At 48.7% G+C, this 128,629-nt stretch overlaps 3 protein-coding genes and 1 long non-coding RNA gene across 12 annotated transcripts in view; 2 read left to right on the forward strand and 2 right to left on the reverse strand.

The window, feature by feature from the left end:
• The window catches only part of IL10RA (interleukin 10 receptor subunit alpha), a 14,163-nt gene extending 5,659 nt beyond the window's left edge, over positions 1–8,504 (forward strand). Inside the window, exons 6-7 of the mRNA XM_047752180.1 lie at positions 1,858–1,979; positions 5,959–8,504. Coding sequence (XP_047608136.1) covers positions 1,858–1,979; positions 5,959–6,882 — 1,046 coding nt within the window. The 3' untranslated portion in view covers positions 6,883–8,504. The remainder of the gene's footprint in view (positions 1–1,857; positions 1,980–5,958) is intronic.
• LOC125110705 (uncharacterized) lies at positions 1,095–4,678 on the reverse strand. The gene is made up of 3 exons (XR_007130695.1): positions 4,540–4,678; positions 4,188–4,300; positions 1,095–1,332 (listed from the first exon to the last, which is right to left on the reverse strand). It is a non-coding gene; the product is annotated as an uncharacterized LOC125110705 (long non-coding RNA).
• A 9,839-nt stretch (positions 8,505–18,343) lies between the features above and the next one.
• Positions 18,344–100,304, reverse strand: SMIM35 (small integral membrane protein 35). 4 transcript variants are annotated; one of them, XM_047753391.1, is made up of 5 exons: positions 100,199–100,304; positions 23,867–23,983; positions 22,323–22,356; positions 21,475–21,612; positions 18,344–20,841 (listed from the first exon to the last, which is right to left on the reverse strand). In XM_047753391.1, exons 1-4 carry the CDS (start codon positions 100,224–100,226, stop codon positions 21,513–21,515), a joined length of 279 nt encoding a protein of 92 aa, XP_047609347.1. In that variant the 5' UTR covers positions 100,227–100,304; the 3' UTR covers positions 18,344–20,841; positions 21,475–21,512. The 4 variants fall into 4 exon arrangements, with proteins under 4 accessions (XP_047609347.1, XP_047609348.1, XP_047609350.1 ...); XM_047753392.1 differs by lacking the exon at positions 100,199–100,304 and adding an exon at positions 92,364–92,892; XM_047753394.1 differs by lacking the exon at positions 18,344–20,841 and adding an exon at positions 23,302–23,389 and having other exon boundaries at positions 21,582–21,612.
• TMPRSS4 (transmembrane serine protease 4) lies at positions 84,313–118,517 on the forward strand. Of its 6 annotated transcripts, none has more exons than XM_047753385.1 (13): positions 84,318–84,663; positions 97,979–98,012; positions 102,366–102,479; positions 105,315–105,467; positions 107,054–107,183; positions 109,857–109,958; positions 110,919–110,959; positions 113,459–113,618; positions 114,645–114,811; positions 115,543–115,641; positions 115,828–115,970; positions 117,328–117,477; positions 118,023–118,517. In XM_047753385.1, exons 1-13 carry the CDS (start codon positions 84,661–84,663, stop codon positions 118,032–118,034), a joined length of 1,308 nt encoding a protein of 435 aa, XP_047609341.1. In that variant the 5' UTR covers positions 84,318–84,660; the 3' UTR covers positions 118,035–118,517. The 6 variants fall into 6 exon arrangements, with proteins under 6 accessions (XP_047609345.1, XP_047609344.1, XP_047609341.1 ...); XM_047753387.1 differs by having other exon boundaries at positions 84,578–84,663; positions 105,356–105,467; XM_047753389.1 differs by lacking the exon at positions 118,023–118,517 and having other exon boundaries at positions 84,313–84,663; positions 117,306–117,363.
• The last annotated feature ends 10,112 nt before the right edge of the window (positions 118,518–128,629 follow it).

Consider the following 128,629-nt stretch of genomic DNA (forward strand, 5'->3'; position numbering starts at 1 on the left):
TCTCTTTTTTTTTGGAGCTGAGGGCACCAAAGGCTTCTCAGAACTACCCTCCCCCACCGTGAAAGGAAGCAGAACTGAGCTGACTCCTCTCCATAGCTGCAAAAATCAACAAATATCGGGCCAGGCTCTCAGTCGAGTGCTGGGAAGGGGAGGGAGGGAAAGGGATATGGTTTGTGAAGGCTGTGGTCCTGGCCACAAGGATCTTACAGTCTGGCTGGGAAGGAGTGTGAACGGCAAAAGCTGCATCTAGCAACTTAGCACAGTGTCTATCAAGTGCCCAGAGAATCATGGGAGTGCCCTCGCAATGTGGGCAGCGTCCAGCAAAGACCAGAGGAATTCCTTCCTTTTCTACAGTATGTTTCAGTTTATGGCAGACACTCACAAGCTCATTGTTGTTAAAGCCTCACTCACCTTGAAGCAGAGTAAAGCACTATCCATGTGCCAGGAGGCTTAAAAGCATTTTCAGGAGTTCCTGCTGTGGTGCCGTAGGTTAAGAATCCGGCCGCAGAGGCTCAGGTCTCTCCAGAAGTGCCAGTTCAATCCCCTGCCCTGCACAGTGGGTTAAAGGATCCTGCGTTGCCACAGAAGCTGTGGCACAGGTTGCAGCTGTGGTTCTGATTCAATCCCCAGCCCAGTAACTCCATATGCCACAGGTGTGGCCATTTAAAAAAAAAAAGATTTTTAGCATTCACTCACTGTTATGGCAATAGATTTGTGTATAGGTCTGGGTTCAAATCTCAACCACTTTACCTCTTATGAAATATATCTCATTGGGCAACTTAACCTTTCTGGGCCTCAAGATGCTAATCTATAAAAATAGGGACGATAATAGTATTTGCCTCCTATGGTTGTTATAAGGATCAGATACCATATAAGTACAGTTGTCCCCTTCCCCGATCGGAGGGGCCTACGTTCCAAGATCCCCAGTGAATGTGTGAAAGCATAGATATATTCTGTTTTTTTCCTATGCATATGTACCTATGATAAAGTTTAATATATAAATTAAAGAGAATTTTAAGAAAATGTCCAAATGGCCAACATTGCTACTCATAACACGTTGGGACCATTAAGAAGTAAAATAAAGTTTACTTGAACAGAAGCATCAGATATCACGACGGTCCATCTGATAACTGAGATAGCCACTAAGTGACTCAGGGGCAGGATCCGCTGGACAAAGGGATGATTCACGTCCCGGGGAGGCGGGTAGACACAGCGGGACAGTGGGAGATTTCATCACGCTACACAGGATGGAACACAGTTTCATGTATGAATTATTTCTGGAGTTCTTCCATTTGCTATTTTGGGGCTGCAGTTGATCACAGGTAACTCAAACTGCGGAAAGCAAAACCACAGACGAGGGGTGACTGTCACAAAGGGCTTGGTAGCTGAGAGGTACTGCCTACTTCCTGACCATCTATGAGGCAGGCACCATCATTGTGCCCATTTTATAGCTGGTAAAACCGAGGCCCAGAGAGGTTGAGTCATTTGTCCATAGCCTCCCAGCTCATAAGTGGCGGATCTGGGATTTGAACCCAGGTCTGGCTGCTCCCAGGACCTCCCATCTTACCTGTTTTACCATCCTGGCTCACTGCTCTATATGCCATTGTGTGAGGTGTGTGCAGAGAGCTGGAAGCTCTCTCGTGTGTCTAGCGAGGGAATCCTTCAGGGAAGGGAGGCCAGCAGGGATTCCCAAGAACCCAGACATGGCCTCAGAGTTGTGGCCTCCGTGTTGCCTGGGGGATTGGGGTCACTCAGTCACTCACTGAGAGGCTCCTGAGAGTGGCCATGGGATCCCTGGGGACCGCCACTCCATGGACCACAGATCACAGAGACAAACCCGTCTCTCTGGGCCTGCAGATTTCACTGCGACCAACCTCAGCATCTTCTTCACCTTTGTCCTGCTGCTGTATGGAGCCCTGGCCTACTGCCTGGCCCTCCAGCTGTACGTGCGGCGCCGGGGGAAGCTGCCCACCGTCCTGGTGAGTCTCACAGAGAAGCCACTGCTACATCCTTCCTGGCCCCCCCAGGACTCTGTAGGAGTCAGGGACTGCCCTCCCGACATTCTCAGAGGCAGCTTGGGGGTGGAGGGAGGACTTTGCTTGCCAAGCTCAGTGCCAAGAACATTGCCTTCTAGTGGTCCAGAGAAGACACTGGGTACGGAGTCATTGCACACACCCCCACATCATTCTTTCACTGTTAGGTAATAATTGGCTATGGACCAGCCCCTTGGAGTCAGGTACAGTTATTATCTTCACTTTGCAACCAAGGAGACTGAGGCTTAGAGAGACTGTTCCGTGCAGGGGAGCCCACAGCCAGGAAGAGTCAGGGCCAGAGCCCAGCCTTTCCCAACCCTAGAGGCTGGTGATGGGTGCTCTGGGAGAGGACGACAGAGGGCTGGTGTCAAGGTGGGAGGGGACAGAGTGGAGAGGTGATGCTGAGGAGGGCTTCTCAGAGAAGGCCAGCACCTCCGGCCCATCCTAGAGGGTCTCCTTTTACCACCCAGGGCTGACGAATACTGCGTTTATTCAGCCAGCCTCCTAAATGCAATTTGCGACATTGAGCAGCATTTCCAAACCTCAGCCCATCCATGGCCCGAGATTCAGACTGGACCAAAGATGGCCCCACAGCTGACATTCCTGTGCTGGTCCAGGACTTGGCTGGAAGGGTGGGCTCTGTCAGGGAGTAGGGGCCCAGGGAAGCTCACAGCTGGAAGGAGTCCCTCCACAGAGACCCCAGGATCTCCAGGAAAAATGAGAGAGGAGTTCCCATTGTGGCTCAGCAGCAACAAACCTGACTAATATCCATGAGGATGCTGGTTCAATCCATGGCCTCACTGGTGGGTTAAGGATCCAGAGTTGCTATGAGCTGTGGTGTAGGTCACAGATACGGCTCCAATCTTGTGTTGCTGTGGCTGTGGCGTGGGCCGGCAGCTGCAGCTCCGATTCGACCCCTAGCCTAGGAACTTCCATATGTCACAGATACAGCCCTAAAAAAAAAAAAAAAAAAAAGCAAAAATAAATGTAAATAAATAAGTAGGTAAGTAAGTAAATAAATAAAGGGGAGAGACAAAGACCCTCTGAAATGATTTTGAATAAGAACTCCCAGGATGGGGATGCAGGGGAGAGGTGAGGGGTGGGGCTGCCTGGTGAGTGCACCCCAGGGCCTACCCTCAGGGGTGGGTAACAAGAAGTGGGGGGTAGTTCCCATCGTGGCTCAGCAGCTAACAAACCCGTCTAGGATCCATGAGGATGAGGGTTCAATCCCTGGCCTTGCTCAATGGGTTAAGGATCCGGCATTGCCATGAGCTGTGGTGTAGGTCACAGACAAGCCTCAGATCTGGCATAGCTGTGACTGCGACGTAGGCCAGCAGCTGCAGCTCCAATTCAACCCCTAGCCTGGGAACTTCCATATGCCATGGGTGTGGCCCTAAAAATAAATAAATAAATAAATAAAGGAAAGAAAGCAAGCAGAGGGGGTGGGAGAGGGCTGGTCCTGGTACTCTGGATGGGAGAGTCTTGCTTGGGCTGGAGGAAAGGCATCTGGAAGAGTGAGGTGGCAACTGAGCTGCCGTTACTAAGCCCCTACAACATGCAAACTGTTGTGTGGAAAGCAGCTGAGTAGTGTGGCCACTGGCCCCAAAGGGCTTGATTCCTGTCTGGTAGGGCGGCCCACATATGAACCATTAACTTTAATGCAGGCCAGTGAAATAGACATAGACGAGATGATAAGCAGCCTCTGAGGGTTTTGCTTGCTTCTGTATGTTTGGATTACAGAATTGAGTTGTCCGTGGGAGTTTCCTCCTCCTCAGGATAAATCCAGCTCAGTTTCTTTCCTCTGATGATCATGGTCATAATTAACTCTATACGTAATTGTGCACAAGGGCTTTCACAGGCACTGGCTTCTTCTCATCCATTAGCTGCTTTGATTTTTCAATAGCATGTATATCTGTACAACTATAAATAGAGTAAAACCCGTTGAATTATTTTAAAAAATGTATCAAAGGAAGCATTATTGAACAAGTGGGGGTTACACATTAGGACAGTTAAGGACCAGTCCCAGGTTTGTTCTTTGCTGCTGTGTGACTGCAGGCAAATCATTTAACTTCTCTAAAGTTCAGTTTTCTCCTCTAGGAAATAGAAATAATGGTTATTCTTTAGAGAATGATTGGAGAGTAAAATTCAACTCACCAAGTGTGTCTGAGTGCTTTCTCTGTACCAGGCACTGTTCTAAGTACGTTACGTGCATGAACCACAACATGAGGAGGCGGTACTGTCATCATTTCCATTTTAAGGAGGAGGAGCTGAAGGACAGAGAGGATAGGTAATTCAGCCAAGGTGACACAGCTGATAAGAGGCAGAGCTGGGATTTGAACCCAGGAAGTCTGGTTCCAAGATACATATTCTTAATCACAACCTATGTGATATCAATAGAAACTGAACCAGTAAGAGCTGCCTTAGAATCATCATGTCCAAAGGGAACCAGGAATGATGTGCAACAGTGAGTCAGTTAAGTCAGTCAACAAACCTTAGGAGTGCTTACCTTGTGCCAGCTCAGTTTAAGCTCTGGGAACAAAGTGGCCAACAAGACCAGATGGCTCCTGCCCTCCAGAAGCTTCTCTCCTGTTGGGGATGGGAAGTGAATATATGTATATGTGCACGTGGGGGCACAGAAGACAAACAAAAATAACGCCTGAAACTAAGTGCTAGGAAAAAATAACCTAGGCTGATGGGAAGAGAGTGTCTAGAGCACTGCTTTAGCAGGGGTGATTGGGAAAGCCTCTCTAAGGAGAGGATATCTGAGCCAAACCTGAATAATAAGGATACAGCCATACAAAGGCTAAGAAAAGAGTATTCTAGCCAGAAGAAGCAGTCTGTGCAAAGGCCCTGCAACGGTGCTGCACTGATGTGTTCTGGAGCAGAAGGAACACCAGTGTGGCCGGTGCAGAAGAGCAAGGAGGAGAGGGGTGCCAACTTCCCTGGGACTGTTGGCAGTTAATGGAGAGCAGGACCTCCTCCACTGCTAGTTCTGTGCTTGTTGTGCTGTCTCATGCTGCAGCCATGCTGTGTTGTGTGGGTCACACTCAGGGAGTGGAGAAATGAACTTGGTATCTCACATCCGGCATTTTAAAAGACAAAGTGGGAGTTCCCATCCTGGCTCAAGGGTTAACAAATCCGACTAGGAACCACGAGGTTGCGGGTTCGATCCCTGGCCTTGCTCAGTGGGTTAAGGATCTGGCGTTGCCGTGAGCTGTGGTGTAGGTTGCAGATGTGGCTCAGATCCCGCATTGCTGTGGCTGTGGCATAGGCCAGCGGCTACAGCTCCGATTCGACCCCTAGCCTGGGAACCTCCACATGCCATGGGAGTGGCCCAAGAAATGGCAAAAAGACAAAAAAAAAAAAAAAATTTAAACAAAATTTAAAAAGACAAGTGAACAGAATGGGACAGGACAGAAGGTGATAGATCACGGTGCATAGGTTCTAACAGTAAATACTATTTTGTGAAATTGGTTTTAGCTATGTATTAGTTATATATTTATGGGCTATTTCTATGCAGGTTATTACAGAACACATTTCTTACTGGGGGGGAACACATTTCTAGATCCCGATGGGGTCCAGCCTGCTCTCAGGTTTGAGAAGCACAACTGATGGAGCCACCTAAGGCGAGTCACCTTGCCCTGCGGTCCCTCTGTCTGTCTGTCATTCTCCCTGAGCTCCGAGAACACAGGTTCTTCGGTATCTGGCCTGAGTCAAACCGAGAATTGCAATTGGAGGAGAACTCAATTCTGAAACAAAACAAAACAAAACAAAAAAAAAAAACAAGGGTTCCTCAGTTCATCCAGACTCCGCAGTAACCCCCTCTGTCGGATCAGTGCCTCCTGGACCTGTGTACCTGGTCACCCTGGGGTGGCTTCCTGCAAGTGGCCCTCTTGCCTCTCTCACTCTGCTCTCTCCTCCTCAGGTCTTCAACGATCCCAGTCCCTTCAGCCTCACCGGCCGGCTTGCCCCCTCGGAGACTCAGGATATCATCCACCCCCTCGACGAGGAGGCCTTCCCCAAGGTGTCCCCAGAACTGAGGAACTCAGAGCTGCACGGCAGCACGGACAGTGGATTTGGCAGTGCCAAGCCATCCCTGCAGGCGGATGAGCCCCAGTTCCTCCTCTCTGCCCCCAACCCTCAGGCCGAGGAGACTCTGGGAACGGAGGCGCCCCTGTCGCTGGAGAACAGCTGCAACAGTGGTGGCAGCAGCAGTACCGACAGCGGGATCTGCTTGCAGGAGCCCAGCCCGAGTCCTGGCACAGAGCCCAGCTGGGAGCTGCCAGCAGGGAGCAACAGCCGGAACCAGGATGACAGTGGCATTGGCCTGGTCCAGAACTCTGAGGGGAAGCCTGAGGATGCTCGGGGTGGCTCAGCTGTGGGCCACGCTAGTCCCCTGGGACCTGAGATGCCGGCAGAAGACCCAGCCGCAGAGGCCTTCCGGGGCTACCTGAAGCAGACCCAGTGCACAGAGGAGAAGGCAGCCAGTGCCAGCGGCCTGGAAGAAGAGTCTTCCTCAACAGATGGCCTCGGTCCCAAATTCAGGACGTGCCTGGAGGCTGAGGAAGACTGGCCTCTACCAGCCTTGGCCAAGGGCTACTTGAAACAGGACCCCTCAGAAATATCTCTCACTCCCTCAGGGGCTCCAGCTAGACAGTGGAACCAACCAGCTGAGGATTGGCCACTCCTGCACCTGACCAGCTGTGGTGACCTCGGAACATCTGGCTGGAGCTTTGCCCATCATCTTGCCCCTCTGGACTGCGTGGAAGCCCCGGGTGGTCTTGTGGGCAGCTTTGACTCAGACCTGGTCACCCTGCCACTGATCTCCAGCCTGCACTCGAATGAGTGACTCAGGCTGAGGGGCTGCTTTCGATCTCAGCTGTACCCTGCCTGGACCCAGAGGGGGGGCCCCAGGAGACAGAAGGGAGGCACCAGGCTTTCCTGCAAGCCCAGTAGGGCTAAGCGCTAGCCAGGCCCCACAGGGGTCCAGGCGGGAGGACACTATCCCACTACCCCAGCACAGGGTACGTGGGTGGCATTGGCACGATTTGCAGACGGGGCCCTGCAGACTCTGGCAGAGGCGAGACGGGCAGGACAGAGGCCTCCTGCTCCTTGGGACTCTTTCTGTATTGTAAAGGATTATTCATGCGGGGAATCATGGGGTTTTTTGGAGTTGTGGTGAGGCCACTAGGCTGAAGTCAGCTCAGAGAGCCAGGCCTCCTCGCCTAAGCCAGCCATGTGTCAGGGCCTCCAGCAGCATGGAGGTGGGAGGATGGAGGCTTCAGGGCCTGGCTGCAGGGGCTGTTTCCAGAGGGAAAGGAAAGAGCAGGGGCCCAATGGGAGCTGAGCTCTAGAAGGGGGCTTCTGGCCCAGAACCCATCTCTCTGGAAGCGCCCTCCTTCCAGCAAACAGAGCGGCATCTCCAGGGGCCCTTACCTCACTCTGCTGCCCCCGCCCCCATCTTGCTGACAGTACCAGAGAGAACACAGGTGTTTGAATGGGTCAAAACTCAGCCCTCCAAGTAATCTCTGGGCTCAGGCAACACCTCATCCACCCAAGACGGTGAGAGTTGGGACCAGCACTTGTGTTTGTTGCTGATGTCCAGCTCGAGGACAGGGCACTGAGCTGGGACCTCTGTTCTCCCAGTGGTCAGTTGTGTGACCTTGGGCCAGCCGCTTCTCAGAGGGCCTCAGTTATCCTATCTGTGAAAGGGGGACATGGTCTATGTGGTGGCCTCCATGCTGGATATTTACCAAGCTGGCTGCTGGGGTAACATCTCCAACCCCATCTGACCGTGGGCTGGGAGGAAGCGGACTGTGGAACCCACGTCTTCACAGAGCCGGCTTCTTTCCCCTGCCGAGAGCTCCGATCTAGCAGGAGTCCATGGCATCCCGCTGAGAGAACTGCCCAACCCTGGCCCGGAAAGGGGGCAGGTGAGAGCTCTCCCTCTCCACAGTTTGGAATCTGTCTTCAAAGCCAGTTTACAGTGCCTGGGCAGGGAAGCTGGGAACGGTGACACGGGTTCTGTCCCCCCAGTTATCCTTGGCCTTTCATTCTCCACGGCATTCTGGGACTAGACATCAGGCCCAGGGAATCCAGCCAGGAGCCCCTCCACTCTGCCAAGAAGCTCGTTGGTGCCAGGCTCAACTCCCTCAGTATTTTCTTGCAAGGTTTATTTATTGATTTTGTTCATTTATTTATTGAAGAGGCAGCATATTTCAGGAACCCAGGCAGTCTCATTCCAACTTCACTCTTTCTAGCCATGCAACCTTGGGAAAAGCACTTTTCCTCTTCTCTTTCTTCATCTGTGAAACCGGAAGATGTTACCTGGCTCGTTTCATTCATAGGAACGTAGATGTGAATATAACTTGAACCCAAAGCTCTGTAATTGAGTGATGTGTGTTTTTTCTTCTAATAAATTGTCAGGGGAGTTCTCTGAGGGCTGAGTAGGTTAAGGCTCCTGAGTTTTCACCCCTGTGTCTCTCATAAGTACTGCGGCACCGTTCGATCCCTGGCCTGGGAACTTCTGCATGTTACGGGTGTGGCAAAAAAGAGACAAGCGGGAAAAATGAGAGAGAACCTGAAATAAACATTGCAACTCTCATTTGAAAAAACAAATCGTCAGGACCGCAATAATCTCGGGAAACCAGTCAGGTTTCTGATGACTGCAGCAGTGGCTAGTTGGAGGCCTCAAGTTGTTGATGACGGAAAATGATAATGCGTTAGATGTGTGATGTCACTTTAAGGTCCCAGGACTGAGAATTCAGCCTCAAGCCAGGTGTAAGTCCTCATGCGGACATTTGTCGATGACCTTTGGCAAACTTCTCATCTTCTCTAAGTTCCGGTTTCCTCACCTATAAAATGGGAATAATAATTCCTCCTGGGGATGTCAGGAGGTTTAAATGGGATCACACATCAAGAACTTAATTAGCCGAGTGTGTGGTGGTCTGTGCATAGGTAGCTGTCACTGGCTTTTAAAGCTGTAAAAGGAAACAGTTTTTCTTGGAAACTGGGATGAAAATGAAAGTGATCGTGAAAATATATGTAAGTATATAACACAATTGCTGAAATGGTATGTAAGGCAAGATAACGAATGCAACGTAATGAGGATGTAATGTAACGAAAGAGAGTGAAAATGAGAGTAGGCAGAGGGTTCTTTAAGAAGATCGAAAAGGAAAGAGTCGAACGTAAAACAGTGTTTGGGATGTGAATTCTCACAACCTGCAAAGAGACCTCGACCGTCCCTTCCTTCCAGGAAGACAGCAAACCAGGTGTCCCAGAAGCCCGGCCAGCTGCTCCCCTCAACCTGGAAGCGTGTCCCAGGGGTGCTTCTCATAAGCGCGGAAGCCATTGACATGCAGTTCTGAAAGCAGCCTGCTCCTTCCACGAAAAGCCACACGTGGGTTTGGTGCTCTCCCCAAGCTCAGCCCAGTGGGTGGAACAGACCCGGGGCTTGTGGTCTGAGTCTGGGGGAGACCTTGTGCTTTGCTGCAGCCTGGATCCTCCAGGTGGTGGCCGGGAATGCAGCGTCTCCTTCCCCCATCCCCTCGCCCTGTGGTCTCCAACGCTGCCTCTCCCCTTTGACGCGGAGAAAATAACCCCTTCTGGGGAAGCGCTGATTCTATCATCTTCAGAGAACTTGACTAATCTCATGCCATTTTGTTTTTTTTTGGGGGGGGGGGAACCTGCTCAGACTTTTGCCCCGAAGGCCCCCTTGTCAGATTGGTAAGGGGGGTGACGTTGGTCGCTTTCTCCTGGAAATGAGTGTTGGAGCGGATCCCGCCACAAGGCAAAAGCCTGGAGGCGGGTTGGAGGAAGGCTGGCTGAGACGTGGACCTGAAGATTCAGACAGTAAGAGGACTCCTCCTCCAGGAACCAGGGCCAGTTTGGGTGGAAGAGAGCAAGCAGGGAGTAGCCGAAAGGAGAAATTGGAGTCCAGGGATCCAGCTCTGGCCGCGGGCCTCCCTTCTGTGGGATGAGTGTGCGTTTGGTCTGGGTCTCCTCTACTTTCAAGCTGCTTTCCAACCGCCCAGCACAGCCAGGGCCATGGGGGAGACAAAGGGTTCCTCCAAACAGGGGCAGGACACTGCCAGGCTTCTTGGGAATTCCGCTTAAAGTCCCCCAGAGAAGGCCCCGCTCGTCTTACACTGAGGAACCTCCTTCGAGGGCTTTTCCAGGCTGAGGGATGTGTGATTCTGCCTTTCTGTGAGCTAACGGAACTTCCTCTTAGTAAGGAGGGAGGGGAAATGGGCCAACATCGACTGAAGAGGAAATTCTATTGAACTGTGTTTTCCCAAGTTTGTAAATAGCTATAGTCAAAGAGTCTGCCTGGTCTTCCCCCAGAGATCTCTATCCCACCCACCCCACCCCACCCCACTCCCAAGGCACATGGTCACAGAATACACACGACCCCCTGAAACAGTCCCACCCATTGCACTGAATGGAGCCCACAGAACAGTGCAGAGGGAGGGTCTCTGAGCCCCAAATGCACATGGCAGAGATGCACATGGCTGTTGCCCTGCCCACCTGGGCACACTGGTAACCCTGTGAGGTAGTTCAAGCAGTTAGGGTTGATTTCATCAAACCCCAATCTAGAGGACACTAGGTACTGGAAGGCGTGACTCATCCATTTCCTGCAGTGCTTGTGGCTTTGGGGTTTTCTTTTAAGGCAACTCCACAAAGTTTTTATTAATCACATTATCATTTTTATTAGTGACCCACCACACCTTTCCTCACTATCAGCTTGATCTTCACCTCAGCTCCCATAAACATTGGAAAACGGTAAACACTGACGAAGAAGGGTTGGGCGAGGTGAAGTTTGTTTTCGTTTGTTAACTCTGGTCAATGCACAAGGCATGAGTCAGAAGGGACCAGGCAGAATGCAGGGAGAAGTGGTTAGAAACATTCATTGTCAGCATTTCATTGCTCCAAGAAACGTATTATTGAGCATGTACTATGTGCCCAACATGGCACTCAGTCCTGGGCCCAGAATGGTGAATAAAAGGTGCACAGCTTCGAGGAGGGTGCCGTCTGATCCTGAAGATCATCATCGAGTTAATTAACAGACTAACAAATCTACTTTTATAATCAGTGGTAAGTGCCATGAAAGAAACAGACATTCCACACAAGGGATGGAGGCAAGAGGCTGAGAAATCGAACAGGAGGTAGTATTAGTCAGCTCAGGCTGCTGTAACAAAATGTCGTAGGCTGGTTGGTTTCAAAAACATCCAATGATTTCTCACTGTTCTGGAGGCTGGGACATCCAAGACAGTGCTGGCAGATTCGGTTCTTGGTGAAGGCTCTCTTCCTGACTTGCTGATGAGGCAAAAGACCTCACGTCGGCCCCTTCTCGGGCTCCTTACATGGTGGGATGGGACCGGGGGAGGGTTGGTAAACGAGCTCCGGTTTCTCTTCCTCTTCTTATAAGGACACTTTTTCCACTTATAAGGGCTCCACTCTCACAACCTCATCTAACCCTAATCACATCCCAAAGGTCCTACCTCCTAATACCAGCACATTAGGGGTTAAGGGCTCAACATATGGGGTCAGGGGTGGGGGGACAGACACAAATATTCAGGTCATAACACAGGCATAAATGATAATCCAATCAAAATGACAATATTGAGCAGGGACAGTGGGAAGGGAGAAGAAGCTACCGATTCAAAATATTTTGAAAGGAGAAATGGCAAGACTTGATTGCAAGCTGGAGTAAGAGAACAGGAATCAGAGGTGCTAATCAAACTTGAAAGTGGATGATGGGAAAAGTGAAATATAGCCTTGGAGGGGAGACATGGGCATGGGGGAAGAGAGATGGTGAGTTCTGGCATCAATATGACAAGTCAGCCAAGGAAAAGTTCTCCAGCAGTTGGCAAGGCAGGCCTGGCACAGAGTGACAGCTTAGAGCTAAGGATGAAGATGTAAGAGGCTTTGTGCTGTGACCCATAGCCCAAGGTGTGGAGGTGAGGACACAGGGGTAGAGAAGACCCCCCAGCTCCCAGCAGCCAACATATAGTTAGAACGCTCACCTGATGACCTATCTCGAAGAAAAGCAGGCTGCCGTTCCTTTGCTCTCAGTCATGCCTGTGCTTGGTACATGACTCACAGACCTCAACCAGGAGCCTCCCTGGTGCCATGTTGTTCCTAGGACAATTGCAGCCCATCACCAGCGTGCAGTTGATCCGTAAAGCTGGTTAGCACTGGAGTAGGCACGAGGAGTGCTGGTGAAGACTGGTACATGACACCACACCTATATACCTCTACCTGCACAGGGAAGGAGGGGATGGTAGAGATTGAGGCCTCATCATGGCCCTGAAGAGAACAGAAACATTCTTCAGGATCCTGCTACCTAGCCACGCCAACCCTGGCAGTATTCTCTACCCTCCCCTTTCGACCTTACCCTCTACTCATCCCCCCAGGGCAGTTTCTCAACGTATTACCTGCATTCAAACCACCTGGGGGTGCTTGTCTTCCTAAGCTTCTCCCTGAAGCTCAGAATTTCCAAGACTAGTTCCCAGGGCCTGCTTACTAAACAAGTTAAAAGTGATCAAGTTGCAGGTGGTTCCCATATACATTAAAGTTTGAGTCACTCCTTTGGAGAATAACTTGATTTGCTGCTTGTTCTATCAAACTCCACCCTTCTCTCCCCACTGCCACTAGATGGTGTCACCCAGTCCATACCTTGAAATGCCTTCTGGATGCTGATGACTTCCAAATGCCCCAGCAGGACTTCCCCCTATACCTCCATTTGGATGTCTAGCATACATCTCAAAATTATAATGTCAGCAACAGAACTCGACTCCCTCCCACACTCATTCCTTCCCCAATCTTCTCCTCCTGAGTAAATGGCATCACCCTTTACCCAGTTGTGCACAGTAAAAACCAATAGTCAGCCCTTCACAACCCACAGGTAGGTCCTATCAACTCTACCTTCCAAAGAGATGGTGAATCCAACACTTGGCACCACTCCCACCTGATCGTCCCAATCAAAGCCATTATTATGTCTCACTTGGACCACCGTTTATCCCCTTACTGTTCCTGTTTCTACTCCTGCTCCCTTAACCTAATCCAGTGTGATTCACACAGAGTACCTAGTCTAGTAGTACAGTAGCCCACATGATATTTATGAAATTACGACTCAGGTGATGTTATTGCCCTGCTGGAAGCCCTCCCCTTTGCTCTTGGTCCAAATGATGAAATCCACATGAGCTGGTATCTGCCCACTCTCCCCTTCTCCTCTGCTTCAAGCTAATTTCCATCTCAGGGCAGTGGTCCTCATTCCCTTCTAGGTCTTCTGCATTCCCCCCTCATTTTATTCAAGTGTCTCCTCAACTGGAGCCTCCTGGGAGAAGTCTTCGCTGAGCACCCTGTAAGCATCCTCCCATCTCTAGTCCGTCCCTCCATCCCCAGCTTTTTTCTTTCAGAGCACTTATCATTATCTGAAAGAGTATGATCTATTTATATATTCGCTCATAGTCTGTCTCTCCCAGTAAAAGATCTGGGAAGGCGGAGACTTTACCTCTCTTGTTCACCCCTACATCCCCACAACCTAGAGCACAGAGTAGATAGACACTCTGCATTTGCTGAAGAAGTGAATGAGCAAGTAAATAAATCAATCTACACTTAACAGTATAAGGTGATAAGTGCTGCCATCGCCTAGATTGTCCCATCCAGAAGCAAAGCCTGATTCAAGGACGTGTGGGCAGGTGGTTTATTTGGAAGGTGATCACAGGGAACAAGACTGAGATACGAGGAGAAGGAAAAGCCAAAATGAAAACACATGGCCACGCTGGTCGTGCTGGTCCCACTGGGATGTTCCTCAGAGTATATAGAGGCCTCTTCCAACTCTCCCCTGAGCATTGACAGGAGAAGTCCTGATCTGTCAGCTCTTTAACTCCACTGGTTGAAGCTCCCCCAGGGATGTTGACCCCTCTGAACCCTCGCACTGTGTGGGACCCCCCACCCCCACTCCCAGGACAGAAGGAGCCAGGAAAGCAAGTGACGTGTGGTGGGCACAGGGGAAGAGAGCTGTCCGGCACAACATAGGTTGGAGCCCAGTCAGAACTGGCTGGAATCCGAGGTGGATCCAAGAGGACGTAAGGGGTCAAAGAGGCATCTGCTGAACGTGCTGTGAGGGAGATCGCACAGGGGTCGTAGCGGGGACATTTGGTCCAGCTAGAGTGTTCAATGCACATTTGCTGGACTGAATTGAAAGGAGTAAGATTTATTAAATTATGCACACCGAGATTGAGAGACTCTCCCCAAACTTGAGATATTGTAAGATCTGAGCCCACAATTCAAACCTGGGGCAAAGAAACCATACATGTCACAGAACAAGCACTGTGTGGCATGATGCAACAGAGTGAAGGAAGCGAGACACTCGGGGGAGGCAGTGTCTATCAGCCCACTCAGGCTGAATGGACCGGTCCACGGGCAGGCTTCCAAGGCAAGGTGGTTGGTCTGGAGATGCCCCCAAGGGCAAACGGGAAGAGCCAACAGTCCTAGGCAGTGGAAAGAATGCTCAAGAGGAGAACAGAACTCAGGAGACCTGCCGTCTACCCTCACCCAGCTCAATCATATCATGTCAACCCTGGGACTCAGTTTTCTCGTCTGCCAAATGGAGAGAGTAATCTTCAGTCAGACTCTTCTCATGAATGCGCTGTCACTGAATGGATTATATTCAGTACTCATTTGCTATGAGCTCTCAGAGAGCAGAAACTCCTCCTCCACTACAGATTTCTCTCTGTAGTGTTCACACCCAACCAATGGCAAAGGCACAGCGTAGGTGCTCAGTACTTTTTTTTTTTTGTCTTTTTGCCATTTCTTGGGCTGCTCCCGCGGCATATGGAAGTTCCCAGGCTAGGGGTCTAATCGGAGCTGAAGCTGCTGGCCTACATCAGGGCCACAGCAACGCTGGATCCGAGCCACGTCTGCAACCTACACCACAGCTCACGGCAACACCAGATCGTTAACCCACTGAGCAAGTGCAGGGATCGAACCCGCAACCTCATGATTCCTCGTCGGATTCGTTAACCACTGCGCCACGACGGGAACTCCCCTCAGTACATTTTTGATGGATAAATGGAGACATGAACGAAATGAATTTCCTCACAGGGAAAAGCATATGATCGAGGTTGAGGAAGTATACTATTCAAATATGACATGGCCCTGGTGATAACAGTAGCCTGAGGCTGAACAGATATTTGGGAGACATTAGACTGAGCCGAAAAGAAAGCAGGCTGCATGTGAATTTTATTGTATTCTCAGGCTTGTCATCTTCTTGGTTTAGGCACATTATACCGTGATTATTCCCTTCTCTGCTGTTTTCGCCCTATGGCTCTTAGGTGTTGGAGGGACTAGGGGCTGCAGACTAAACAGGAAGCCTAGATCGAGGGGATGTGGTCAGGAAGCAAGGCAAAGGGCCATGGAAACTTTGAATATGCAGCCATTCACCCCTTCTGCAAGCATTCATTGAGCACCTGTCATGGGCAGGCCCTCTGGGAATACAGCCAGCAACAAGACACGATCCCTCTCTTCCTTGGCTCACCTCTGCAACACACACACCATGCTCAGAGGTGTCTCTGCCTACCTCCTCCCCTCCCCCAGCACTGTGGAACTGAAGTCACCCACACTCTGAAATAGCCTTGCAGCAGGAAGGGACCTCAGAGTCCTCAAGTCCAATGGCAGCCCAATACAAGCAAGGCACCTGGGGCCCACCAGCTACTGGGACGATGAAGAGAAGATGAGGCTTCTTCCATTTTCTACCCCTCTCCCGCCCCGTGGCTCCCTGCTCAAGTATGAGAAAACTCCTCCTAGGCTGTGGGGAGAGGGAGACAAGCCCCATGACTCCGCAAGAAAAATCCAAGAGGCGGAGTCCACCAAGGTCTCTGGCGCTGCTCCACCTGTTGTTTTGTTGGTCTGCTGCTGCTCTGGGCAGACAGAACATTCTCACTTCTGGTCCTCAAGTGTGAGAATTCACCAGGCCACCAGCTTCCTGTTTTGTACCAGATCTTCTTAAATATCACGCTTCTAGATGTTTTTGATCACTAAGCAGTTTAAAAAAATATAGCAATGAGAGTCCCATCTGCCCCCACTATGAGGTTCTAAGAACCCTGAGAGGGAGGGGCACCGTAGATGCTGGCCCCTCCATGGCCACAGCACGAAGCAAAGTCATTACCCCCTAAAAGAAGCTGCAGGAGTACAGAGCCCCCTCCTCACCAGCCCAGCCTCTTCCTGGGTTTGGCCATCCCTTAGGTTGGCCTATAGAAAAAGTCTCTGTGTATGCGCTTTCTGCAGATCTGTATCGGCTGATGATCAAAGGGTGGAACATGACTGAGGATCGGAAGGAAAAATCAAAATCTTTGGATCTTCAGAGCACACAGACCTGGACCCTGGAGGAGGCAACACCCAAGATTCCCTGAAGAATCCTTCAACATACTTTCCTGAGAAGTTCCTGGCTATGGCCAGAGCCTGCAAGCCACCGTAAAGAACTCAGAAAAGGTCTAAGATCTGAATTTTGCCTGAAAGAAGTACCCATCAAATAGGAGAGAGTGAGGTTAATCTCAAGAGGCACTGGATTACCTCTGGGTGCCTAGAACAGTTCCTGGCCTATTATAGAAGCTATGTGAATGAATAAGTACAAGAGAATGATTAAGAATTAAATTATGGGAGCCGGAGTATTTGTAATAAAAAAAAAAATCAGAAGACAAGAAGATCCATAGATCTCCAGAAGTCTCTCTGGAGAAGTGAAAATTGAGCTGACATAAAGAAAGGGCAGAATTTGATAACCTGGAAGTTAAAGGGGATAGAAAAAAATACAAGGACGAAAGAAGAATGGGTCAGTGGGAAACTCAGAGCTGAGGGCAGGGCATGGAGAGCCCAGGCTTCCGACAGTCTCTTCCCCCCCGCAACCCCCCCCCCCCCCCCGCCCCCGCTGCCCCGGGTGGACCAGGGGACCTGGAAAAGAGATTAGAGACCATGGGGAGGGGCCTGCTTCCTTGGGGGCCCCGGAGCTCGGGAGCTGCTAGCTTGGGCAGAGGCTAAAAGTGATGAAGGCTTATAAAGAAAATACGATCTTGCCTGGCCTTAAGCAAATCATTTCGCCAGACTCTGAGCCTCTGTTCCCTCACCAGTGACAGCGTTTGCACTGATCTGTGTTTAGCAAACGTTAGCATCCGTCTTCCTGCTCAAGAAAGGTTCGATCAGGAATGGTCCAGTCTTGGATGCTGGTCAGACTCTGCCAACATCAGAGAAAGACTGAGTAATAGGATTCTAAACCATCAGGGCCTAAAGGAACTTTCAGCTGCCACTTGCTGAGTTAGAGTTATAACTACACTTTGTACTTGCTTCTTTTGTTTACCAAATGCCTCCTAAGCACTGGGTCTTATGCTAAATGCTGAGAGTAAAGGGATTAAAAAAAACACAAAAAGCAAAAAACAAAAAAAAAACCCAAAAGGTAAGACTCCTTCAAGTAAGAGAGGAGTCTCGGAGAAGCAGTCCAATGCCTTGATTGCCAGATGCTGAGATAGAAGCCCAGGGTGGTGAAGTGACAGCGTGGCCGTACCGCATGGCAGGACCAGTGAAGGCCAGGCCCTGTTCTACAGTTTTCAACCCTCTTCCCCTCAAGTCCTGAGTTCAGGCTGCATCTGTGAGGCCTCAGACGCTACTCAGGCTCAAGTGCAGTCAGTGGCTGGCTGTGCAACCTCTCTGAGTGGCCACCTCTACGAGCCTCTGTCTCTCCACATGTCAAATGAGACCAATAATCATCTCATGTCACAGGGCTGCCATGAGGCTCAAGACGCAGTAATGGGCATGGAAATGCCTTGTACCCTGTAGACTGCGTACGGCATCAGCAGTTCCTGCCCTTCCTCACGTCACCTGGGCATCTTCCTCTAGGACAAGGCAGCCTCCACGGCCACACTGGGTGTTTCTTCTCCACTCAGCAGGCTATTATGAAGCACCTTCTATGGACTTCACTTTGAGTGGTTACTAAAAACCTTTGCGGTATGCCCACTATGGCTCAGCGGTAATGAACCCAACTGGTATCCATGAAGACACGGGTTGGATCCCTGGCCTCGGTCAGTGGGTTAAGGACCCAGCGCTGCCATGAGCTGTGGTGTAGGTCGCAGATGCAGCTAGGATCTTGTGTTGCTGTGGCTGTGGCGCAGGCCAGCAGCTGCAGCTCCGATTCAACCCCTAGCCTGGGAACTTCTGTATGCCTTGGGTGCAGCCCTAAAAAGATAGATAGATAGATAGATAGATAGATAATAGATAGATAGATAGATAGATAGATAGATAGATAGATAGATAGATAATATATAGATAGACAGATAGATAGATAATAAATAGATAGATAGACCAACAAACCAACCCACCCATGGGATGTAACCCCCTGCCCCCAAGGGCTCGTCCTGGTTGGGTGGCAGCAAGTCTAAGTCCTGAGGGAAGCCACAGGGCAGATGAGACTTGAGCCAGCCCTGGAGAGTAGATGTGGCTCGGAGGGGTTGGGGTGGGGGGTGAAGCCATCCCAGGCAGAACAGTCCTGGCAGAGATGCCAAAGAGCACCAGGGTGGCAGTGGGGCTGGGAACGGCCGGCTCAGGGAACTGTTGGCTTTCATGACCGCCTCCTGGCTCCTGGGGCCAGTGAAGTGAAGAACAGTTAAGAGGAGGGGGAGGTTCCAGGAGGGCCCCCAGCTCACCATGGTTCGGGAGCCCAGCCAGTTCCAGACCAACTAGACCTGTAGCCAGACTTCTAGGCCTATGTTCCCTCACCATTTCTGACGGTGCTGGAATCTGCCCCCAACAACAGCCTTGGAGTCCTAGGGTAGGGCCTGGGGCCCAGGGCGAATGAAGAAAGCTGTGCTGGCCAGTCAGACAACGGAAGTCAGGAAAGCGAGGGGGAGGAAGAGGAACGAGGGGGGACAGGGACACGTCAGAGGACCTTAAAAGAGGAAGTGGCCCAGTCTCAGTTCCGCTCCCAAGGGTAGGAAATACCCTCCATTCTCCCAGCCCCTTGGCAGCTGTCCCTATCTCCTCACCTGAAGCCACCAAACCAGGGGCTAAGACCACCTCGACCCAGGACCCCATCCTTCCAGCTTTCCCCAAGGGCGCTGAGTTCTGAGCACTTTCAGGGCCTAGGGCAGCCAGGCCTGGGCTATGGACCCAGGATCCATGCTGAGCAGGGCTCAAGGTAGAGTTTATGGAGGCTGGACCCCCTGGGTTAAGAAATGGCACTCAGCCCTCTGAACTCTGAAATCCAAGGAAGGACACCAAAGTCAGTCCATGTCCCCTCCCCTCTCCTCTCCTAATAGGTCTTCAAGGAAGGGAGGGACCTAGAGCCACTGGGAGCTCTTCCTCCACCACCACCACCCAACGACCTACTCAGGAATGGAAGGCTGGGGCCCAGGTGAAGCCCCAGTTTATTAAGTTTGAGTCTGGTTATGTTGGGAGCAAGGCCCCCAGACCCTGGGGGAAAGTAAGGGGATAGGAACTGGTTAAGGCCTTTCCTTCGCTCCTTCCTTGGCAACCGGCTAGAACCCAAAGCGAGAAAGAGAGGCTAAGATGACAAAGGATAGGACGTCTCTGCCCTTGGCCTATCACTGCCCCGGGCCTCTGCAGCTTGTCGGCCTTGTTGCTGGGACCTCAGCAGGAAGACCCATGGCTGGTGGTTCTAAGTGCAGTTTGCAACAGGCGCAGGGCCCCTCTAAGGCCCTGCTCCATCGGTCGGAGACGAAGAGTTCGGAGACTAAGACCTCAGTCTCTCTGCACTGAACAGCTCTGCGGTAAGCACCCACCAAGCTGACATCCAGTTTGGGGCCCCACCTCGGGTCCAGCAGGGCACAGACCAGAGGAAGAAGTGATGACTCATGGGCAAACTCTTCTGCTGTCCACCAAGCTATACTTGGTTCTTGATTTCCCATGGACATTAACTGGCTGTTGTTTTTTTTGGGTTTGTTTTTTTTTTTTCTTTTTTTTAGCCTAATCTAGGTTCCTCTTCCCCACTCTCACCACTTCTGGTCCACTTTCCACATCACAAGGCAGGCCTTGCCCAGGAAACGCAGAACTCTGGAGACAGAGGTCTCCACAAATGCCCACCCATCGCAAAACCTGAAAACAAGAAGGTGACTCTAGACCATTCTCAGCCCTGCCCTGAGTTACTTGGGAGGCATAGAGGCTGGTCAGCAGCAGGGAGAACAGACCCAGGTGGGGGACAAGTGTGTGCGAGGGCACGGAGCTGGGAGGGGCCGGACTGATGAAAGTGCCACAAGTGCAGTGGGGGGCAGGGCAGAGTAAAGGCCTAAGCTCAGCCCTCGGCTCTTAGGGGAGGCTAGCTTCTGGTAGGAAGGTTAAAAAGCATCTGGAAACACCTCCCTCCCACACGACTTTGTCTGCTGAGGATATGACAGGTTTTCTGGCCCCGGTGTCAGCCCTGCAGGGGAAGTGAGAGGGGACGCCCCCATGTAGAGCCCCCCTTTGGAGTCTCCAGGCCCTGCCCACATGGAGCAGAGTTGGGAGGGCTCTGCTTTCCAGGGTCCCTGGAACTCCTCCCACAGGCTCAGGGGCCTCCTGGGAACCAGCCCCTCCTCCCTGGGGAATGGCCGACTCATTTTTTCTGTAAGAAAGCCACTGTGACTTCACCAGACTTGGTCCCCAGAGGCCTGCCTCTCCTGAGGGCTCTGATGCCACAGGCTGGTGCTGTCCCCAGAGAAGCCTCCTCAGTGTCCACAGAAGAGGTCCAGGCCAGGCCTTGAAAACCCAGGAGGTGAAAGCGGGGGAGCCCGTGAGGGGAAGGTGCTGAGCTGGGAGCTTCTTCCTGCAGAAAAAGAAAGGAGAACGTGACAGAGAGCGGAGGGAGGAGGCTGGGGAGGTGCTGAGTGTGGGGTCCCCAGGGGAGGAGATGAGGGAGAGAACCCGGGGTCCATGTGCGACTGCAGGAGGGAGGAAGTGTTTTGAGGGAGAAGCAGCTGTGATGTGAAGAGATGGGCTTGAGGACAGAGGAGGAAAGGTGTGGCCCAGCCGGCCTGGAAGCAGGGTGGCTCCTATGCTTCGAAAGTTCAGAAGCTCTAAAGTGATGCTTCTTGGAGAGGGTGGCCATCTGGAACCTCCATCTCAGAGCAAAGGGTTGAGATAAAAACTCTATTCTAGAAGTTTCCATCTGATTAAAAATAGCGCTTTCTCAGGAAAGAATAACAGGGCATGGATCAGGTGGATGAATGGAAAAGGAGCAACCCAGGGCTAGCAGGAGGTGGGGACAGCATGACCCTGGGCCTTCGTCCCTGAGATCACCTCCTAGAGCTCAACAGCACCCACTCCCCAGAAGGTGGGGGAGAAACTGAATTAGCTCTGGGTTCCATGCAGTCCTTGGTGCTAGGCTTGGTGCCAGGACCATCTGAGGACCACACTAGGACACTGAAGTCACACACGAGCTCACTAACCTTCCACTCACCTCGCTGGGGCTCCAGAAAGCTGACACTCCCCCTGCCATCAGACTAGCCTGTCGGAGAACTTGATGTAGCTGCCACCTGGACTGCTGATGTGGCCACTGATGGTGTAGGGTGGCCCCACCTCCAGATCCTTCAGGTTCCTGAGAAAGATGACCCAATCAAGTTATTGGGGCTGAGAATGCGGCCTCTTCCTGGGACCAGAGCATGGGAAGAACTTCCTGGCAGTGACTCAGTGACTCACTGACATCCTTTCCCAAATCGGAGTTACCCCATCTCTTGGGCCAGACGAAGAACAGGCCCGTGTGGCAGAGAGCGGATGAGATGCCTTGTAGCACCAGTGGACTTTCAACCCCTACTCCCTGGATCCCCGACAGTTTTCATTTGCTCTTCTCTTTTGACACCATGTTATGGCCAGGCATGATTTGTAAATCAGGCGTGTGTCCACCACCAACAGTGAAATGCTTGAAGTCAAGAGGCTCCACCAAGTAATCTTTGGACCCTTAGAAGGTAATACCATAATACCTGCTGGAACAGATCCTTACCAAATAAATGATGAGCGGATGTACAAATGAATGAGTGGGGATGGATGGAAGGTGCCTGCCCTGGGGGTTGAATGTTAAGAGGATCATTGTCACCAAGATCTTTACATGGCCCTGTCCCTGTTCAAGTTCTCCTTCATGGAACTCTAAATGGACTCTGGCTCCTTCCTTTCCTCTTATTTGCTTAGGGGCATGCAGAGGAGACAGGGAAGGGAAGCAGAAGGTTTGAAACGAATCCGTCTTTGATTCTTTCTCAAGCATATCTAAATTCTCACCCCCATCCCACCCAGATCTGTGCTGAACCTACTTACCGGATTTGGTACAAGTTGAAGACAAAGTTAGGCCCTGGAAGATAATCAGAAAAGAGAAGGTTAGGACCTCCAGGGAGAGTGGCCCATCACTCTTCTGGAAGCGCATGGTACTCCCTCACCCCTGTCTGGGAGGCGCGGGGTGGCTGTGCTGGGCCTCAGGACGCCGTGAGAGGGTCCAGGTGCCTTCAGTGTCTGCTTCCCGCCCCACAGCTATGGGGCATCTTCCCAGAGAGAACACCAGGTTTTCGAGGGTAGATCCAGCAATGAGGGGCCTCTCCATCATGGACACAGATTACCCTGGAAAGGAGGCAATCCTAGCTTGGGGCCCCAAAGAAGCAGACTTTGGCTTGACTCTTGGCTCTGCCACTTTCCAACCCTGTGACTTTATTTATTTATTTATTTATTTATTGTCTTTTTGCTATTTCTTTGGGCCGCTCCCATGGCATATGGAGGTTCCCAGGCTAGGGGTCGAATCAGAGCTGCAGCCGCTGGCCTCCGCCAGAGCCACGGCAACGCGGATCTGAGCCACGTCTGCAATCTACACCCCAGCTCACGGCAACGCCAGATCCTTAACCCACTGAGCAAGGGCAGGGATCAAACCCGCAACCTCATGGTTCCTAGTCAGATTCGTTAACCACTGCGCCACGACGGGAACTCCCCAACCCTGTGACTTTAGCCTCATATCCTCATCTATTAAAAAATAGAGATGAAGGAGTTCCCACAGTGGCGCAACGGGATTGGCAGTGTCGCTGGAGCATTGGGACACAGGTTCAATCCCTGGCCCAAAAGAGGAGGATAAGAGTCGCACCTGCGGCTTGGATCTGATCCCAGGCCCGGGATCTGATCCACATGGCCGCCAAAAAAGAAAAAAAGAAAAAGAAAAAAACAGAGACTAAGAATTTCATCCCTGCCTGGAAATTTTTTGAAAAATCACATTAGGCAAACGTGCAATGGCACAGAGTAGGTGCTCAACAAACACCTGTGGAAGCTGGTGAAGTTAATTGCAGATCCAGGAAATGTTCTCTGCCTCTCGGCCCTCCAGCACGCCCTCCCGGCTCTCCCGGGTCCTGTGGGAAGTGCAGATGTGGGCCAGAGTCAGGAGTGCCACAGCGCATTCCAGAAGACACCCAGAGGGGCTGAAGCAGCAGCAGGCTTAGGGGAGGGCCTCACGACCCCCAGGCAGGGGAAGGGAGGCACCAGGAGCCAGAGGATGGACACCAGGAGCTTGGCCCTGTCTAGCCCATCGCCCTTGGCCTTGAGGCCCACACAGGCCCAGGGGGGTGGATTTCTCTGAGCTGTGAGGAAGAGGAACCTGACTGCTAGCTGGGGTAGGAAGAGCCCCCCAAAAAAGGCCTGAGCACCCCACCCCCAACACCTCAAGTACTCAGCCACCCACTCAAGTCTTCAACCACCGTGGCCACCGCAGGAAATATTTTTGCATGACGCCATGCTGAAGAGTTTGCCGCCCCAGCTAGCCTGGCCAAATGCTACAGGAGAAGCGGGGCTGGGCAGAGCTGGGGCCACAGGGTCCAGCGCTCACTCACCCTCGCAGCAGTACCCGCGCTGGTACCACTTGGCCAGGCTGTAGCCCAGGATGGACACGAGCAGCAGCGAGAGCCCCACGCAGAGGATCAGGCCCAAGGTGCTGATGGAGTCGTCACCTGCAGAGAGACACACATCCTTTGCCCAGCTGCCCAGAGCCCTCTCGCGGCCTGGTACAGGCCAAGTGACCTGCACCCGTTTCCAAATTTCCTCCCCTCCCTCCGCACCACCATCAACACGGCTGCCCGCTAGGAATGTGGATCTGGGCTCGGTAGTTCAGCTACGCTCCTCTAAGATGTGCTGGTGCGGCTCTGCCACCCAGTGTTTTGGAGTTTGCTTGTTTCTCCAAAGTGACAGTCCTCTGCCAACAGACATGGGTGGGAGCTGGGAGGCCTTCCCGAAGCTACAGGGCTTCTACCTGTTGAAAAGGACTGCGCCGTTTGGGGAGGAGCCCGGGAGGTCTCTCCTCTGCAGGAAGCAGGAAGGGCAGCCTGGAGGACCCCCCGACCCCGCCCCAGAGCAGAGACACCCAGACCCTAGCCCTCGCTCCTCAAGGCTGTCATATGTGGTGACAGGGTGTTAACCCTTGGGTTCTGTTTGCTGCTTAGACTCATCACTTCTTCCCTTTTTGTGGTGCGAGCTCTTAGCTAAATTTATATTTTATTTGTAAAGCCAAACCGAGAAAAATAGAAAGAGAGGGAGGGAGGGAGTTTTAAAAACCTGCTGAAGCCAAAGCAGAGCCGAAAACCAGTTTCTCAGGGAGAAGATGACCATGGGAGCAGGCAGAGACAACCCACCCGTGCCGGGGCAGGGGAGGAAGGGGAAGGGCCACCCCACTTCCGCTAGATGAGGGGCCAGGAGTGCAGAAGAGTAAGCTGACTCCCCAGCTACATGGCTTGGTGTCTTGAGGCTCCAGGGGTGTTGCCAAGAGGCCAGGAGGTGCAGTGCTGTGCACAGCCTTTGATAAGGGAAGGCTTACATCTGAAGCCCATGCCCATCATTTGCATAATATGCGACCTGAGCAAATCCCTTTCCTGTTGCTAGACTTCAATTTGCTCTTATGAAAAATAAGCTTAAGGAAAAATACACATGGAGCTCTTGTGGCGATTCATGGAGATGCCCCTTAGAAAGCACTTCTGCAGAGGACCTGGCACACATGAAGTGTTGAATAGATGTTAATTACATCATTACTCTTGCCATTATCATCACATGATGTGATTGTTTTTTTTCTTAATGTCTTCACCTGCGACATATGGAAGTACCTGGACCAGGGATTGAATCCAAGCTGCAGCTGTGACCTACATCCCAGCTGTGGCAATGCCAGATCCTTTAACCCACTGTGCTGGGCTGGGGATAGATCCCATGCCTCAGCAGTGACTCAAGCCACTGCAGTCAGATTCTTAACCTACTGGGCCGCAGCAGGAATGCCTGTGCTCTTAAATATTTCACAGTTCCCCCTACCCAAGCCTTTCCCTCTCATACCTCTTGGCCTGTCTTCCCATTAAAGCAGCAAGGTTATTCTCTGAGAGAATATGACCTCTAAATACGGAAAGAAAGGGTCTCTCGCCTACATTTAGATTCCAAAAGCCCAGGCTCTTAGCGAAATGGAAGGGATTCCCAACAGAGGCAAGAGATGAACAAAAGCAAGATGAACCTGCTGGCTATAGCACGGGAAAAAACTCCAGCCTGGGGGAGGGGAAGGGGAGGGAGAAAGTCAGGGAAGAGAGATGGGAAATGAGCACTGGAAAACATTGAAAAGATACGAGTGGGCCCCAGAGAGAAAGTCCTTGTTCCTAATCCAAAGTCCCATCGGGGCTCAGTGGTAATGAACCCAACCAGTATTCAGGAAGATGCAGATTCGGTCCCTGGCCCCACTCTGGGTTAAGGATCAGGCGCTGCCATGAGCTGTGGTGTAGGTTGAAGATGAGGCTCAGATCCCAATTTGCATGTGGGTGTGGCGTAGGCTGGCAGCTGCAGCTCCGATGTGACCCCTAGCCTGGAAACTTCCATATGCTGCAGGTGCGGCCCTAAAAAGAAAAAAAAAAAAATGTAAAGCTCCAGGGAGCCAACACAATTCCCAGATAAAGCCGTGGGATCCAAGAGCTGGACTGAGCCCCATAAAGACAGCAAGGGCCCAATAAGGAGAGTGCCATGGAATATCTTGGCAGATGGAGCTCGGGGCAAACTTGAAGAGTTGCTGTACCCTCTCATGCATGGAGCAACCAAATGATTTCTGGTCCCCGAGAGAGATGGGGAAGTCACAGAGAGGGTCCCCAGACCTGAAGGACCCATACAGCTGTGATCTAGGGCCATCTCTGCAGCACCCTGTCTGGCTGATGCTCAAAGCCCAGTCCAAGTAAGTGGTCACCATCACCATGGGGGTCAGTGTGGGAGCATCAGGGACTATGCACCTCTCCCCCACTCTTTAGGTCCCCAAGAAGAGGGGGAGGCGGGGATCCCCAAAGCCACAAACAGCGTCTTTTCTGTGCCAGGCAATTGTCTTACAGCAAGAAATAAAAGATAAAAATCCTTATCTTCATGAGGATTATATTCCAGTGGAGGGATTCAGACAATACATTTTTTTTAATTATATAATATATTGGGAGGCAATACAGGCTAGGGAGAAAGAAATAAAGCAGAAGAGATAGACACTGTGTGGATAAGCATTATCTTCAATAAAGCAGTCAGGAAAGGCCTCCTGTACACTGTAAAAATTGAGGAGAAGCCATACTTTAGATGAAAAAATGAACAAGGAAGGTAGATAACCAGGTGAAAATGTTCTAAGCAGAGGGAGCCACAGGTAGGAATGAGGCAAGAGCAGCCAAGCAGGTTCTGGGAGCATGGGGTAGCGGGTGGGGGAGAGCAGCAAGAGGTGGGAGGAAGGAGCCAGATAATGCAGTGCTTTGGAGGCAATCAGGGGAGTTTGATTTTTTCCTCTGAGCAAGATGGGGAGTTGTGAGAGGACTTTAAGCAGAAAAGTACATGATCTGAATTTTTTTTTTTTTTTATGGCCACACCTGGGGCATATGGAAGTTCCCAGGCTAGGGGTCAAATTGGAGCTACAGCTGCCAGCCTACACCATAGCCATAGCAACTTAGGATCCAAGCCGCATCTGCAACTAACACCACAGCTCACAGCAATGCCAGATCCCTGACCCACCAAGCGAGGCCAGGGATCAAACCCGCATCCTCATGGATACTAGTCGAATTCACTCCTGCTGCGCTACAACAGGAACTCCATGATCTGATGTTTTAAAGGACCACTCCAGCAGTGAGCATGTTGTTAAGAATAGATGCAATGGGGGGAGGCGGGGGGATGATGAAGGGAGACCAGTCATGAGGCTACTGGAAAGATCCATTGGAGGCAAGTAGTGCAAGCAACTAAGAGGCCAAAGTCAGAAAGAGTTCAGCTATGAGGATAAGAGAGAGCACAACAGTGACCCAAGGGCTCAGGTCTTGGGTTAGTGACCACAGGTATGTGGACGCATGACTCAGCAAAGGCATGAGTAATATTCATGGTGTTTGTGGAAGCTGGGGTTTTGAAAGATTTCATCAAAGTCTGTCTAGGAGTACCCTCAGGAAAGTACCAGCAGGGAAATCACAGCCTTCTGGAGACCCAGCTGGTAAGGGAAGGAGATGCACTCTCTCTGCTACCATTTTGTCCCCACCCCTAATAGCTCCATCTATTAGGTGCCATCTATTAGGTAGCTTAGGTAGCTTGCAGACACATTTAATTACTATCCTATTTTAACTTCTTTATCTTTCTAGGATGCTCCTTTAACTGACACTCTTCATTTATTCTCCCTTTTGCATAAATTTAAGATTTTATTGTAAAATACTTCATGCACACAGGAAGTACACAGAAAAACAAGATGAACATGCATGTGCATACTACTAATCTTCAAAGAAGTCTAAAATTTTGCCATTCTTGCTTAGTAGTTATCTCAGTTTCAGGATAGTCTTCTTTTACCTCCCCCTCTAAGTAACTTTTCTCCCAAATTTAGTGTTGAGCTTCCCTATGCATGGTTTTTATACTATTATTTCATGTTTCCCCATTAAAAAAATTATATATGGCAGGAGGTGGGATCCAAAGAGAGCCCAGCATTCCGGGTTGAGGAGAAAGCATTTGGCACCCAGGAGACCAATGCAGCTTGAATTTATGGAACAAAATACCAAAGAGGAAGGGCTGTGTAGAGAGATCTCCAGACATCTGCAAAGGGGGCCCCTGAAGGCTCTGGCTGTGGCTTGTCCTTTCATTTTGCTTATGGTGTGTCTTTTTTGAGCAGAATTTTAACTTCCATTATAATTAAATTTATCCATAACTGTGGTTTTAAAAATCTTACTTAAGAAATCCATCTCTACTCCCAGATATACTTCTTAATTTTCTTCTAAAAGTTTTAAAGTTTTGTTTTTTCATAGTTACAAAAGTAATCTAACTGGAATTCATTATTGAATACATTATAAGATAATGATCTAATTTTCATGTGGAAAATTAATTTTTTGTTCCTTCCCCAATGAGCTTCATTGCCAGCACTTTCATATATCAGGTTTTACATATATGTATGTTTCTTTTTCTGGACTCAATGATCTTCCCTTGGCCTAAGTGTCTATCATTATACCACTCCTACATTATCTTAATTACTATAGCCTCATAATAATCTTGATAGTTGATAAAATAAACACTCCTCTTTAGTCTCTTTCAAAAACATATTAGTTATATTCTGGATACTTTACTCTTCTTCGCAAATTTTATAATTAGTTTTTTAAGGTAAATGGAAACCCTCTTAGAATTTAGATTGGGATTGCCGTAGATTTATAGGTTCATTTGGGTAAAACTGATAGTGAGTCTTCAGATTTATAAATATGACATATATTTTCATTTATTTGTGTCATCTTTTATAGGCTATCATATGTTTCCCCCCTTGAAGTTTTTTACTTTTAGGTTTATTACTTACTGTTAAGTTTACTCTTAGAAACTGTATAGTGTTGTTGCTACTGGAAGTGTGAGCTTGTTTTGTATGTATTGATCTTATGTCCAGCAATGTTGCTAAACATTTTCATTCTAATAGTTTTCTTGTCTAGATATTTAGGCTATCATATTGTCTGCAAATTAGGACAATTTGTTCTCCTACTCATATTTTTAAATGTATTTTTCTTGTCATATTTCATTGGTTAGAACTTCCAGTGTAATGCACTTTAATAATAAATATTTAATGTTCTAAATTTACTCCTAAGTATCACTTTCACTTCATTCTGTAATATTTTTACCTATGTTTGATCTAAATGTTTTGTAATTTCAACCGGGATTTTCTCTTTAAACTAGGAATTTTTTGGCAGTGCTCTTTTAGTTTCCAAATATATGGAATGAGGCCTTTGTCTTTTTACTGGTCATGAAAACAGATGTTGATTATAGCACTATGGCTGATATACTCTTTATAAGAAAAGAGAGTAATAGTTAAATTACTTAAATAATGGCTCAATGTTTTCATTTAATTCATGAAATCAAAATAGAGCTTTTGGAAACTCATTCTTTTTTTTTTTTTTGTCTTTTCTAGGGCTGCACCCACGGCATTGGGCGGTTCCCAGGCTAGGGGTTGAATTGGAGCTAAAGCTGCCGGCCTACACCACAGCCACAGCAACTCAGGATTCAAGCCGCATCTGTGACCTACACCACAGCTCACAGCAACCCCAGATCCTTAACCCACTGAGAGAGGCCAGGGATCGAACCTACAACCTCAAGGTTCCTAATTGGATTCGTTTACCACTGAGCCATGATGGGAACTCCAACTCATTCTTTATAAGGTAAAACATCTGAGATTATTGTGAATACTATTGAAAATTCAGTTTAAAAGTTTAATGTTAACCATAAAGTTGTTTTTGCATTTTTCATACTTTTTTTCATTATGGGTTTCAATCTTCAATATTGTTTCTGACCTATTTCCTATTCAACTAATTCTATCTTTTTTTTTTGTTTTTGTTTTTGTTTTTGTCTTTTGTCTTTTTAGGGCCTCACATGGATGTTCCCAGGCCAGGGGTCCAGTCAGAGTTGCTGCTGCCAGCCTACGCCAGAGCCACAGCAATGCCAGATCTGAGATGAGTCCATGACCCACACCACAGCTCACAGCAACACTGGATCCTCAATCCACTGAGTAAAGCCAGGGATCGAACCTAAACTTCATTGTTCCTAGTTGGATTTGTTTCCACTGCACCATAACGGGAACTCCCTTAACTCACTCTTAAGCTGTGTCTAATTTGCTATTAAGCTGTCCTTTGTATTCTTAATTTCTGTTATATTGTTCATGTCCAAAATTTTGATTTAATTATTTTGATAACTTCTAATTGTTAAATTTTTTCATCAAGTCATTTAATTCTATATTATTTGCTACAACACTTTCCTTTATTTTTTATTGGTTGTTCGAAGGGCTCATATGAATCTATAACTTGTTACAGTCACATATAAGTTAAAAGTAAAAGAATAAAGATACATCATGCAAAAACTAATCAAAAGAAAGCTGAAATGGCTAAATTTATATCAGACAAAATAGACTTCAGAACAGGAAATATTAACAAGGATAAAGGACATTTCATAATGATAAAAGGGCTGATTCATCAAAAGGACATAGCAATCTTAAATGTGCCTACGTCGTCATTATACAGCTTTAAAAGAAAAAAGAAAGAAATGGATAGAACTGAAAGAAAAGCTAGACAAATCCACAGTAATCATTAGATAACACTTTTCTCTCAATGATTGATGGATCATGAAATCAGCAAGGATATTGAAAACATGAACAAGACCACCAGCCAAACTGACCTGGTAGACATTTATAGAACACTATATCCAACATCTGTTAAGTACACATTTTTTCCAAGTATACATGGAACATTCATCAAAATAGATCATATACTAAACTATAAAATAGTCTTAATAAATTTTTCAAAATTGAAATCATATGGAGTATATTCACTGGTCACAGAATTATGTGGAAATGAAAACAAAAACAACAGGAAAACTTCTCACTATTTGGAAATTAATACACATTTAAACATCTCATGGGTAAAAGAAGATATCACAAGAGAAAATAGGAAATACTTAGAACCGAATAAGAGTGAAAACATATCAAAAAATGTGGATACAGTCCAGGAAGAGCAAGACAGTGGAGTTCACAGGAGGAATGTGAGAGCTACAAAGAGCAAGAACCCCAGAGATGTGCACAGGGTACCCCTCAAGTATTCAGTAAGGCATGGATTAGTGTTTGTGTGTGAAGGACTACCTAAAGCTGGAGAGAGAACCATCTGAAAAGATTAGTGGTAACAGTATCTAGCTTCCAAATAGGACTGATAATAGTGTTTGTTCCCATAATCCAGACTGGAAAAACCCATCATTCACAGGGCATTGTCTAGAGAACTGAGGAAGGTCTGACCTCAATAGTGGGACATAATCAGCCCTAGACTGAGCACTGCTCTGGACACACCAAACAAATCATAACATAAGACCAGAAGAGACTGAACTGCTTCCAAGTAACTTAACTGCTTCCTGGAATATTTACAGGAAAACAATACTATCTGCATTCAACATGGTAAAATTCACAATGTCTAGAATCCAAGCAAAGATTACCAGACATATAGAGAAGCAAAGAAACATGACCCATAATGAAGAGGATAATTAATCAATTGAAACCAACCCAGAACTGACAGGATATTAGAATCGGTAATCAAGGACATTATAACTCTACTCCACATGTTCAAAATTTAGAGACATTCAAGATATCAGAGTACCCAAGCCATGAAAACCACAGTATCTAAGATAAAAAATACAAATAGATGCAATTAATAGAAGATCAGATATTACAGGAGAAAAAAACTGCACTTAAAGACATAAGTTCTAAAATGAAACAGAGAGAGAAAAAAAGAATACAACAAATGAAAACACTATCAGTGAGGTGTGGGACAACTTTGAGCGACCTAATATATGTATAATTAGAGTCCTTGAGGGAGAAAATGACAATAGAAAAAAAATTTGAAGAGATGTGGCCAAAAATGTTCCAAACTTCAAGAACATATCAAATTGTTTATTCAAGCAATATGTTTTCTTCCCTGCAAGGAATTCTGGTACCCATGGTTGATATTCATTATATTGGGGAAAGCCTAGACTATCCTTACAAAAGGAAGGATTACAATTCCTTCCAACCAACTCTCCATAAGGACATTCTTTTCAACTAGAGTGTTTGTGTTAAGGTGGAAAGTATGTAGCACAAGGTTATAGTTTTGGGTAAGAGCTAGGGGTGCATGTTTTCTGCATGGCTCATAAATGGCACAGCCAAGCAGTTCTCATAGTAGTGCAGTGGGTTAAGAATCTGACTGCAGTGGCTTGGGTCACCGCAGAGGTGCGGGTTCAATCCCCGGCCCAGCACAGTGGGTTAAAGGATCCAGTGTTGCTGCAGCTGCAGTGTGGGGTCACAGCAACGGTGTAGTTCCCAGCTGCGGCTCAGATTCAATCCCTGGCTCAAAAACTTCTGTATGTCAAGAGTGCAGCCATCAATTTTTTTTAAGTGGCAAAGCCAAATATTTAGAACTAAACAAAGTAGATGCCTAAGTTGGGTGTATTTCCTTGGTAGAAATTGAGAAGCTTGACCCTTTCTCTCTTTTGCACCATCAATGCCTGTGCTAAGGTGGGAAAATCTTCAGGCATAGCCAGAGATTTCCTCACAAATAGTTTTATGAAATCGCTTTTATATAAGTAATTACATATGAATACAGACTCCTTTCCTGAGATTTTACAGATAAATCATATTTCTACCAATCCTGATACATACTATTAAAATGCAGGTTTTATATAAGCCTTGGTAACTATGAAATGAACATAGTAAAAGTTATTTCCTCTCCACAAAGTCTAAGTTTAAGGAAAGGTCAATAAAGCAAATTTATTTTCAAAAATGTTGGTACAGATGAAAATTTTCTCAGATTTTTCAAACAGGCTGTCAGGTGGAAAAATCCAACATAACTTTTTTTGCTTAAGTTAGTTTTTACTTTCTTAGGCTGCAATATTATTGCTATTATTATACCATTTAAGGAAACTGTAAGTAGAGCTCATAGATGTTAAATAATAATCCACATTTGCAGAGCTCTACATTCCAGAGCCACAGCAAAACCCAGCTCCTCCTGGCTCCAAAGCTCATGCCCATTCCACTATCCTTTATTGTGTAAAATTACTTGCTCTGGGGTGTTCCCCTCATGACTCAGTGGTAATGAACCCAACTAGCATCCATGAGGATGCGGGTTTGATCCCTGGCCTCACTCGGTGGTTTAAGGATCCGGTATTATCATGAGCTATGGGGTGTAGGTTGCAGACACAGCTTGGATCCCTCATGGCTGTGGCTGTGGCATAGATCAGTGGCTACAGCTCCGATTTGACCCCTAGCCTAGGAATTTCCATATGCTGCAGGTGCAGCCCTAAAAAAATAAAAAAATTACTTGCTGTATAAAATTATTAGATAGAAATTGAATAAGTTTTAGGTGACATCTCCAAAACTATATTGCTTTTGGAATACTTTATATGAAATTTCTTTGTGTCAGTAGTTAGATAACAGAATTCACCGATGACTGAAGCCACCCCTAAATCAATACACCCATTACCATCAGCTTACAAAAGGATTCATACCTCCATTATATACGGCAGGGAGGTACACATCCACATTGCCCAAAGACAGTTTCAAATCACAAAGGTATTTGTTTAAAATGAGATTATTCAAAGTGGGAGTCTTATTTTGTACCACTCATCATTGTTTTTTGATGGAGGTGGGGCACTTCCCTCCATTTTCACCCTTACCATTAAAATGCAGATCTTGTTATAGCTCAGTAGCCATGTGGTCAAAGGCTAAAGAGGAGTCAACATAATTGTGATTCTTTTATTAGTCCTGATCCCACAAGGAACATGGGGTTCTAGGAGAAGAGATGCATTCAAGGCAACACTTTCCTTCCCTTTCCCCATGCTGATTGGCCCAAGTTGGCTAGTGGGCTGGTCAATGTCTGTCAAAAGTCATAGTTATGGTTCTCCTACTCCACTTCCCCTCCCTCTATATGTCTGGAGCAGTAGGGAACCAGTCTAGCCATCATCCCTCTTCAATTATGCCCAGGCACTCTCATTATGACAGTCCCCTGCCCTTACAGGCCAGAGTGTGGTAAGGTTCAGGATTTGGATTGGGGCCAGGAAGGAGAAAAAAATGTCCCCAAAAGTCTTCAGCCCTTGTCATCAAGCCAGCCAAGTTTGCAAGACAGGTCTGCATAGACTTGACACATAAGACCTCTGATACAATGCCACTTTGTTTTTCTTTAACATGTGTCTACTGTTTCTCCATATCTCCCTCAGAGATTTTCTGTAATCTATGGTACAATTTCAGCATTCCTGGGTGTAACCAATATGTCATCTTAATTCATCAAAACCCCTTTAAAAAAGAAACCTGGGAGTTCCTGTCATGGCTCAGTGGTTAACGAATCCGACTAGGAACAAGGAGGTTGTGGATTCGATCCCTGGCCTTGTTCAGTGGGTTAAGGATCCAGTGTTGCTGTGAGCTGTGGTGTACGTTGAAGACACGGCTCAGATCTGGCGTTGCTGTGGCTCTGGCATAGGCCGGCAGCTGTAGCTCTGATTCAACCCCTAGCCTGGGAACCTCCATACACCACGGGTATGGCCCTAAAAAGACAAAAAGACCAAAAAAAAAAAAAGAAAAGAAAAGAAAAAAGAAAGAAACCTGTATATACTCATTTTACAAACAACCCTAAGCTTATCCTTATGTAAAATCTTGACGTAGGAAACTCAGGCTTGTAGTTTGTAAAAAGGAAAATTGGCGGAGTTCCCGTCGTGGCGCGGTGGTTAATGAATCTGACTAGGAACCATGAGGTTGCGGGTTCTGTCCCTGCCCTTGCTCAGTGGGTTAATGATCCGGCGTTGCCGTGAGCTGTGGTGTAGGTCGCAGACGAGGCTCGGATCCCGCGTTGCTGTGGCTCTGGCATAGGCCAGGAGCTACAGCTCCGATTTGACCCCTAGCCTGGGAATCTCCATATGCCACAGGAGCGGCCCAAGAAATAGCAAAAAGACAAAAAAAAAAAAAGGAAAATTGGCATTATGTTTACTTAGAATGATGGAGAAAGAGGATAAGATATAAGAGGAAAAGAAGGCACTGAGAACAAAGTCAGATAAAGAGATAAGTCAGGAGGTGGGGAGGGAGAAGGAGGAACTGAGAGAAAAAGAAGAAGAAAGAGGAGGAGGAGGGGAAAGGGGTGGGGAGGACGAGTGGGAGAAGAAGAAGGGGGGGAGAGGGAGGAGGAGTGGGTGGGGGGAGAAATTAGTGGATATGTAGCTTGGGATACATATAGTAATTTCCCTTTTTGAAAACAGAAGCAAGACGCAGGAGAATATAATCAATCAATATGACAGACAAATAGAATATAAATGGCATAGCAACCACACAAGCAAAGTGCAGTATAAGCATATAGATAAAATCAAATGAACAAAAGAGGCCCAAAGGCCCTCACCAAGAACAAAACATCACTCAAAAAACAGAAATTTTTCAAAACTGCTTCATTCTTTAGAATCACTTCCTTAAAACGTGCACTAAAATAAAGGAAGTTTATAGAACAAGAAAGATTAAGAAAACAAACTGAAGAAAACAATATTATTGTAGAGATAATACATTCAATAGAAAGAGCAAGTAATAGAATAGAAATCATTAAAAACTAAATGACTGACAGAGAAAAAGCTTGAGAAAAGCACAGAGGATGGAAAGAAAAACACAGAGATTAAAGCAATGAGAGGAAAAGTTAATACTTATGAAAGACAAAGATAATCCAACTAAGGAAAATGGGTAACCCTGAGGTAGAGAACCCAATAAATTAAATAGAAAATATTTTCAAAGATATAAGAGAATTTCCCTAAAATGGGGATGGGAGTGGGAAATGGCATCTGCAGATTAAGTATATACCAGGTGCTAGGAAAAACTGATTCAGAAGACTCAAGATCAAGGTACATTCCAATTAACATGTTGTTCCACTTTGACCTATTATTTCTCAACTTCGAGCCCATCCTCTAGACTCAGTTTTGTGATGCTGTAGCTGGGACTCTGCAGACCACATTTCTCCTTTGCCAACTGGGGAGGTTCTGCCAATGGAGGATGACAGAGGGAGACCGAAAACCTGGAGGAAAAAGAAGGACTTGCCTGGTTCTGTCTGCTTCCCATTGTTTTCCCATGGGTTTCATACAACTGTCAGCATCACCTATTGCTGCTTTTTTACCCCAGTAGTTTCTTCTACAAGCAGTTGGGTCTAGTTTTCTGGGGGTTTTTTGTTTGTTTTGTCTTTTGAGGGCCACACCCACAGCATATGGAGGTTCCCAGGCTAGGGGTCCAATTGGAGCTGTAGCCACCGGCCTATGCCAGAGCCACAGCAACTCGGAATCCGAGCCGCATCTGCGACCTACACCATAGCTCATGGCAATGCCAGATCCTTAACCCACTGGATGAGGCCAGGGATCAAACATGCATCCTCATGGACACTAGTAGGATTCGTTAACTGCTGAGCCATGACAGGAACTCCCCTAGTTTTCAGTTTTTTCTGAATTCATAAAACCAGTCTCATTACTCCCTGCCCTCCACTCCAGAAGCATGAGCACCAGGCTGCCAAAGCCCCTCTCTGAGAAGGCTGAGGTTCTCCTCCACACTCTGTGTTATAATACTTCCAAGTTCTTCCCTTTGTGTTCCCAGTCCTAGGATAACAGCTCTTCTTACAATTGCTACCTCCAGGGGGCCTTAGTGTTCTCTAGCTGTCTTTTCAGTTACCTAGTTAGCAATTCTCTATAATACATTCTCTCTGTTAAAAATACCTGGTGAGGTTTCTGTTTCCTTACTGGACCTTGATTGTCCAGGCAGAAATATAAAAACTTGTGTGGGGAAGAGCAGGGTGGTGTAACATAATTTAGGCTGACATCAGATTTCTTCACAGCAACCTAATGCCAGGAGCCAATGGATCCATGTCTACACATTGACTAAGAGGGGAAAAGTGAAACCCCCAAAATATTTTATCTAGCAAGGAGATTGTTCAAATATAAAGGCAATAGGCAGACATCCTCAAATACAAAAGAACTTGAGGAACAGAATATCTACATGCTGTTTTTGGTCCCATCTGCAGTCAGTGGGGGGAGTGGCACCGTGGTGGCCCTGAGCAGCATGAAGAGGGTGTCTGTGGAGGAGAGCTGCTTGATGCAAGGTGTCTGATTCCAAGTGGGGTGAGGAGGGTGTCCATGAGGAGTCAGGGATAAGTGGAGAGAGAAGGGAATCAACATAGAGGTGAAGGTAGTTAAACATAGGGTAGCAGACCCCAAGCAAGATGATAAGGGCATCAGTGCTGGAGAGGGGAGCAGTAGAGTTAGGAATTGATTATAATAGGGGATTGATCAAAAAAGTCAATATATTGAAAATAATGGAAGCCAGGTTTCTCACTGTTGGCAAATGCAAAAATGGAGAAACCTAGAATAAGGCTTGTGATACTGTATTGGATTGGAGTTATTGATGTGAATACAAGTTTTTCTACATGTATAAATAGATACGGAAATACACGTTGATGTGTATGCAAGCAGCTCTGTCTTCTCAGGGGGTTTGGGAGCAATAATGCTCAATAGCAATGCACACATCTACCACCAAAATCTTGGCTTCTAAATACCATTTTTTTCACTCTAAGAAACCAGGGCTCCTTGGATAAAGGGCTGATTCCAAGAAGGACAGGGAAAATACAAGATGAACCTGAAAATCTTCTTGTGCCTCCCCCTTCTAAAAAAGAAAGACCTAAAGAATATTGAGGACATGTTAAAAGGACATATAAGCCAGGTTCTATTGACCAAATCATGACAGGTTAAATACCAAGATAAATAATTGCCGTTACAATCCACTGAATAAAATAGAAACCATAAATCTATGCAGAAATCAATTAATTATAAGTTTAGAGCCTAATGGGATATTTACATGGTTTCAGAGTCCCTTCCCGCAACATGCTTTTTAATTACAAAGAGAAAGAAAAGTAACTTTACAGAAGGGAAGCCTGGCAAACATCACAATAATGAAGTGATCAAAGTAAACGTCATCAACATGAGACCAAAACAAAGGGTGGTCCCCCCGTTTGGATGCGCTATGAAGGGCACAGCATCACTCCTGTGACATTGTTACCAAAGATACAGAACCTGAGTCCAGGAGTAAAGAGACATCACACAAACCCAAACTGAGGGTTTTTTATGAAATAGCTTGCCTGTGATCTTCCAGTGTAAAGGTCATAAAAATCAAAAGAAGATTAAGGAAATATTCCAGACTAAAGCAGGCTAGAAAGACATGAGAACTAAATGCAGCCTGTGGTTCTGAACTGGATTCTCCTGCTATAAGAGCCATTATTGGGGCAATTGATAAAACTCAAATAATCTGAGGATTAAATGGAGTAATACAATAATTTTCTGATTTTAATCATCGTATCATGGTTAAGCAGGGAAATACCTTTGTAAGGAACAGACTCTAGAGTAATTGGGTATCATGGGGCATTAGGTCAATAACTTTCAAATCATTCATGGAAAAAAGTTTTGGTTTACTTTTTTTTTCTTTTTAGGGCTGTAACTGCAGCATATGGAAGTTCGCAGGCTAGGGGTCTAATCAGAGGTACAGCTGTCAGCCTACACCACAGCCACAGCAATCTGATCTGCATCTGCCACCTACATCACTGCTCGTGGCCACGCCAGATCCTTCACCCACTGAGTGAGGCCAGGGACCCAACCTGCATCCTCATGGATACTAATGGGGTTCTTAATCAGCTGAGCCATAATGAGAACTCCAAAAATTTTGGGGTTTACTTTTTTAAACATATAGTTCCAACTTTTCTGCAGATACATAATCATTTCAAAATAAAATGTGATGATTTTAAAAATATAGTTACTGATTTACAAACTCTCTAAGAATTTTATAAATGTAAAAGCAAGATTTAAATGAATATAGTATAATGCTTTTTGGTACACTTTTCAAAAGAATATATATTTCTTTCTTCCTTTTTTTTTTTTGTCTTTTGTATTTTTAGGGCCACACCCGCAGCATATGAAGGTTCCCAGGCTAGGGGTCGAATCGGAGCTGTTGCTGCCTGCCACAGCCACAGCCCAGCCACCGCAATGCCAGATCTGAGCCACATCTGCGACCTATACCATAGCTCACGGCAACGCCAGATCCTTAACCCACTGAGCTGAGGCCAGGGATCAAACCCTCAACCTCATGGTTCCTAGTCAGATTTGTTTTGGCTGTACCACAATGGGAACTCCAGACTATACATTTCATTAAATGCACACATACAATTTTTCTGAATAGATGCAGAAGTAAGATTCTGTGATGATCTGGGAGAGGATGATAATGGGAAGGAGCTTTAACTTTTCATTTTATATCTTCCTGCATGATTTAAATTTTATTACCAGGTACATATATTAGTCTAATTTAAAAAACAACAAGAGTTTCCGGAGAAACTCATGGACTTGGAGAACAGACTTGTGGCTGCCAAGGGGGAGGAGGAAGGAATGGGATGGACTGGGAATCTGGGGCTAACAGATGCAAACTACTGCCTTTGGAATGGATAAGCAATGAGATCCTGTTGTGTAGCACTGGGAACTATATGTAGTCACTTATGATGGAGCATGATGGAGGATAATGCAAGAAAAAGAATGTATATATGTATTGTGACTGGGTCAATTTTCTGTATAGTAGAAAATTGACAGAACACTATAAACCAGCCATAATGGAAAGAATAAACATCATTTTTAAAAAATTTTCTGGAAAACGGGATTATGTGCTGTTTTTGTTTTTCTTTATATTCTCAAGCAATCAAAAATTAATAGATAATATATAATGTTAAACATTTGCAAAAACACATTATAAAACGTACTTTCCTATTATATTTAGGGCAAAAGTTTAAAAAAGATAGATATCAATGGTTAAGTTGTTTCAAATAATTTTGGTGGCAGAAAGTCTATACCTGTTATTTAAAGCTTTTTAACTTAAAAATCTGTATGAGGAATTGTTCTTGGCTACCATTCTTGGCAAGGATCCTATTTTTTTTTATTATAGTTAATTTATAACGTTGCATTAGTTTCTGGTATACAGCAAGGTGATTCCTTTAAACAAATACATATAATATTTTTCATATTCTTTTCCATTACAGTTTTATTGCAAGATATTGACTATAGTTCCTTGTGCTATTGAGTAGAACCTTGTTGTTTATCTATGTTATATATAGTAGTTTCTATCTACTAATCCTAAATTCCTAATTTATCCCTCCCCCACCCCTTTTCCCTTTTGGTAACGGTACGTTTGTTTTCTCTGTCTATGAGGCTGTCTCTGTTTCACAAATAAGTTCATTTTTGTCATACTTTAGAGTCCATGTAGAAGTGATATCATGTGATATTTGTCTTTCTCATTTTGATTTATTTCACTTAGCATGATAATTTCTAGGTCCATCCATATTGCTTCAAATGGCATTATTTCATTCTTTTTATGGCTTTGTAATACTCCATTGTATACAAACCACATCTTTTTTTTTTTTCCTGTCTTTTGTCTTTTTAGGGCTGCGCCTGCAGCATATGGAGGTTCCCAGGCTAGGGGTCGAATGGGACCTGTAGCTGCCAGCTTATACCACAGCCACAGCAACGCAGGATCTGAGCTGAATCTTTGATCTACATCACAGCTCATGGCAACGCGGGATCCTTAACCCACTGAGTGAGGCCAAGGATCGAACCCGCAACCTCATGGCTCCTAGTTGGATTCGTTTCTGCTGCGTCATGACGAGAACTCCTAAACCACATCTTTATCCATCTGTCGATGGACCTTTAGGTTGCTCCGTGGCTTGGCTATCCAACTAGCAAGGATCCTAGAACACACAGACTTCAAGGCAGTTATCTCAGGTCCATGTTGCTGAGAAAAGAAGCTTCTCATTACTTTAGGTGCACGCTTCCATTACTTTGCTCACCACAATCTCATCCTGGGTGATATGTTTTCAAATCTACTCTCCTGCTTAGTTCTAAGACCTTTGACAAGCATTTTCTGATGATTTTGGAGGTAATAAACTTAAATAGGATTTAGACTTGATACACTCCTGTGTGTCTTCTTCCATATTCCTTCATGTGCTGCCTCATTAACAAAGTCCAGGGGCTGTTCCTATTGCTGTTGCCTTGACTTCCCGATAATGTCCTTGTAAAATCAAGAAAGTCTGGAGCAAGACTCACACTTACTCAAATATGGAATAGTTAAAATAGATTTTAGTTTTTAGCCGTCTCTTGATAAGAGATGAAGGGAGAAGCCTTCTTCTTTCAGGGCACTTAAAGATGAAAGTTTCAAAAGGCACCTCAGAAGAAAGTTTACATGAAGTTTCAGAAGACTTTCAGACAGCAAGAAATTGCTTGCAGAATTCTAGAATTACTTGGCAATATAGAACAGAGATTAAGAGTCTGGGTGCTGGTGCCAAATACACATGGGTTTGAATCTCAGCTTTACTATTTACTTACAGTGTGTCCTTGAGCATGATATATAATCTCTCCAGAACTCAGTTGAATTATCTATGAAATGGAATTAAATTAGCTACTGCTCTGAAATTACCATAGATTTTTTGGGAAATAATATAATGTCTACCACAAAGAAAGCACATAAGTATTAATAGTAAAAATTGTTGTTGTTGATTACTTTTTAAAAAATAATTGCTCTCTCAATCTATATTTCTAGTCTCATGATTCCAAATACAGATTAAAACAGACTCACAGACTGCAATGTCATGGGTAACAGTAAAAGGGAGACAGGGGTTTTCTAAATATACCATGACATTCATCATAAAAATCTTAAGAAGGAGGACCAGGTACCTTATCACAACACTAGCCCAAGGATGGAGCTGTCAGTGAAACTTCCCATGGGACATGTGTCACCCCCCCAACACGCTGCCTGTTACTAAAGACTGGATCATAGTTGTAAGTGATAAGGAGTTTCTTCTGAAATTTGAAACTTTTCCTCTGGTTCCATATCGGCTCTAAGCAGACCCCTCGGGCTACCCACACATTCTGTGCTCCACAGAGCACTGTTCTCATACTCAACCAGTGTTGATGGAGTCTCTGCTTCTGTATCAAGTCCTGTGCTAAACACAGAGTGGCCAAGGCAGATAGGAGCCCTGCCTTCCTGAGCTCATGCTCTATGGGGAGAGGTATGTTAAACAAGTAATCATCCTAAGTTGATCAAAAACACACATTCTAGGAAGAAATACATGTGGGTTTGCCCTTAGCACCAGGGGGACCTGAACTGTTCCGGGACGTGTGGAAGGCTTCCCAGGAGAGGTGGCATTTAAGGAAAACCCAAGTTGGGAAAAGAGAATAGCATTGAAGGCAGAAAAAGGAGAAAGAAAAGATCATGGGATATGCACAACAAAATTTGAAAGACTAGTGTGAGACTAGAGAACATGCTGGGGGGTGGGCAGCGGGGAAGGGAGGGGTGAAGCAGGAAGTGGGGCAGAGAGAGAGCAGCATGAGAAGAAGTGAAAAAGATGAAGGGGGTCTTGGAGTCTGTGTTAAGAACTTTGTGCTTTATTGTAAGAACAATGGAAAATTATTCAAGCATTTAAGCCGTACAGTGTTAGGACCACATGTGCTCTTTCTAAAAACCACTCACTCTGACTGCCACGTGCAGAATAAATTAGAAGAGAGCAAAAACAGAGGCCAGGTTGACCAGTTGGAAGGCAAGGGAACCTGGGTAATTATTATCCTTGCCAAGGAACACATGTGATATATAATCCAAACATCCAGACATCTGAACAGGTAGCTTTAGTAGAAGGGATATAGTATTAAGACTTACACTCAGTTAATTAAGAAACTAGATAGGATTTCATTGCCTCAGACCAGGAGCTCTGCAGCAGTCTCTTTAAGGTTGCTCTAGAATAAAGGAGCTACAGAGGTAAAATTCTAGCCTGAGAGCATGAAGGGATCTACTGACCCACTCCCAGGGAAACTGGTGAAAAATACTTTGAAAAAAAACGATCTTTTAAAACTCTGGGAGCTCCTGTTGTGGCTTAGTGGAAAGGAACCCAACTAGTATCCATGAGGATACAGGTTCGATCCCTGGCCTGGCTCAGTGAGTTAAAGTTTTGGGGTTGCCATGAGCTGTGGTGTAGGTCAAAGACACGGCTCGGATCCTGTGGTGCTGCTGTGGCTGTGGTATAGGCCAGCAGCTACAGCTTCCATTTGACCCCTAGCCTGGGAACCTCCATATGCCATGGGTGCAAGCCAAAAAAAAAAAAAAAAAGACAAAAAAATAATAATAATAAAAACTCTGGAAACAGTTCCAAAGTTTCAATTGCTATTTAGCAAAGGAAGAAACATCTATTCAAGAAAATTTATGGCAGCTTGGTAAGAAAAGCAAGAATCTACGGTATTTGAACCAAAACCATGGCCTCCCTCCACGCTCTCAGCTCAGCAAGGTAGAAACTCCACTGCAGACTGCTGTTTTCCATAACACAGGTCTCCCTCTACCCCACAGTAACCAGTTAGAGGGCTTGTTTTCCCCAGGAGGAACAGGACTTCAGCATTTCTCAATCTGTCCCCAGATACTGTTGCTGAGGCCAAGTTCCAGGCAAATGCAGTTGAGAAGTGGGGTCTCGCTCTTTTGCCCACTCTCTTCTCATGAGATGGCGGCTCTACCTTGGGTATGGCAGGCTGAGAATATTGGGGCCCCGACTGCCCTTGACTTAGCTCAGGAGGCAAGGGTTTCACACAAGGAGAGGCGAACCAGGAGGATCTCAGACTGCTGCCCACACCTACGGATTGTTCAGCCCCTAGAGAAGTAGCCTAACCCTAACCCTAACCCTAACCCTAGGAAAAAGATTTGCCATTGTTCCCATCCCCAGCTCCAGAGCTCCAGAGATTTTTCCTGGGGGGAAAATGGGCCACAAAACAGAGAGCTCATCATATCTTCCCAAAGAAACTGACTTTCTTTGCAACAGAGCATGGAAAAGTTCAAACCTAATGTTTGCTCTCAAGACAGTGGAGGTTGTGGAGAAAAGCAAATGGAGAGATATTCATGGATTTAATGAAGACATAGCCCAGACTATAGGCTGGATAGTTAATAGGAGAGAATCAGGGAATAAAACAGCTGAGAGGACCCCCCCCCCTCAAATCAGAACAAATCTCAAACACATACTTCAAAAACTATTCCTTCAAAGGAGTCACAATTTGATCAGATTCACTTACAGAACAGTTTATGCCCCCAGAGCACTGTTGAAACCATTAGAGTGACCAACCAGCAATTAGTGAAATTTAACAGATGGGTAGGGTCAAGAAAAGCAAGAAAGAGAGTCCTGCAAATACCACTGCATCCAAGGGTCTGCAGGCATCCTCACAGCTACATATCTCTAAGGAGCAGCATCAGGGGCCAAATACTGGTGGAGAGAAACAGACTAAAGTAATCCAGCCAATCACACACACCAAAATAAATAAATAAATGACTAAGAAATAACAAGTCTGGAAGGGGAGGGACTAGGACCCAGAATTGCCAAAATATATCATCTAAAATGTCAAGCTTTCAACAAAAATAAATATATGAGGCAAGAAAAGAAATAAGAAAATATAAACCATACAGCGGGAGGGGGGGGGGGGCGCAGGAAATAGCAGCAACATGAACAGCCTGGGAGAGCAAATAGATTTTGGATAACAGAAAAAGATTTCAAAATTGTCATTATAAGGACTTCCTGTTGTTGGATAACAGATTAAGGACCGAGTGTTGTCTCTGTGAGGATGTAGGTTCAATCCTTGGCATCACTTAGTGGGTCAAGGATCGTGTTGCCATAAGCTGCAGCATAGGTCATAGATGCAGTTCAGATCTGGTGCTGCAGTGACTGTGGTGCAGGCCCCAGCTGCAGCTCCAATTTAACCCCTGGCCCAGGAACTTCCATATGCCACAGATGCAGCCATAAGAAGAAAAAAAAAAGAAAGAAAGAAAGGTCATTATAAATATGTTCAGAGAACTAAAGGGAAGCATGTTAAAGAAGTAAAGGAAGGTATGGTAACAATATCACATCAAATAAAGAATATCAATAAAACAATAGAAATTATTTGGAAAAACAAACTCAAATTCTGGAATTGAAAAATATAATAACTGAAACAAAAATTTCCTTAGAAGGTTCAACAGTAGATTTGAACTGGCAGAAGAATTAAAGAACTTGAACCACTAGAGCAATATTGGTTATGCAAACCAAAGAGAGAGAGCCAGAGAGAGAAAATGAAGAGTAATGAATTAAGCCCTGAGAACTGTGCAATAACATACACGTCATCAGAGAATCAGAAAGAGAGGAGAGAGAGAAAAGACCAGAGAAAATATTCCAAAATACACAGTGGCAAAAAATCTTCCCAAATTTATTGAAAAATAACCTACACATTCAGGAAATGTAATGAACTTCAGATGGGATCACCACAGAGAGATCCGCAAATACACATCAGAGTAAAATACGCCCAAAAAAAAAAAAAAAAAAAATACAAGGAAAACAGCCTGAGAGCATCAAGAGAAAAACAGTTCCTTGATTACAAGGAATCCCAATAACATTCGCAGCTAGCTTCATAGCAGAAACAACATAGGCCAGAAGGAGTGCTCAAATTAAAGAAACCGTCAGCCAAGAATCCTACATTCAGCAAAGCTATCTATCAAAAATGAAGGTGAAATAAGGACTTTCCCAGATTGAGAAAAAAAAAAAAAAAAAGCCAAAAGAATTTGTTGCTAGCAAACCTACTTTACAAGAAACACTAAAATGTATTCTTTGGGCTTGAAAGCACATAATTCCAGATGATCACATGAACACACACACACACACACACACACACACACACAGTAATCATGTACCAATAATGGTAATATTTCTTAAATTATAAATACATATGTTTCTCCTTCTTTCTCATAAGTGATTAAAAAACAATTATAGGAGTTCCCGTCGTGGCGCAGTGGTTAACGAATCCGACTAGGAACCATGAGGTTGCGGGTTCGGTCCCTGCCCTTGCTCAGTGGGTTAACGATCCGGCGTTGCCGTGAGCTGTGGTGTAGGTTGCAGACGCGGCTCGGATCCCGCGTTGCTGTGGCTCTGGCGTAGGTCGGTGGCTGCGGCTCCGATTCAACCCCTAGCCTGGGAACCTCCATATGCCTCAGGAGCGGCCCAAGAAAAGGCAACAACAACAACAACAACAACAAAAGAGACAAAAGCCAAAAAAAAAAAAAAAGCAATTATATAACATATATATAATGTAATGTTGGAGCTATAACATATAGAAATGTAATAAATTTGTCAATAGCACATAAGGAAGTGGGTAGAAACAAGCTATTTGGGGCTAAGGAAATAAATGCAGTTAGCAAAGTAATAAGTATAACACTGTATTTTGGGTTTGTAACATTAATAGAGGTGATATACATAAAATAATACACAAAAGAGGGAAAGAGAATAGAGCTACATAGAAGTAATACTTCTATACATCACGGGAATTAAGCTAGTATAATTCTGAAGCTAATTCTGATAAGCTAAGATGTATATGGTAAGCCCTAAAGTAGCCAACACAAAGTGAAACAGTAAAGAAATTAAAATGCTATATTAGAAAATATCTACTTAATGCAAAAGAAAGCAGTAAAAGAAGATTAGAGGGGAAAAAATACATGGGTCATATAGAAAACAAAAAGTAAAATGGCAGGTGTAAATTCACTTACAGCAATAATAACATTAAATATAAATGGATTAAACAATCAAATTTTAAAAGGGCAAATATTGTCATACTAGATTAAAAAGAACAACATGGCCCAACCACATGCTGTCTACAAACTCAGTTGTATCTCCCCTGTTAGAATATTTATAGCTAAAGCAGTGATTAGAGGGGAATTTATAGCTATAAATGCATATTTTAAGAAAGAATAAATATCTCAAATCAATAGCCAAATTTTCCACATTAATCACTGAAAAAAAAAAGGGAAGAAAAACTAAACCTAGAGCAAGCACAAGAAAAGAAATAGTAAAGATCAGAATGGGGGAGTTCTCTTGCGGCACAGCAGTTTAAGGATCTGGTGTTGTCACTGCAGCGGCTCAGGTCACTGCAGTGACATAAGTTTGATCCCTGGCCCAGGAACTTTCACATGCCATAGGCGTGGCAAAAAAAAAAAAAAAAAAAAAAAGAGGAGTTCCCATCGTGGCTCAGCAGTTAACGAATCCCACTAGGAACCATGCGGTTGCTGGTTCGGTCCCTGGCCTTGCTCAGTGGGTTAAGGATCTGGCATTGCCGTGAGCTGTGGTGTAGGTTGCAGACGTGGCTTGGATCCTGCGTTGCTATGGCTCTGGTGTAGGCCAGTGGCTACAGCTCTGACTGGACCCCTAGCCTGGGAACCACCATATGCTGCAGGAGCGGCCCTAGAAAAGGCAAAAAGACAAAAAAAAAAAAGAGAGAGAGAGAGAGAGAGAGAGATTAGAGTGGAAAATAATGAAACAGAAACTAGAAAAACAATAGAGAACATAAAGGAAAATAGAAGTTGGTTTTTTGAAAAGAGCAACAAAATTGACAACCTTTAGTTAGACTGACCAAGAAAAAAGAAAGAAAAGACTCAAATTACCAAAATCAGAGATGAATGAGAGAACATTATTACCAACCTTACAAAAATCAAAAGGATTATAAAGGAATATTGTGAACAATCAAACACCAACAAATTATATAACTTAGATGAAAGGAACAAATTCCTAGAAAGACACAAACTTCTAAAACTGGCTCAATTAGTAGACGCAAACACTTACATTTAGAATAGCTAAGCAAGAAGTCCCACTGCATAGCACAGGAAACTACATCCAATTTCTTGGAATAGACCATGATGGAAGATAAGACAAGAAAAAGAATATATGTATATGTGTGTGATTGGGTCACTTTGCTGTGCAGCAGAAATTGGCACAACATTGTAAATAAACTATAATTTAAAATGTAAAAAAATAGGAGTTCCCATCATGGCTCCATGGTTAATGAATCTGACTAGGAACCATGAGGTTGCAGGTTCAATCCCTGGCCTCACTCAGTGGGTTAAGGATCCAGCGTTGCTGTGAGCTGTGGTGCAGGTTGCAGATGCGGCTCGGATCCCTCGTTGCTATGGCTCTGGCGTAGGCCGGCAGCTACAGCTCCAACTAGACCCCTAGCCTGGGAACCACCATATGCCATGAGTGTGGCCCTAGAAAAGACAAAATAAAAATAAAATTGATTCAGGAAGAAATAAGACAATTTAAGCAAATGTAACAAATGAAGAGATTGAATTAGTAATCAAAAATCCACAAAGAAAAACCTAAGCCTAGATAGCTTGACTACTGAATTCTACCAAGGATTTAAAGAAGAATTAATACCAATTCTCCATAAACTCTCCAAAAAAAAAAAAAATAGAAGGGAAGGGAACACTCCCCAACTCATTTTTACAGGGCCAGTATTACTCTAATACCAAGACCAGACAAAGAAATCACAAGAAAAGAAAATTATAAGCAAAATATCTCTTATGAATATGGACACAAAATTTCTCTACAAAAGACTAACAAACTTAATCCGGCAACATATAGAAAGAATTATACACCCATGTCCAAGTGGGATTTATTTCAGAAATGCAAAATTGTTTCAACATCTGAACTATCAATTAATATAATACATCATATCAAAAGAATAAAAAACAAAAATCACATGATCATCTCATTAAATACAGAAAACACATTTGACAAAATCCAACATGCTTTCTTGATTAAAAAAAACTCAGAAAACTAGAGAACTTCCTCAAACTTGATAAAAGTCCTTTATAAGAAACCCACAGCTAACATCAGAACTAATGATAAAAAGATTGGATGATTCCCTTATAAAATCAGGAACAAGACAATGATATCCATTCTTGCCACCTTTATTCCACATTGTACTAGAGGTTCTAGCCAGGCAGTTAAGGCAATAAAAAGAAATAAATGGCATCTACATTGCAAAGGAAGAAACAAAACTATTTCTACACACAGATTGTATCTTATACATTAAAAATCCTGGGAGTTCCTGTTGTGGTTCAGAAGGTTAAGAATCCAGCTAGTATCCATGAGGATGTGGGTTCCATCCCTGGCCTTGCTCAGTGGGTTAAGGATCCAGAGTTACCATGAACTGTGGTATAGGTCACAGATGTGGCTTGGATCTGGCATGGCTGTGGCTGTGGCCGGCAGCTGCAGCTCCAATTCCACCCTTAGCCTGGGAACTTCCATATGCCACATGTGCAGGCTTAAAAAGACAACAACAAAAAAATCTTAAGAAACTTACTAAAAAACTGCTAGAACTAATAAACAAGTTCAGCAAGTTGAAGGTTAGAAGACAAAATATAAAATGTACAAAACTGCTGTCTCGGAGTTCCCATTGTGGCTCAGTGGTTAACGAATCCAACTAGGAACCATGAGGTTTCGGGTTCAAGCCCTGGCCTTGCTCAGTGGGTTAAGGATCCGGCATTGCCGTGAGCTGTGGTGTAGGTTGCAGACATGGCTCGGATCCCGCGTTGCTGTGGCTCTGGCGTAGGTCAGGGGCTGCAGCTCCGATTAGACCCCTAGCCTGGGAACCTCCATTGCTGTGGAAGCAGCCCTAGAAAAGGCAAAAAGACAAAAAAAAAAAAAAAAACCTGCTGTCTCTTCATACACTTGCAATGAACAATCCAAAAATGAAATTAAGAAAACATTAATTCACCATAGCATCAAAAAATAAAATGCTTAGAAATAAATTTAAGAAAATAAGAGTAAAATGAATATTACAAGTCATAGATGACAAAAAAATAAATAAGACCTAAATAGATGACAGATACTCCATGTTTATGGATCAGAAGACTTAACCCTGTTAGGATGGCAGTTTTTCCCAAACTGATCTACAGAGTCAATGAATCCCAATCAGAATCCCTAAGACCTCCTTGTAGAAATCTACACAGAATTGCAAGGAACTTGGAATACTTAAAACAATCCTGGAGTTCCCGTCGTGGCTCAGTAGTTAACGAATCCTACTAGGAACCACGAGGTTTCGGGTTTGATCCTGGTCTCGCTCAATGGGTTAAGGATCCAGCATTGCCGTGAGCTGTGGTGTAGGTCACAGACCCGATTCGGATCTGGCGTTGCTGTGGCTGTGGCGTAGGCCAGTGGCTACAGCTCCAATTAGACCCCTGGGCTGGGAACCTCCATATGCCGTGGGTGTGGCCCTAGAAAAGACAAAAAGAGAAAAACAAAACAAAACAAAACAAAACCAAACAAACAAACAAAAAATCCTGAAAAATAAGGAAGAAGTAGAAGGACACATACCTCCCAATTTCAAAACTTACTACAAAGCAATGGAAATCAAGACAGTGTGGTCCTACATAAGCATATACATCTAGATCAGTGGAATAGAATTGAGAATCCAGAAACCAACCCAGGCATCTATAACCAACTGATTTTTAACAAAGATGCCCAAACTATTCAATGGAAAAAGAATGATCTTTTCAACGAATGATGCTGAGAAACTGGATATCATGTGCAAAAGAATGAAGTAGGGACACTTACCCCTCAGATCATATACCAAAGTTAACTCAAATGGGTCTACTTTTGAGTCTCTCTCTTTCTCTCTCTCTCCCTCTTTTTTTTTTTTTTTTTTTTTGGCTGCACTCACAGCAGATGGAAATTCCTGAGCCGGGGGATCAAACCCACACCACAGCAATAACCAGAGCCACACCAGTGATGACACCAGATCCTTAACCCACTGATCTATCAGGGAACTCCCCAAATGGGTCTACTTTTGAACCCTAATGCAAGAATTAGAGTGGGTAGAAATGGTCTCCTGAGAGAACGCCATTTCTCAGGACATAAAATAAAGATGAGTGTTGGGCCATTTTCTCTTTAAGTGATGCCACCTGATCAGAAACCACTTTTAAAAGGGATGGATATGTGGTCTCCTTTGAAGCACACAGGAAGATAAGCATCACCCTTATACTAATGGTAGGGTTTATGAAGAACCAGGAGGAGACCACAATGTCAGAGTTACAACTACTAAGCTCATAGGAATAAGTCTGTATGACCTTGGATTTGACAAATAATTCTTAAATAACGCACCTAAAGCATAAGCAATGAAAGAAAAATAGATAAATCAAACTTCATTAAAATTTAAAACTTTAGTGCTTCAAAAGACATCATCAATAAAGCGAAAGATACCCTACACAGAAAGGACAAATGATATATCTGATAAGACCTCTTATAACTCAATAATAAAAAAATTTAATGAGCAAAAGATGTGACTAGATATTTCTGTAAGGAAGATATATACAAGTTCATAAGCCTTGAAAAGCCATGAAAAGATATTCTTAATATCACTAGTCATTAGGGAAATAAAAATCAAAACCACCATGAGATACCACTTCACATTCACTAGGACGCCAGATTCCAAAAATCAAACAATAGGTGTCAGTGAGGGTGTGGAGAAGCCAGAACCCTCATACAGTGCGAATGGAAATATAAAATGGTACAGCCTCTTTGGAAGACAATCTGGCAGTTCCTCAAACAGTGTTACTGCACGATCCAGCAATTCCACTCCTAGATATACACCCAGAGAGATAAAAATATACACCTACACAAAAGTTTGTACACAAATGTTTATAGCAGCATTATTCATACTACTTTAAAGGCAAAAATAACCCAAACATCATAGAGATAAACAAATAGATAAACAAACAAATAGATAAAATTTGGCATGTCTCTACAATGGAATGTTATTTGGTCATAAAGGAGTTCCCATCATGGCACAGTGGTTAACGAATCTAACTAGGAACCATGAGGTTGCAGGTTCGATCCCTGGCCTCACTCAGTGGGTTAAGGATCCGGTGTTGCCGTGAGCTGTGGTGTAGGTCAAAGACGCAGCTCGGATCCTGAGTTGCTGTGGCTCTGGTGTAGGCCAGCAGCTACAGCTCCCATTAGACCCCTAGCCTGGGAACATCCATATGCTGCGGGAGTGGCCCTAGAAAAGGCAAAAAGACAAAAAAAAAAGTTATTATTTGGTCATAAAAAAGAATGAAGTACTGATACACACTACAACTTGGATGAACCTTGAAAATATTACGCCAAGTGAAAGAAGCCAGTCACAAAAGTCCATATATGATATGATTCCATTCATGTGAAAGTCTTGAATAAGAAAATCTATAGAAACAGAAAGTAGATTATCATTTGCCCAGGAAGAAGAGATGGAAGGGAAGGGAAAGAGGTTCAGAGCTTAAGGGGTTTTTTTTGGGGGGAGGGGGTGTGATGAAAATGTTCTAAAATTGATTGACTGTGTCCTAAATTGTGTGAGTGAAGTAGTGGTAGGAGTAAAGAGAGATTTTCCATTTTTTACCTTAGTACGAAATTGAACCACATAGGAGTTCCCTTTGTGGGTCAATGGTAATGAAACCTGACTAGTATCCATGAGGACACAAGTTTGATCCCTGGTCTTCCTCAGTGGGTTAAGGATCTGGCATTTCCATGGGCTGTGGTGTAGGTCACAGACATGGCTCGGATCTGGCGTTGCTGTGGTTGTGGCATAGGCCAGCAGCTACAGCTCTGACTCAGCCCCTAGCCTGGGAATCTCCTAAAACTCCTAATGCCTCTGGTGCAGCCCTAAAAAGACAGATAGTCAGACAGACAGAAAGAAAAGAAGAAAGAAAGAAAGAAAGAAAGAAAGAAAGAAGAGAGAGAGAGAGAGAGAGAGGGAGGGAGGGAGGGAGGGAGGGAGGAGGAAGAAGGAAGGAAGGAAGGAAGGAAGGAAGGAAGGAAGGAAGGAGAAGGGAAGAGAAGGGAAGGGAAGGGAAAGGAAGGGAAGGAAAGAAGGAAGGAAGGAAAGGAAAGGAAGAAAAGGAAAAGAAAAGAAAAGAAAGAATTAAACCACATATAATTGTCATTTTTCTAAGTCAAGTACAGATATTATCAGAGATTCCCCTGTGGTGCAGTGGGTTTAGAATCTAACTGCATCGTCTCTGGTCGCTGTGCAGTGGATTAAAGGATCCCGCATTGCTAGAACTGTGGCTTGGTTGCAGCTGTGGCTTGGATTCAGTCCCTGACCTGGGAAATTCCATATGCTGCAAGTGTGGCCATAAAATTTTAAAATAGAACAGACGTCATAAATTTCATACCACTTTAATTTTCTGCAACAGGAATATTTGTATAATAAAAATATTACTGAAGAAAACTAACCAATCACATAATAACAAGAAAAGAACCAGTATCTCCTTTTTCAAAACACAGGGGTTGGGAAGGGATGAGTAGATGAAACACAGAGGATTTTAAAGGCAGTGAAAATACTCCATATGACACCGTAAGATTAGATACATGTCATTATATATCTGTCAAAACCCAGAGAATGTACAACACCCAGAGGGAACCCTAATGTACACAATGGACTTTGGGTGATTTTGACATGGCAACATAGGTTTATCAGTTGTAACAAATGTACCCCTCTATCACAACAGCCAAAATATGGAAACAACCATATCTGTCCATTGACAGATGAATGGATTAAGAAGATGTGGTCCATATATACAGCAGAATACTACTCAGCCATAACAAAGGATGAAATAATGCCATTTGCAGCAACACGGATGCAACTAGAGATTCTAATACCAAGTGAAGCAAGTCAGAAAGAGAAATATAAACACATGAGATATCACTTATATGTGGAATCTAAAATACAGCACAAGTGAACCTACCCACAGAATAGAAACAGACTCACAGACATGGAGAACAGACTTGTGGTTGCCAAGGGGGAGGAGGGAGGGAGCAGGATGGACTGGGAGTTTGGGGTTAGTAGATGCAAACTATGATATTTAGAATGGATAAGCAGCCAGGTCCTACTATACAGCACAGGGAACTGAGTCCAATCTCTTGGGATAGAACATGATGGGCAATGATAAAAGAAAATGTGTACTTATGTATGACAAAGCCATTAGGTTGTATAGCAGAAATTGATACAACATTGTAAGTCAACTATACTTAAATTAAAAAAAAATGTACCCGTCTAGTGGTACATGTTGATAATGAGGGAGGCTATGCATACATGGGGTCGGGGATAGATACGGAATTTCTGTACCTTCCCTTCAATTTGTTGTGAAGCTAAAAACTTCTCTAAAAAGGTAAATTCTCGGAGTTTCCGTCGTGGCACAGCGGAAATGAATCCAACTAGGAACCATGAGGTTGTGAGTTCAATCCCTGGCCTCACTCAGTGGGTGAAGGATCTGGCGTTGCTGTGGCTGTGGCGATGGCCAGCAGCCGTAGCTCCAATTCCACCCCTAGCCTGGGAACTTCCAAATGCCACAGCTGCACTCTAAAACAACACAAAACAAAAAGTAAATTCTCAATTCAAAAAAAAAACAAACAAAAAAAACACTAGAGAAGTTAGTCTGCTTACTGCCCTTCCCCCACAAACCTTAACCTCACTTTTCCCTGTCAATCAATCCAGTTCATGAATGAGCTGACAGCGGATCTCAGGCAGACCTTCCTAACCCTTGGCCACAAGAAGACTCGCTTTAGTCGTGTGGGATCATGGAATTAGACTCAGAGTCAAGCCATCTGGAGGGTGACATGTTGTTACTTTGGGCAAGATCAAGTTTCAATCCTCACCAGTGTCGAAGTGGAGCTAGAAATGGTACCTTCGCATGGTTATTGTGGGGAAAAGTGAGATGTATGTGCAAAGAGGGGGGTAGGAGGAGTCCCCAAAACGTAGTGGACATTCAATAAGTTACTTTCATTCTCTGAAGATGAGATTTTCTAGAGCAGCATCAGAGGGGTAGCAGCTTTGTTTCTATCTAACCATTACCTTGGACCCCCTAGGACAGAAATCAGCTGGACACCAAGCCACATGAGCCCACACAGATCTCCACCTACCAAAGTTGTTCGAAAGTCTACTTTTGAACAATAATGCAAGAATGAAGGTGAGCAGGAGTCCCCTGACGGCTCGGCAGGTTGAGGATCCAGTGTTGTCACTGCTGTGGCACAGGTTCTATCCCTGACTCAGTAACTTCCATATGCCACAGACCAAGCTTTAGAAAAAAAAAAAAAAAAGAACAAGCGTGGGCAGAAAGAATCTCCTAAGAGATCATCATCTCCCATGACATAAAATGGGGCTGAGTGTTGAGCCTTTTTCTCTTTAAGTGATGCCACATGATCTGATACCACTTTAAATGAAGTGGCTATGCGGTCTTTCAAGCACACAAAAAGATAAGCATCACCCTTTGCACCGATGATAGGGTTTATGAAGAACCAGGAGAAAGAAATTCTAAGTGCTGGTCCCCACCCCTGCAGAAATATAATCTTAACATCAGTGGTTCCCTGCCTACGAAGCCCTGGGCCTCAGGCATACCCCTGTGTATCTTTGACCTCAGCTTGAGGCTGAGCCAAGTGCTCCTTATGATTTAGGTGAGTCAGGGCAGGTGGAGAGAAGGTGTTCCCAAATGCATCAGAGTCCACTATGGATCTTGCAAAGAATGAAGGTTCTCTAGACCTGTCTGGTCCAACTCTGCAGAGGGGGAGCCCCAAATCTGTCATTCTCAATAAGCTCCCCACAATCCCATGCCCAGGGAATTCTCTTGCAGCCAGGCTGCCACCGTTAGGGTCTGGAGAACCAAGAGATGGGTCACTCAAAGTCTATGATAGGAGAGTTGGTACAGGGAGTTTCCCAAAGAAAATAGTTCTGGTTAGCTCACGTTGAAGAGGAAGAAAGTGAGACTCATATTGAATATACTTAAGGTTAGACACAAGGCTGCTCGGGTTTGGAAGTGTATGGTTTTGAGTAAGAGTTTAAGATAAATAAACACTTTAGATTTCCTGGTAGAAGCCAGTCCCAAGAATACTGAGTTTTAGTACTTCCCTGAGCAAGATAAAGTCAATGAGAAAATTAGAAATGAGCCTCGTTCCTGATCAGTGAGCCTTGAGAGCAAACGGAGGACTGAGAGTCAGTCCCCACTCCTAACGGGGTGATCTTGGGAGACGGGATCCAACAGGTGTTTGACAACAGAGAGAAAGAGACAGGGAGGGAGAGAACTGACTGAGCCGGGCTGCAAACTGGGCTGCCGAGGTTGGCAACCTAGTGCCTTCCGGACGGATGGAAACTCAACTCTCATTTCCTTGCTCTTCCGGAATGGAGTCTCAGTGGTGTCCCCGTAAAACCAAGATGCCAGCCAGGGGGAGGCATTCATAGCATATCTGCAGCCAGGGGACCCCAGACCTTAGACTTTCCTGCCCAGAGACCGAGGGTTGGGAGAGATGGGGGAGACTGCCTCTGCTTGAAGAGTCTGGCCCCCATGAAAGGGAGAAACGAATGCAAGAGTTCAGCCTCCCCCAGTTCGGAGTGTAAGCTGTGGTCCCTCAACTTGGGGGAGTCAAGGCAAAGGCATCATCGCCTTAAGCAAATGATACTGTGAGCTGGGGATCACTACAGCCCTACACCCTTACCCAAGACACCAGTTTTGTTTTGTTCTGTTTTTTTTTTTTACAGCCACACCCATGGCATATGGAAGTTCCCAGGCTAGCGGTTGAATCGGAGCTACAGCTGCCAGGCTACACCACAGCCACAGCAACGTGGGATCTGAGCCACATCCGCAACCCACACCACAGCTCACAGCAATGCCAGATTCTTCACCCATTGAGCAAGGCCAGGGATAGAACCCACAACCTCAAGGACACTGTTGGGTTCTTAACCCACTGAGACACAACAGGAACTCTGAGAGTGCCAGTTTCAGTGCCTAAGCTTTGCTGAAAAGAATCAGTATCTTGGGAAATGTGGGATGCAAAAAACAATCTCTGAGTGTTTCAAGGCCTGTCAACGGTCCCTTAGAAGGTGGCCACTCAGGCTCAGATGGAACCTGGCCAAGGACCTCCCCCCCTCCCTCCACATCAGTGCTCCCCAGAGTATAAGTGCACCCACTGGTAATATAGGAGGTGATTATGGTGGTTCCTGGGGCCATTTTTAATCATAATTATACATTTATAGGTTCAGTGCGTTTCAGAAGAGAAATTAGGACATCAAATCTGAATTTTATGGGAGTTCCCGTTGTGGCTCAGCAGCAATGAAACCAACTAGTATCCATGAGGATACGGGTTTGATCCCTGGCCCCACAGTGTGTTAGGGATCTGGCGTGGCCGTGAGCTGTGGTGTAGGTTGAAGACAGGGCTTAGATCTGGTGTTGCTGTGGCTGTGGTGTAGGCCAGGGGCTACAGCTCTGATTCGATTCCTAGCCTGGGAACTTCCACATGCTGTGGGTGGGGCCCTAAAAGGAAAAAAAAAAAAAATCTGGTTTTTTTTAATTTAACTGCTGAGGACAAGGTTAAAGGAGGTATTTAATTTTTAAAAATAAGTTGGGTTTAAGAAAAATGTTAATAATGGTACAAGTGCTTTGGGGAGGAGGCAAAGGTCATATATTAAGTGGCTGAGGAAACACCGCTCTGGATGAAACATAAGAGTAACAGCCAAACACCAGCCCATCTCAGAGGAGGAGATGCCTTCTGGGAAGGAATGTGTCCCAAAGGAATAAAATGTCACAAGCCCTGGGCCAAGGCAGGAGAAGGGGAACCTGCCCCTCTTATTTCCTTCCACCTACAGCCATGGCTGAATAGCTACAAAAAAGAACAAGAAAAAAAAGTAACGGTTTGGTTAATAATCAAAATGCACCACTTTTATAAGCAAAATATATTTTTAACTCAAGAAAGTGTTATTTCACTAACCGTCCCACAGGGTGTTGCAAGCATGAGCTGAAGCTGCAACAGGAAATGGCCCCTTGATGTGACCCACAGGCCTGGACAGCAGGCAGTGGCAGGGTGAGGGACCATCACCAATCTCAGCAGGGAGTGCCACTGCCCTGACCCTGGCAGCAACAGGGAGCCACGCCATAGCGGGCCAGCAAAGGGGGATAGGGGGATGGTTCTGCAAGAGGTGGCCAGGAGGGCTGGTCCAAATAGGGAACCAGAGATGCCATCTGGGAATATTTCAAAGGGAAGCTGTAAATCTTGAATGTTTTTTCCACTTTTTTTTTTTTCTTTCTGGCCCAACCTGTGGCACATGGAAGTTCCCAGGCCAGGGATCAAACCCAAGGCACAGGTGCAACCTTTGCCACAGCTGTGTGGCAACACCAGCTCCTTAACCCACTGAGCGGGACCGGGGATTGAACTTGTGCCACCAGAGAAACAACGCTGGATCCTTAACCTACCGAGCCACAGAGGGAACTCCCTCATATTTCTTATTTTTAATTTCTATTTCTTCAGTGTGTTTTATAACATTCATATATACTAGAGTAGAAGTATAAATATAATTTATAAATACATAAATACCAGAGTGAACACTCAAAATTGTTTATGGATAGGAGGCAGGATCAAAAATTTGGCTACTGTACGTCTACATTCCTCCCTAACTACCGCTGCCTAGGTTGCTGTCAATAGTTTCTCCACGTAAACTGTATCTCCCACACTGGATGCTGGGGGAGAGGGGGTTGGGGAGCTGGTGGGGGCACCTGTGCCATTGAATTCAAACCACTTCATGCGTAGTGGGGTCTCTGGGGCCTGGAGGGTTCTGAGGGGCCCAGGCTCCTTGGAGGAGGGGGTATGGGAAGTTCTGTAAAGTCTAAAGTCCTGGAAATAACACAGGGTCTGCCTTCAGAGGGAGCTTCACTAGAGCCCACGTCCTAGCACAGGCTGGATGTACAATCTGGAGTGCCCACTCTGAACAGCAAGTTTGTCTTCTGTACAATGAAGAGCTCAAGAGTGATACATAAGTTGTGGCCTCTTTGCAAGGCTCCCAAGAAGTAAGAGGAAAGGGAGCTTGGGGAATCATAGAGCACCTTCCTTTCCAGAACACAGAGCGTCCCTGGCATTGGGTGGCCCCAGAGGCTCCCAGGTACAAAGTCTGTGAGGAGGGGGTGCAACAGGGCCAGCGAGGGGAAACTGACAAAGCCAGGTCTCTGCCCAGACGGGCCAGAAGTCATGCACAGCCCAGGTGAGCTGGGGCACCGGCACCCAGCCGCCCACACCAACCATCAGCCACCCCCGCCATCTCCAGGTTCCTGTAGCTGCTGAGAAAGTTCAAGGGCAAGTTGGCTTTCACTCTTTGACTCTTCTTATTCATCTCAGCCAGACCTTTGGGGGTGGGGGGAGAGGCGGGGAAGACAACTGACATGCAGTCATTCTGAGCACCCCTGGGGTCCTCCTGCTCACAGCCTCCCTTTCCCCCAAGCCTCCACCCGCCCTCCCGGCTCTTGTTTCCTAAGAAACAAGCACAGGCTGATTCATGCAGGTTGCAGAAAACAGGATAAACCCAGGCTGCTTTGTAGGGTTACAAGTTCAGAGGCTTTGGGGTTTTCTGGATCTAACCTTAAAGCATCGAGACACATCTGAATACTTGGATGATTCCCATCTCTCTCTTCCTCTTGTCACCCTGGTCACCCTGATGTGCACTGAACCCCAGACCAGAGGCTCCCAGCCCTTCATGCACCATTTGAAGGAAATGGATCCACTGACCTCCCCTAGTCCGTTCCCATCCCATCCGATTCCTCTGAGTCCCTGCAAAAGAACTTCTCTGGGAGGAGAACCAGGCTGTGGCTCGTTCCATTCTCGCATTTCTGACATTTGCCATTTGGGGAAGCCAGAGAGCAGGTTCTGCTATGCACTTTTGCGGGGAGACACGAGGAGGGTAGAAGCAGGCTCTGTGCCACGTCCAGGGCCATGAAGGGATCAGCATCCTTTCCGATTTTGAACAGACAAGGTCCTGCCTTTTACCATTCTCTGCTGAGACCCTGAAACAGACTGTGAGCTTCCCACACACAGGTGCACAGCTGCTCATCTATCTCTGTGTCCTGCTGGGACTAGCACAGTACTGCTTGATACAAGCTGCTATTGTAAAATTTCCTGTCGTGGCTAAGCGGGTTAAGGACCTGCACATTCCATCTCTGGCCTCAATCAGTGGGTTAAGGATCCAGCTTTGCCCCAAGCAGCATAGGTCACAGATGTGGCTCAATTCCAGTGTTGCTGTGGCTGTGGTACAGGCTGGCAGCTGAAGCTCCAATTCAACCCGTAGCCTGGGAACTTTCATATGCGACAGGTATGGCTCATAAAAAGAAAAAAATAAAATAAACAAATAAAGCTGCTGGGATTAGCTAGCACCTCTCTTCTCCCACTGCACTGGCTGAGATGCCCAGATTAAACACGGGGCTTCAGAACCCTAAGAAGAGCTTGCAAATCAGTGCTGAGTCTCAGAGCTCCATTGCCTGGGTAACAGCCTCAGATCAAGGTTTTACCCAGGTGTGAGCTCTCCCAACAGCCCAGGAAAGGGGTAAAGGTGAGAACCCTCGCTCACCACAGTGCAGATAGACAGGGTCAAAAAAAAAAAAAAAAACCTGTCAGCTCCACCCTACCTGTGTGAGCCCTCACCATGGGAGCAGGGGCAGGAGGGGAGAACACCACAGCCAGCCACGTCATCTGTGGTTTCACTTCTCTGGTGAATCAGTTCCCTGTGCAGGAGCCCAGAAGGGCAACCTTGAGTTGAAAATTGTTGAGCCAATTGCGAATGAAGGCACAGGGTAGTGGGGCCGGGAGCAGGGTGTGAAGTCACACCTGCCATTGGTTCAGCCATGCCACGTGTCCTTTGGCCCAACCAGCGAGCCTCCAAGGAGGAAACGGTGTACCTGCCTTGCAGGGATGGATGCAGAATGACTCAGAGCTGAAAGCGCTGGGCCAATGGGAAAAGCCTCCACACCTGTGCATTACTTAGAGCGTTAACTAACAGGAGCTGTGGTCAGATTCAAGGCATCGCTTGGAACAATTTGGGGGCACTATTTGCATAGACTCAATATGAAAAGTCATCCCACCCACCTCCCCCTCCTCAGCAGAGCGGATCTGCCTCCCTTCCTCCAGAGTCTGATTTCCTGAATCCAATCTTGAATAGCTCCTCCGGGGCCCAGGGCCCCCCAGAAGGGAAGGATAAAGGAGGGAGAACCAGAAACAGTTTGCTGCCAGGATTTGCCACGAAGCTAATACGCTTAGGTGTCAGGACCCTCACCTGCACGGACCCTTCCCAGCCTCTCGGCTTAATTCTGTGTTCTTGTTTTAAAGAAAGTCTCCAAAACCTTTTAAACTCCAGGCCCCCAAAAAACTGGGTCTGCTCTGGCTCCCCAGTAGGACTCTTCTGTCCTCAGAAATAAGCTCTCATCATCCCCCATATGACAGCCAACATCCTCCACCAGCCAGCCTCCTCCCCCTGGATATCCACCCATCTTGCCAACTCAGACAGGCTGACAGGTTCCTGCTTCCACCACTCGGCTCAGGACACCCCCAGCCAGGACTGCATTTTTCCTAACTTTTTGGCCCATTGCACTGGCTGCTCACCCTTCCAGACCCACAGCAAATACTACCGACAGTAGGAAGCTGTCCCCAAGTCCCAGTGCCCTCCGCCCCTGGACTCAGCATGTCCCTCTGTCACAGTATTAACCCATAACATGGAAAATTCAGTTGGAGAGTCCACTTCCCCGACCAGGCTGTGTGCTCCTCTGGGATCCAGGCACATTTATCTGATTCAGATCCTCAGAGCCTACCAGCTCAGAGCTGGCTCCTCCCAGGTGCTGAGCAAATATTTCTCGAATGAATGGATCAATGAATGGCACTGCAATGGGGATAATGACAGAATGATTTTAAAAGGTCAAGTTCAGTCTGGTTCCCACCTGCAGTCACTGCTCTCACTCTCACCACTCTCTTCCTGAGACCTTATTCTGCATCTTTGGGAAGCGAAGCCCTGAGAAACCATTTCTGGAGCCTGTGCGCCCCCTAGTGGTTGAATGGCCACCAGCATCTTCCCGAAGAACCAGAGGCAACAGGCGGGGCGCAGTCCTTGGATATCCTGCACAAATGTTTGACCACCTCCACCACTGACACACGCCTCCCCGCCCCTCCCCAAACAATGTGTCCACCAGGTTTTTATTCAGGTGGAGGAGGCTCAGGTCCTACAATTTCTGCATGTCTTTGACCTTTAAGGTGCTATGACGACTATGGTCCCAAAGACCTCACCCAGGACCCAGCTGCCCTGACAGTGTTGGTGGCCGCCACATCGCCCCAGGAGATCCCAGAAAAGGGAATGCCATCCTTCTTCCTGTGTCTCTGGTCTGGCATTCTTGCCTGTTGCTTTCAAGGGCCTCCAAGACACCTGGGATGTGTGCCTGGGCCAGGATGAGCCATGGAGCCCCAGTCCCACAGAAAGCGAGCACAGCAAAGTCCTGCTCTATTTCCTGGCTTCTGAGGAGCCCATCAGCTACTTTATTCCAACAGCCTTCCTCACTCTGTACCACATCTTGCTGCCACCAACCCCAGCCTTGCCACCTGGAATTGGGACTGAAAACTTTGCTTTGTCCGGGCCATGCAGTGTTGTATTCACACTTGAATGCAATGCCTTTCAATGACAGATGCCTTCTGCTGGTGTCTCCCTGCCCTCTGTTAAATATATCTGCAGATCTTTCTCGACTTACAATGGCGTTACATCCTGATAAACACATCACAAGTTGAAAAGATGTCAAAAATCATTTTTTAAATTTTTTTTTTTTTTTGGCTGTGCCCTCTGCATGCAAAGTTCCCAGGCCAAGGATCAAACCTGCACCAGAGAAGTGACCCAAGCCACAGCAGTGACAACACCAGATCCTTAACTGCTAGGGCACCAACAAATTCCAAAAATGCATTTACTATACCCAACCTAACAAACATCATAGCTTAGCCTAGCCTACTTTAAACATGCTCAAAACAATCACATTAGCCCATGGGTGGGCAGAATCATCTAACACAAGGCCTAGTTTATAACCAAGTATTGAATAATTCATGTAATTTATTAAGTACTGTACTGAGAGTGAAAAACAGGCCAGTTGTCTGGGAAAGAATGGTCATTTACTCTTGTGATCCCCTGGCTGATTGGGAGCTGTGGTGGCTGCCACTGCCCAGCATCATGAGAGAGTATCACACAGCCCATCACTAGCCATGAAAAGACTGAAATTCAAAATTCCAAGTTCCTACTGAATGGGTATCATTTTGTACCATCAAAAAGTTGAAAATCAGAGTCTCCACTGTGGCTCAGCAGTAATGAACCCAAGTAATATCCATGATGATGCAGGTTCAATCCCTGGCCTTACTCCGTGGGTTAAGGATCCAGTGGTGCTGCGAGCTGTGTCGTGGGTCTCAGACATGGCTCAGATCTGGCATTGCTGTGGCTGTGAGGTAAGCTGGCAGCTGTGGCTCCAATTCAGCCCCAAGCCTGGGAACTTCCATACACTGCTGGTGCAGCCCTAAAAAAAAAAAAAAAAAAAAAAAAAAAAAAAAAAAAAGTTGACAATCTTAAGTTGCAGCATTGTTAGGTCAGGGACCATCTGTCATCTGTCATCCTCCCCATCCTCCGCCCCAGCGTCTCAGCCCCTGAAGGATCTGAGTTAGAGACTCCTGCCCCATACAGTTCATTCGCATCCTCCTCTTCACACCATTTCCTGTCTGCCTACAAAATCCTACTTAATTCTTTGCTTTGCTTTTTTTTTTAGGGCCGCACCCGCAGCACATGGAGGTTCCCAGGGTAGAGGTAGAATCGGAGCTACAGCTGCCGGCCTACACCACAGCCACAGCAACGCCAGATCAGAGCCACATCTGCAACCTACACCACAGCTCATGGCAAAGCCAGATACTTTAACCCCCTGGGCAAGGCCAGGGACTGAACCCGCATCCTCGTGGATCGTAGTTGGGTTCGTTAACCACTGAGCAACGAAGGGAACTCCCAAATACTACTTAATAATTGCCTCTTCTAGGAAGGCCTCTCTGATTATTCAATAATCATGTACCATTGTTTGGACAAACAGTCCTTGCATGTGGAAATAAGAGCTATGGCCCCAGACCTCAGGTGGGGAGGACAGAGGAGTTGAAATATCATCAGTCATTATTACACGGAATAAGTGCTTTGATAGGTAAGCAAGGGACTCTGAGAGCACCAGGGGTCATCACAGAACCCTGACTGGGGAAGTGTCAAAGAAAAGGGGACAGGTTGGGGAAGGGGTGGGCTGAGGGTTTGGTGCTGGCATATGCACACTTTAGTACATGGAATGACTGGCCAGCGGGGACCGGCTGTATAGCGCAGAGAACTTTCCCAACATTCGGTGATGATCTGTATGGGGAAAGAATCTGAAGGAGAATGGATGTGTGTACATGTATAACCGAATCACTTTGCTGTACAGCAGAAATGACCGCGACATTGTAAAGCAACTGTACTGCAATACGACTTGAGAAAATGAAAAAAAAAAAAGAAAGAAAGTGTTCCTGGATGAGGTGAGGTGCCATCTGCACTGAGTTGTAAAGAAGGACCCGGAGTCAGGTGCCAAGCAGAGGAGGTGATGAAGGAAGAAGGTGTCCAAGCTGAGAGGCTGGAGGGACCCTGGGGCACTGAGGGTTCGGTGTGGCCAGTCCAAGCCTCTGAGTGTCAAGCGGTGGACAAGACAGGTCACGGGTCCTTGCTGCTCCATCAGGTAGAGGTATGATTATACTGGCTCCTAGAAGGTCTCTCAGCCACTGTGTGAGGAGGTTTTCTGCGAGGAGCAAGACCAAGTGAAGGGGACCCTTCAGGCAGCCATCAATGGCAGCCAGGAGGGAGAGGAGGAGACCCTGATGGAGGGCGGGGACACTGGAGGGAGATCGGCTGGGTCAGTGACCTAGGAAGAGCGGGGTGTTGCTGTAGGCAACAGGATGGGGGCAGGGGTCACTATCAAAACGAACAGACAGGAGGAAGCAATTTCATTTTGCCCCGTTGGGTTGAGTTCCTTGCAGGACCTCCAGAGGACAGGGCCCCTGGGCGGTGGGGACAGAGACTCGTTGCTTAAGCCAGTTCTCTGGATGAGAAAGCTTAAGGGGAGAGCTATCAGCACCCAGGTGATAGGCACAAACTTGGACGTGGAGGACATCCCCGGGGAGAGAATCGAAACAAGAAGAGAGGGCCCAGAGGGAGCCCAAGGGACAATGACATGGGAAGGTCCAGCCAAAAGGAGGAGGGCAATCGAGGGAGGAGAAAGGTTCCAGAAGACAGGCAGACCATGCAGTCATGGCACACCGCTGGCAGAGGTCACAATACACCGGTCAACAGGGACCTCGGCCAAAGCAGTTCTGGAGGGATGAAGGGGGCAGGGACCAGATCACCCCGGGGGTGGGGGGTGAACGTGGGTGGAGAAAGGCCACAGGGTGCCATGAGAAGTGCGGGTGACAGGGAAGAGCGGGGTGTTGCTGTAGGCAACAGGATGGGGGCAGCCCCCCGCCCCCAAACTGAGCAGAGAGGGGAAGGGAAGCAGCCTGGCAGCAGAGCTGGGGCAGGGCAGGGAGAAGAGTTGGGGGAGATGTGTTTGCAAGAAGGGAGGTTCGGGCAGACCTGCGCATGTGGGAAGGGAGGCGGGGAAGATGCAGAAGGAGCGGCTAAGGAATGCTCGTGTAGGGGATAGAGGGGTTCAGAAGGCTTTGAGGGTGTGAAGAACAAAGCTTCCATCATCGCAGCTGAAGGACAATCAGGGAGGGCTCGGATCTAGATGTGTCTGTGGTCGTGGGCGGGGTGAGGAGAGGAAGGAAATTGAAGATGCTCCTGTCTGAGGGTCCCTGCTTCCTCTGGGCTGAGGGAGGTCAGCGTGTCTGTTGAAGAACTGGGGGCAGCATGAGAGACAACCTGAGGAGAGCCCCAGAGTCTGAAGGAGCCTCTGCTGCTGCCGCTGCCCCCACCACCTCCACGCCACTGGGAGGGACCTGACCATGGACACAGAGAGGTGGCCGCGGTGGGGAGCGCCCAGCTGGGAGCTGGAGATGGTGCTATAGCTGTGGTTACATCCGTGAGCCTAAAGGAGTTTTTTCAGCATCCCAGGTGCAGGACACGTGCAGGTGGTTGTTGGCTTGCTCCAGGGCTGGCTTTTCGCTGGCCAGCACGCACACAGTGCGTGTACACACACACACACACACACACACACACACACGTACGCACACGCACACTGTACTAAATTTGCTTGGCACTAACCTCCCCCCACCTCCATCCCTCCCAGCAGTCTGAAGGGGATTCTCTCACTAGGAAGGTGGGTAATAACAAGAGAAAAAGATAATGTGCATTCACCATGGCCAAGTTCAGGGCCAAGGCTCACACTGGTACTTGCCCCCAGGCACAGAGATCTGCAGCATCTGCATCTTAAAGGCCAGGCCTATGGGAGCAGGGATGGGTCGGCCTGGAAACCAAAGGCCACTGGAAGAACTCAACCTATGGAATGTGAGTCAAATGTGAATAAGGCCCAAAGTCACCCCTATTATCCTTTCCCCAAGAAATCCCCCATGATGTCAGCTTTGTGGCGTAATTTTTGTGGAATTAAACAGGAACCGCTTCAACATAAATCATTACACTTCCATCTTCAGTTGATCTAAGCCTAGAATTTGATACTTGGCCGGAAGAGTAGGGTAACCACAGGTGCGGGATTAAACTCTATTGAGCTAGCAGGGAGTGGGTCCTCCCTAATAAGAACAAATTTTATAATTGTTTCTTAAAAATATCTCAGGCACCATGCCTTGATCCAGCCACCCTATTATGGGGGCTGTTATATTGAGCCCAGGAGGGCAGTGACCCTGAAGTGGAGTCCCTTCTCCTTCTGGGCTCGCTTTGGCTGCTAAGTTCCCCCCACTCTTAGGTGGAAACTCTGGACAACAAACCAGCTATGAAAGTGTCATCATGAGCTATATGTCCTCTCCAGCCCGCACTTGCCACCACCTCAGAACATTAGCGGATATTTCTGTTTAAATTTTGGCCAGCGAATGGAGTTCCCATCATGGCTCAGTGGAAACGAATCTGTCTAGCATCCATGAGGACACAGGTTCGATCCCTGGCCTCACCCAGTGGGTTAAGGATCTGGCCTTGCCATGAGCTGTGGTGTAGGCTGGCAGCTACAGCTCCGATTGAACTCCTAGCCTGGGAAGTTCCATATGCTGTGGAAAAAAAATATATATATGCCAGCTAAAAATGAAAACTTCTACCTGCACCAGATCCCCAGCACCATCCCATGATGACATGACTCAGACCCTGCCCTATAAAACTTAGCTCTCCCTAAAGGCCCCATCTCTCTGGTCAGTAAAACTTGCTTGGGGCCTCAATGCTCCAGGTGGCTGTCTTGGCGTCTCTCCTGCATGCTAACACCCATCAGGGCTTCCCCAAAGCCCCCAGAATGGTCCACAGTCCCCCTTCCGGGGTCACCCCTCGTTCCTTTGAGGTTTCCCTCCTCCTAGCCCAGTCTCAAGTTCAGTATTCAGCCCAGGACCAGGCTTTGGGGGGTAGGATCAGACCCAAGGCGGGGAGGAGTTGGCCTGGGCAGCTGGGGCAGCCGCGGGCGGGGGACCAACAGGTAGCCATGGCCTGGGCACAAGGAGAAATGACAGATGTCAGGATGGGATGCCCAACAGGTGGGTGAGAGGCAAGTGCCAGGGATCAGGGCAGCCTGAGTGCAAAATCCCAGAACAAGGGCTTGGAACAGAAACCAAAAACCAGAAACCCACTTCTAAGAACACGAGAAAACTCAGAACGTGGGGAAACAATGCGGGTTGGGCGCCCATCTGTAAAGAAGTAGCAGAGTCGAGAGCCAGTGGGGCCTCCCCAGATCCACCCATCCCTCAAAGCTTGAAGTACCAAGGATGTCCTGCCTCCAGGCCCAGTATTGGACCAAGAGCCCAAGTTTAAGGACCTGGGGAAGACAGGTGGAGGGGCCCTTCTGCAGAAGAGGCAGCAACAGGTTCAGGGCCTCTCCCCCGCCTTCCTGTCCCTAACCCAGAGCACTGTGCTTCTGAGAGTTTGCTGGTAATTTTATAAAGGAAGCCAAGAGAGAGGTCAAGAGAGGACAAATAGGGCAGGTTACAAATTGAGCAGAAATGTTACTAAAGGCCCTGGGAGCTGGGGTGAGGCCTCTCTCCCAGCCCAGGCCTCCATCCCCTCTTCTCACCAGGCAGAACCTTATCTGGGGAGGCGGGGGCCCCCTGGTTCCTCCACATGCACACGGGTGTCTGTCCCAAGGCACGGACTCAGTCCAGGCCGCGGGTGGGGCATTAAAACCTCTGGGAGACCGGGCATCCTGAAACGGTGCTAGAACCCAAGAGGGTCATGGAACTTCTTCAGAGGAATTGTCATCCCATCACAGAAAGGACATGAGGAGCGAGGAGATGAGGGCGAGAATTTGAAGAGCCCTGCAGCCTGTGACGGCGGGGACACGTGCACAGTGGGCCTCGGTCTGGGAAGGGGGCAAGGTTTTCTAACAAATGTGCCAAAGGAAGGGCAAAGCCCCCAGCATGTAGCCCACACACCTGTCTGGGTCCTGGCTCAGCCACTTACTGAGGGGTCACCACCCTGGTTTGGAACAAGCAGCAGACTTAAGGTGTGAATGGGAACATGAGTGAAAGAACCTTTGCCACTATTGTTAAAAATACGAAAATAGGAGTTCCCACTGTGGCTCAGTGGGTTATGAACCCAACTAGTATCCATGAGGATACAGGTTTGATCCCTGGCCTGGCTCAGTGGGTTAAGGATCTGGCATTGCCAGGAACTGTGGCATAGGTCACAGATTTGGCTCGGATCCGGCGTTGCTATGGCTGTGGTATAGGCTGGCAGGTGTAGCTCCAATTCGACCCCCAGCATGGGAACCTCCATATGCTGTGGGTGAGGCCCTAAGAAAAAGGGGAAAAAAATGCAAAAATATGTCATGGGAGCTCCGTTGCCAAGAAGAGCAAACTGACAGGTCCTGGGGTGCACTGGGGCCTACAATGTCCCCCCCACCTCTGGGTCCCAGGCCCTGTGGATGTGGCTCCACCTCCATTCCTCTGCTGCCTCCTCTGGAAAAGCAGTCTGGGCTCCCCCACACTCTGCCTCACTCTGGGCCCAGGTGAGACCTTGGAGCGCCGTCAGGAGCCCCCAGGTCTGGCGCACAGGGTGAGGCTCTCAGCCCCTGCTGGATGAACTTGAACAGAACTGAGGTCCCACCCAGAGCGGCAGGGGCCCTGTTGCCGATCACCACCTCCCACTCCACCTGTGACAGGGAAAGTGGAAGGAGCATTCTCACTGGGCCAGGGCAAGCGAAGAAGAACGTGGGGGTCGGGAGGAATTTGATTAGCATTTTATCTCCTTGCCCTGAGCTTGGGGCACTGCCCGGGCAGACGCACCTGCACACCCACCTGCATGGGACAAGCAGGCAGGGCCGCTGGGAGGCCGCCAGGACCCTGAGCTGCCGACCCAATTCCCACGCTCAGGGGGCTCTCCTGAATCTCACCCACTCTCGGGCACCTCCCCTGGGAAGCCTGCCTGAAGCCTCCACCCGGAGCCCAGGTGTCCCCTCACCTCACCACTGCCCCGGTCATCAGGGATGCAGGGAGAGGCTGAGGTCTCCCTCCGCCAGCAGGAGCTCAGCCCCTTTCCGCACTCAGTTCCCTCACCTCTTCCACAGCCCTCTTGCAATGCACTCTCGGTGCTGATGGAAGAGCTGGAACATGCTAAAATAAGATCTTTTGGCTTTGGAAGGCATGAGTCAGGGTTTTCTGTTTTGCTGCAGCCAACACTATAACCAATTTGCTGTCCCGGGCTGGCAGAGGAGGGGGCGGCTTGCAGCCCTGGGAAGCATTCCTGGTAGAAACCCAGGCGTGGGAGTCTTGCTCTCCTGAGAGATTGTCCTTGACCTCCTTTCCCTTCCAAGTTTAGGATCCTGCGTGCCCCTGGGTCCCAGATGGGGAGAAGATAGCTGCCATTGCTCGGCTGGAGCTCATTCTATGGAACTGGAGGGCAAAAGGGCCCCCTTTCTTTACTCCTAGCAATCACCTTCTCCCCTCTCTTCCTCTAGTTGCTTGCCAGCTCCGGGCCCCCTGGAGGGCCGGTTCCTACCTGGCTTGTGAATCTCTTCCTCCGCCTGAAGGACAGGCACAAGGCCTCCTATTCCTGCCCCCTGCTTAGCTGCCCTCATCCTTTGCAGCCCCAGGCAGAACCCACGCAGGCCTCCTTTTAATCTTCCCTGGTTGATCCAAAAGGGAGGGACGGAGGAGTTTGCTTGTGGCGCAACAGGTTAAAGATCCAGCATTGTCACTGGTGCAGATTTGATCCCAGGCCCTGGGGGAAATTCCAGGAGCCTTGGGCATGGCCAAAAAAACAAAACAAAACAAAACAAAACAAAGGAGGGAGGGAGGGAGGGAGGGAGAAAGCACCTCCACACTGCTGCTCCAGCTCTGTGTCCTCCCATCACATGCTCCTGGTTACAGGTTTGGGGGACCCCAGTGGGGAGACCCCAGGCCAGCAGAGCCTCCCAGAAGCACCTTTTCTGCTGAGCCACCCATTCTAGCATCCGATCCCAGCCCTGCTTGTCCAGAGATGGGACCGCTTGCACACCATCTCAGCAGCAGGCTCAGCCCGCCCACACTCAGGGGGCTGGAGAGGGCCTGGCTCTGAGCCCACATCGCCCCCATGCCCAGGTCGCCCAAGAAGGGAGAGCTCAAGAGACCAGACTTTGGTCTTTGGGAGTGGCCTGCAGACCTCAGATCTGGGCCTGTTTTTCCATCTGTAAGATGGAGGAGATAATGCCCACTTCACACCATCCCTGGCGGCACAGGATGACACGGTCCCGTAAAGCATTTAGCAGAACCTGAGAAGTACTCGCTCAATAAGCAGCATATCTTGCTACGATTAAGTCAATGAATTTTTTTTTTTTTAAACTAGCAAATTACTCCAGGGACTACTGTGGCGAGTCCTCACCTCAGGTTATCTTCTTCCTGCCATCAATGTCCTGGGGAAGTTGAATCAGTGACGAGCAGATGAACACACACTCTGAGCAAGGCAAGGGGGGAATTTCACCCACGCTCTGGGAAGGCACCCCCGGCCTCCACTGAGGGTTCTTCTCTGCTAGTGCCCCCCCATTCCCAGGCCCCACCTCCACCCTGGGTGGTTCGGATCCTCCATACTCCGGGGTCCCCGTTTTGGGGACCTTTTCTTTCTCTAGGTTTGTGAGTGTCACTGACTAAGCCAAAGTCACCTCAGTGCCCTGGGCCTCCAAGATGGCATTTCTCTTCCTGTTATGAGCTGACTTCACAAACGCTGCCCTCCCTGGTCAGGGGCTTCCTGCCTTCGCAGCCCACAGCCCGGCTGCGGATGCAAAAGTAACAGTGCCGGTCACCACACTCGGGGCGTGACTGTCACCATGTGCTCTCACCCCGCGCACCACCTGGGTCCCGGTTCCTCACGACTCAGTCCCCCCTCGGAACAATTCCATCCCATCGACTTAAAATTCTGCTGCATCCCAAAGAAAAAGCAAGTCCAGGGAAGCGCCCAGAGCTAATACATCAAATTGGGTACCCTTTCAGTTCACAGGGGCCAGGACCACAGGTCAGCCTGGCTCCCATCCAAACCCTCCAGAGGGCCCCCCTCCAGCAGAAGCAAAGCAGACAGCCGCCTCGGACCTCTTCCCACAGCTCTGCCGGGTGTCAGGAATGGAAACCGATCCTTCACTGGGGCTCTGGCTCTTTTGATTTTGTGACTGAGAACCAGGCAGATGGGTAAGGAAGAAAAAAAGACGGAGCACAGGGGCTTCATTCAGGCAGGCCTCTCTCCATCCCTCCCCCTCCGTGTGCCTGACCCCTGCCCTCAGTCTCCTCCTGCCCCTGAGCTTCTGCCACTTCAATGGCCTCCATCTCTTTCCCTGTCCGTCCCCCTCACTGTCTGTCTGTCTTCGGGCTTTTGTTGTTGTTGTTGTTGTTGTTGTTGCTGTTTAGGGCCACACCCTCAGCATATGGAGGTTCCCAGGCTAGGGGTGGAATTGGATCTGTAGCCACCGGCCTACACCAGAGCCACAGCAATGTCAGATCTGAGGCTTGTCTGCAACCTACACCACAGCTCACGGCAAAGCTGGATCCTTAACCCACTGAGCGAGGCCTGGGATCAAACCCACAACCTCATGGTTCCTAGTCAGATTCGTTTCCACTGCACCACGATGGGAACGTCTATCTTCTGTCTTAATTCCACTCTTCTTTCTGTTCTTCTAGTTGGTAATCATTTGTGTATCTTTCTGCTCTCCTTCCTGTTTTCTCTGTCTCTCTCTCATCTCTGCTTTTATTTTTAAATCTACTTTAATTACTCAATCTTTTTTGCCTATCTAGATCTCCTTTCTTTCCCCTTCCAAAGAAAAATACTAACGCAATTCCTCAGAAAACTAAAAATAGAACTACCATTTGATCCAGCAATCCCACTCCTGGGCATCTATCCAGAGAAAACCACGACTCGCAAAGACACATGTACTCCGATGTTCATTGCACCACTACTTGCACTAGCCAAGACATGGAAACAACCTAAATGTCCATCGACAGAGGAGTGGATCGAGAAGATGTGGTACATATACACAATGGAATATTACTCAGCCATTAAAATGAACGAAATCCCGGCATTTTTAGCAACACGGATGGACCTAGAAATTATCATGCCTAGTGAAGTCAGCCATACAATGAGACACCAACATCAAATGCTTTCACTGACATGTGGAATCTGAAAAAAGGACAGACGGAACTTCTTTACAGAACAGATGCTGACTCACAGACTTTGAAAAACTTATGGTCTCCGGAGGAGACAGTTTGCGGGGTGGGGGGGATGTGCTTGGGTTGTGGGATGGAAATCCTGTGAAATTGGAGTGTGATGATCATTATACAACTACAGATGTGATAAAAAAAAATTAAAAAAAGAAAAAAGAAAATCAAAAAAAAGAAAAATACTAACGTGTGAGATAAGATAGCCAGCAACCTTCCATCAACCTTCCATACCCCACCCCCATACATACCCCAAGGTCCTGCCAGAGGTTCAAGGTGGAGGTTCCAGTGGCTCATCTTCAAAGTCATCACTGATAAAAACTCTAACTTGGAGTTCCCATCATGGCTCAGTGGTTAACAAACCTGACTAGTATCCATGAGGACTCAGGTTTGATCCCTGGCCTCACTCAGCAAGTTAAGGATCCGGCATTGCCATGAGCTGTGGTATAGGTGGCAGACGTGGCTCCGATCCCGAATTGCTGTGGCTGAGGTGTAGGCGGGCAGCTACAGCTCTGATTTGACTCCTAGCCTGGGAACCTCCATATGCCATGGGCACGGCCCTAAAAAAAGACAAAAGACAAAAGACAAAAAAAAAAAAGAAACTGCTAACCTTCTCCATGTTGAGCCCCAGGTGGGCTCTTGGTCAAGCACACTGAGCCGGGGCAGCCCAGATTACAGTACCCATTCAGGAATGACCAGACCGGGTTGGAATGAAATCTCTCTCTTTGAAAGCATGACCCCCAGTAGAGCCCTTATCAGTGGTGCCACACCTGTTCTACCGGGGGAACTGCAGGGCACTCACAGCCCACCCCACCCAGCTCCTTTCCCGCCCTTTACTTTGCTTATCTTAGCTCCAGAAGGTGACAACAGGGACACACCCAGCCTAAACAGCCCTTCCCAATAACTTTGGCCAGGAATCCCGTGGGTAAGTAGCCTACTCGTCATCCAAGATGGCTGAGAGGAGGAAGGCTTTGGGTGGGGGGGGGTGCAGTCCCAGAAGTGAAATGTGGGGGTTGGTCAGGGTCTGATCCCTGGGCAGTGGTCTGGCTGGAATCATGAAGGCTGGACAGGAGTCACCATTACTGCCTGTCTCTGTGTGTGTGTGTGTGTGTGTGTGTGTGTGTGTGTGCGTGTGCGTGTGCGTGTGCGTGTGTGTGTGTGTGTGTGTGTGTGTGTGTGTCTTTTTAGGGCCATAACCTCCTGCATATGGAGGTTCCCAGGCTAGGGGTCGAATTGGAGCTGTGGCTGTCGGTCTAACCACAGCCACAGCAAGGTGGGATCCGAGCCACGTCTGTGACCTATACCACAACTCATGGCAACACTGGATCCTTAACCCACTGAGCGAGGCCAGGGATCAAACCTTCCTCCTCAAGGATGCTAATCAGATTCATTAACCACTGAGCCACGACGAGAGCTCCAAACATATGTGTATTAATTTATGTGTAGATCAGGTTTACCTCTGCTCCCCCCATTAGCCAATATCTGAAGGACAACCAACCTTTAGAAAAAGAGTATTGCTAAAGTTCTCGGCGTGGTTTGTGGTAAAGAAGTCAACTAGTATCCATGAGGATGCGGGCCTGCTCCATGGCCTCACTCAGCAGGTTAAGGATCCAGTATTACCATGAGCTGTGGTGTAGGTCAAAGACATGACTCGGATCTGGAGTGGCTGTGGCTATGGCTGTGGCAGCAGCTACAGCTCTGCTTCAACCCCTAGCCTGGGAACTTCCATATGCCTCAGGTGCAGCCCTAAAAAGCAAAAAAAAAACAAAAAGGAAAAAAAAAAAGAAAATATTACTAACATCAAGAGATTTGAATCAATATTTCAAATTATCCTGATAATTTTGAATAGTTTTAATTAGCTTCCATCCATAATGATTAGATTATTAGAGTTGTGGGGGGATTTTGTTTGGTGGGTTTTTTTGTTTTGTCTTGGGGTTTTTTGAGCTTTTTTTTAGGGCCATGCCTATGGCATGTGGAAGTTCCCAGGCTAGGGATTGAATCAGAGCTGCAGCCGCTGGCCTACGCCACAATCACAGCAATGCCAGATACAAGCCACATCCGCAACCTACACCACAACTTATGGCAACGCTGGATCCTTAACCCACTGAGCGAGGCCAAGAATCAAACTTGTATCCTCTTGAATACTAGTCAGGTTCATAACCCGCTGAGCCACAATAGGAACTTCAGGTTTTGGTGGTGGGGTGGGGGGAGTTGGCCCTGCCCATGGTGTATGGAAGGTCCCAGGCCAGGGATCAAACCCACACCAGAGCAGCAACCCAAGCCACTGCAGTGATAACACAAGATCCTTAACCCACTATGCCACAAGGAAACTCCTGAACCACTTCTCCTCTCAACAGCAGCAGCTAGGGAACTCCTCTAGATTGTTAGAGTTTTAACTCAAGACAAAAGATATCAAGGCCCCCCCTCGAAGGGTGGGGAGCAACGGCCTTGCCCTTTCCTCACTATCTGCCTGTGCCTGGACCTACCGGCCTTCTCCCCAACTCCCAGTGTCATTTCAGGAAATTGCTGAGCACTTGGTCCATTGTGAGAGGGCAAGTGTATAGTTAAAACTAAGTGAGTTCACCCATAAATCCACTTCGTGAACATGAGTAAGCATGTCACGATATGCTAAAAAGGAGCATAGATGGAAGGACCCCTCTGCCCATTGTCATGGAACTCCCCATCCCCCACTTCCCTCAGACACCCCCCCCCCCGACCCCCCGCTCAGACACACACAACATGCCTGATGTAGGGGCTAAATGCAGGCGCTAGGGTCCCACAAAGCAAATATTAGAAAAGCTCAAATGTTTTCTCGGTGTTTAGTTGAAAAATACACATAAATAGAAGTTTCAATCATTTTGTCTCCTATCCCAATGGATCCTCTTGCATAACCCCTGGGTTTAAGACCCCTAGTTTTGGGAACTTCCATTCTGTGCGTAGGCCTGTATCCAAATTCCTCATTTTGTGGACAGGTTTTGCAAAAGATGTCCTGTGAGTTTCTCATCTTCGAGGCCATGTATTATGTATCTTCCCAGCCCAGCCCCAGGCTGGCGGAGAGAAGACGCTCAGGAACTATTTACAGAATTAATAGCACGCTCCCCAAGCGCACAGCCTCCCCTCTGCACTGTGAATGCTCGCCTTCCCTTCGGCCCCCGCTCTCCCACCCCACCGAGTCCTGTTCATCCCCATAAGCTCAGCTCAGATGTTACCTCCTCTAGGGCAGCTGCCCACCTCCAGCTCTGTTTGCTCTTTCAGCGCGCCCTCCCCGCCTTCCCCATTTGAGAACCAGGAGGGCAGGGAAGGTGTCCAATTCACCTGCGTGCCCCGTGCCTGGCACACAACAGACACTCAGTAAATGGCTGATGAATGAGAGACTCCCACAGAGCCAAGGGTGAGATCAAGGGACAATCTGGACCAGAGACTTTCGGGTTCAAGAACTTCAGTTTTAGGTAATCAGCATGCAGAGGCTGAAGGCCAAGGGACACTGTGTGAGGGACATCCAGGACCCGGTCTGCATGTTGAACCTCAGAGGGGCTGCTCACTGAAGGCCTTTCAGGTAGGAAATGAATCTACTCAAAGAGGCAGGCAACCCCAGGGTGTGGGACTGAGCTTCCACCAACTGGTGGCACTGTGTCTGCGTCTGCCAACCCCACTGAAGCAGAGCAGCTTCCCGGAGCCAAGCAACCTTTCCCAAGCATCGCTCTGCAGCCAAAAGCACTGAGTCAAGCCAGAAGCACCAGCATCATCAATAAGTGATCATCTTTGGGACTCGGCAAGGCCCGGACGCGGACGATCTAAAAGCATCCCATCTTCCAACAGGGTCAGCCCAAGGAACGCAGTTGTTAATGGCCCACCATCAACTCCATCACCCACAAAGAAACCTCAGAGTCCTCCCCAATCGCCCCCGCAACTGGTGCCTCGGAGTCTGCGTCAGCAATGTCTCTCAATCCCGGCAGCCCAGCATCTGCACCAATCTTGCGCTTTGGGTCCGCCCGCCAAGCTGTGTGCTGTTGGGTCAGTTACTGCTGTTCCCTCAGCCATAAAATAAGAACATTGAGACTGAGTTCGCAAGGTTCTTAGGGCAAAATCACTTCTCTTACACACAGCGCAGAGCATGGGACACAACACAGAGTAAAATGTTAATAAAGAATATCTCTTCTTTTCTTCCTCTTCTCCATCCCCGTGGACCACACCTTAACGCGGGCTTTCTCCATCTTTCCCTGAACTGTTGCAACTGCCTCTTACCTGTTCTCCCTACGCCTCCCCTACACGGCTGCCAAGAAGTATCTTCCTCTGAGGCAAGAGTTATACTTTAAACTTACTCAAGCAACTTTTAAGTACCTTGTGTGCCAGGCACTGCGCTGGTGCTGCATATATAAAAATAAATGCGCTCTCTCCCAGGGAGCCCAGCACAGGGGCCCAAAATACTTGTGACTGTTTTAGCTAGAAGGTCCCTAAGCAGGGACTTGAACTGATCTGATGTTCTTTCGAATACGCCTCTCCTCTCCATCACCCCTCCCCTGCCTTCCTTCCAGCCCTCCCCCACCCACCTTCAGCACAAGGACAAGTAGCAGGAAGTCTCAACATAAAGAGACTGTCCAGGCACAGAGACAGAAAGAATAAACAGGCAAAGATGATGATTCAAACAGCTGCAAGAACGTGGCTCGGTAGCTCTGGTGGAGGAAACATTTTTGTTTTGTTTTGTTTTGTTTGAGGGGGAAGAGGACAGAGGGTCATTTCCCACTCAATATTTCCCTTTATGTGGCAACCTGAGCAAAATCATATCCTCAAGCAGTATTGGTCCAGTCTGTGCTTGAAGGCCAAGGGCAAGCTCCAGCATAAGCTCTCAGCCCCAGCCTGAGACCTCCAGCCCCAGGCAGATGGACTCAGGGATTCTTGGGGGGGCCTGTTGCCAAGGGGTGATGGCCACATCGCCACCTACCTCCGCTCCCAGACACTATCACATCCACAAACGCAGACAGGCACACTCTTCGTGTAGCTGAGACGGTAGAAGCTACACAGAATAAAAGCCAGGGAGTTTCCGTCGGGGCACAGTGGTTAACGAATCTGACTAGGAACCATGAGGTTGCGGGTTCGATCCCTGCCCTTGCTCAGTGGGTTGACAATCCGCCATTGCCATGAGCTGTGGTGTAGGTCACAGACGCAGCTCAGATCCCACGCTGCTGTGGCTCTGGCGTAGGCTGGCAGCTACAGCTCCAATTAGACCCCTAGCCTGGAAACCTCTCATATGCTGTGGGAGCGGCCCAAGAAATAGCAAAAAAAAAAAAAAAAAAAAGAAAGAAAAAGAAAAAAAAAGAAAAGCCAGACCCAAATAGGATTAGACAGGTGAATTTGCAACAATAAATCTAATCCGGGTCAAGGATCAAAACCCTTGTTATAACCCTTGTTAAACAGGGCAGGAGCTGCCAGGATTTAGCTGCTCTGTGTGTATAACCACTCAGGAGGGGAAAGGACACAGCAAGCCTAAAGGAAACAGGAAGAATAAAGCACAACTCCTGCGGTGGGCCCTGTATCACAGCAACAGAGCACCACAAACGAGGCAGCAAAAACAACAGAAACTACTGTCTCACAGTTCTAGAGGCCACAAGTCTGAGATCAGGGTGTTGCTGGGGGCACGGGGGGGGGGGGGGGCATGCCTCCTCTAAAGCCTCTAGGGACGCATCCTTCCTTGCCTCTTCCAGCTTCTGGTGGTCCCAGGTGATCCCTGGCCTGGGGCAGCACCCTGTGAATCTCTTGCCTCTGTCTTCACCTGGCCGTCTTCCCTGTGTCTGCACATCCTCCTCCCTCTGCGTGTGCTTGTCTGTGTGTCTCTTCTCACTGCTCATACTGTACTAAGCGTCCATTCTACTCCAGCATGACCCAACCTTAACTCATTACCTCTACGACTGACCCTCTTTCCAAAAACAATCTCACTCTGAGGATCTGGGTGGAATGAATTCTTGAAGGGTTACTGACTTGGGTCCTTGGACCCTTTCATCAATAGAAATTCAGAAGAGGCCACATGACACATTCAGGCAAGGTTTAGCAGGATTTCTGCTGCAGCAGGAGGGAGCAAAAACAAGTAACAGGTGCCCTTGCTCCCTCCCTGAGGGGTGGTAAGCTGGTCCCTTAAATGGGGGAGGGGAGGGAGGAACCAGCCCGGTGGATCAGGCAGAGGGGTGGCTTAGGTGGTTTTCCCCACCCCCTTGGTAGCCATGCATGCAGGGGTCGTGTGCAGTGCCCTGCTTTTGTCCCTGGAACCTCAACAAAGGCAGTTGGGCTTTGGCCTTTTTGTATCTAATTGTTCATACATTGACCAGCTGCACATATGAGCTGTTATTTTCAGTCCCTTATGGTTTCTTTGTATTCTACTGTTGGAGGAGACATTTATCCAGGCGCAAGCACTCAGGTAAAGGGCCCCAGGTCCCAGTCTGTCTCAGGGGCACACCATTCCACCCAGTACAGGCATCTCCAATCCAGCAGGTGGATATACTACCAAATGCCAATAAAAATTAGAATAGGAGTTCCTGTTGTGGCGCAGTAGAAAGGAATCCGACTAGGAACCGTGAGGTTGTGGGTTCGATCCCTGGCCTCGTTCGGTGGGTTAAGGATCCGGCATTGCCGTGAGCTGTGGTGTAGGTGACAGACGCAGCTCGGATCTGGCATTCCTGTGGCTGTGATGTAGGCCAGCAGCTGTAGCTCCAATTCAACCCCTAGCCTGGGAACCTCCATATGCAGAGTGTGCAACCAAAAAAAAGAAAAAAAAAACAATTTAGAATAAAAGACCATGTGAAGGGGCTTGGGCTGGGACATTGTAGCAGCTGTGTCCCTTAGCAGCTGGGACAAGCTGCTCGACTTCTCTGAGCCTCAGTTCTCTGGTCAATGGCACAGGGTCATTTTGAAGGTCACGTGAGAAAAGATGCTTTGTTGCCATAAAGCCCTGTGCACAGATATATATAATGTTTTTTCATCAATCCCTGTACCTTCTCCCTCAACAATGCCTGAGAGGACACTGGCACTCACTGCCTTTTTTCTGGATCCACTGCCTCTGGCATAACAGCACCCCCACCCCCCACCCCCGCCCCCGGGGCCGTTAGCCTGTCTCACTGGCTTCCTGAATGAACTGGGCTGTCCTGATCTCATCAGCAAGCATTTGCCAAGGTACCTCCACAGAAAGTCGAAGTGGGCTCACTTTATGATTCAGGACTTGAGGAAGCCTCCTTTAATAGCTGGGCCAGAGTGAATTGTTGTGTTGTCTTAAGCCCCTGACCAGCTCGCCCTCTCCTCTGGTCCAGGCTCCTCCTTGCACCCAGCAATGAGCTTTTGCGCCTCTTTGGAGATCTGTTTGCAATTCCATCACTGGAGAGGTGCAAAAGCAGAGTATGGGGAAAGGAGAAACGTGGGCGCTGGACCTTCCCAGCAAGGTAGGGAGATGCAGGATGAGCCAAGCACATGACAAAGCAAAGTCAGACTGCACCTGCAGCATGGTGCAGCCCTTCCCAGAGCGGTGCGTGGATGACATCAGGGTCTCCGAAATTCTCACAGATCCCACCTCTGCAGGGAACGGGTCCCCTACACTGAGAGGGCCCTGCACTGCAGGCAGAGCCCTCACACAAGCCTTCTCCCCGCCCATCCTCACAAGCAGTTATTTTAACCCCACAGGTAAGTGAGGCCAGGCAGTAAGGGTCCTGCCCTCACCCCCACGACTGGCAAAAGATGGGGCTGGAAGAAAACACCAGCATCGTGTATGAAGCAGTAAATAAAACCAATGGCGTGTGGAGACAACAGGCACACGGTGATCAAAACATACATTCTGGGGGTTCCTGTCGTGGCTCAGTGGTTAACAAATCTGACTAGGCACCATGAGGTTGCAGGTTCGATCCCTGGCCTCGCTCAGTGGGTTAAGGATCCGGCGTTGCTGTGAGCTGTGGTGCAGGTAGCAGACTTGGCTCAGATCCTGCATTGCTGTGGCTGTGGCTGTGGCGTAGGCCAGCAGCTGTAGCTCCAAGTCAACCCCTAGCCTGGGAATTTCCATATGGCACAGATTCGGCCCTAAAAAGCAAAAAAAATTACACTGGCAAAGTAGAAACTGCCTCCTGGGACCCAGGCAGTCTGGCTCAGAACTTCGGCGAGAAAGCTCCCAGACTGTTGCCAGCACGTGCCCACGGGCAGCACCCGACTCCACTCTATTTCCTAGAAGAAGCTGAAACAAAGGTGTCTGTCACTGAAACTGATCTCACACGACTTGGGCTCAGAGGACCCCTCTTCCTTCTGCCAGCTGGAAGGAATCTCGAGGATGCCTGGATGTCAAGCTCCAGTCTCTGAACTCAGCTCCGACCAGAAATAACAGCCTCCCCACTCCCGAGCGTGGGGAGAGACCTAGAACAGCATTTCTCAGACTCAAAGGTGCATCTGAATCACCCAGGGACTTTATAATGCAGATTCTGACAAGGTTGATCGATCTAGAGGGCCTGTTACCTTCAGAAGCTCCTGCTTTCGCAGGGGGTTGCAGCATGTGGGCAGGCTGAATGCTCCAGGGCAGGAGTTTTTTATTTTCCCCAACCACGTGTCTAACACCACAGGAGTGCCTGTCATGGCACAGAAAACATTTAGGATGGATGGGTGGATGGACAGATGGACGGACGATGGACAGATGGGTGGATGGATGGAGACTGATATTAAGATCAAATGTACAATCAGAAAGAACTGGCAACTGACATACTGTGCTATATATAAATTACATATCTAGGTAAAAACGTCCTTGAGGGAGAAGGAAGGAAGGAAGGAGGGAAGGAAGGAAAGAATGGAGGAAGAAAAGAAGGGAGGGATGAAGGGGAGAGAGGGAGGGGAGAGGGATGGAGGAAGGGAGGGAGGGGGAGAAAAGAGAGGACAGTGGACTATGAAGAACTCTCCAAAACCCCAAAGAGTTTTCTTTTTACCTCTACTGGAACATCTTTTTAACTCCGTATGATTTATGGATGTGTCATATCCCCTCCAGTAGACTATGAGGGGCGTGTGCACGGCTGTCTTTTATCTCCTAATCCCCAGTGCCTGGCTCTAGCAGGAGCTCCATAAATACACATTTTGTGAAATGAATAGGGATAAGAGCGCCATTCACAAAATCGCAATCGCTTTTAGGTGCCAGACACAGATATCTCATTTAATCCTCATCACAGCGTTATGAGGTCAGTCCTATTATCCCCGCTTTACAGACGAGGAATGTGAAGCTTAGGAGGATTACATAAAATGCCCACAGTCATACAGTCAGTGGTTGGGATTAGGACTCCAGGCTACTGGAACCCATGCTCTTGACCAAGGGAGAGCCAGGTTTTGTGAGACCTGAAGCTGGTACTTTTTTTTTTTTTTTTAAGGACCATACTCATGGCATATGGAGGTTCCTAGGTCAGGGGTCAAATCAGAGCTACAGCTGCCAGCCACAGCCACAGCCACAGCCACACGGGATCTGAGCCATGTCTGTGACCTACACCACAGCTCACGGCAACGCCGGATGCTTAACCCACTGAGGAGGCCAGGGATCGAACCCGTGTCCTCATGGATGCTAGGTGGGTTCTTAACCCTCTGAGCCACGATTGGAACTCCTAAAGCTAATATGTTTTGAAGGACTCTCTCTAAGAAAAAACGTATCCCCAAAACCTGCGGCAAAATTTATGAAACAGTATGACCAGGTGAACACATCACTGGGCCCCTTCCCAGCCTTGGGCTCAGCAGCTCAGGCTGCATTAGCTTTGGGGCAAAACTGCCTCTGATCTTGACCCACAGGCTGGACACAAGAGCAAAAGGAAGGAGGGAGAGGAGAAAATGTTGGAGAAGGAGAGGAAGAGACAAAAGGGGAGCCAAAGGAAAGAGAGGAGGGAGAAAAAAGAGGGGAATCTAAAGAGATGGTTGGGGAGTTCCCAGGTGCACAGCAGGTAAAGGATCTGGCACTGTCACTGCCGTGGCTCAAGTCTGATCCCTGGCCCAGGAACTTCCGCATGCCATGGGAACGGCCAAAAATAAATTAAAAAAGAGACGGCTGGAGAAGAGGAAGAGTGGTCAGAGGCAGGACAGGAAGGGGCTGAGGGGGAGCCAAGGCTGCCTCTGGATGAACGGGGCGGAGGGAGGTCACCAGCCGGCTGTTCCCACCTGCACCTGGGAGGGAGGCCTCTGGTCTCTCCAGGCATCTCTGCCTCCACCTGCACACTGGGCAGCCTCCTCCCCCGATAACACCACCAGCCCTGCCTCGTCCTGCCCACATGTCCCCTTCCCAGGCCTCTGCTCAGGCTCGCAGATCCACCTGGGAGCTGGGCCCAGAGCTGGAGCCAGGAAGGCTGAGTAATCATGCCCCCAGCAAGCCACACCCAGGAGTCTTCTTGCCCAGGCAGCTACCTCTTTCCTGGTTCATCACCTGAGCACCTGGCGAGGAGACACAAACCCAGGGCCCGATACTTAGCCTGGCACAGAGAGGCAGCAGGGAAAACCTGGCCCAGGATGGCCTGTGGCCTCCCACTGCCCAACTGCCAAGTCCTCCTGAAACGGAGCCTGCCTGCCTGGATCTTCATAGCCTGCCCCCCACAGCCTGCCCCCCCCCAAGTCACCTGGCAGAGAGCACAAGCACTTGACTTTGCCCCCAACTTGTGGTTCTAAAGGCCACCACCCTAGAGTGAGGAAGGGCTGTAGCCACGTTGACACAAGAGGCCCTCCAGACCTGCTCAGCTCTCTGCTACCCAGAGACAAGTCCAAGGCCCCACGTCTTGGAGCAGCCAAGATTAGGCCAAGAGGCAGGTAAACCCAGCCAACATAGCTCCTTCCGCTCAGAGGCCACTGTCTTCCAGGCACCCTACCTCCCCAGGCCATTTCCCGGGGCTTTCTGACCCTTGTGATACATTCAGGCCGGAACCGGGCTCAAGCCCCACCTCTGCCAAATACCCACTTGATTTGGGGGCCAGTCACTTCCTCTCCACGAGCCACGATTTCTTCTACTCTCAAATGGAAACAAAATATTCCTCAGGAGTTGCAGTGAGGATTAAAGAAGGAGGCCATCCATGGAAGGATCAAAACACATGTCAAACTGGGCTGATCTCTGGGGAGGGTCAAGGCTGAGAAATAGAAGATCTGGATTTGTTCAGATATGGATACTAATTTCCAGGACGATCTCGGGTACTTGGACTTTAGTTTCCTGACCCACAGAGGGGATGGGAGAAGACAGTTGCCCAAATCCCTTCCAGCCCTGTGGGTCCGTGGTTCCAAGGTCTCGCCTTGCACACCCGCCGGCCAAGGGGCAGCTTCAGCCCGGAGGATGAGGCAGGATGGGAACCACAAGGGACCCTGCGAGGACGCAAGACCTATGTCCCAGCCACAGCACCAAGGGTAACATTCAAAATATTAACACTGGTGAGGCAGGGCACGGAACGCTCAGAAAGGATGCTCCTGGACCCTGAGTGGGAGAGATTTACTCCAAGGTCCAGAGAAAGGAGAAGAAACCCTTTCTCCGTGGGCTCTCCAATTCTGTTGCTCCACTCAGGGCCCCAATCCAAGTCCAATGAGCAGTACATTCTCTCATCCCACTCTCCAAACTCCTCCACCTCCCACAACCCCAAACAAAAAGCCCACACAGTGAGTAAGAAGTCACTCAATTGGAAGCGAGATTGAAAGGGAGTGATGAGGGGAGGTGGCTTCTGACATCACCCACAGCCAACACCCGGTTGGGTGGAAGTCATTCAGGCGGGAAGGATTTTGCGACATCTAGGTGTGTCACCTGCTCTGAGGCCAAAGGGCCTGTGAATGACTCCAGGTGTTGTTCCAGCCCCTGAGATGGGTGTCAGGTTACAAGACGCATAATCATTCCAGTTTGGCAACTTCACCTGTGGGGCTGTTTTAATCGACCTGCCCCACAGTCCCCAAATCACTCCTGGAAGACAGACAGCAGTGGGACACGGCCAGCTCCCCAGGGGGAGAGAGATGCTGGACGCAAGGGACCGAGGCCCACCCTCCACTTAAGCCTCCTCCGACCAGTACAAGCTGGGCATCGCTGACCTGCACGCCAGCCAGGGCCCCATCCTGGGGCCCTGCTCCCGACTTGGGCTGCCGACCTCAGCTCCAGGCTATAGAAAATTCAGGAAGATCACAGAGCTGGCATGGTGAGTGTGGGACCCTCTGCTCCGAAGAGGGGGGGAAGGGAGGGTCTCCCCATAGAGGAACCTTCAGGCAGCCTGAGAGGACATCAGCTGAGAATTTTGCAACACCATCCAGGTTAAAAAGGAGGTCACATCTGACTCGCGCCCATACTCCAGACCCTCATAGATGTCGGTAGCCACCTGCCCTCCTTGCCAACAGCCCTCGCACCAGCACCACGGTTGCTGAGAGGCAGGGGCCAGGGCTACACTGCCTGCTCTCCCCACCTAAATCCTGCTACTGTCTTGCCCAGTGTTTCCTGGTCTGTTGGCTGGAGACTGGCACCATTTTTCCAAGGGCAAGAGGCTATTTTGACACAAGGTGGCCCTCTGCTACTTCTCTTAGGAAACTGACTCCTTTTCTTAAAAAAAAAAAAAAAAGAGAGAGAGAGAGAAAGAAAAGGAGTTCCTGTTGTGGCTCAGTAGGTTAAGAACCAGACATAGTGTCCATGAGGACACAGGTGTGATCCCTGCCTCATTCAGTGGGCTAAGGATCCGGCATTGCTGTGAGCCGTGGTATAGGTTGCAGACCCAGCTCGGATCCCGAGTTGCTGTGGGCTGTGGTGTAGACAGGCTGTCGCTGTAGCTCTCTTTCTACCTCTAGCCTGGAAACTTCTGTATGCTGAGGGTACAGCCCTAAAAAGAAAAAAAAAAAAAAAGGAAAAAAATTAAACCATGGCGAGCTGCCTCAGAGCCATCCAGGGGGTCATGGAGAGCACGTCTCTCCTTTGGGCTCTGCCTCCCCTCCGCCTCTGATACCCAAAGCTTCTCCACTGTCTTGGGACAAAGAGAAGCAACCCCATCTCTCGGACAGGACCGCTGAGGACAGGGAGGGGAGAAGAGGAGAGCTGGGCCTGAGGCGGAACCCAGGGAATCCTCCTTCCCCAGTTGCTGGCCAAGATGCAGCAGGTGCCCAAAAATCAACATGAAAACAAAAGAGGAGGGAAGGAAGGGGAGGAGGGGTGGAGGGGACATTCTGTCCAGCGGGGAGATGGGTGACTACTGGGGCCCCTCTGGGGATGGTCTCCTGATTCCCACGTACTTTCTGTGACACTTGCCTGAACTGTCTGGCAAACCTCTAGCTCCAGGGCTGGAGTCAGAGAGGGGAAGGGGCTGGCCTGCTTTCCTCTGCAATTCAGCCAGGACAGAGGCATCAGCCTCCCAGGTCCCATCCCAGTGCCCTGGAAGCACAAAGAAGCTCCATCCCGCCAGGGCCCTCAGGAAAGAAGAGGGAGCAGTGCCAGCCTGCCTGCCTGTCAGTGGCTTCTTGATGGCACTTAGAACAACACAGCAGCAGGTAGTTTCTAGGGCCAATCGCTAGAGCATTCTCTGTACAATCAAAAGGTCACATGGCCAATTCCCTTGTTAGCTTATTTGTCTTGAGACTTTACTCTTTCTGAGACTCACTGTCTCCCTCTATAAAATAGAAACACCCACCCCACCCCCTTTGCACACACACACAGGGTTGGTGGGAAGATCGAATGGGGGAGTGATATCCGTGAATAGCCTCTATGAACCAGGGAACCCTGGAGCTCCCACTGTGGCTCAGTGGTAACAAACAAGACTAGTATCCATGAGGATGCAGGTTTGATCCCTGGGTTTGCTCAGTGGGTTAAGGATCTGGCATTGCCATGAGCTGCGGTGCAGATGCGGCTCGGATATGACATTGCTGTGGCTACAGCTCTGATTTGTCCCCTAGCCTGGGAACTTCCATATGCCACGAATGTGGCCTTAAAAAAAACAAACAAACAAAAAGTACTAATCCAGGGAGCCCAGTACAGCTCTGTCAGGATTTGTGACTAAAGGAGAATCTGCCCCAGGGAGGCAGGGGCGGGAGGCGGCCAGCAATGACCCTCCACTGGCCAGGGAAGGAGCCGGGCACTGCTGGATGTGCGAGAGAGGGCAGGTAGGCACGCTGGGGAGGAGGAGCCAGGCAGCAACACGGACACAGTCTAGGCTGGGACCCAAGGAACTTCTGGCCCCGGAGCTAACACTTAAGCCACCCGTGCCTGACAACCCTGTTATTTCTAAAGAGGCCCAGACAACTACAGCTCCCAGTCCCGGGAGAGATGGGACAGCCCTCCCCTCCCCTTCCCCTCCTTGTCCCCTCCCACAACTGCGGGCCACTCTCTGGACAAAGAGTCCAGCACCGTGGCTCTTTCTTAATAATGGTTCTCCTTTGACTCTATTCCACGGGTGTGCCTGGGAGGGCTCCGGGCAGCATCTGAGCCCAGTCTCCCCTCCAGGGGAATGTGTCCTTTGATATCTGATACCTAGAGCTGAGCCCTGGAGGGAAGCTGGGGACCCTGGGACTGGCCAGCCTTGCCTTAACTCCTCACTGCTCAGAAGGCCCAGCACCACCAGAGTAGAGTGTTCAATGCCTGAGGTCTGCCCAACCCTCAGGCTGTCCTGGAGGAAGAAGGTCCTCCCTGCCCTCGCCTCCTTGACCTGCCAGCTGGTGCAGACCAAAGGGCCCCCTGGTCTTGGCCAGGGCTTGGGAATATGGCAGGTCAGCAGGCCAGCCTGCTGGCCGCGGGGGTCCAGAGGCATGGGCAGGGTCCACCTCTGACAGAGGCCAAGTCCAGGAGTCCACTCAGCCCTGGTGGCACCTTCCTGGGTTCACAGAGAAAAGAGCTGAGCAGTCGAAAGACCCAAGAGTACAAGACAGGCAAAGAAGGGCTAGGCCCCCTCCTGTGCTCTGGGCCCCCTCAGAACTCACTGTGACCCCCAGACTAGCTTCATTCTTCCAATCACCATTCAATCTGCCCCTCCTACTGGAAGGGGGCACAAGAGGGTACAATGCCTAGGTTCCGTCCTGGAGGAGCTCAACATCCAGAGGCAGGACATCTTCTTAAGCAAAGAAGCCTAAGGGGTTGTAAAGAATCCAACACCAGAGCCAAGAGAAGGCAGTAAATTCCCTGTGGGGTGGCTGGGGAGTTATACCAGCAGAGAAAGTACTTGCGCTAGACCTTGAAGGATGAGCAGCCTTCCTCAGGCAGAGAAGGTGGGAAGAGCTTCCTAGGCAGAGGAAAGTGTGTGTGAACAGCAAGAAATAGTGAGAGTGGGGAATGAGGGAAGGGGGCTGTGGCTGGAGCAACGGGCACAGAGGGTACAGCTGAGGCCTGAGCCACGTGGGGCTGTCATACAGGCTCTACATGGAGCCTGGGTTCAAGGTCCTCACCCTGCTAGGGAGCTCAGGGGGGCCAGGCCTGGTACAGCTCGCCATACCCCTGAGGCAGAGCTGCAGGGGTCCAGCTCCTTTTATTCATTCACCCCAAGAAACGGGCAGCACGCCTCCTCTGTGTCCACACTAGATGTGCCAGGGTGAGAAAGCAGATGGGGGGCCTGGCACGTGGAGCTCAGAGACTAGAGGAAGTGGAGGGCAGGAGGGGTAGATGGTTATCAAACACACAAACCCATGTTTCACTAACAACTGAGTTACGGGGCTGTGATGAAACACGGAGGGGACTGTGAGAGCCGGACCAGGGTGTAGCCTTGGTGGAGGTCAGCGGAGGCTGAGGACTGCACAGGAGCTGGGATGCAGGGAGAAGGGCCAGGATGCAGGTGGAGGACCGTATGTGAGAAGGCAGACGTGCATCCCCCAGGCCCTCTTCCAGGGCTCTTCCCCTGCCCTTGGGGTAGAGGTCTGTGCCTCCTGCTTTGGAGAAGTGGCTTAGGAACCAGGCCCCGTCCATGCCCTCAAGTGTTCCCTCACCCTCTCCACCTTCCCTCCCCACAGCCAGGAACCCAGCGGTTGTCTGTAACAAACGCCCTTCTCCCCCCAGCCTGTCCCCTTGACAAAGACTCTCAGGAGCTGAATGTGGGGACGTGAGGAGAGAGGCTAGTCCAGGGCAGAGGGGGGAACACAGCAGAAAGAGATCAAAAGTGGCTCAGGGACTCTGCACAGACTTTCCAAAACCCTGGAACCAACCCAGGACGGCCAGAGACAAATGGTCTCAGGCCTGAAACTCCCTCAGCGGGCCTCTCAGATATGCAGGCAGCTCTCCTCCCATCAGGCTGTTTTCTTGCTCAGATGAAAACATTTGCCTCTATGAAACACCTCAAATGCCCAAGCCATGATTTCTCAAGACAATGATTCCCTAAAACCGAAAATGCGTTCATCTGCCACATTCCCTTATAAATCTGTTGCTACCAGACTATGAGCTTCTTAAGGAAGGTCTGAGTCGCTGTGTTTTTAGCCCCAAACCTACAGCACAGGGCCTGGCAGAGAGCAGGTACTTGATGCATGTTTGTGAATAAAGGACAAATAAATTGACCAAAGACTGAAACCCCTAGAATGAGTGCCTCTGATTTATCTCACCGAAAACAAGATTAGCCAAGTCCGATTGGAAAAGATGCCAGATGCTGCCGGAAGTGTTACCCAGCAGGATTCATCCCAGATGGGGCCGGGGTGAGGGAGGGGCCCTCCTGAGTCCAACCAGAAACCCCCACGATGGGGAGGAGAGAGAATCTGAGCAAAGCCAATGTGGCAATCCCCCTGCAATTGTGCTCAGCTCCACCTCGCAGCCTGCAGCCCTGACTGTTGCAATTGCAGCCGAGAAATTTGTCAACAAGCCTCAAAACCGCAAGACGTCGCCCCTTCCTCTCCCGCCCAGAGCAGCTGCCAGCTTCCTGGCATAATCCACAAGCAACCGGAAACTCTCACAGGGCCACGGGTGAAAGAACACTGGAGGAAGAGGCTGAGAGACTCAGATGGCACCTGTCCAGGGGCGGCAGCAGTGTCTTCTGTCACGAAATGTTGTGCACATCCATCTGGCCGGGCTCTGCCTGCTGGCGTGCCTGAGCTCACAAATGCTTTCAGCATTTCCTGCAGTCTCAGTTTCTTCCTTGAGAATGTGCATTCATTCATTCGGCGCGTTTTCCTGAGCATACACCACATGCTCCGCGCTGGCAAGACATAGCAGATCAGAGAACACCCCAAGCTGAGGTTTTGGGTATACTCCATGGATGGAAGAGAGGCAGGGGAAACTACTTCCCCCACCCCGGGCAGAGCAGGGCGCTCATCATCCACAGATGTGACAGAAAGGGAGTGACGAAGCTGAGGTCACCTTGCCCACCTTCATCCTTTTCCCACCCACCCTGCCACTGGGGACTTGACGCATGATCACACCTCTGATCCACAGAGAAGAGGGTCCTGCCAGGCAGTCGGGAGGACCTACCTGGTGAGCAGGAACCACTGGCACCCTAAAAAGAATAATACCAGCAGTCACCTCTCATCTCTACCCAAACACAGAAAGGGCAGCATTTTGTGGCTTGCAAAGCACATTCACAGCCAGAATCTCCCCGAGTCTTAGCTCCTGCCTGCCTCCCACCCCCTGAGCAACCTCTGGGGGCTCCGCCAAATGCCCCAGGAGGCTGCAGAGCGCTGAGCTGGCCTTGCTTTTGTCTACTGTGGAAATTTCCTTCACTGCCCAGCTTCTACTCAAAGACCTTCTGCTGCTTCAAACGACTTCCCCTTTGCCAAGAGAAAGCCATCTTTCTGGAACCTCCCCGTTCATCTTCAGCATCCTCTTTGCCTCTACCTTGAGGTGGCCTTACACATTTTAAAGGACCATGTCTGTGCCACCCTGAGTCTTGACGTCTCTGGCCTGCATCCTCCACCCTTTGTTCATAGAGAGATCATACAGGTGACATGACACCATTTCAGGTGCCCTCAATGCCCTGCTCACTCTCCACCAGGGCACCCTAGTCCTCCAGTTCTGCTGAAGTCAGAACCCTTGCCCTAATGAAACCACTAAAATAGCTACCCTTTGCTCAGCTCCTATTACACACATGTCAGGCCTCTACTAGGCTCTTCCTCCTTAATAATTAATGATTTTTTAGTATCTATTATGTCAAGCACTTGCTAGGTTCTACATAAATATTGTTATTAATTATTAATAAAAATAAGACCATATATATTCCTATGGGCACATAAGCCTTTGCCTCCTTGTTCATTGCTGAAACTTCAGCCCCAGAACAATGCCTTACTAAATGGATAAAGCAGTATTATTACTGCTGTTGTTGTTATTAATATTTATTGCATTCGTACTATATACTAGGCAATGTGCTATATGCTATGCATATTTTGGTCTTAAGAGGAAAACTTTTTTTTTTCTTTTTTTGGCCATCCGGAGGCATGAGGAGTTCCCAGGCCAGGGATCAGATCTGAGCCCTAGTTGCAACCTAAGCGGCCGCTTCGGCAATGTGGGATCCTTAACCCACTGTGCCAGGCCAGGAATTGAATTTATGACCCAGCACTCCCAAGATGCTGCCAATCCCATTGCACCGCATCGGGAACTCCAAAGGAAGACTTATTGACTCACCCTCTCTGTCTGTCTTTCTCCCATACACACACACACAAACACGCACAACTGAAACTCCCAGGGGTTAAATAACTTGCCTGAAGTCTGTGCTCCTATAAAACACAACCTCCCCTAGCAAATGGCAGCCCAGCAAGAAGAAACTTCACTGAGCGCTCCCACAGTTATGTGAGTGGGCGGGAAAGGGGGAAAGGCACTTCAGGTTATGCAACTGCAAAGTAACAGGGGCAGAGCAGTCAGGGCAGCAGCACCGAAGCACTATTTATAGGATCACGCTTTCAGAGTTCACCGGCAGAGATCCGGGAATCACTACAGACTTTGGCCAGGAGATGGCAGCTCTTCGTTGCAGCAGCCAAACCGGCCCACTGGAGGCTGGTTCTCTGGCAGCATCTAGAACAAGGGAGAAGGCTCAGTCCTGCCCTGTGCAGAGCCGACACGCAGACCCTCCTCCAGTGCTGTGGGGAGTCCTGCTCACAAGCCTCCAGGGCATTGGAGCCAAGGGAAAAAGACTCCTCTGTAAGTCAAAGCACTGAGCCCCGTGCATCTTCTCAGTTCATCCTCACCGACAACCCTGTGAAACTGATCACATTCTCCCGTTTCACAGGTAAGGAAACTGAGACTCAGGCAAACGAACTTGCCCAGGACCAGGTTCAGTCCAGAGCTGACTCAGAGCTCAGGAAGTTACAGAACCAGGGACAGCTCCCCCCTCCCCCATGACTAAAGTGATTGCGCCCCCCTCAGACTGCAAACACCAACCACAGAGAACCATGAGCAAGTCTACGATGATGATGAGAGGACCAGATGGGCTTAAAAGGTGCATCATAACTAGCAGGTGACAACCATCTCAGTCTGATCACACCTGAGTTCCAAAGGAGGCAACTGGGCCCAGGAGATGTTAAATGATTCACCTAAGGTGAACAGTAGCTCAAAAAATAGCACAGCAGGTAAACAGGAGGGGCAGTCTTTATCACACCAAAGTCCCCCTTCCCTCCCTGCCATTTCTCTCCCTGTTAAGGTTTAAAAGGACAATTCAGAACAAGCAAAAGAGAATGTGGTTTTTCAAAGGCAATATAAACTTTACAAGGTTCTTTTATAAACCTCGGCCAGCATCCGGCTGTTCTATAGTTCAGGTCAATTGCAAGATTTAGGGAGTCCTGCCAAGCTTTAAGATCCATTAGCCCTTCCCAAAGGCAAAGCCCTAAGGGTCCCTCCCAGTCCGAGTGGCCTGACTCCGGAGGGCTCTCATGTCCCCTTTGGCATCACAGCCAGGCTCTTCTCAGGAAACTCATAGCTTCATCTCCCGATCCCCCAGCCCTCACTTCATGTCCCCTCTCCAAACCTTACCTGTCATGGCTGAGGCACCCCAGAGGCAGGGTACCCTTTCCGGCTTGGCAAAGGCATCAAAGTGCAGGTGGCGAAGACACAGCTGCTTGCCGTTAGGCTGGGGGTGGGATGCAGGTTCAGGGGTCAGAGAACAGGACACCTGAGCCAGCCAATGGTCAAGGCCACTCTGTGAGCTGACTCTGAGCAGCTTCTGGGTCCCCTGGCTCACGCAAAGAACTTTCCCTTCCCCTTCCCCTGGGATCCCCCCACCCCAGCACTGTGTCATCACCCTTAGCAACTTAGCTGCCACCTGCCAGAGCCACAGAGGACCTGTATATCCCATCGCCTGGCAACAGCAGCATCCCTGCTGTAGGTGTTCCCCGAGAGACCGAGGGAAGCCGGGGCTTTAGACCCCATGGGAGCCTAAAGCTGCCACAAATCAGATCAGTGCCAGAAAGCCCGTTCCTCTAGGCCCCTGCTTTTCTCCCTTCTTCTACACCCCAAATCACCCCAGTTCTGCCCCTACCGCCTTCTTTCCAAGACAAGGAAATGCAGAGTCGGCTTTATGGAAAGGAGGAGAGAAATAATGTCCAGGGGCAATCTGCTTGGCAAGGAAAGCAGACAGAGGAACTGGCCAGGCTTTTTGTTCCTTTGGCCTCTGTGAACTGTTGTCTCTTCTTTGCCTCATCATTAGCCTGGTGGTGCCCGTTTCGGTGTGTTGTGAGTAACACTCTAATCTGCTTCACCATCTCTGAGTTCCCAATTACCCAAAGGGACCTCGAGGTTCAGAGAGGTTGAGGAGCAGGCCTAAGGCCGCCCAGCAAATCCAAAGAAGGGCAAGACGAGAACTCATACTCCTCCCTGGCTGGGTCTCTGTGGCTTCTCTACAGTACACTTAATCCTCACCCCAAAACAGGAGCTGCCTTGTGTTTGGGTTCATCATCTCTGAGAGCGTCATCTGTGATTTGGAGCTGAGCTAAACCTAACCAGGAGTTTCTCCAGGATCAAAAACAACAGGGGCTAATTGGGAAATAAAGGAAGGAGAGAAGCAGGTGAGAAAGGTGCCACGCCAATGGAGGAGAGGAAAGGAGAGAACTAATATCAATAAAGCCCCTACTGGGCACCAGGCCCTGCAATAGGCCCTTTCCTCAATACAATCTGGGAGGAAGTTCTCCTTACCCCAGTTCATGGATGAGTTAGCAGAGTCAGGAACCAGGGGAGATGGGTGTGCTTTCAGCCTGAGACATGCTGGGCGTCATCTCTGCCGTTGATTGCTTGCTAATTATATGCAACTAGACTTCCTTACAAGGGAGTAAAGAATCAGAAGGACCCAGCACCAGCTGATGACTCCCGGAGAGGTTCCTGAAATGGTGGGGAAATTAAAATAATGGTCCACCGAGTCCAAAACTTGTCCTCAAGGGCTGGATTTGTTACTTGCTCTGAGGCCATGGCGACCACTGCATCTACAGGAGTCTTGGTTTTTCTCTTCTGTGAAACGGGGATCATTTCTCAGAGTTGTTGTGAGGGTATTTAATCCTTACAGCACTTATGAAAGAGCTACAACAATACCCAACTGCAGAATTAATTGTCTGGGTCTTGGATTAATGTTTTCTGCCTCCAGTGACCAACTGAGAAGCAGAGAAGGAAGATTCTCTGAGCAAATCAGGTGATGGGCGGGTATTTTTCAGTCATCTAATTTCCACCCACCCCTGTCTCCTCCAGCTTGGGCCCTTCTGGGTATTCCTGTCCTCCCATTGCACTCCAGACAGCAGGGGCCTCCTTCCCATAGGATCCTGGGGTCAGACACTGGTTGGGCTGGACCCGTGAGTCAGGGCTCTGCAACAGCCTGGATCAGCAGAGCAACCAGGCCTGACCCAGCCAATGCCCCCAAACGAAAGGGGAAGGACCAGTGCCTTGGCATGGGCTGGGCCGGGCCTGGGGCTGTGGCAGTTGCAATTGCAGCATTCGAACAGGGGATAAACAGAGACGCCTCCAGCAAAGCAGAAGGAAGCACAGCTGGTCTTTGGTGGACTCTCAGCCCCTTCCCTCTATCAATTCCAGGGCAAGACACTTCCTGTCTGGCCGGTTTTCTCATCGGAAAACAGTGACGTTGCCTGGGATGGTCTCCAGAGCCCTTGGCATCCTGTGATCATGCAGGGACTCACTATAGTGTGGGGGGCGGGCTGGATCCCGAGGACTTACCTGGTTCCCACATCTCTCAGCCCCCCTTGCCTCCTTTCTCCAGCTCAGGATTGATTCTGGACTGAAAGGCAAGGCAGCTGCCCTGAGTCTTCATCGCCATCCTTCTCAGGAAAGTCATTGACATGGATGTTCCTTAGCCGCCACTCAACTAAAACGCACCCACCTCCCTGCCCATTATCCCCGATACCCCTGACCTTCAGAAGCTCCCCTTCCTAGCAGTTTAGCAACCCATCACCTCTGATCTCTTCGTGCTGGAGATGTTTGCCAGAGAGGCTTCAAGAAAAGCCACAGAGTGAGCCACTAAATGGAAGAACTTGGGCAGCATAAGAGTCAGAGCAGAACCGGCCAGCCTGCCTTTTTATCTTCTTTTTGACCCTCAGGTACACGGCCCTGGGTAAATCATAATCTTTGATGCATGGCACTGTTCACTGTTGGTCCATGCAGGGCTCCCTGCAACTCACCACCTAGTTCCATGGTTTCAGCAATGAAATAAGCCTCCAGGAGTTCCCACTGTGGCCAAGTGGGTTAAGGATCCAGGGTTGTCACTGCAGCGGCTCAGTGCTGCTGATGTGGCATGGGTTCAATCCCTGGCCTGGGAACTTTCACATGCCATGGGGTGCAGCCAAAAAACAACCAACCAACCAAAACAATGTAATAAGCCTCCAGAGAGCCACCACCCAAAACAAAAGCTAGGATTTAACAATAACCTACATCTAACCGGGGGAGCCCCCTGCTGGGGGAGGTTGGCAAGTCTCTTTTGTTTACTAGTTTAACAAATCTTGATTGCACATCTTTGATAGACCAGAGACAGTGCTAGAATCATCCTGAACCCCATGCTCATCATTTCCTTATTCTTTATGAAAAAGATTCTGTGCCATATGAAAACTTTTGGGACTTAATTTTTCCTTTAATTTGAAATTGCTTATGCTATTCATATTACTTCATGGCACCACAGTTCATGTGTTTTGAGTGTAGCATAACATTCCGTCATGTGTCTATACCACAGTCAGTCAGCCTGAGACTGAGCCTGTGATATTTTCCTCAATGCTTTCATTCAATAAATTTTGATTAAATACCTGCTATTATAGGAGATACCAGGAATGCAGTAATGACCAAGATAATCACAGCCTCTGTAATTTTAGCTTTCAGGGGTTTTTTCCTCTTTCTCTTTTGTTTTGAAAAGCTATGGATTTTTCTCTCTATAATTAACCACTATGCAGTTGATAGCGATTGAAAAACGTATTAGCCAAGGAGTTCCCATCCCGGCTCAGCAGTAACGAACATGACTAGTATCCATGAGGACTGGGGTTCAATCCCTGGCCTTGCTGAGTGGGTTAAGGATCTAGCATTGCTGTGAGCTGTAGTGTAGGTCACAGACACTGCTCAGATCCTCTGTTGCTGTGGCTGTGGTGTAGGCGGGCAGCTGTAGCTCTGATTAGACCCCCAGCCTGGGAATTTCCATATGCCATGGGTGAGGCCCTAAAAAGACCGGGAAAAAAAAAAAGGAAGAAAGAAACAAGGGTACTAAGGTCACTTTAGTTCAGAGATGAGGAATTCAAGAAAATAGACCAAAGCCTCTTTTGTTTCCTCTCTCGGCTTCTAGCACAATTCCACAGGCATCAAAGACATACAGTCAATATTTGTTGAAATAGTAAACCAAAGAAACTTGCCCTGTCTCCTTTAACCAATGCAGGCATGTGTGTGCAGGCAGACTCCATGAAAAGGAATGATTTGATGGGGGAAGGGCCACCGAATGGATGTCCCTGATACCCCTCCTGCAGCCTTCAGCATCATCCCAGCAGATACCCTCTCACCTGCTCACTAAAAACCCAAGAGCATCCAGTTTGTTGGCAAGGCCTATTGCCTTTATCATCCACGCACAGGTGGAATCTTTGCACCAGCCGTCATTTCTCCCTCCCTGCTGTAGCCACGCTGAGCTCCATTCTGTTTCTCCAACGCCATCCTGACTCCTGCCTGCCTGGCTGCTTCCTGTCACTCAAGTCTCAGGCCAGAGGCCCTCCCTAACCTGACCCCTTCCTAGACCTTCCACTCTACGAATCCAGCCAGGCACTGTCTCCTGTTATCCTGTTATCCTGTTACTCTCTGCCTAGCCCCCATCACTCTCTGGGTTTATCTGTTGACCGTCCGTCTTCCTCTATTCTCCCCCACAACCCCCACCTCCCCTACCCCAGGGATACAAGATTCGTGAGGCCATGGTGTCACCTAATTTCTTTGGCTCTTCTCCCAGCCTGCTATTTCTCATTTGTCTTTGAATCCACAGCTCCTAGAACAGTTCCTGGTACAAGGCATACACTCCACAAATATTTGCTTAATACTTAGACCTAGGGGATGCTACCCACTCTGCTTATTAGACAAGTTATCAATTCTTTTCACTTTTGAATTCGAGTTCGGCAAAAGGACTGTGTAAACTGCTATGTGCCAACTGTAGCTACCGCAATGGGAACCTGCAAGTAGTTCCCCATCCGGGCCCTGGGAATGGTGGAGGAGAGGCGGCCAGGGAGGAACTACAGTGCAGAGCCAGGTTCAGTTTAGTTTATCAGTCCTTTACTGAGCCTCTACTAGGTACGAGGTGGATGCAAAGCACTGAGGACACAAAAACAATAAGAAATAGACAAGTTCCCATCCTGGCGCAGCAGAAACGAATCCAACTAGGAACCGTGAGGTTGCGGGTTCGATCCCTGGCCTCGCTCAGTGGATTAAGGATACAATGTTGCCGAGAGCTGTGGTGTAGGTCATAGACGCAGCTCGGATCTGGTGTGGCTGTGGCTGTGGCATAGGCCGGCAGCTATAGCTCCAATTAGACCCCTAGCCTGGGAACCTCTACAGGCCGCAGGTGCAGCCCTAAAAAGACAAAGGACCAAAAAAAAAAAAAAAAAACACCTAAAAAGAAGAAGAAATAGAGACCACTGAGCACTTAGTGTCGTCAGGCCTTTTAATGGAGATAAATAGAGAGGCTTATTGTGGTTTAAATTTATACTGGCCTGATGAATGATGAAATCAGGTATCTTCTGGCACTTATTGGCCATGGAAGCATCCCCTTTTGCAAAGTGTCCATTCAAATTTTTACAGAACTACAACACCACCTATAAAAGTTGACAAATGATTGCCAAAAACACCCCATGGATCAGAATCATCTTAAGAAACTCAGTGATACCCACAACAGCCCAGCTGCCAGTCATTCCTACAATTGCTAACTAGTTACTACAGCTAGTAACCCTGTTGTGCCAGGTCGTTGAGATGCATAACTGAATTTTCTATTTTGAACCAATTATTTAGACATCATAGAGTCCCACCCCACCCCCAGCTTAGACTCAGCAGGGAGAGGGGAAGGCAGATAAGAGCCCTGCCCTGAGCTCCTAGCCCCAGCCTCAGAGGCTCCCTCACTCCACTCACTGTTTTTCTTTCAATTACAGGATCCCGCCAGTGATCAACCCCTGAACAGCCTTGGTAAGCTCAGGTCCGGCTTTCCTCTATTTACCTCAGCCCAGTCTGAGTTTCAATCAGTTACTTACTCCTGGGGGTGAGGAGTAGGTACTAAACTCCTCACCCCCACCCCCAAGTGCTAAATGCTATGGGTGCTAGAAGAGCATAGGTCCTACTGTGAAGCACAGGAAACTATATTCAGTACCCTGTCATAGACCATAACAGAAAAGACTATGAAAAAGAATATATATATATACACATATGTGTGTGTGTATAAAACTGAATCACTTTGCTATATACCAGAAACTAATACAACATTGTAAATCACTATGTTTCAATTAAAAATAATAATAAAAAATAAGTAGGAAGTTCCCTTGTGGCACAGTGGGTTAAGGACCTGGCATTCCCCCAGCTGTGACACAGGTCACAACTGTGGCACGGTTTTGATCCCTGGCCTGGGAACTTTCACATGCCATGCGTGCATGCGTGCAGCCAAAAAAAAAAAAAAAAATCGTAAGTGGGGAAAAAAGTAGGAACCTTAAAAAGTACCTTAAAAATGCTATGAGATACATTTATCCATCATTCAACACATATTTATTGAGCAGTGTGTGTAAGCTCCGGGTTCGCTCTAGAAGTGGAAGGCAGGGTCTCTGGGGAAACAGGACCATCAAACCTAAAACCCCAAAAGCAGTGATTCTCTAATCCATTTATCGAGTTATCCATTCTCTCATTCACTCAACAATACTGTGAGTGCCTGTCATGGGCCAGGCCCTGGGCTGGACACGGGGCTGCAGCAGTAAGTACAACAGCCCAAGCCCCTGCCCTCGTGGAGTTTCCCGCACTGACCAGGCTGCCAAGGAACGAGCTGGACAAAGGCGTTTTCACTGGTAGCATAGAAAATGGCAGTGTTTGCCGGATTTACACGAGAAACGGAAGTTAACAACGTATTCCCAAATGCAGGGTGTCTTCCCTTCGAACATTTTCTTAAGCCATTGATAACCAACACCTGATAGCCTGGCTCCGCAAAACGAGTGAGCAAAGAACAATTCATGTGACAGGTTGATAAGGAAACCACCGACCCCACTTACGTTGACAGCTTATTCATTTCAGGGTCACAAGTTAATTAGGATCACAAACAATATAATGTCCAGCAGGTAAAACGATGCCTAGTTTATACTTTGGAATTGAATATGTCACTCTTCCGTGGTGTCCCCAAAGAATACCAGACATACAAGTGCTCTACCTCCTGAGTAAACCTGGGACCTGCCAAACGGGAAAACAATTAAGGCCTCTCCGGAGGGAGGGGTCAGTGCCACGTGATCAGGAAAAACAGGGGGGTCAGGCACGCTTTGACCAAGCCCCCCACCTCCCCCCGGGAGAACTGCCACAAAGCAGAAGGAAGTGAGGAGGGTCTCAGTGGTGGAGGGAAGAGCAAGAGCAAAGATTCCCAGGTTAAGAATGATCACAGGTCGAGCAAGGCCCGGGGAGTGAACCTGCCCGCGTGCAACTGAGGCTGGCGGGCACCAGCGATGGCAAGTCCATTTGGCTAGGAGAGGGAGGCCCCATCACACTGGCTTTGAAAGCCTAGGAAAGAGTGTGGTCCAGATACGGACCATGGGGCGCCCTTGAGGATTCTGGAGCGAGAACGTGATGGGATGAAAGCAGCGTGTTGGAAAGCTCTGTCTGGCAGGACAGGCTGGAGGAAGGACCAGGGGCGGGCAGGGAGCCCACGCAGAGCTCAGCAGGCTGTTAACTTTCCGTGGGAAACAACAAACCAGGAAAACCTTTCCCTTCATGGTGAACGCTCTCCCTGAGAACCTCTGGGGCGCAGAGACATTGGGTCCTGGACGGGGGAACTTCATCCAGGGACTCCCGATAAGTCATTCGCTTCTGAGAAAACAAGCCAACCTTGTACACTGCCCCCAAAGCAGGTGCTCGGTGAACAAATCGAGCATGAACGAATGAACAGAATGTCTCCCTGTCCACAGCCCCAGCCAAGAGGACAGCTCTGAACACTCACGGCTGACACTTTAAAAACAGCAGACACCGACGTTATTAACCTACGCTGTCGCCAAGTCCTGATAAGAGCAGGCAACCCAAGCCCACATCCCCAGAGCCTGAGCTCCGTGTGGGAGGTTTTGGCTGTCCCTTTTGAGGAAATAGACTGTCCCCAGCTTCCCATCAACAGACCCAATGAGATCAGCACTTACCGCGCACCAGGCTCCAGCAAGGTCTCATTCTCTGCTTTTGAAGTGCTGAGAAAAGATGTAGAGATGGACACACAACCAGCCTTCACTCCCGGCAGAATAAAATGAGGCCTGTAAGAAAGATAGAAGGGGTGTGCTGAAGAGAACAAGCAAAGAATAATTCATTTATTCTTTCAACCCATGTTTATTGAGAGCCTACTGCAGTACGGACCAGGCACTGTTCTAGGCACCAGGGACTCAGCAGTGAGCTTAAGGCAGATAAAAAAATCCCCACATTCATGGAGACTTCATCTCAGGTAGGGATGGGAAGGGATAGGTGATATGCAAAATTCGTAAAATATGGAGTACATTAGAGGTGACCTATGCTCTACAAGAAATGAAACAGGGAAGGGGGATAGAAAATGCTGGAAGACAGAGTTCCCCTTGCGGCTCAGCAGTAACGAACCCGACTAGTATCCATGAGGATGTGGGTTGGACCCCTGGCCTCACTCAGTGGGTTAAGGATCCGGCATTGCCGTGAGCCGCTATGTAGGTCACAGACCCGACTCAGATCTGGCATTGCTGTGGCTCTAGCGGAGGCGGGCAGCTGCAGCTCCAATTCAGCCCCTAGCCTGGGAACCTCCATATGCCTCAGGTGTGGCCCTAACAAGCCAAAAAAAAAAAAAAAAAAAAAGAAAGAGAGAAGAAAAAGAAAATGTTGGAAAACTGCCTTTTAAGTAGGGTGGTCAAGGAAGGCCTCAGTAAGGAAGTGCCATTTGAAGAACAATGTGATGCAGGTCAGGGAGCAAGCCGGGGTGCAGGTGAGGGGAAGGGAGCTGGCCTACTGGTCTCCAGGGATATTCAGGGTCATTATAATTCCTGCCTTGGTTCTCCGTGGAGAAGTCCCCGTGGCACCTTGCCAGCTTATTGCCTTCAAGGAGAGGGGACCCCAAAGCACTGACCTCTGATACTTTATGAGAATTTAACTTTCCAAAGCCTTGCCGTGTTCCATCTCCTTGGATAGCCACGTGAAACAGACAGCAGAGCTATTATTACCTCGGGTTTAGACATAGGCCCCTCCCGGTCTCCCTGGCCCCAGGCCCTTTCATTCCAGTCCCTTGCCACCCTGATGAGGGCGTCATGGTCCTCAACAGTAATGTGATTGTGTCTATCTGCTGCTCAAAAGCTTCCCATGGCTCACTGGCTGTAGGATAAAATCCAACCCCTGAGGAGTTCCTGCTGTGGTGCAGTGGTTGAGGATCGAGCATTGTCTCTGCGTCAGTCGCTGGTGGTTGCTGAGGCGCAGGGTGGATCCCCAGCCCAGCACAGTGGGTTAAGGATCCGGCTGCAGCTTGGATCCGCTCCCTGGCCCAGGAGCTTCCATATGCTGCGGATGCAGCCAGAAAACAAAAACAAACAAATCCAAACCTTTAGCATGGTGGTCCAGACTCTACAAACTGCCAGGCCTGCCCCCACGACATGCTTCACCCACCTTCCGTCCCAGACACACCAGCAGCTCACAGCTCCCCACGCCCAGGCTTCACCCAGTTGGGCCAGCTCCTCCCTCTCCCATCGCCACCTACAGAGACGCATTTAAGTGCCTTCATGGTGTCTGGTTGTACTGGCAACTGTGTCCTTGTTTGCCTCTCCCCCCCAAAGTGTAATCGCCTCCGAAGACATGACTGGCTGATGCTGAACTCACTTGATGGAGGCTGTCAGGACACCTTTGTTCACTAAGGTTTATTAAGCTTCTACCAAGCACAGCCTGTGCTGGCAGCCCCTGCCCTCCTGGAGCTTATAGTTTAATCAAAATACAAGTCAAGAAAGAGGATAAAAGACAGTAAAAGGGAAAGGGTCCGTGCCTCTTCCAGAGCAGACGCAGGTCAGACTGGACAGGGTGAAACATCCTAGAACAGGCTGTCAAGACAGGGGAAGGCGCCATGGGCTCGAGGGACACCGGTGAGAGATGGACAAGCCTGGGCAAGTGAAAGGCAGTGGCGGGGGCTGGGGGATGCACATGCCAAGGAAGCTAAGCCTAGACTGCAGGAATAACCCCCCAGCACCAACCAAAATTGCTCCCAAAGTTTCCTCAAGGCTCAGCACCACAGGCCAGAGTCAGGGGAGGCTGTGGGCCTTGGCAGGGGTGGTCTCCGAGTACTGACTGGAAACTCTTGCCCCCCCCACGTCACAGATGTCGCCCCCCAGCGCAAACCCCGCACCCCCCTGCAGACCTTCAAAAAGGTGGGGATCCCCATCATCGCGGCACTGCTGGGCCTGGCAGCCATCGTCATCGTGGCTATTCTCAGTAAGTAGCAGCCCCACTCCCCACCCCCCACGGCAAGTGGCAGCTCCCACCCACCCCTCCCCCTCTGTCGCCTCAGAGCACCTCCCCCCCACCCTCACCCCAGCAGAGTCAAGGGCAGGTGATCTGCATCCCGCTCTGTATCCACCCCTGCTCTGACGGGGGCCTTCCTCTGAGAGAGAACGGGAGAAGAACTCAGCCCCACCCATCGCAGGTGGCTTCTGTCCCAGATGATTTTTGCGGAGAGCAGTTTGCACCGGGTCCAAACCCACACAGGCAATTTGCAAGCAGCCGCTCCTGCTGCCTCCTCCTCCCAAGTCTGCAGGCCGAGAGCTGAGAGGATGCCCGCAGCCCTGCAGGCTGGAGAAGCAGGGGCATGGCTGCCCCCAGGGCAGGGTCAGAGATGAGGCAGGAGGAAGACGGCCAGGCAGACAGCGCCCCTCCCCGCCTTTAGCTCTGTCTTCCCCAGGGCCTGAGACTCTGTGTGATCCTGGGCCGGCCACTCTGAGACAAAGAAGAGTAAAGTGAGGAGTTCCCATCGTGGTGCTTCGGAAACAAGTCCGACTAGGAACCATGTGGTTGCTGGTTCGATCCCTGGCCTGGCGCAGTGGGTTAAGGATCCAGCGTTGCTGTGGCTGTGGTGTAGGCCAGCAGCTACAGCTCCAATTAGTCCCTTAGCCTGGGAACCTCCATATCCAGGTCGGACCTAAAAACTAAAAAACAAACAAACAAAAAAACAGTGAGTGAGCCCTGACTCCCACAATCCCTCTCTTTCAGTCCCCACATCCTGAGACTGAGTCCCCACCTTCACCTCCAGAGTCACTGCAGGCAACTGACCACAGCTTTCACCCAGGGAGTAGGGCAAAGGGGACCAGACTAGGAATCGGGACACCTGGGACGGGGATCCCAGCACTGCCCCTTGCTGCTGTGTGACCTTAATTAAGTCCCTCAACCTCTCTTAACCTCCATCTCCTCACCTGTAAAATATTCTGCCTCCCTCAGAGGGATATCAGAAAACCAATGAGGTAAGATGTGCAAAGTTCCTGGATAAAGATCAAGTTGTGCAAAAGTGGAGGTGGTGACACAGCCTGTAGGGATGTTTGCACACCAGGCCAGGACAGCCTTCCAGGAGCCCTCGGCACCCTCCGCCTCAGCCGAGACGCTTAAAGCTCACCTGGTCCAACCCTCACTCTCCACTTGAGTGCTGAGGCAGAGAAAGGAGGTGTGGCAGTTGGGCGTGTCCATTTCCACCTGCTGGTGATGGAGATGCGGATCCAGAACCCAAACACCACCCAGATCCCTGAGCGCCCCAATGGGGTGTGAGATGCAGATAACCCCAAATCATTCCTCTTGACCTTGGCTGGCCCACAGGGGTGATGGGTGTACAGCGGTGTCTGCAGATTTGTCATCCTAAGCCCGTTTTGCTCAGACTAAAATTCAGATGAGCTTGCCTTTTTGAAGCACGTGTCTTGCCGTAGTGGCGAGAGAAGATGGGACCAAGTTCAGGGTGAGCCAGGACAGGTACCAGCACATAATTTAGAGCTGGGCTCTCCCTGGCCTAGAAGGCCCCACGTGGCTTCCAGCCTGGGGCCTCTAGTTTCTGCAACCAGAAGAGGGAACGTGAACTTCCACCTTGGCCTGGCCTCCCTCAACCATCTGACTTCTGCAAGCTCAACCACAAGTGACCTTGTGTCTTGGCTTCACCCCAGGAGGCAGAAGTGACCCTTCCTCACCCTGCCTCCTGACCACGAACCAAACTCTGAAAGTCTGGCAAACATCCCGCCTGCTCCCTTCTCCCTGGCTTCTCAAACCAGGAACATAACGGCCAGCAGGTCACATCCTAAGCTCCCCCAGGGAAGGCATGGAGAGGCCACAAAGAGCTTTGGAGCCAGACAGACTCCAACTAAAATTCTGGTTCTGCTGCTTGAGTGCTGTGTGGCCTTGGGAAAGAAAACCTAGCTCTCCAAGCCTCAGCTTCCTTCTTTGCAATGTGCGTTCCTCCTGGTCCCTGCCTCCTAAGGTTGTCAGGATTCCATGCAGCACTGCGTGGAAAGCTCTTAGCAGTGATAAGCAGGGCTGTCATCAGACTTGTTACCGCAGCTCTTAGGGCCAGCCAGGGGTGACATTGGGCTGCAGAGGGGAGTGACAAGCTAAGGGAGAGTTCTCTTGGGCATGAAGAGTCAGGACAGTTTAGAAAAGTGTTGAAATATCTGTTCCCTGGGGATTTAAAAATACTCTCTCATTCCCATCATCTAAGACAGCAAAGGCGCAATAGAAGCTGCAGGCAGGAGGCAGAAGGCAAAACGAAGCAAAACTCCAACTTCTTAATGGGGCTTTCACTCCCAGATAAAAACACCTAACTCCAGAACTGCACTTGCCAGCTCTGAGAAACTTTCTCAACCACCAGCTCACCAAATGTTCTCCACAACCCCGTGAGGCCCAGAGAGGGGAAGCAACGGGTCTAAAGTCACACAGCAGGTGGCAGAGCCTGTGCTCAGGTCTTCGGACTCCAGGCCCAGGGTTGTCTCCTCTGTCCCCAGACACACTTGGGGTTGAGAGGCTAGTGAAGGCTGTTTCTAAATCGCTCCCCACACATTATCTTGATTGACTCCTCAGCCACCTTTAGGGATGGGACAGGTGTTATTATGCTATGTTACAGATGAGGAAACTGAGGCTCAGAACCACGTACACCAGCTATTAAGTGGCAGAACTGGGCCTAAAACCCACGTTTGCCTGTCCCCAGGCCCAGGGTGTTCTCAGGAAAACACAACCTCTCCTGCCCTTGGCCACCTGCTTGACCATCGGCCGTCTCTGCCCTGCCCCGCCCTTGCCTTCCAGTCAAGGTGATTCTGGACAAATACTACTTCCTCTGCTGGCAGCCCCTCCACTTCATCCCGAGAGAGCAGCTGTGTGACGGCCAGCAGGACTGTGCCTCAGGGGAGGATGAGCAGCTCTGTGTCAAGAAATTCCCCGATGGGCCTCCAGTGGCAGGTGAGTCCAGGGGCAGCCGGGCCAGGGGAGTGGGCACAGCAGGAAGTCGGCCCAGGTCCCCTTGGTCCACTGTATAGTACCTGCCACCTGACTAGTCAGGTTCTGTCTCTGTTGGAAGGTTCTTAAAAACAGGATCACAGGAGTTCCCGTCATGGCGCAGTGGTTAACGAATCCAACTAGGAACCATGAGGTTGCAGGTTGGATCCCCGGCCTTGCTCATTGGGTTAAGGATCCGGCGTTGCCGTGAGCTGTGGTGTAGGTTGCAGACAAAGCTCAGATCCTGCATTGCTGTGGCTCTGGTGTAGGCCAGGGCTACAGCTCTGATTCGACCCCTAGCCTGGGAACCTCCACATGCCGCGGGAGCGGCCCAAGAAATGGCAAAAAAAAAGACACACACACACAAAAAAAACAACAACAGGATCACAGCTTGTCTAGTCTACTAGAGCTCCAGTCCTTAACATGTTGCAAACACTCAGTAAATTCTGATCAACAAATGTTGGCTGGGGGACAGGAAATTGTAACCGAGCCTGCTCCATTCCTGCTGTACCTGGATGACCTTGGGGAGTGCCCTCCTTTCTGTGGAATCTATTATTGCAAGGACCACAAGGCCTTTAACCAACTATGGATCTTTCTATTCATTAAATAAGTGTTTATTGTAACATGCTGTGTAACAAGACTGAGTTGGGTCTTTCAATAGGATATTGAGATGTTTCAAACGTAAAAAGCCAGTTTCCTTCTTGGACCGGGCTAGCCCAGCTTGATCCACCCACCTAGTAGTTGGGCTCTGAAATGAAAAGCCAGCCTAGGACATGGGTGATGAGGGCTTTTGTGGGGCAGGGCTGAGTGGTTTCCTGTGTATTTTCTCTTTTTTTGATCAGAAGTCAAATGCCTATGGACCCTGCCACCCCATTTCCAATAGTATTTCTTTTTTTTTTTTTTTTTTAGGGCCACACCCGAGGCATATGGAGGTTCCCAGGCTAGGGGTCTAATCAGAGCTAGAGCTGCTGGCCTACACCACAGCCACAGCAATGCAGGATCCAAGCCACGTCTGCGACCTATACCACAGCTCATGGCAACGCCAGGTCCTTAACCCACTGAGCAAGGCCAGAGATGGAACCCAAGTCCTCATGGATGCTAGTTGGGTTCGTTAACCACTGAGCCACGAGGGGAACTCCTCCGATAGTATTTCTCTCTCTGACCTTCCATGGTGAAGGAACTAGGTCCCTCATTGAGAAGTTTTCCCTGACTAGGCAAGCCGTGTAGACCAGGGGTAGGGCAGCCGTGTGATATATCATCAAAACGTATACATAAGACAAGCAAAAAGGGGAGCTATTAATAATTGTGCCAGGGCCAAGGTCAAAATGGAGATTGTCCCCAGGACATCCAGTCACACTAGCAGCCTTCAGAATGAGGCTCAGTCAAGCAAAGCTCAGTGGAGGAACTTCCTTGAGGTTGAAAGGGCTGGTGTTCCATGATGTTCACCAGTTCCGGGGAGGGGGAGCTTGGGCTGGTCATATGATGAATTCTGTGGAAGGTGCATCAGATGGGTCCTCGCCCTGAGCTGACCCAGGTCCCTCCTCTCCCAGTCCGCCTCTCCAGGGACCGATCTACCCTGCAGGTGCTGCACCCAGCCACACAGACCTGGGCCTCTGCCTGTTTCGACAACTTCACAGAAGCTCTGGCCAAGACAGCCTGTGGGCAGATGGGCTATGACAGGTACCCAGCCCAAGGCTCTGGAGGCTGTTATCTCACTCCTCCTTCTCTCTCTCCTCCTTCCTTTCTCCCTTTCCTCCTTTCCATCCCTCCTTCCTCCCTCTTTCCTAAAAGTACAGATATTGGGGTCAGACAGAATGGCTTTGGAAGCCCTTTCCCTCATAAGCAGCATGAACTTAAATCTGCTTAGCCTCGGTTTGTTCAAGAGCTAAGGGGGGAGTTCCCCTTGGGGCTCAGCGAGTTAAGAATCCCACAAGTAGCCAAGAGTTAATGAGGGAAACATGACAACCTCATAGGATGGGTACTAGGGAGAGTCTCTCCGCCCCTCCCCACCCCACCCCCACCCACAGTTCCAGCCCCTTTGCAATCCTTCCCTTTTCTTTCCTCCTCAATCCTCACTCATTCTCGGCTTTGCAAGACACCGTCCTTGCCCCAGAATACAAAAGTCTTATTTACTTCTTCAAAGTCCCATTGGTTAAAATTTAGTTCCAGTGAATCTGATATCATTGGGGCTTCTTCAGCAGTTGAGCTCTCTCAGCAAATTTCCAAAGCAATTTTAAATCTTTGGTGGATGAAAAAGTATATAATTATAAGAAGGGTAATTAGCATTACAAATTGATATTCATTTGATCTTGGCAAAAGCCAAAAAGGTAGTTATTATTCTATTTTAGAAGGAGGTTCAGAGAAGGTAAGTAATTTGCTTAGGTAGTAGCTGGGAGCAAGAGGGCTGGAATTCATGAGCAAGGCCTCCTAATTCCTGGGTATCAGAAGTTCTAGAAGCATCTCTGTTTCTAGGTTGGGTAATTCTCTCTTCTCTGGAGGTTTCATCTATAAGGGGGGGAAGGGGAGACAGTTGCCCACTCAGAGCCTAACTGAAGAGGATGGAAAAAAAACCATATATTCAGTTGCAGAAGGATAATCTCTTCCTGGCAGGCCCCACATTTCAGGATTCTAAACTGGACCCGGAGAGTAGGCAGAAATGATCAATTCTAGGCAGACATCATCCATCCATCACAGAACCCTCCCCATCAATCCCTAAAGCAAGGTCCCTTTTCAATAAGTGCTCGGGGCAGCCATTACTGATCCATCAGACCTATTTGCCCCTTCTGCTCTCTGGTTATCAGGCTTCTGCAGCTCTCTGCCGTCCACCAGGGTGCAATTCCCAGTACCCTCTGGAGAGGACAGCCTGCCCCCCTCCATTTTCCAGGAGAGCTGGGAAGGCATGCCCTGCCCCTGCCATCTCCCCTCCCCCAGCAGCCACCCCAGCCCAGCCTCCTCCCCACAGCCGGCCCTGCCTCCCTAATGCAGAGCAGCCCTGCAGCGCCAGCTGGACCCAGCCTAGCAGGCTGCAGCTTGGTTACGAAACCAGGGTGTCTCCGGGGGTTCGTAAGGTAAAAGGCTCCTGGAGTCTCTGTCCTTCTGGAGTTCTTTAAGGCACCAAGCCACCTCGCTCTTGAGTTCTGCAAGACAAGAGCTGGTCAGAACTATTCATCAGGATGTAACTCTGAACGGACACTAACTCCCCTGGGACCGACCATTTCCCACACAGTCCTTCCGTCTGGGTCCCTGATTTCCTGGAAAGGAGGCCCTTCTTGTCCCAGGACCACAAAACCCTAGGTGGTTCAAGGTGGGAAGGACTCTAGAGATGCATCTGGTCATTTTATAGAGGGGAAAACTGAGGCTTAGAGAAACCCAGAGACAGAATGTGACCTTCCAAGGGTACACACCAAGCTAATATCAGGGCCAGGACAAGAACCTTGGTCTCAATTGAGGGCGCGCAGCACAAAATCCAGCACTGCTAGACTCCCATCCTCCAGGTGCCGTGCCTGGATCATCCAGGAAGTGCCAGATTGCCGGCTGGGGAGGTGAGAATGTGCCAGGCAGCTGGTGCCTCAGGGTGACCCAAGTCCTGCACACAGAGCTTGTACTAGCATGGCTGGATGGGGGAGGACAGGAGAATGGCCAAGAGGCAGATTCAGTACAGGAACAATCAGAAAGACGGGATTAATCAGGGAAGCCTTCCTGGAAGAGGGAAGACATGCCCAAGGTTTGAAGGAAGACAAACGTGGATTATTGGAGAGAGAGAGGGAGAGTGGTCAAAATGAGAGAAATGCTTGTCCGGATGCATGTGAAGTTTGATCTTGGCCTGTCCTATCTCCAAAAGGACCATAAATGTAGCTCACCACCAAATTCAGTGCAGTTGCCTTGTTTGGAGAACCAAATATCCACAGCCAGTTCACTCCAAGGTGAGGGGGAAGCTAAGCTGCCTCCTTTGCTGCCTTGTCCCCTCATCGGGAACCAGAAGAAACCGCTGGGACGTTTGGAATAGGGATAGAGCTGGGAGTTACGAAAAGCCATCTGTAACATTTCTCCAGAGCTCTGAGTTTGGGACCAGGCTTCCCTGCCCAAGAAAGCAAGGCCATGTCCACACTGTGCCCAGGACTCAGCCCCGGGATGCCAAGGGATGTCATCTAGCAAGGCAGACACCACCCTCACTAACCAAGACCACGTCCATGCCCCGGCCGTGCCCCACCCGGCCTCCACTGCCACCCACGCTCTTGGGACTGGGGGCCACTCCCACCAACTTGTTCTTAACTCCTGTCCCACCTCACTCCTCTCTCTCTCTCTCCCCCCTCCTCTCACTCCCCCTCGATCTCTCTCTCACAACACGAGCAGCAAACCCACCTTCAGAGCTGTGAGGATTGGCCCAGACCAAGATCTGGATGTTGTGAAAATCACAGAGAATGACCAGGAGCTTCGGGTGCAAAACCCAAGCGGGTAAGTGAGAGGACACGCCTGGCCCACAGAGGCTCACACGTGGGCCCTGCTATGAGGGCTGCGGCCAGCCCATGCTGGACAGACACAGCAAGGGAGACATAAGCCAGACAATGGGAAGAACTGGCCAGGCAGACTGTCATCCACCAAGAGCTAGAGCATCCTATTTCTAAGAGGTTTTCTGAGTAGACTCTTTGTGTTCATACAAGAGGCAGCCGGACAAAGCATGCTGTCCACACGTCAGTGGCCTTTCGGTCAAAATGGAAAAGCACATTTGTTTCCTACAGCCTTATATTCCCTATAAAGCCCAACAGGCAAGATTCCAAAGGCCACTTTGTCCCTCCTGCCACTCACCCAGGCCAGAGTAAGCCCTCCCACATTTCCAGCTCTCCAGAGGACAAACCGCATGGCCTTTGTCAATGGCCTGTCCCCATGCCTACCACCTCGCAGCTGAGCCTGGCACCTAAAGGAAAAATGTCACCCTGCAGCAGAGTGACTCAGAGAGAATGCAGGTTTCTTAGCATTCAGGGAGGCTGCCGAGGGCTGCTTCTTCACCAAAGAGTAAGTCTTGAAAAGGACAGGACTGAGAGCAAAATGATCGTTTGCCTGGAACTTCATCGAAAACCCATTCCTCTTCTGCGTGGAGAGCCCGCAGTGCAACAGACACTGTCCCAGCCTCTGCTCTCTTCTGTCTGGGGCTGCCAAGAGCCCAGGCTGGGCTGTGACTGGGGCAGGGCCCAGCACATAGCAGATGTTATCCGCAGCAGGGATGGAATCGCATCGAATTAAATCGCACTGAACTGGGTGGTAGCGCAATGCCTGTAACAGCCCCCAGCATGCAGGTTCCATATTTCCCGGGTACTGGGAGGGGACCTGAATCAATGGTGCGAGGGGAACTGGGGGTCCCAGCCTTCCAGCCAAGGGACAAGCAGAAACCACAGTCCACCTCTGTCTCCCTTCCAGCCCCTGTCTCTCAGGCTCCCTGGTTTCGCTGCACTGCCTTGGTGAGTACGCTCCATCTCCAAGGGTTTGGGTCCTGGGCCAGCAATAAGCAGGGAGGAAGACCTTCCCCCTCAATCCCTAAATCTCTCAGATTCCTGGTGTCACTCTGTTTTGTCCCAACTTTCCTCCCTTGGCCTTGAGCTTGTAGGTCAAAACTCCTTCAAGGGGTTGATGTTAAGAAGTCCCTCCCAGAGTTCCCTTCGTGGCGCAGTAGTTAACGAATCCGACTAGGAACCATGAGGTTGCGGGTTCGGTCCCTGCCCTTGCTCAGTGGGTTAACGATCTGGTGTTGCCGTGAGCTGTGGTGTAGGTCGCAGACGCGGCTCCGATCCTGCGTTGCTGTGGCCCTGGTATAGGCCGACGGCTACAGCTCCGATTAGACCCCTAGCCTGGGAACCTCCATATGCCGCAGGAGGGGCCCAAGAAATAGCAAAAAGACAAAAAAAAAAAAAAAGAAGTCCCTCCCACCATCCACACACTGCCCCACAACCGAGGTGGGACCCCAGGAGGGAGGATAGGAAAGCCAGAAAGGGCAAGACTGGGCCCCCACCCCCTCCCACCAGGGGTCAGTGTCTATATAACCTCCCAGGTCACAATCAGCTCATCTATCCACGATCTGATCACCCACATCCTGCTTAGCAAAGATGCATCAAACAGTTACAATGTGTCAGCACCAGAGTTTCCTGGGGGCTTAGTAGTTAAGGATCCAGTGTTGTCGCTGCCATGTCACAGGTTCAATACATGGCCCAGGAACTTCCGCATGCAGTGGGCATGGCCAAAAAAATATGTGAAATAAGAATGTGTTAGGACTGCCAATGATGGTTGGAAGTAGAAGATCCCAGACAAGTAAGAGAATTGGTCCCTGTCTTCAGGAACTAGTGGTGAAGCAAAGACATGCTTCAGAGAGAGGGACACAGGGGGTCAGGAATCCTGGGCATCAGTCCCACTGGCTTCCAGTGTGACCTTGGATAATTCAGTCCAAATGCCCCAGAGGATCCTGGGAGACCCCCTGGCTCTGAGAGGCGATCAGAAGGAAAAACACACACTGTGGCCCCACTCATTCCACCAGCCTGGTGGGAGAACCGAGCAGAGCCTGGCAGGATGGCCAGAAACCGGGCAACCTGAGAGAAGGAAGGTCATCGTGGCTCCCTCTGCAGTAGCCCTGTTGGGATAAGACTCTTAGTCATTATCATGTGACCCCCGCAATACCTAGTGAGTGGGGGCTGACACGTGGTGGCTGGTCAGTGAATGAATGGTCATATCACCTGATGTGCTGTGCTGGACGGCACCGAAGACACAAAGAGGCTTAAGCCCCAGACCCTCCCTTGAGGAGCCTTCGGGCTCCCTGAGAAGACAAGACCGAACCACAAGGGCATGGAAGGCAGGCCAACGCCCAGGCAGCCTGTGGAAATGACGAGAGAGGGAAATCTCCAGGGACTGGGCGGCCCGGAGGTGGGAGCCAGGATGAACATCGCAGAATGAACTGCAGGCTCTGGGAGGGGAGGGGCCACGTCTGTCTCTCCGGGCTGTCCACCCGTCTCCTTCCAGCATCCCAGAGACACAGTAGGCGCACAACTCAAATCTGCTGAGTGATCAGTAATTTTGATAAACAGGAGAGGAGACAGCATCTCTGGGACAGGGCCTTTCTGGAGCAAAAATAGAAAAATTTTTTAGGGAGCTGCCTGCAGATCGATTTGGCTGGACAGCAACTTTATATAAGGACAGCAGGTGGCTGTCAGGAGGGAGAGTTTCGACTCTACCGTATAGACAAAGGGGGTGCGGAGGGGTGAGAGTGGGGGAGGGAGGTGACAGGTAGAAAGCGAATGTGTGTTTGGAATGAGATGGTGTTTGAAAAGCTCCTGCCAGGCATGGTCCCAGAGAGGGTGGTAGCCTTTCCCCCTTAAAACCACCACTGTGGCTGCCACTGACAGGCTCGGAGAGGCTGAGAACAGGGCCGGGAGGGGGAACTGGAGATGTTTATACACTCGCGAGTCAGATGTAGGTGCCAGGAGACGGGGATGTGGAAGAGCGTACAGGATGTCGGATTGGGAGACTCTCTGGACAGGGGGGGAAGGGACTTGGAGAAAGGTGAATTCGGGATGGGAAGATCCATATCTGGAACTGTCTTCCCACTCTCCAGGCCCAAAGCAGCCTGTGGGCGTCTGTTTACTGTTACGCAGCAGGAGCAGAATTCTGTGTCCCTGTTGAGTTTGAAGGCCATGAATTCCCAGCACAACGGACATGCCCATGTTCACAACATAAACTCTTAAATGTGTCCAAAACTAGAAGAAGAAGAAAAAAAAAAAAGGAGAGGGAGATTGGGGGAGAGCCGGAGACCCTCAGTCTCTCCTGGAATAATTCATCATTGCCCTGGTCGCTCCCCTCCGTGGGTCCCAGTCAGAAGGGCCCTGCGCAGGATGGATCTGGGGCTCTAAGGGGAGGCAGCCCCAGCGCCCCCAGAGCCTGACCCCTGCTTTCTCCCTCCTTCCCACCGAGCCCAGCCTGCGGGGAGAGCCTGAAGGCCCCCCGGGTGGTGGGTGGGGAGAAGGCCTCTGTGGATTCCTGGCCCTGGCAGGTCAGCATCCAGTACAACAAACAGCACATCTGTGGAGGGAGCATCCTGGACCCCCACTGGATCCTCACAGCAGCCCACTGCTTCTGGTAAGGCCCACCGGGGAGGAGGTCTCCGGGGTCAAGTCCGTGGAAGGGCCTGAGTTGTTTTCTGATGCCCTCTCCCCTCCCCCACCCCAAAGACCAGGCACCAGGGTGTGGCCACCCCAGTGGGACAGTGGATGTGATGTCCTTTGTTAGGCCTTGGGGGTCTGAGCAGAGGGTGCTGGTCACCAAGCCTGACGTCTCCCCTTCGAGGTAGGAAGCCATCGGTACCCAGTGTCCTCAGTCCACCCCCATGTCCTTCACTAAACAAGAGCTCTTCCCATCGCCTGGCATCCTGAGAACCCTCTCCCTCTGTGCCAGTCTTCTAGGAAGTGGTTCCGGTCCAGGGTCCCTGCCACCCTCCCATTATACCCAGAAACAATAACAACAACCAAACGTAGAGACTCTCTTACAGGCCAGCAGAGAAAGGCCTGCCCAAACCTCTGGGGAAGGACCACTCCAGGGCCTCTTCGTTTCAGTCACTCATTCAGCATCTATGAGTACCTGCTAGGTACCAAGCCCTGTATTACCTGCCCACCTGCATTAAACTCCATCACTGGCTTAGAGGAGCGCACAGTGTAGACCAGTGATTTGTAACTTTTTTTGAGACTTTGACAAAAGCTATAAATCTTTCCCTGGAAAACCACCCCTGCACACCCAGCTGTGTCCAGTGCTGGGAGGAAGCAGTATGGAACGGAACCACAACGAAAGCACCGCGGGAGGAACATGGCCAAGAAAAAGCCTTGGAGGAGAGAGTGTCAGGACCCAGAGCTCAGGCCTTGGGAACAGCCCCTTCCCCAGGCCACCAGTTAGAAGTTTCCTTGGGCAGGTTTCACCAGGGAAAAGGATCAGATTGCCCTTTAAAATTTGACCTTAGGTCAGGCATTCCTCAGACTGCCCTTCTCCACCAGCCTCACCCCCACCATCCTCACCTCCAAAGGCAGGGCCATCTGGCACCCCAAGCCCCAGGGCCCTGTGCACCCAGCCTCCTCGTCTTGCCTCAGACCTGAACCCCACTGTCTCTGCCCCCAGGAAGCATCTCGATGTGCCCAACTGGAAGGTGAGGGCCGGCTCAGACAAACTGGGCAACTTCCCATCCCTGCCTGTGGCCAAGATCTTCATCACTGAGCCCAACAGCACGTCCCCCAAAGAGAAAGACATTGCCCTGGTGAAGCTGCAGCTCCCGCTCACATTCTCCGGTGAGAGACGGCCTCCCTGCCGTCAGGGAGGGCTCAGGCCCTGGGCACATCCACTTCTCCCCTCAAGTCCTCAGTTTGCCCCCTGTTTCCAGCAAATATGTCAGCCTCACATCACTGAAGGCAGGAAGCCCCTCAAGCTGTCAGCCAACCCCCATCCTGAGGTCTGTTTTCCCCACGTGGAGTCCCTCGGGTGAGAATCACAGATCACCCATTCCTGGAGTTTGTGAGGGAACTGAAAGATGGTCTGACCCATCCTCCACCCCGACCAATGGCAAGAGCCTGCACAGTCTCCCTGCCCAGGGGTCCTGGGGCCCCTCTGCCCTCCTCAGGGGGCAGGGAAATCTTCCGTTAGGGCAGCCCGCAGAATCTCTGCACAGCTCTGCTCGGTAACTCATGCTTATCTTGGGTTGTACTTGGATCAGCACGTCTAATGGTGGGTTGCATAGGACATGGGTTCCTTGGAGAAAAGAGAAAGTTTGGGAAAGATTTTTATACCATAGCTCTTTCCTTGGAGCGCATTAGTATATCAATGATGAGAGGTCTTTTAAAAATTTCGAACAGTTCGTTGTGTTCAAGTCATGATTTGATAAACTTATCTGAGCACAGACACTTTTTCTTGTGCCGCTTCTATTAACAACCCCCGGAACGTGTGCTATAGAAACCCTCATAGAGAGCTTAGCTGCCAGGCTCTCCTCAACCTCGGGTCCCCTCTTCCTCTCTGCTCCCGATAGGCACAGTGAGGCCCATCTGCCTGCCCTTCTCTGACGAGGAACTCACTCCAGGCACCCCAGTCTGGGTCATCGGCTGGGGCTTTACGGAACCTAATGGAGGTAAGTCCCAGGCTCAGGACCACAGCACTGAGTGAGCAGCTCCCAGAGGTGATGGGAAGGAGGGCCGTCCTTCAGAAAAACCCATCCTGGAGGTGCAAGCACCCAGGTGCCAGGCAACCCGGAGAATTTTCCTGGGCTGGGGGCAGAGGGCAAGAATGGGAGTGTGAGTGTGTTTTCACCCTCCAGGGAAGATGTCTGATCATCTGCTGCAGGCGTCCGTCCAGGTCATTAACCGCACTCGGTGCAACGCGGAGGATGCGTACCAGGGGGAAGTCACCGAGAAGATGCTGTGTGCAGGCCTCCTGGAGGGCGGTGTGGACACCTGCCAGGTAGGGCCTCCAAGGATCGTGAGGGAATTACAGAGAGAGGGCTGTCTGCCCTGAAGAGAGGAGAGAGTTCAGGGGCCAAATGCCCCACAGGAAGTCTTCCTGCATCTGGTGGGCACTCAGTGTGTGATGGAGGGAGGAAGGGAGAGGAAAGGAAGGAAGGACACTAGTCAGATAAAGATCTAAGAATGGATGGATGATGGATGCCTGGATGGATAGATAGAAAGATAGACAGAGAGACAGACAGACAGATAGATGCAGGAACATTTCACACATAAACGTGATGGTTCCCCCCACACACACACCTTGCTCTTACTTCCATCATCTGCAGCAGTGTGAGCCCACAAAGGGGAGGAACCCCAGGTCTGTTTTCTCCATAACAGTCCTAAGCTGCTGAACTAAACTAGAGAAAACCCATCTCCCACAGGCCGATCCCTGGTGCACCACCCCTCACGCCATCCCCAGTGGCTAAACATTGAAAATATTCTCACACCCCCCTCCCCCAGAGGATCCCCTGAACCATTTCCATGAAAACCACAAACCCTACTCCCACCCCCACCCCCATCTGCCGTCATCAAATTCCTTTACCTAGGAGGCATCTGCTGATGACTTGATCTCTGATGTCAGGTAAATGCTGGATTTGGGGGACAGTATCTTCCCTCAGGGAGCTCACGGTAGTGAGGGTGGGGTTGCAAACAAAACAAACAGGCAGTTCCGCTATAGTGTTATTAGGTTCTGAGGGCAGGAGCCCCAGGGGCTGTAATTGTTGGTAAGAAGGACACCCAAACACGCACGCTCTTCACTGTCTGACGTCTTTTTTTTTTTTTTAATTTGTTTGGTTGTTTACTCGTCTCCTCTCCCCCACTGTACTTTCTCTCTCACTCACTCTCCCTCTCTGTCTCTCCCCCTACTCCTGCCCCATTTGATTCTAAGCTTTTTTTTTTTTTTTTTTTCATTGATTCCCGCTTGTCTAGAACAGAGGCTGGCATGATACAGGCCCTCCTGAAATGGGACTTACGATACATTTGGGACCTATTAGGTTAAGCAAAGACAAGCAGGCTTCCTTAGTGCAGGACGCTGTACAGCCCTCACTGCTAGCGTGAGCTGTGGATTTCTGGCAGAGGGTTAACTGCATGCCCACAACATACTTAACCACAGGCAGAACCCTTTGGACCCAGAAGGGAAGGATGTTCCAGGCGGCAGGGAACAGCATAAGCAGAGGAGTGAGGGTAGAGCAGCAGAGAGTGATGGAGAGCAAGGAACAGATGGGCCTGTGCAGGGAGGGGAGGGAAGAAAAGCGCCCCCCTCCACCACACTTCTGTCCACCCTCCCCAGCAGCCCCTGCTCTGGCCTCCCACAGGGTGACAGTGGTGGGCCTCTGATGTATCACTCTGGCCGGTGGCAAGCAGTGGGCATCGTGAGCTGGGGCTATGGCTGTGGGGGGCCGAGTACCCCTGGAGTATACACCAAGGTCACAGCCTACCTCGACTGGATCTACAATGTTCGGAAGGTGAGCCTGTTTGCCCTCCCTGCTGTGCCCTCCCTCTGTTCCGCTCCCCTGAGGGTACCAAAGCATCCTTAGGTTTTATTTAACTGGCTCTGAGATACCCCTTTCCGTCCCAAATAATCTTCCCTCCCAGCAAGTGATAACCTGAGCTGAAATTCCTTAAATCAGAGATTCACGTTAAATGCAAATACCTTCTGGCATGGAACACCCCCAGCTTTACCGCGCTCTCTTCTCTGGCACTTTCCTGGAGTTTCCCCATGGCTCCGCAGGTTAAGGATCTGGCATTGTCACTGCTGTGGCTCAGGTCACTACTGGCATACCCCTTCGATCCCCGGCCCAGGAATTTCCACATGCTGCAGGCACGGCCGGAAAAAAAGGACACTTTCCAGAGAGCATATTCTGATAAGAAGGAAGATAGAAAGGCTTACGAGGTTTTCTGGCAGCAAAGAGACAGCAAAGAGCTTCAGAAAAGGAAGATTAATTTTACACGCCACCATTCTGTCCCATTTCAAGTCATCCGATTTCTTTGTTGGTCTCTTTGATTCTAGTCTGATCCATGATGCTGCTGCCCACCTGCAGTGCCGGAAACTGCTTCCCTCCTGCCCTGCCCGCCTGGGGATCCACCAGAAGTCAGGCACAGAGCAAGAGCCCCCTTGGGCCCATCTCCCTGCCTGCAATCTCGGCATTCCTTGGCACAGCAAAGGACCTCCACTCCTGCAAGAGACCCCACAGCCCACAGGCACCCAGGAGAAAGTCAGCAGCCCCAGCTTAGATACCCTGATGCTTCCAGCATCCCAAGGAAGGAGAGACACAGCCCACAAGCCAGCCTCCAGGCCAAGGTCTCGGAAGACATTGCTAGGCCAAGAAGGAAATTTCTACTGAAGAAAAGAATGGACATAGATGCTCTTCTCAGAGCCCAGATCACCACGAGCTAGAGTGGAGGGAGGAAAGGGTGTGTGCCAGCCCTCTCCTTCCCTACCCATCCCCAAGCCCACCCAAACGAGGAAGCAGTTAGAATGTAAAATGCACTGTCCTGCTGTTTGCACTATCGTTTCTTACTATTGTTATTACTGCTACCTCTATGGCCACTGTTTATTATACTGGTGGGTAAGCTCCTTGAGGCTGCATGGTGAGAGCTGAGCTCAAACTGTTGATGCATGATCTGTACTTTGGCCTGGGTAGGAAAAGGTCTTGGGGAGATGATTAACACTCAAAGCAGAAGAAGAGGAAAAATGGAGACCAGATCTGATGGGTAGAAGCAACAGTGACCAGCCGACTGGTAAAGCCAGCGTCAGTCAGTAAGTCTCCTTTCCACACACGTCTCATCCCACTGTCCTTCTCTCCTTCCTCCCTGCCGTGATATACCCTCAACTTGGGAGGAAGAGAATTTGGACCTTCAAGGCTGACATTACATCCTGGCTCCCCAAGTGGCTAGAAGGAGGTATTGCACCTCTAAGTCACAACCTGGAAAGCCCTGGCTGTGGTTTTTATCTTTCGTTTTTTAAAAAAGTCATTTATGGGGTTCCTTAGTAGCCCAGTGGTTAAGTATTCAGCATTGTCACTGCTGTGGCTTGGGTTCAATCCCTGGCCTGGGAACTTCCACATGCAGCCAAAATTAAATAAATAAAAACCAAAAATAAAAACAAATAAACAGGAGTTCCCGTTGTGGCACAGTGGTTAACGAATCCGACTAGGAACCATGAGGTTGCAGGTTCGATCCCTGCCCTTGCTCAGTGGGTTAACGATCCGGTGTTGCGGTGAGCTGTGGTGTAGGTCGCAGATGCGGCTCGAATCCCGAGTTGCTGTGGTTCTGGCGTAGGCTGGCAGCTACGGCTCCGATTCAACCCCTAGGCTGGGAACCTCCATATGCCGCGGGAGTGGCCCAAGAAATGGCAAAAAATAAAATAAAAATAAAAATAAAATAAACAAAATATTTATCATCTGCCAGGTATGAGATAGTCTCCAAGCTGGGTTCTGAGGATATAAACATGAATAAATTCCTACACTCAAAATGGCCAGAGAAGTTAGCCCAGTTGGTAGCTTGATGAAGGCCCAGGTATTCTGGAGACCCTCTTACTACAGCTGGGTCAAATCCTGGATAAAATAGACTTGTTAGGGAGTTCCCATTGTGGCACAGCAGAAACTAATCTGACTAGTATCCATGAGGATGCGAGTTTGATCCCTGGCCTCGCTCAGTGGTCAAGGATCCGGTGTTGCTGTGAGTTGTGGTTGTAGGTGGCAGACACAGCTTGGCTTCTGAGTTGCTGTGGCTGTGGTATAGGCCAGCAGCTGCAGCTCCAATTGGGCCCCTAGCCTGGGAATCTCCATATGCCGCACATGCAGCCCTAAAAAGAAAAAAAAAAAAAAAGACTTGTTAATGGTGTATTAGGTTCTTAGTAAATAATATAAATCCTCAAAGGCAAAAAAAAAAATCAAAATACAATAAAACTGTCAGAATCATGAGCTGAAACTAAGGTGGAGATCTGGGAGCAGCTAACTATAATCTTGGGGTCCCCTAGGGACAAAGACTTACATGAAGGCTGAGATCAGAACTAAACCCAGACTCACTGCAGGTAGGGAAGCTGAACCTGGGACTCTCACATGCACCAGAGACAATCAAAGGAGGCATATGTGGTCCCAGATGGCAGATCAAATGCAGGAGGAAAACATCCCAAATTTAGAGCCTCGGGATACCCCAAGATCCTCCAAAAAGAAGCTCACAATCAAAGATCAGTCAAGATTTTAAACAAGAAAAACCACCGTATGCCGCATATGAAAATCATCAAAACCAGAAAATAGAACCTCAAGGATTTCAGATGTTAGAATTATCAGGTAATTACAATAATAGCTAATAAAGTATTTCTATGTCCTGGGCACTATTCTAAGTACTTCATCATTCCCCAGCGCAGGAGCTTTCTTCTGACACAGGCACAGCCCCCTCCAAAAAAAAAAAAAAATGCTTCATCAGGTACTGATTCATTTAATAATCACTCAAACCTATGAAATAGGTACTGTTCTTATCTCCATTTTATGGCTAAGAAGACTAAGTCACGATGAGGTTAACCATCTTGCCCAAGGTTACATACTCATAAGTTGAACATGACCATTCTGACTTCAGGGTTCATGCCATAAACTATCACAATAATGATATACTGTGAAATATATCCAATATGAAATGTTTACATTAATTAAAAATGACTATTTTCCCATATTTTAAAAATTATTTTTAACCGTGGTAAAAATCCATATAACATAAAATTTATCATCCTAACCACTGTTAAGTATACACTTTAATGGTATGGGGAACGTTCACATTGTTGGGCAAACATCACCACCATTCATCTCCAGAACTTTTTTCACCTTGCAAAACTAACACTCTGTACCTAGTAAAGAATCATTCCCCACCCCACCTCCCCCACCCCCCGTGCCCAGCTTCCCCCTCCCCCCAGCCTCTGGCAGCCACCATTCTACTTTCGGTTTCTATGACCCTGACCTCACATGACTCAAGATATCTCATATAAATGGAATTATATGGCATTTGCCCTTTTGTGCCTGGCTTATTTCCCTTAGCAAAGTGCCTTCAAGATTCATCTATGTTGTAGCATGTGTCAGAATTTCCTTCCTTTTTAAAGATGAATGATATCTCACTGTTTATACCACATTTTTTTTGGTCTACTGTCAAAAATTGAGCTGCTTCCACCTTTTGGCAATTGTGAATAATGAACATGAGTGTACAAAACCTTGCTTTCAATTCTTTTGAGTATATGCCCAGAAGTGAAATTTATGGATTATACGATAATTCTATTTTTAATTTTTTATTGTTTCCCATAACAGCTGCATCATTGACATTCTGATCAACAGTGAATAAGGGTTCCAATTTCTTCACATTCTCACCAACACTTGACATGTTCTGATAAAAAGTGTTTTAATAATCAAACAAAAATGACAGGCAGATTTGAAGAAGAACCAACCAAATAGAGCTCTTAGAGATAAAAAGTGTCCTGGAAGGAACTAAGCTTCTAAGTTTCTGGGCTCCCCTTGGACCACCCACTGCCTGGCCTAAAGGGGGGCCCTAGGCCTTGTTGGAGCAGCCACATTATGACTTCATGGGCATGGCATCTGCATGCCCAGAGGACACTGAAGGGAGTTAGAGGAGGAGGAGGCTGAGTCCAAGGGCATCTTAGAGCTGCTGCACCTTCCCTGCCTCCCTCCCCACCTCCCTCCCCAGATGCCTCATTGGGTGAGAAAAATAAACTTTAACTTGTCTAAACACAGAGAAAAGGAAAAGAAAAAAACAAGTATAATTATTAAAAAAACTGAAGGTTTGGGGTAAATAGCATTTAAGACACAGATTGAGAGAATTCATGAACTGGAAGATAGATTGAAGAAGGTACTAAGTTTGCAGGAATTCCTGTTGTGGCTCAGCAGGTTAAGAACCTGACTAGTATCCTTAAGGATGCAGGTTCAATCCCTAGCCTCACTCAGTGGGTTAAGGATCTGGCATTGCCACAAGCTGTGGTATAGGTTACAGATATGGCTCTGCTCTGGTATTGCTGTGGCATAAGCCTGCAGCTACAGCTCCAATTCTACCCTTAGCCCAGGAACTTCCTTATGCCGCAGGTACAGCCCTAAAAACAAACAAACAAAAAAGAAGTTACTAAGTTTGTAGCAGCAAGAAAATTTTAAAATAGAAAACAAGGCTATGAACAAGAGAGCCTGGAAAGATAAGGTCTAATACATCCAGCTAGAGACTCCAGAGAGAGAGAGAATGGAAAGAATGAAAGAGAAGCAATATCCAAAAACTTAACAGCTGAGACTATCCAGAACTGATTAAAATTAAAAATTCTTTGGGAAAGAGCACACTTTATTGGGAAGAGAGTGCTCATGTGACCAGCATAAAGGCTGCCCGAGGCATCCTACAAGTCACGCTCACAAGGTACACAGGACATTTTGTTCATAAAGATCCACTGGAACATAGACTCCTCTGGGCAACTTCCCTGACCTCACCCCTCTGAGGGGTCACAACATTCTCACCGTTTTCTGGAAGGCAGCTGTGGTCTGCTAGAGATATGCCGTATGCCACCATAGTTTATATTTATACAACCAAGGAGGAAACATTAAAGTAAATCTTCACTCCTAGGCCAGTAGAGTGAATCTGCATAATAGCAAAGAAGAAGAGAAACACTTTAAAGCAGGTAAAGAGAGAAGCCAGATCCCCTATAGTATCACAAATGTACCACAATTAGATGAACAGCAGACTTCCTCACAGCGACAAAGGCACAGGAAGACCGTGGAATTGTATTTCAGTGTGCCAAGAGATAACAGTCAATCCAAAAATTGTGAACCCTACAAAACTATCATTTTAAGGAAAAAGGCATTTTTAGGAAAACAAACTCTGAGAGTTTACTACCAACAGATCTTCTCTAAAGAAACGTATAAAGTATATACTTTAGAGAGCAGGAAAATGATACTGAAAAGAACTGAGATGCAAGAAAGACTAGCAAAGGATGCAATTGGTTAAAAAAAAAAGTAGATGAATCTAAAACTTTGTTAACAAGAAATAACAATAACATCTATTTTGTGGCTTAATTTTTTTCCTTTTTTTTTTTTCTTTTTAGGGCCGCACCCATGGCATATGGAGGTTCCCAGGCTAGGGTCTAATCGGAGCTATAGCTGCCGGCCTACACCACAGCCACAGCAACTCAGAATCCAAGCCATGTCTGTGACTACACCATAGCTCACGGCAACGCCGGATCTTTACCCCATGGAGCGAGGCCAGGGATCCAACTCGCAACTTCATGGTTACTAGTGGGATTTGTTTCCACTGAGCCACTATGGGAACTCCTATTTTGTGGCTTAATTTAAAAAGTCTAATTAAAATACAGAATAGAAACAGCGTGTAAGTCAGGAGGGGTTAGTTGAAGCTAAAGTATTCCAAAGTTCTTAACGTTTTCAAGAGGGAGTTTTTTGTTTTTTGTTTTTTTTTTTTTTGTCTTTTTGCTATTTCTTGGGCTGCTCCTATGGCATATGGAGTTTCCCAGGCTAGGGGTCTAATGGGAGCTGTAGCCACCAGCCTACGCCAGAGCCACAGCAACGCGGGATCCGAGCCGCGTCTGCAACCTACACACAGCTCACAGCAATGTCGGGTCCTTAACCCACTGAGCAAGACCAGGGACCGAACCCGCAACCTCATGGTTCCTAGTCGGATTCGTTAACCACTGCGCCATGACGGGAACTCCCAAGAGGGAGTTTTTAATATTAAGTTATATTACATAAAGTATATGTATGATATTCTTTTTTCTTTGGAGTGCTTTATTTTTATCTTTTTTTCCCAATCAACAGTTGCACCGCTTTTATTGGCAATCAGTACTCTGACAGGAACACTGATGGCCAGAGGCCTGGCAGTGGTTTGGAGGGGTTGGCTCTTAGACAGTGAGTGAGCAGGCTGATGTGAGGAGGATGGGCAGAAGAGGAGGCTAAGGAGAGCCAAGGCCTGTGGGCCTGCCAGGTCAGGAACCTGGAGAGTGGAGTGGGACCAGAGGGACTGCCTCAGCATCCGTCCTCTTCCCAGGTCCCTGAGTCTCAGGCCATCATGGCCTCAGTAGTGACTCAGATCTCCCAATGTTCAGCAGCCAGGTGATGTTTCCAGAATGACTCCTGTTCTCTCTCTTGTGTTGGGTAAGTTCATTAGCATGTGCTCACCACCTCCTGAGATGGAGCCCATGCAGGTCGGGAGACTTGAATTCACTGCGGAGAATCAGCTGCTCTTACACATCCCTCTCCCATCTTGGATGCTGGTGTATGTACTGTATTCTAAGTGGCCAAAAGAATAACCATCAAAAGAATGGAAATAACATGCTTAACTTCAAAACAATAAGAACAAGAAATAGACTAAGAAAAAACAAACAAAATATCCAACAACCTCAAAAGAAGGAAGAGGAAGAGAGCTAAAAGAGAAGAAAGCATAGAAAGTGGACCAAATAGAATGCAAAAATAGGATGCTTAAAATAAAAATATCGTAATCGCAATAAATGTTAAATTCACCAAGCAGTACTTAGAGAGAGGTACAATGGATTAAAAATGTAAAATCAGGCTACATGTTATTTATAACAGACCCACCCAGAATATTACATTATAAACCATTAAAGCAAAAAAGATGAAAAAAGATATAGAAACTTGGACAGATTTAAGCTGGGGATCTGATACTTTTTAAAACAGGGATTTAGGACAAAAAGGAGAAACTGACTTTAGGATAAAAAGAGTCACTACATAATCATAAAAGCTTCAATTCACCAGGAAGATATGGTAAGTTAAAACTTCTCAACAAAAAGAAAAAAAAAATGCAGTCCCTTTGTCACCACTAGGAGTTGGCCATCACACCAAGTCTTTGTTCTGAAATGGTATTTAAAGAGAAAAGAAATAAGCATTTTTCTGTTTTGCCATAGAAATCTACTTCCAGGTAATAAGATGGCTCAAGATGGTGAGGGGAAGCTCTTCTTTACAGAAAAATATAGCTAATTGATGTAGATGCTGATAGAAAACAACTTTTTGCATCTTCTAGTGAAATAACTGATCAGCAAAGATCAGCAATGGATGCTAAAAACCACTAAGCGACAGGTTGATGGAGAACAGGACATTTACATAATGTTCAAGTCACACCCTCAGAGCTTTCTTGCTATTCTCAAGAGGAAGACCTAACTTCAAAATCAAGGGATCAGGCTGTTAGCACCTCACCCACTGATAGTAGAATAACAAGATTTTGCCTCCCAACGTGAAGATGAAGTACATCTCATATTGCATCGCCTAAAGGCAACCTATCAAAAATGCTAACCCAAACCTTTGCATCCAGTTTCCAGTTTTTAGGAGATGTAAGATTTAGAGGATTTAAGTTAAATGACACCACTTAAAAACTAACAGACAAATCCAGAAGGTGGGACATTCTACCACACAAATGACTCAATCTCTTCAGTAAGTCAATGTCATGAAAAACTCTTAAGAGATACAACAACCAAATACAGGGTGTGGGCCTTAATCAGATCCTGACTTGAACCAAGTAGCCCCAAAAAACATTTGGGTGAAAGGGTAACTGAAGAAATACAAATACAATCAGGGTGTTGGATGATAATAAGGAATTGTTAATGTAACTATGACATTACACTTAAGAAAAAGATCCTTAATTTTTAGAGATGCATGCAGAAGTTTGGGGTACAATGACGCAATGTGCAATTCAAGAGGAAAAAATTGAAACAAATATGGCAAAATGTCAACAGGTGCAAAATCTAGGCAATAGATATTCTTTCTACTTTTGTGTATATCTGAAATTTTTCTCAGTAGTTTCAAATTATAGAAACACAAGATAAAAATAGCCTCAAAAACTGAGAGAGGGAGTCCCCATTGTGGTGCAGCAGAAACAAATCTGCCTAGTATCCATGAGGATGAGGGTTCGATCCCTGGCCTCCTCGCTCAGTGGATCAGGGATCCTGATGTTGCCCTGAGCTGTGGTGTAGGTCACAGACACGGCTTCGATCCAGCATTGCTGTGGCTGTGGTATAGGCTGGGAGCTGTAGCTCCAATTCGACCTCTAGCCTGGAATATCCATATGCCACGGTGACAGCCCCCCCAAAAAAAAAAAAATCTGATAGAACTACAAGGAGATATTGACAAATCCACCATCACAGAGAAAATTTTCAACATCTCTCAAGTTATTGTTAGATCAAACAGATGAAATGAGTAAAGCATAGATGATTAAACAATCCAAGTAATAAGACTGAATAATAGACACGTGTAGAACCTTGCACTCAATGCTTTGAACATAAGCATCCTTCTCAAGCACGTTTGTGGGGAAAAAAAAAAAAATACAGCACATACTAGCCCATAAAGTAAGTCTCAATCCCTAGCTCAAAAGCAGTATGGGCACCCACCACACCCAATTTTGTGCTCCCATCAATTTCCATTCAGCCTTGCCTGCATCCCTCATCCTCTCACCTCTAGGATATAGTTACTGGCCTGGCTTCCTGCCCTGGGTGGGGGCAAGGGGGTAGGGAGTGTCTCAGCTTTGGCCCCTTTCATTCCCCTGCTTCTAAAGCCCTGGCAACTGCCACCACCTCTTCTCCTAATGCCACCATGGTCTCCACCTCCCCTGGGGCCAAGGCTGGGCTTTGGCTTGGGTGGTCTTCCTCATACCCTCCAGCACCCAGAGCCAGCACACTGTACCCATGGCTGCCTGGAAAGGCTGAGTAACAAAACATGGAAATTATTGTCAGTGGGATAAATGTTGAATAACGGAAAACAGGAGACAGGAGGGAGCCAGCAGATAAATTATACCACCTTCTTCCCCAGGATAAAACTATTCAGAGAAGCCCTGGTTCCCCATGAGCCCCTGTGATTCAGCAACCATCTGCATGTTGCTTATGGAGCTTGGGTCAACTCAGTAACACATCACCTGAAGTTGGCTTCTCTTTCCCTGCCTCGCAGCCCTTTCCCCCAACACCCGCTTCCCTGGAATTGAACCCCAGAATAAGTGTTAAGATGATTTTACATTTCTAAGAAACCTGGTCAAAGACAATCAAACAGCTAAGTTCTCTGAGTGCAATGCGGTTACCCAGCAGGACCCCTTCCTGGGGCAGACCCTTCCCCCACATCCTCCACTTCAGGCCTCTCTGAAGCGTCATGACCTGACCTCTGGGCACAGCAGCAAGAACAAAGGATTTCTGCACCAAGAAGTTTGTAACAACTAATCACACCCGTCCCCTCACCTTGCCTTTAAAAATGCATTGCAATTTTGGTTCCAGAAGTTCGGGATATTTGGGGGACATGAGCCACCCATCTCCTTTCGTGGCCCTGCAATAAACCTTTCTCTGCTCTTGAACTCCTACATCTCAGTTTGTGTGGCCTCACTGTGTGTCTGGCACGCAGACTTGCAGGCTCACGCTAACAATGCTATTAAGTTATGAGACAACAACAAACAACAATCTTTGAAATGAAAAACCATATGTGATATTAAAAGCACTTCTAAGTAATTCATAGGTCAAAGCAGAAATTACAAGGAAGAATTTTACATAAAAGAGAAAGATACTGAAAAATAGGAGTTCCTGTCGTGGAGCAGTGGTTAACAAATCTGACTAGGAACCATGAGGTTGCAGGTTCGGTCCCTGACCTTGCTCAGTGGGTTAACGATCTGGCATTGCCGTGAGCTGTGGTGTAGGTTGCAGACGTGGCTCAGATCCTGCGTTGCTGTGGCTCTGGTATAGGCTGGTGGCTACCGCTCCGATTCGACCCCTAGCCTGGGAACCTCCATATGCCACGGGAGCGGCCCAAGAAATAGCAAAAAGCCAAAAAAAAAAGAAAGAAAGAAAGAAAAATATATAATATATATATTCTCTGCATACACAGACACAACGCACATATACATGGAATGTTTTAGAGGGACATTCAGCAGCTAACCTGAAAGTGCTTGTGCTCCTTCTGATCTGGATTTGTGCTGAGATGGGCTGACCTTTGCACTCGACACTCCGAGTCTCAGTAGTTCCACAGGGAGAACAAGAGGGCAGCAGGATATTGTCACGGGACTAACACGGAGACTCTCACAGCTGACCCGCATCGTCTCTGGAAGGGAGGGTGTGGTGAGGAGGCTGGGGGCAGGGAGACGATCGGCCCCCTTTCTACAAGGAAGGAAGAGAGCCGCATCCCAGAAAGACCAGCCTGACACCAGAGCACAGACCTGGTCCAGAGCCATCTCCACAAGAAAGTCCCCACCCAAAAGCAGGCCATTACAGGGACCACGATGGAGCCCTGAGTGCAAACGTGGGCTGGGAACCTGGAGAGGCGTGAGGGGGGGGAGGGGAGGACACAGCCCAGCCCATTGGCATGGGAGGGGGGCTCAGGGGAGAATTTTCAGATGAAGTGGGCAGCACTGTGATACAGCTGTGTGCATGTGCCATGGGTAAGGGATGTCTGAAACAGCTGCAGACGGAATAAGCTGTACCCATTCCTGAAGGCGAGCGTCGCTAGAGGGAAAAGCAAGCACAAAGGAACGGGGGCGGGGGAGCGGAAGAAGCCCTATGTTCAGAGAACAGTGTGAGAAAGGACAGAACAGGAAGTTTAAAGGAGAGATTTGGGGTGACATTGTAGTGGAAAGTACCTGAGCTTTAGAGGC

The sequence above is a fragment of the Phacochoerus africanus genome, chromosome 11 (genome assembly GCF_016906955.1).
Source record: "Phacochoerus africanus isolate WHEZ1 chromosome 11, ROS_Pafr_v1, whole genome shotgun sequence".
Classification (NCBI taxonomy): Eukaryota; Metazoa; Chordata; class Mammalia; order Artiodactyla; family Suidae; genus Phacochoerus; species Phacochoerus africanus.

What these genes read in the sequence shown, in the direction of transcription:
- SMIM35 (XM_047753392.1), bottom strand. Translation starts at nt 92,685, where the DNA reads ATGGGATATACAGGTCCTCTGTGGCTCTGGCAGGTGGCAGCTAAGTTG. An exon ending in GGGTGCCTCAGCCATGACAG is followed by an intron (nt 23,984 to 92,363) that starts GTAAGGTTTGGA and finishes GTCTCTCTGCAG; the next exon opens with GTGACGACTCCATCAGCACC. An exon ending in TTCAACTTGTACCAAATCCG is followed by an intron (nt 21,613 to 22,322) that starts GTAAGTAGGTTC and finishes CATCTTTCTCAG; the next exon opens with GAACCTGAAGGATCTGGAGG.
- TMPRSS4 (XM_047753385.1), top strand. An exon ending in CGATGGGCCTCCAGTGGCAG is followed by an intron (nt 105,468 to 107,053) that starts GTGAGTCCAGGG and finishes CTCCTCTCCCAG; the next exon opens with TCCGCCTCTCCAGGGACCGA. An exon ending in CGGGTGCAAAACCCAAGCGG is followed by an intron (nt 109,959 to 110,918) that starts GTAAGTGAGAGG and finishes TCTCCCTTCCAG; the next exon opens with CCCCTGTCTCTCAGGCTCCC.